The following is a 144179-nucleotide window of genomic DNA, read 5'->3' as shown; positions in this document are numbered from 1 at the left end:
TAGTTAGAGTTTGTAGTAGAATCTTTTTATTTAGCTGCCTGTAGTTGCTGCTTGCTGTAGATCGTGTTACGAAGATTTTCTGCGAAGTAAGTGACTTACGAAAAGTGTCGGATATTGTTAGGATTTCTTCCAATTCAGGGCCAGTCTTTTGTGTTAATTATTTGAAGTCATGTTGTCATTGTAGAGCAGTCAGATTGCATTGGGCTTGTGTATAGTGGGTAATAGATGAATAGATTAAGTTTGAGTTGTCATTGTCAGGGAAAATTCCGTAGGTGAGTGTTGAAATGATAAAAATAAGTAACGAGACAGTAAGTTCAGTTTCACACAGTAGTTTCACTGACACAGAGATGTTTCAACTTTAGTGTTAAGAGAATGAACAAACCCGCTCTATTTGTAACTATAAATGTGATCATACCTCTCTGTTCAGTATATTCTAAAACTGAAGAACTGTAATCTACATAACTACTATTGATTATATGTTTTCCTTTTATTTTATAGACGATTTAATACCATGGTGCTGTGTACAGAAATGGGCCATGAATTATCTGGTGTACATTTCACGGTTGTCACATCGGGCATCTTTCTCCATTCAGTGTACATGGTGACTTTTTTTCTGTTTCGTGTCCTGTGTAACTTGGGACATTTTTGAATTCTTGGTTCCTAGATGATACAATGATCTTATTAATATCAATACACGTGATTAACTGGTAAAGAAAGAATACTTCTATCTGTAAGCGTGAGGCCAGTGTATTCAATAGGTAATCCAACATAGCCATGCAGATAAGAATTACAAACAGATTTCTATAAGGAAATTTCGTAAAAGTCACGAAAACAAATAATTTACGATCCATGGGGTAAAAAAGACAATGAAGCGCACACCTTCTTTGGAATCATAAATAACAGAAAATTTTACCTATATGTACTCAGTGTAATGATACCCTCTTTTAACATCGCTTCTATTTCCTTTCATAAGGTTTCTTTTTGTGCCTCCTCGCAACTCTGGTTTCAACTTAATTTCAAGCTACGTTTTCTCAGTACACGTTAATCTACCTTTGGCTAGATGAAATACATCATGATATGTAATACACAATTAAATAATTGAGGTCTTTTTTTCTTTGCTTACGTGATCCAGTCGAATCATTTCCTCCAATCTGTCAAGTCGCTACCTTGTCACTTGGTCCACTGCAGTTATAAAACTTATGCGGCGTTACTTCCCTTCTCTCATGACATGTATTGCTTCTGTCTTCACTTTGGGACATTCTAATATCTCTACTTCCTTGGTATTCAAAACACACTTTTTTTAGGTAACATAGAGATAGCAGCGATTGCTTTACTTATAATCAATCAAACAAAATGACAGTCACAATCGCGTTATTTATTTTGTGGCCAACCGGTTTCAACCCACGATGGCGTCATCTTCAGGGCAATTTACACCATTTGGTCGCTCGCTCGTGATAACCGGTTGGTGACAAAATAAATAACGCGATTGTGACTGTCATTTTCATTCATTGATCAAAACACTCGTGACTCAAGTGCCTCTCTGCAATGTCACCAAGGCTGCAGGCAAATTTACTCCTGTGTAGTGACATCTTCTACATCTACATCCTTATATTCTCTGCGTGTTTACGTATAACTGTTAGTTTCTCAAAAGTATGTCATTCCACAAAAATCTTAACGTTCGATATATGATGTATTCCCTTAGAGCGCCGAGATTTAAGAGTTTCTACTTCGACAGTGTTATCATGAATAATTTTGCGAACTCTATATGGACCGTTATAAAGCAGAAAAAATTTGCGACGCAAGCCTTTTCCTTTGTGAGACAAACGATGAAACTTAATTAACACCTTTTGACCAGGTTTTTAAAGGACCAAGACGTTTAGCTGATTTCTCTCTTCTAGCAGCCGCAGGTGCAATATTTTGTAGAGCCAGGTTGACAACTTCAGAATGCCGTAGTTTCCGTGTAAGCGGAAAAGGAACGATTTCAGAAATGCGATTTTCGGTGCTTTATTTTTTAATATCAATATAGTCGGTAAAGAAGTTGAATCATTAGGGAGTTCATTCAGAATGTTTTGAAAAATATGAAGATACTAATCCCACGTTCTGTGATTCTGATGACAATAAAGACGACACACTTTATTTATTTCCTTCATCCATCTCTCTGAAGCGTTACATTGAGGGTGAAAAAGTGAAATGAAAATTGGTTTAATCTTACGACGCCGTAGAGTACGAAGCCAAATTTTAGAGCGAAAGTGAGATCCATTATCTGATATAACCTTATCAACATGACCCACTTCTTTAAGAAAATTTTTATGAAAGCATTAGATACTGAACGAGCTGTTGCTTTGCGTAAAGGTGTAAAACACACATATTTTGATGTCAATTCCACTGCTACCACAATATACGCAAAACCATTAGTCGAACGAACCACTGGTCCGAACAAATCGACTTCAGCCATCTCCTTTAATTTCGCTGGAATGATAGGAAACAACGGTGCTCTGTGAGAAACAGTTGGCGGCTTAGGTTTTTGACAAATTTGCATTTGGAAAGAACAAATCGAATACGTTTTTCCATATTACTCAAGTAGCAATTTTCTCGTAATTTATGAAAGCATTTTCTAGGACCAAAGTGTGCATAACTGAAATGTGTATACCAAATAAATTTATTAACTCACTCATCAGGAATGCAAACTAACCAAACAGAGTTGTCAAACGATTTTCGTTTAAATAGAATATCATTGCGAACTAAATAATACTGTCTAATCGCTACGCTTTCCTTTCTCCTCCACTTCTCCTTAATGTCCTTCCAGATTGGATCCTTGTTTTCCTCCTTAGCGATGTCCTGGAGCGAAGACGAAATAAAATTTTCAAATGCAACACCTTGAATATACATCAAACAATTGTTTTCTTTGGATTCCTCCTCAGCACTTTGTTTGAAACCCATAGGTGCACATGATAAAGCATCTGCAATAATATTTGAAGAATCCTGTATGTAAACAATACTTAAGTCAAATTCCTGTAGATACAGCGCCTATTGTGACAATCTTCCATGTGTTAATTTTGTTGACATAAGAAATTCAAGAGCTCGATGATCGGTGTAAACCTTAGTGTGTCTGCCACACAAAAATATGCAAAATTTTGTGAAAGCTCATACAACAGCCAAAGCTTCAAGTTCCGTAATCGAATAGTTCTTTTCTGATTTAGAGAGAACACGACTTCCAAATGCAATAGTTTTCTGTACTACAACGCCGTTTTCTTCTATTTCTTGAAATAATTGTGCACCTAGGCCTTTGTATGATGAGTCCGTCGCCAAACAAAAATCTTTAGATAAATCCGGATGTGAAAGAAGTGGAGCAGCAACTAAAGCATCACGAAGTTGTTCAAATTCTGTTTGAGCTTCCTCACCCCAATTAGAATTCTTTCCAGATAGTTCACATAAACGAGGTGTGGCCAAATTGTCCAATCTAACAAAGCGTCTAAGAAAATTACAGACACCAAGAAAACTACGAACATCACGTTTTGTAGTAGGAACAGCATAATTACGAATAGCGTCTAGTTTCTCTGAATCAGGAAGAATACCTTCTGTAGAAATAATATGACCAAGAAATTTCACCTGAGAACGACCAAATTCAGATTTTTCCAAGTTCACTGTAATGCCAGCTCTTGCAAAAATACGTAATAATGGAACCAAAATTTTGTTGTGCTCCCTCCAAGAACGTTTATCAATAAGAATATCGTCAACATATGAAGTAATATTGCCACTAAGATAAACAGGTAAAATTTCGTTTAAACTACGAATGAATGCTGCAGAAGATATACTAAGTCCAAACAGTAATTTCCGAAATTGATAACAGTTACCAAAGGCTAAAAAAGCAGTGTATTTTCTACAATCAGGGTGGAGTTCTATTTGCCAAAAACTTGCGCGCATATCAATCGTGGATAAAACTTTAATTCCATGGAAATGTTGAAGAAGTTCATCTAAATTTTGTGAACGGTCAATTTCAGGAATGATGATATTATTTATCTGTCTGGAATCCAGAACCAATTATTTATCTGTCTGGAATCCAGAACCAAACGAATTGACCCACCCTTTTTAAGAACGACATGTAATGGGCTGGTATAAGGACTGACTGCTGGCTCAATAATGCCTTGATCTAACATGCATTGAAGTTCACTCTTAACCTTGTCTCTATAAGACAAAGGAATAGCGTACGTTTTTCCTCGAAATGGTGTGTGTTCTTTTACTTTAAATAAATATTGTAAGCCTTGTATAGTTCCTGTGTGATGACTAAATACTGTAGCATGTGAAGTCAAAATTTGGTGCAATTCTTCTCTTGCAACGTCATCTGGCACTTCAGCTTTGTTAAGCTTTTCATTAATTAATTCTTCACTATTAATTATATCGTCCATCGCGTCTCTGTATCTATTGTCGTTGTCATGAATGAACACATTGTCGTCATAATGCTCAGCGAAAACATCAGAAGTAAGAAACCTTAAACATTTTGTGTCTGATTCAGACTTCGTTAAACACTCGAAAAATTTCAAACATCTCGGCATTCCGGCATCAGTCAAGTTCACACTTCCTTCCTTAAAGTTTAAAACTGCCTCATGTGTGTTAAGAAACTCCATACCTAATATAATTTGTGTACTGAGTAATGGAACAATAATAAAATTAGCAGAAAATTCATATCCTTGACAAATGAAATTTAAGTTGGTCTATTGTTTGACTTCCACACTTTTTCCAGAAATAGCTCGTCGAATTGTAGTTTTAGAAACAGGTAACAAAGGACAGGCAATAGTTCTTACACATATACGAAAAACTGATTCACTAATAAAATTCAGTGGGCTCCCAGAATCTAAAACCGCAGTGAACTTATTCTTATATACACATACTTCAATAAAAGGATGTAAAAATGCGTCTACATTATTTTCATTTTCGCCTAGCAAAATGTCTCTCATGTCTTCCAGGCGTACGCAGTGTAAAGTCGTAGTGTCATTATTTTCTGAACCGTCTATATTGCTGCCAGAAGCCGAAGCTACAAGTCATTGTCGATTGTTTGCGTCACGTCTTTGATTATTCGCGTCATTTCGCGGATCCAATTTCTACGATTTGCACTTGTCTCTCTGAAGCTCTCTCATATGGAGGATGCCAATTAGATCCCTCCTGTCTGTTACATGTAAATTCTTGGTTATGTCTATTATTAAAATTCCTGTTTTCTTGGCTATCTGCATGACTACTCCTTGTGTAATTTCGACTGTCACTTGTGAAATTATTGTTATATCTACTACCCTGCTTATTTCTGTAGTAAGAATGTCTATTATTGTATGAATAATTCCTGTCTTGATGAAACCGATTACTGTTTCCGTATGATTGATCATTCTGGTAGGAATTTCCGTTATTATAATTGTTTGTGTAATTTCTGTTAGAACGTCTATTATTGTCATAAGGCTGGTATCTATTGTCCTGTCTGTTTCGTCTGTCATTCTCAAAATTATCACTATAACGTCCGTTCCGATCATTATCCTTTTTTTCTGAAAATCTATTGTGATTACCGTTACTTAAAAAATTACAAGAAGTCCCGTCGTCGTTGTCATACTCAAGTTCTTGTAGCAAAGTCTTAAAAGTTTCAATGTCGTCTTCACATCTTCCGGCTAAAGCAATTTGTCTTATCGATTGTGGCAGCTTAGTTACACAAATGCGAATTAATTTAGTCGGGCTATAAGGGTTGGAAAGGAATTGATTCTTTCGAATCATTTCTTCAAGGTATTCTGCCGGCGTGCAGAACTCAGACTGTTTAAAATTACGCTGCATAGTAAGACTATGTTTGACTCTGTCTTGCGTGTTTTCGGACCAATATGCCGATAAAAATGCATGATAAAAATCATTTGAATTATTACAATCTCTAATAAGTGCGCGCATGCACGTCGCCGGTTCGTTTTCTAAATATCCACACATAAATTCCAATTTGTGACATAGTGGCCAATTTGGTGGAAGTGCGTACATAAATTGATCTAACCATGAACATGGACGTATGTCATTCTTAGAATTGAGAAATATCTTAAATTTCCGAACAGTTAAAAAGTGTTTATAGTCAAAGTTTTCGCCTCATGGCGACAAAGACCTACCGCGTCTGACCCACTCCGAATGTCGATTATTGTCAAGTTCGCGCGCCTGTCGCTCTCTTGTTGCATCTCGTAAATGAAATAAATTATTTTCTTCAAAACCCGCTGCTATCCGCGATTCTAAATTTCTTCTACTGTCTTTTCCTACGATTTAGCTTTGAATTTGTTTAACTTGCTTGCGTAACGCCTCAAATTCCCTTTTAACGCGTTCATTAAATTTTCCTTGATTTTCAACATGTTTATTTATGTTCTAGTACTCTTCTGTTTCTGCAAATGGCGATGGAGCTGTATCATCTGAATCTCTGTCCCCATTTAAACTAAGACTTGTCAATTTCTCTGAAATCTCCTCAACTCTTTCTGATAAGTCACCTATTTGTTCTTTCTGTTTATTTACGTCTTCCATAAGTGTCGCGACTTGGGTTTCAGTATTGATACATTTAGTAGTTAACTGTTCATACTGTTGTGTTAGGTTATTTATTCTGTCATTTGGAACAGATCCCTCGATTCTTTCAAATATTTCTTCCTTATCGTGCGCACATTGTAAATTTAACTCTGAAAATTTTTGAACTATCACGCGATCTCTTCTTCCTGCTCCCTATCCTGTTCCTTTTGTCTAATTTCTATTGAAATCAATCTATTATTGTGAGCATTCAAAATCGGTTGTACTTCTTCTCTAATTTCTTTTTTTACTTCATCTTTCATGTTTTTGAAACATGTCCCTATTCGTGAGTCTAACAGTGGTTCCAATGTTCCCATATCAGTTTTAATTGTTCCTATTTGTGAGTCTAACTGTGTTGGCAATGTTCCAATATCAGTTTCTAACAGTGATCCCAAATTTAATATTGTACTCATCAACTGCTCCATATTAACTGGTTCGAAATTCTTTTCGTCCCTAACATTTCCCGTAAAACTAAACTTCTTTCATCATAGCAGTGAAGCCAACTGTGTTCGATACTATTCCAGAATCTTCTGTCGTTAATCTCGTATTCTGAAAATTTTTTGATTGTGAAAAATTTTGAACTGGTTCCAGACTATTTTCCTGGCGTATTAAATTGTTTTCTACTTCATTATTCATCATTCTGTTCTCCTGTGCTGGCGAGTTCGCCATGTTAACAATTTCGTCATTCTGACTATCCATCATTTTTGCCTTTTTCATCGATTGCGTAAACAATTACAAAACATACAAAACTCCTCACTATACGAAAATTACACACAATATAGCACTTTACCACCAACAATACCATCCACACAAAAGGCTTCCCGACAAACACGCCTAATGAACAATTAAAACCTTCACAATTGCACAAAATTCTAAAACCCATATACGACTCATCAAAATTAAACTCCACAAAAATACCATCAGAAGAATGACAAGACAACTACAAATGTTCAATTACAAAATCTATAAATGCAATATAGACTACAATTACTAAACTACAAACTACTACAACAATACTACTGTCTGCTATTTTTACTGTCAAAAGAATTCCAAGGGACGATCCAGGCAGGGTCGCCACATGCATGCTGGCTTAATTAAAAAAAAATACAATAAAAGTAATTTTAGTAGCTGTGTGTCCGGTTGTGAAGTCTCGTAACTGGTTGGCCCTGACTAGTATTAGTACGCAATCTGACTGCATAAAATAACAATACAGAATGAAAGGAAATTTCCGTTAACACAATTGATTAATTAAGTCCCCTGCAACTATAAAAGCTACGAAACAACAAAGCACAAGTGTAACTGTTCTGTGTGTGGTAGTGTGGTTCAACGTACATGTATCTGGCACGGTTCTTCCTCAATACGACAAGAAATTTTAAACACCATTTACAATAAACTAATGGAAAAACCAGAAATACTATAATTGCACATAGAAACCAGAATTACAAGTCTAATACATGAACACGAGCAGATGCTTTGTTGACTGAACCTGTGACCAACATGCATTATTATTAAGGAGATTTGAAATAAAAAAAAATTTTGTTACCTCCATATATATTGACGAAAAATACACTATGATCATTGCAACATCTTCCATATATACATTACACCAACCGAACAGCATCTGTTCTCTCGCCCAACAGAACAATACCTGCACACGACATGGTCTCAACTATTACTGCTCTCGACATCCTCTCAACAACAAGCACTGCCCACGGCAACCTCTGAACTACTACTGCCCTCGACATTCTCTGAACAACTACTGCGCCAGTGGAGGCGGCGGAATAATACTCTTTGGCGCAATCTCTGGCACTGTAACTCAGTGTAGCCACCTTTCAACGGTTACGATTGTGGATGAGGCTGTAATCAGTTACTCTCAGTTGCACAAAAAATATGTAATCTTTATTTAAGGAAATTTTTAAAACAATCTCTTTAAAAAAACAATAGACTGTATGACAGCTGAAAGCCTTATCACAAAAAATTCACAATTTTTAGGGCCGAAGGCCACCGACAATAAACTCAAACAACAAACGGCTTAAGGCCTGAATTAGACGACAGAAGAACAATTGCAAATAACACATATTAAGATAAATACTTCGTTTTAAAACAAACTGTAACACAGATGAAGGCCTTATTATAAGGAAGTGAAATTATCACTCGACTGAAGGCCACAATCAATTCCAAATAACAAACAGCTGAAGGCCTGAATTAGGAGTCGGGAAAACAATTCCAAATAGCACATATCTCAACAAATACCTTGCTTTTAAAAGAAGTTTGCTTTAAAAAAACTTATTGTAACATGGCTGAAGGCCTTATCATGAAGGAAGTGAAATTATTACTCGGCTAAAGAGCACACAAACAATAATTAGAAAATTACAATATCCTTAAAACAATGTAAGGAATCAGGACAAGCGGTTCTCAGCTAGTGTTCCAAGGGTCAGCCTGGGAAGGTAACTCAAACATAAGGTAAGGTGAGACAGGCAGCCTAGAGTTGTACTCAAGTAACAGGATGACAACTCAAACTGGGGGCAACTTAAGCGCCGTCCAACCGACTAACCAATCCGCCTAACGTCCGATCACTGGTACAACGATGGAAAATTTTTAGGCAAGGGCGAAGAGACAGACTTCACTACGTCTTCAGAAAACACCCAAGGCCGAAGGAAACACTAGAACCAAGGTAGACCTCCCAAAAAATATGCACAGGCTGTCATACTACACGCCATGTCGGACAACATCAACACAACGAGGAAAGGTACACTGCCGGAAAAGTACGCTAACCTCCAGGGCAGGTAACTGGAGGGTTAGCGGCCACAGGGCAGAAAATACCGCTGATTGCACTTCACTAATAAGAATAACACTAAATTCAATGACGAATAACAAACAGAGAAAGACGGCTGCAATATTTCACCGCCTCGAAACACTTCATTCGTTTCCACCAGGCTTAGCGGTCCTGGGAGCAACAACCTGCCGATCAAAGGCGACATCTCAGAATAGTCGAGGTTGCCTTAGCAGTTAACTCTTCACTCAATTTAAATCTCCAGGGTTTGGTGTGCAACGAAGTCGTCGCTCTTGCAGCTACCCCTCCTTGTTAGGGCAGCGGTAGCACGCCGCCGGCGGCCCCAGCTTGTCCTCGCAATGCACGGACCTCCTCGCTACTGCGCCCCCAACGACCAGACGTCCATTTGCAATTACCAACTCCACACAACGCGACCCGCAAATACACTCCTGGAAATGGAAAAAAGAACACATTGACACCGGTGTGTCAGACCCACCATACTTGCTCCGGACACTGCGAGAGGGCTGTACAAGCAATGATCACACGCACGGCACAGCGGACACACCAGGAACCGCGGTGTTGGCCGTCTAATGGCGCTAGCTGCGCAGCATTTGTGCACCGCCGCCGTCAGTGTCAGCCAGTTAGCCGTGGCATACGGAGCTCCATCGCAGTCTTTAACACTGGTAGCATGCCGCGACAGCGTGGACGTGAACCGTATGCGCAGTTGACGGACTTTGAGCGAGGGCGTATAGTGGGCATGCGGGAGGCCGGGTGGACGTACCGCCGAATTGCTCAACACGTGGGGCGTGAGGTCTCCACAGTACATCGATGTTGTCGCCAGTGGTCGGCGGAAGGTGCACGTGCCCGTCGACCTGGGACCGGACCGCAGCGACGCACGGATGCACGCCAAGACCGTAGGATCCTACGCAGTGCCGTAGGGGACCGCACCGCCACTTCCCAGCAAATTAGGGACACTGTTGCTCCTGGGGTATCGGCGAGGACCATTCGCAACCGTCTCCATGAAGCTGGGCTACGGTCCCGCACACTGTTAGGCCGTCTTCCGCTCACGCCCCAACATCGTGCAGCCCGCCTCCAGTGGTGTCGCGACAGGCGTGAATGGAGGGACGAATGGAGACGTGTCGTCTTCAGCGATGAGAGTCGCTTCTGCCTTGGTGCCAATGATGGTCGTATGCGTGTTTGGCGCCGTGCAGGTGAGCGCCACAATCAGGACTGCATACGACCGAGGCACACAGGGCCAACACCCGGCATCATGTTGTGGGGAGCGATCTCCTACACTGGCCGTACACCACTGGTGATCGTCGAGGGGACACTGAATAGTGCACGGTACATCCAAACCGTCATCGAACCCATCGTTCTATCATTCCTAGACCGGCAAGGGAACTTGCTGTTCCAACAGGACAATGCACGTCCGCATGTATCCCTTGCCACCCAACGTGCTCTAGAAGGTGTAAGTCAACTACCCTGGCCAGCAAGATCTCCGGATCTGTCCCCCATTGAGCATGTTTGGGACTGGATGAAGCGTCGTCTCACGCGGTCTGCACGTCCAGCACGAACGCTGGTCCAACTGAGGCGCCAGGTGGAAATGGCATGGCAAGCCGTTCCACAGGACTACATCCAACATCTCTACGATCGTCTCCATGGGAGAATAGCAGCCTGCATTGCTGCGAACCGTGGATATACACTGTACTAGTGCCGACATTGTGCATGCTCTGTTGCCTGTGTCTATGTGCCTGTGGTTCTGTCAGTGTGATCATGTGATGTATCTGACCCAAGGAATGTGTCAATAAAGTTTACCCTTCGTGGGACAATGAATTCACGGTGTTCTTATTTCAATTTCAAGGAGTGTATATTTTGATTCACACCCCGTTTATGCTGTGTTTTCTTCTTGAGTAAGTGTAAGCCTAGAACTGGGTGAGGCCAGCACAAGTGTACAGCTGATTCAACTGTCGGCGGCCGCAACAGGCGCTGCCGCATCCACTGCGAAAGACGCCCACTCCCCAGTCCATGTACGCTGCAGCAGCTGCGGTAAGACGCCCTCCCCTCAACCCCTGCACGCCCCAGTTTCAACCGTGGTAAGCATACATATTCAGCTGATCAAATGTCAGACGCCCTCCCTTCAACCCTTGCACGCACAAGTTAAAACAGTGGCATCTGGTGAGGTTAGCAACATGTGTAGCTGATTCAAGTGTCGATGGCCCCTACCTTGGCTGCCCTAAATGCTGCGAAAGGATGGCTCCGACCTTGCATGTCGCAACTGCTGCGAATGATGCTCTCTCTTCAACCTTTGTAGTCCTCTTTCCCTCAGCTGCCTGCAATGTTATGGCATGCTGATAATTTTGAATTTTCTGAATGAAACAAAATTCTCGTGCCGTACGCACTTCGCCTTCATTCTTTGCAAGGTATCTTCAGTAGCCTGGAATCTACACATTATAAAATTGAGTTTACATTTTGGGACGATGTATATATAGGTTATAAACAGTTCCAGCGCTTGGCTTTTCTATGATGCAGCAATAATATAAAATTATGCTTACAGGTTCCATGGATCTTGTTCTACATGTTCTGTTTTTGTTCCGTTTTTGGGCCTGTTCTTCTTATAAATGCCATTTGAAATTTTGTTTTCAGACTTCACAGCACTAGGAACTGAACACTTGTTTTGATGCTATGTTTTGGATGGTGTTGCTGACTGCAGAATGTTATTGCCAAAGATCGGATGTTTTTGCCAACTATTGAGTGAAATTTTGTTACATCTGTTTGTGTGTGTGAATTGGTATTTGCTTTGGCATGATTAGGTTATGGTACGTAAATTTCCTTCTTTCTAATTTTTTATTTTTATTTATTGTTTATTTTTAGTGTGTGAATGTGTGTGTGTGTGTGTGTGTGTATTCGTTCTTGTTTTGGTATATAACTATTTTTTATTTTTCTCTATTTATTTATTATTTTAATTTTGTGTGTGTGTTTTGTGTGAGTGTGTGTGTGTGTGTGTGTGTGTGTGTGTGTGTGTGTGTGTGTGTGTGTGTGTGAGTGTGTGTGTGTGTGTATGTGTGTGTGTGTGTGTGTGTGTGGGCGGCAGAGAGAGACAGAGAGAGAGAGAGAGAGAGAGAATATGCTTTTGTTTTAATGTGACTACATGAGAAAGTGGAGTGATTTTTATATGGTTGTTTTATTAAGTATAGTAGAGAGTCTGTATTGATGTGTGTCATGTATTACAGGTTTGTTTTCAGCAATGGCTTTCTGGATGTGGAAATTTTCTTTCATTTGTATGAGGCATTTGTCATTGTTGTTCATACTGATTCTTTTCATAGCTTGTTCCGTGTTTGCAGCATAGTGATTGTGGTGTTTTAAGCGCTTTGCAAATGTGGAATGATTTTTTCCATACTTCAACACCTGATGTGTCCTTTATACCATCTTTTAAAATACCTGTATCTCATGTCTATACATACTGCATGACAACTTTGACATCCAAGTTTATATATTCCTGATCCTTGGACCTTGTCCCTCTTGATGGTTGGTTGGCTTAAGCTTGATGAGAGGATTTGCACAGTTTTATATGCTATTTGGAACCCCTGTTTCTTTAGCATATTTGCCACTCTGTGTGTTAATTTGTGTGTGTAAGTCATAGTGTGCCATCTACTTATTTTCTATGTTATGTTTTCATTGAGTATGTGTTGAGTGAGTTTGTGAGTTTTCAGGCTTGTGAGTTTTTCTTGCATTCTCGAAATATTGGGTATGTTATGTTCGATTCGTATTTTTGTTTCTATTTCTTTAATTGAGTCTTTGCACTACATGTGTGTGATATCAATTGTTCCCAGCTATTTGTATGATTGTACTCATTTCTATTTCATACATGGTAGTTTCTCTTGTTGATTGGAATCCTATTTACTGTAGGTAACATATGTCTTAGTACTGCAAGCTCCTGGTTGTCGATATGATTAGATGTGAAATACGTTATTGTGTATGTGGGTATTGGTTTTCAGAAAATGTTAAATGTATGTTTGCCATTTTCTTTCCTTATTATTAAGTCGATAAACTTTATTTGATCTCCTTTTTCTTTCTCTTTATAAAATCTTAGAAAATTCACACTTGAAAAAGAAAAAGGAGGTCAAATAAATTTTCTTGAGATTAACAATAATAAAAGAAAATGAAGAACATATAGAAAACCAACGACCACAGAAACAATAACACATTCCACATCTCTTGTTCTCCACAACCAGAAGCTTATGGTAGTAAGACATATGTTATACATAGTAAGCAGGATACCGCTCAACTAGAGAAACTATGAAAAAGAAATGAGTACAATCATACAAATAGCTAGTAACAATTGATATGACACAAATGTAGTGCACAAACTCAATTAAAAAATAAAAACACAAATACAAAACAAACACAGCATACCCAAAATCACCAGACTGCAAGAAAACTTGCAAGCTATAAACTCGCAGACACACTCAACACAAATACACACACAAGTATTGGAAGCATGATACAAATAATTCCACATTTACAGAGCAGTTAGAAAACTACAACCACTATCCTACAAACACGGAACAAGATATTAAGATAATCAGAGTGAACAATCCTGACAAACACCTCATACAAATGTAAGAAAATTTCCACATCCAGAAAGCCGTTGCTGAAAGCAAATATGTGATAAATGAGTAGAAACACATCAGTACAGGCTCTCAACTAGACTTGATGAAAGAAATGATACAAAAAATCGCTCCACTTGCACATTCAGCCTCATTAAAACAAATACAATTCTCTTCCACCTCACCCACCGATCACACACACACACACACACACACACACACACACACACACACACATTCACACACTAAAAATAAAAGAAATAATTTTTTTTTTAGAAAATTGTGTGTGTTAAAAAAGAATGTACACATACCGTCACGTCACGCCAAGGCATATACCATTTCGCACACACACATACACACACACACACATACACACATAGACACACACACACAAACAGATCACAGATGTCACAAAATTTCACTCAACAGTCGGCAATAGCATTCGACCTTTGGTAATAATATTCGACAGTCGGCAACACTACCCAAAACATAGGATCAAAACAAGTGTTTAGTTCCTAGTGCCGTGCAGTTTGAAAAACAAAATTTCAAATGGAAATTATAAGAAGAAGAACAGTGCCAAAAAATGGAACAAAAAATACATCTTATAGGCAACATCTACAGAACCTTTAAGTAAAATTCTAAATTGCTACTACATCACAGACAGGGCAAAAAAAAAAGGTGTACGTATTGCAGGCCATTGAAGATGCCTTGCAAAGAATAAATGCGGAACGCGTATAATACGAACAACTGTGTTTGATTCAGTTGTAATGAAACAGTCCAAAAATAAAAATTATCAACATATCCTAACATTCTATGGTGTTTACTTCTGTGGGCTGCTCACTTTGGTCTCTCAGTCCTGCGACACAGGACAGTGACATCTTCTTTCTTGCTTCTCTCCTGTTGTAAGCAAAAGACTGCTCTGCCTGTTCACTATCCTCGATCTTCCTCGAAAACTCAAGCCGATATATCCTAAGATGGGACTTGCTAGTTTTCTTAAGAGAAAACCCCAGGTGGGTCCGGGCGCTAAAGACTACACTGTTGAGCGCCCATAACACCATATCCATCCATCCATCCCAGGTGGGGCTTTCTAGTTCTCTTAAGAGGAAATCCTATCTTTCGTACACTAAGATATTTTACTTCTCAGTATAGATACTCAGCCAGGAATGGAGGCCTGGACCCCACATCTGGTACCAGTTTTACTTATTGCAACGCGATGTGAGTCGTGACATACTTAAAAGCCCATGCACGGATCAGAGGTGACGCGGAATTTAGGGTCATCTGTTTATTGGTACACGAACATTGTGAACAGTAGTGATACGGCGATGGATTAAAGCTGAGATTTTTCAGGTGTCTGTCGCTGGAGACGGTGCAGAAAAACTTGAATGTTATGCTAAAGAGGTAGATTTGGTGATAGGAGGGAAATGAGACTCGGGGTGGACTTACAGGTCTGCCTTTTATTGCTTCCTCACATATTAGCAATGAATATGCAGAAGTGCACAGATATTAGCCTATAACTTCAGTTAGTATAAAACATAGAGAAAGCTCACTAGACTCTCCAATAAATTACCAGAAAAATTACCAATCTGCTCTATAACTTTGTTAAGATTAGGGTATACACAGTAATACAAGGTAGTACAGACCACGAACGATGGAAGTGTCTGTTTCTGTTGCTCTAACCGAACCCTTAGGTAAGTCACAACGAGAGGTACTTACAGGTATAGGTAAATGTAGACCAATGAGTGATGGGAACTAATAATCACAGTTCAGATGTACATAGATGTAAGTTTTGCAAGTCCTTCATAGTGGACGAGCTTAACTGAAGATACTGTTCACTCACACGGGATCCACTGTAGGCTGCCGGCCATCAGAGGCTGGAACTCTTCTGATCGTTGGACTTTTGACTTTCTACTCTGTCTTGCCTGGTGTTTGAGGAGCACTATATACGGCTTCAGGGGCTGTACTGAGGCGACGTGACAGCATCGCTTTTTAACTCCAATTCGCATCAGCGAGTTTGAAATCGGCGGTTTGTCGATGCATATGACCTCTTAATGGATTGACGAAAGCGAATTGCACTATGTATTTCTACTTGAGTCTTAAGGCTTACACCTAATATTCGTACATAGGTGATTTTTTCTGACACCCTATTTGATTCGGTTCTTACAAGAATTTAAAAAGCGAAATCTGTAAGTTGGAGTTAGACATATTAGGAATTTAGCAAGTTCAGTGCAAGGAGGTACAAGACTGCTGGTTGTCTGAGTACCGAATAGAGGATAATGTAGGTGTAGGTCTAATAATGAATGTGAAAATTGGAATGCAGGTAAGCTGCTATGAATAGCGTAGTGAACACATGAGTGTAGACACGAAGCCAACATACATTTCAGTGGTACGAGTTTATATGCCAACTGGTTCTACACACGATGAAGAGACTGAAAGAATCTATGATGAGATAAAAGAAATTACTCAAATAGTTAGGGAAAGGAAAATATAGCTGTGATGGGTGACTGGAAATCGATAATTAGAAAAGAAAGAGAAGGAATGATAGTGGGACAACATGGAATGGATGGAAAGGAATGAAAGAAGAACCTGCCAGGCAGAATTTTGCACAGAGCGTAATTCAATCACTGCTAACATTTGGTTTAAGAATTAGGTAAGGGGTTGGTATATGTGAAACAGACCTGGAGACCCTGGAAAGCTTCAGACTGATTGCGTTATCGTATGGTAGTGATTTCGAAACTGCAAGACATTTCCAGGGGAAGATGTGGCCTCTGATCAGAATTTATTGGCTGCAAACATCGAGTTAAAACTTAAGAAACTGCAAAAAGGAAGCAAATTAAAGTGATGGGATTTGTATAAGGTGAAAGACCCAGAGGCTGTTGGCAGTTTCAAAGGGAGCAATAGGTAACGTTTAATTGACACAGTGGAAAGAAGTACGGTAGAGGACGAATGGGTAGCTGTGGCAGATGAAATAATAAATGCAGCAGAAGATCAAGTAGGTAAAAAAGAAAAAGCCTAGTAAAAATCATTGGGTAACAGAGGATATATTGAATTTGGTTAGAAAGGAGAGATATAAAAATGAGCAAATGAAGTAGACGAAAGAGAATAGAGACGTCTAAAAATAAGACTGGCAGAAAGTCCGAAATTGTTAAGCAAGAATGGCAATAGTCCAAATGCAACGCTGTGGAATCATGTATAACTAGAGGTAAGATTGACACCGCCTATAGGAAGATTAAAGAGACTTTTCGAGAAAAGAGAAACAATGAAAGGTGGCTACACTGAGCCACAGCGCCAGAGATCGCGCCAGAGAGTATTGTTCCGCCGCCAGACAAAAATCTTTAGATAAATCCGGGTGTGAAAGAAGTGGAGCAGCAACTAAAGCATCACGAAGTTGTTCAAATTCTGATTGAGCTTCCTCATCCAAACACCAATTAGATTTCTTTCCAGATAGTTCACATAAACGAGGTGTGGCCAAATCGTCCAATCTAACAAAGCGTCTAAGAAAATTACAGACACCAAGGAAACTACGAACATCACGTTTTGTGGTAGGAACAGCATAATTACGAATAGCGTCAAGCTTTTCTGGATCAGGAAGAATACCTTCTGTAGAAATAATGTGACCGAGAAATTTCACCTGTGAACGTCCAAATTCAGATTTTTCCAAGTTTACTGTAATGCCAACTCTTGCAAAGATACATAACAATGAATCCAAAATTTTGTTGTGCTCACTCCAAGAACGTTTAGCAATAAGAATGTCGTCAACATATGAAGTAATATTGTCACAAAGATAAACAGGTAAAATTTCATTTAGGCTGCGAATGAATGCTGCTGAAGATACAGTAAGTCCAAATGGTAATTTCCGAAACTGGTAACAGTTACCAAAGGCTAAAAAGGCAGTGTATTTTCTACAATCAGGGTGGAGTTCTATTTGCCAAAAACTTGCGCGCATATCAATCGTGGATAAAACTTTAATTCCATGAAAATGTTGAAGAAGTTCATCTAAATTTTGTGAACGGTCAGTTTCAGGAATGATGATATTCTTAATCTGTCTGGAATCCAGAACCAAACGAATTGACCCATCCTTTTTAAGAACAACGTGTAATGGGCTAGTATAAGGACTGACTGCAGGCTCAATAATGCCCTGATCTAACATGTACTGAAGTTCATTCTTAACCTTGTCTCTGTAAGCCAAAGGAATAGCGTACGTTTTCCCGCGAAATGGTGTGTGTTCTTTTACTTTAAATAAATATTGTAAGCCTTGTATAGTTCCTGTGTGATGACTAAACACTGCAGCATGTGAAGTCAAAATTTGGTGTAGCTCTTCTCTTGCAACGTCATCTTGCACTTCAGCTTTCTTAACCTTTTCATTAATTAGTTCTTCGCTATTAATTATATCATCCATCGCGTCTCTGTATCTATTGTCATTGTCATGAATAAACACATTGTCGTCATAATGCTCAACGAAAACATCAGAAGTAAGAAACCTTAAACATTTTGTATCTGACTCAGATCTTGTTAAACACTCGAAAAATTTCAAACATTTCGGCATTCCGGCAACTGTCAAATTCACACTTCCCTCTTTAAAGTTCAAAATTGCCTTATGTGCGTTCAGAAACTCCATACCTAATATAATTTGTGTACTGAGTAATGGAACAATAATAAAATTAGCAGAAAATTCGTATCCTTGACAATTGAAATTTAGGTTGGTCTGTTGTTTAACTTCTATACTTTTTTCCAGAAATCGCTCCTCGAACTGTAGTTTTAGAAATAGGTAACACAGGACAGGCAATAGTTCTTTCACATATACGAAAAACTGATTCACTAATGACATTCAATGGGCTCCCAGAATCTAAAACTGCAGTGAACTTATTCTTACCCACACATACTTCAATAACAGGATGTAAAAATGCGTCTACATTATTTTCCTTTTCGTCTAACAAAATGTCTCTCATGTCTTCCAGGCGTACGTAGTGTAAAGTCGTAGTGTCATTACTTTCTGAACCGTCTATATTGCTGCCAGAAGCCGAAGCTGCTAGTCATTGTCGATTGTTTGCGTCACGTCTTTGATTATTCGCGTCATTTCGCGGATCAATTTCTACTATTTGCACTTGTCTCTCTGAAGTTCTGTCACGTGGAGGATGCCAATTAGGTCCTTCCTGTCTGTTAGATGCAAATTCTTGGTTGTGTCTGTTATTAAAATTTCTATTTTCTATTTTCCTACTTCTTGTGTAATTTCGACTGTCACTTCTGAAATTATTGTTGTATCTACTACCTTGGTTATTTCTGTAGTAAGAATTTCTATTACTGTATGAATAATTTCTGTCTTGGTGATACCGATTACTGTTTCCACATGATTGATCATTCCGGTACGAATTACCGTTGTTATAATTGTCTGTGTAATTTCTGTTAGAACGTCTGTTATTGTCATAAGGCTGGTATCTATTGTCCTGTCTGTCACGTCTGTCATTGTCAAAATTACCCATATAACGCCCGTTCCGATCACTATCCCTTTTCTCTGAAAATCTGTTGTAATTACTGTTACTGAAAAAGTTACAAGAAGTCCCGTCGTCGTTGTCATACTCAAGTTCTTGCAACAAAGTCTTAAAAGTCTCGATGTCGTCTTTACATCTTCCAGCTAAAGCAATTTGTCTTATGGATTGTGGCAGCTTAGTTAAACAAATGCGAATTAATTCAGTCGGGCTATAAGGGTTGGAAAGGAACTGATTCTTTCGAATCATGTCTTCAAAATATTCCGCTGGCGTGCGGAATTCAGACTGTTTGAAATTACGCTGCATAATAAGACTGTGTTTGACTCTGTCTTGCGTGTTTTCGGACCAATATGCCGATAGAAATGCATGATAAAAATCATTCAGATTATTACAATCTCTAATGAGTGCGCGCATCCGCGTCGCCGGTTCGTTTTCTAAATATCCACACATAAATTCCAGTTTGTGACTTAGTGGCCAATTTGGTGGGAGTGCGTACATAAATTGATCTAACCATGAACATGGATGTATGTCATTCTTAGAATTGCGGAAGATCTTAAATTTCCGAACAGTCAAAAAGTGTTTATAGTCAAAGTTTTCGCCTCGTGGCGACAAAGACCTACCGCGTCTGTCCCAGTCACAATGACGATTATTGTTAAATTCACGCGCCTGGCGCTCTCTTGTTGCATCCCGTAAATGAAACAAATTATTTTCTTCAAACCCCTCTGGTATCTGTGATTCTAAATTTCTTGTGCCGTCTTTTCCTACGATTTCGCCTTCAATCTGTTTGACTTGCTTTCGTAATGCCTCAACTTCCCTTTTAACGCGTTCATTAAATTTTCCCTGCTTTTCAACATGCTTATTTATGTTCTGGTACTCTTCGGTTTCTGCAAATGGCAATGGTGCTGTATCATCTGAATCTCTGTCCCCATTTAAACTAAGATTTGTCAATTTGTCTGAAATTTCCTCAACTCTTTCCGATAAATCACCTATTTGTTCTTTCTGTTTATTTACGTCTTCCGTAAGTGTCGCGACTCGGGTTTCAGTATTGACACATTTGGTAGTTAACTGTTCATATTGTTGTGTTAAGTTATTTAATCTGTCATTTGGTACGGATTCCTCGATTCTCTCAAGTATTTCTTTCTTATCGTGTGCACGTTGTAAATTTAACTCTGAAAATTTCTGTACTGTCATGCGATCTCTTTCCTCCTGTTCTCTATCCTGTTCCCTTTGTCTAATCTCTACTGCAACTAATCTATTATTGTGAGCATTCAAAATCGGTTGTACTTCTTCTCTGATTTCTTTCTTTAATTCATCTTTCATATTTTTGAAACATGTCCCTATTCGTGAATCTATCCGTGTTTCCATTGTTCCCATTTGTGATCCCAGTGAGTCTAACCGTTTTTCCATTGTTCCCCTATCTGTTTTTAATTCAGATCGTAACTGTGATCCCAGAGAGTCTAACAGTGTTGCCATTGTTCCCATATCTGTTTTTAATTCAGATCGTAACTGTGATCCCATTGTTCCCATCTCAGTTTTAAATTCAGATCGAAAATTTAATATTGCACTCATCAACTGCTCCATATTAATTTGTTTGAGATTCCTTTCGCCCCTAACATTTCCCTCAAAACCAGCTTCCTTCGTCATGGCTGTAAAGCTATCTGTGTTCGATACTATTCCAGAATCTTCTATCGTTAATCTCGTATTCTGTGAATTTTCTGATTGAGAAAAATCTTGAACTGGTTCCGGACTGTCTTCCCGACTTATTAAATTGTTTTCAACTCCATTATTCATGATACTGTTGTCCTGTGTTGGCGAGTTCGCCAGGTCAACAATTTCGTCATTCTGACTATCTATCATTTTCGCCTTTTTCATCGATCGCGTAATCATTTGCAAAACATACAAAACTCGTTACAATACGAAAATTACGGAGAATTTAACACGTTATCACCAACAATACCATTCACACGATATGCTTCTCTCAAACACGATTAACGAACAATTGAAATAATTGCACTAAATTATCAAACCTGTAGACAAGACAACAAAAAATAAATAAATTTTGAAAAATACCATTACAAGAATACCAATTACCAAATCTACACATGCAATATAGACTACAATTACTAACTCAAATTACTACAACAATACTATGGTCTACTATTTTTACAATCAGAAGATTTCCAAGGGACGATCCGAAGCAGCGGTCGCCACGTGCATGGGGGCTTAATTAAATAATAAAATGCAAATAATTTTAGTAGCTGTATGTCCGATTACGCTGTGTCTCGTAAATGGCTGGCCCTGACTAGTTTTATTACGCAATCTGACTGCATAGAATAACAACAAACAATGAAACAAAATTTTCGTTAACACAGTTAATTAATTAAGTCCCCAGCAACTATAAAATCTACGAAGCCAAAGCACAAGTGTAATTGTTCTGTGTGTGGTAGTATGACTCAACGTACACATCTGGCACGGTTCTTCTCCAATAAGACAAGAAATTTCAAGTACCATTTATATTGAAGTAATTAAAAAAATTAGAAATACTATAATTGCGTAAGGAAAGCAGAATTACACTCTAATACAAGAACACAAGCCAGATGCTTTGTTGACTGAACCTGTAATGATGCATTATTTGAGATACAGAAATATTAAAAAGAAAAAACAGGGAATTTGTTACCTTCATATATATTGACGAAAAGCACTCAGATCATTACAATATCTCCATTGGAACAACATCTGCTATCTCTCCCATCAAACCACTGCATAAAACATGGAACAACACTCTCCACTACCACATCTCACTCAGACTTCACGACAAGCAGTGTCCACCACAACTTCTCGGCAAGAACTCTCCACTACATCTGAACAAGAACCGCCTAGCACCGCTTCTCGACAAGAACTGCCTGCCGCTACTTCTCAATAATCACTGCCAGTGGAGGCGGCGGAACAATACTCTCTGGCGCGATCTCTGGCGCTGTGGCTCAGTGTAGCCACCTTTCAACAACTTTACGCATATCATGAGCTCAGATGGCAGCCCAGTGCTAAGCAAAAAGAGGAAGGTGAAAGGTAGGAGTAATATTTAAAAGTGCTCTAAAGAAAATGATCTTGAAGACCACAGACATAGAAAGGGAATAGGACGTATATGAAAATGATGTGGGAAATATGATACTGTGAGAAGAATTTGACAATGCAATGAAAGACACAACTCGAAACAGGGCCTCTGATCTAAACGACATTCCCTCAGAACTGATACCCTTGGGAGAGCTAGCCATGACAAAACTAATCGACCTAATGTGCAAGATGTATAAGTGGGAAATAGCCTTGAACCTGAGAAGAATGTAGGCATTCTAATTCCAAGGAAAACAGGTGCCGAACTATATGTTTAATAAGTCATGGTTACAAAACACTGACACTAATTATTTAGAGAAAAATGGAAAAGTCAGTAGATAAAGACCTCAGTTTGAATTTCGGTAGGCACATACGAGGCAATACTGACCATGAGACTTCTTTTGGAAGTTAAACCCTAATCTTCCTTCCTTCTCATAGGATATAGATTAAGGAAATCAAACCTACGTTTATATAATTTTTAAACTAGGAGAAAGCTTTTGAGAATGTTGACTGGAGTACACTCTTTGAAATTCTGAAGATAGCGTGGATAATACAGGGAGTGAAAGGTTACAGAAACCAGATGGCCATTATAAGAGTTGAAGGGTATGAAAAGGAAGCAGTGATTGAAAATTGAGCGAGACAGGGTTACAGACTAACCCCAGTGTTATACAGTCTGTACATTGAGCAAGCAGTAAGGGAAACCATAGAAAAATTCAGAGAGTGAATTGAAGTTAATGGAGAAGAAATAAAAACGTTGAGATTTTCCGATCATGTAAGTTTGTCAGAGACAGAAAGCACGTGGTAGAGCAGTTGAACGGAATGGATAATGTCTGGAAAAGGTATTATACGATGCACATCAACAAAAGTGAAACAAGGGAAATTGATTGTAGTTGAATCAAATCCGACGATTTTGAGGAATTAGATTAGGAAATTAGACACTAAAAGTAGTAGACGAGTTTTGCTATTAGAGCAGCGAAAGAACTGAGTATGGGCGAAATGTAGAGGATATAAAATGGAGACTGGTTACAGCAAGGAAATCGATTTTGAAAAAGAAGAATTTGTTCATTCCGAATTCAAAGTAATTGTCAGGAAGTCTTTCCAGAAAATTAGCATGTTATGACATAGTCACAAAAACTGAGTCTCTCTTCAGGTGAGCTTCGATGGTGCTCTTTAATACCTTGATTTTCTTTGTTTGTCGAAGCCAAAATGACTAATGATTTTGACTGCTTCATCACATGTAATAGCGTGATTTATGTAATGCATAACATTTTTACTCAGGCCTGAAGATGGTCATTACCGACCGAAATTAATAACCTGATTACAAATAAACATTGTGATCCACGACTGGTAATGACGACCGTTTTAATAAAATTCAACATTAAAGGAAAGGTGTTTTTTACTTTTATTCAACATCGCTGATTCAAAAAATTTCAAAAATATAATGCTGGTCATGCATGTACATATGGATTTACGAAGGAATAATTGAAGTTCATCACTAACCTCCTTTACTGATGAGAAAATTAGAAATTATAATTTTTTACAAAATTCAACATATCCACATTTTCATGTGTGTTTCTTCTTTAGCACTATGAATACTTTCAGGATTTGATCTGCATCTTTGCAAAGTAGTGAGTGAATTTCGTAATGTAGGATTTCTTTTTACACAGAAACTCATGCCCTACAGCTTTTATGAAAAACACTTTTCATTTGGAGTAGACGTTTTTGATGACAGACGTTGGAACGTGAGCGTAACTCTCTTTTCCGCCAAACTGGTAAAAAATTTCCGATCTTTGACGATCGATTGTGGCTAAACGCTTGAACCGATTTCAATTCTTAAATAGGTCATTCTTCGTGAAATTTTATTCTCTTTCACTCCCGTGTTTAGCAGATATTCTGTAAGATGTACCTTTTTCGAACTATAGGCGAAAATCGGAAAAAGTCCAGACATTTCGTATTTTTCGGCCCTCAGAAGTTTAGTACAGCCCAGAACTCGTAGTAGACCCATCTAACGTTTATTAGGAATGTCCAACGTCAATTAAAATTATTTCCAGCTCGTGCATATTTATTTTCCAATAAAAGAAGGATTAGTTGAGTTTCATGGAATCTTAAAAAATGAAGAGGTCGAGTTTTGAGAAAAGTTGCTATATTCAGGTTACTATTACAACAGAAAATATTCAGTTTCGCCGTATTTTCTTTTATCCATAGCGTTAGGCTCGTGTTAACGTACCATATTCCGTTAAAACCGCATTTGGAAGAAAATGGTGTTTGTTGAGTTTTGTTAAAACTATCCTCAATTATAAAATATCTTTTGAAGGTATATGTCTGGTGTGTAGCTTTCTACGGAAGAGAAAAATGGACGATAAGTTGTTCAGGTAAGAAGAGAATAGAAGTCTTTGAAATGTGGTGCTACAGAAGAACACTGAAGATTACAGCAGTAGATCACGTAACTCATGAGGAGGTACTGAATCAAAATGAGGACAGAAGGAGTTTATGGAACAATTTAACTAAAATAAGGGATCGGTCCCCCCCATGAACCATGGACCTTGCCGTTGGTGGGGAGGCTTGCGTGCCTCAGCGATACAGATGGCCGTACCGTAGGTGCAACCACAACGGAGGGGTATCTGTTGAGAGGCCAGACAAACATGTGGTTCCTGTAGAGGGGCAGCAGCCTTTTCAGTAGTTGCAGGGGCAACAGTCTGGATGATTGACTGATCTGGCCTTGTAACATTAACCAAAACGGCCTTGCTGTGCTGGTACTGCGAACGGCTGAAAGCAAGGGGAAACTACAGCCGTAATTTTTCCCGAGGACATGCAGCTCTACTGTATGATTAAATGATGATGGCGTCCTCTTGGGTAAAATATTCCGGAGGTAAAATAGTCCCCCATTCGGATCTCCGGGCGGGGACTACTCAGGAGGACGTTGTTATCAGGAGAAAGAAAACTGGCGTTCTACGGATCGGAGCGTGGAATGTCAGATCCCTTAATCGGGCAGGTAGGTTAGAAAATTTAAAAAGGGAAATGGATAGGTTAAAGTTAGATATAGTGGGAATTAGTGAAGTTCGGTGGCAGGAGGAACAAGGTGATTACAGGGTTATAAATACAAAATCAAATAGGGGTAATGCAGGAGTAGGTTTAATAATGAATAAAAAAATAGGAGTGCGGGTTAGCTATTACAAACAGCATAGTGAACGCATTATTGTGGCCAAGATAGACACAAAGCCCATGCCTACTACAGTAGTACAAGTTTATATGCCAACTACCTCTGCAGATGATGAAGAAATAGATGAAATGTATGATGAGATAAAAGAAATTATTCAGGTAGTGAAGGGAGACGAAAATTTAATAGTCATGGGTGACTGGAATTCGTCAGTAGGAAAAGGGAGAGAAGGAAACATAGTAGGTGAATATGGATTGGGGGGAAGGAATGAAAGAGGAAGCCGCCTTGTAGAATTTTGCACAGAGCATAACTTAATCATAGCCAACACTTGGTTCAAGAATCATAAAAGAAGGTTGTATACCTGGAAGAATCCTGGAGATACTAAAAGGTATCAGATAGATTATATAATGGTAAGACAGAGATTTAGGAACCAGGTTTTAAATTGTAAGACATTTCCAGGGGCAGATGTGGATTCTGACCACAATCTATTGGTTATGAACTGCAGATTGAAACTGAAGAAACTGCAAAAACGTGGGAATTTAAGGAGATGGGACCTGGATAAACTGAAGGAACCAGAGGTTGTAGAGAGTTTCAGGGAGAGCATAAGGGAACAATTGACAGGAATGGGGGAAAGAAATACAGTAGAAGAAGAATGGGTAGCTCTGAGGGATGAAGTAGTGAAGGCAGCAGAGGATCAAGTAGGTAAAAAGAAGAGGGCTAGTAGAAATCCTTGGGTAACAGAAGAAATATTGAATTTAATTGATGAAAGGAGAAAATTAAAAATGCAGTAAGTGAAGCAGACAAAAAGGAATACAAACGTCTCAAAAATGATATCGACAGGAAGTGCAAAATGGCTAAGCAGGAATGGCTAGAGGACAAATGTAAGGATGTAGAGGCTTGTCTCACTAGGGGTAAGATAGATACTGCCTACAGGAAAATTAAAGAGACCTTTGGAGAGAAGAGAACCACTTGTATGAATATCAAGAGCTCAGATGGCAACCCAGTTCTAAGCAAAGAGGGGAAGGCAGAAAGGTGGAAGGAGTATATAGAGGGTTTATACAAGGGCGATGTACTTGAGGACAATATTATGGAAATGGAAGAGGATGTAGATGAAGACGAAATAGGAGATAAGATACTGCGTGAAGAGTTTGACAGAGCACTGAAAGTCCTGAGTCTAAACAAGGCCCCGGGAGTAGACAATATTCCATTAGAAACTACTGATGGCCTCGGGAGAGCCAGTCATGACGAAACTCTACCATCTGGTGAGCACGATGTATGAGACAGGCGAAATACCCTCAGACTTCAAGAAGAATATAATAATTCCAATCCCAAAGAAAGCAGGTGTTGACAGATGTGAAAATTACCGAACTATCTGTTTAATAAGTCACAGCTGCAAAATACTAACGCGAATTCTTTACAGACGAATGGAAAAACTGGTAGAAGCCGACCTCGGGGAAGATCAGTTTGGATTCCGTAGAAATGTTGGAACACGTGAGGCAATACTGACCTTACGACTTATCTTAGAAGAAATATTAAGAAAAGGCAAACCTACGTTTCTAGCATTTGTAGACTTAGAGAAAGCTTTTGACAATGTTAACTGGAATACTCTCTTTCAAATTCTGAAGGTGGCAGGGGTAAAATACAGGGAGCGAAAGGCTATTTACAGTTTGTACAGAAACCAGATGGCAGTTATAAGAGTCGAGGGGCATGAAAGGGAAGCAGTGGTTGGGAAAGGAGTAAGACAGGGTTGTAGCCTCTCCCCAATGTTATTCAATCTGTATATTGAGCAAGCAGTAAAGGAAACAAAAGAAAAATTCGGAGTAGGTATTAAAATTCATGGAGAAGAAGTAAAAACTTTGAGGTTCGCCGATGACATTGTAATTCTGTCAGAGACAGCAAAGGACTTGGAAGAGCAGTTGAACGGAATGTAGTGTCTTGAAAGGAGGATGTAAGATGAACATCAACAAAAGTAAAACGAGGATAATGGAATGTAGTCAAATTAAGTCGGGTGATGCTGAGGGAATTAGATTAGGAAATGAGAAACTTAAAGTAGTAAAGGAGTTTTGCTATTTAGGGAGTAAAATAACCGATGATGGTCGAAGTAGAGAGGATATAAAATGTAGACTGGCAATGGCATGGAAAGCGTTTGTCAAGAAGTGGAATTTGTTAACATCGAGTATAGATTTAAGTGTCAGGAAGTCGTTTCTGAAAGTATTTGTATGGAGTGTAGCCATGTATGGAAGTGAAACATGGACGATAACTAGTTTGGACAAGAAGAGAATAGAAGCTTTCGAAATGTGGTGCTACAGAAGAATGCTGAAGATAAGGTGGGTAGATCACGTAACTAATGAGGAGGTATTGAATAGGATTGGGGAGAAGAGAAGTTTGTGGCACAACTTGACTAGAAGAAGGGATCGGTTGGTAGGACATGTTTTGAGGCATCAAGGGATCACAAATTTAGTATTGGAGGGCAGTGTGGAGGGTAAAAATCGTAGAGGGAGACCAAGAGATGAATACACTAAGCAGATTCAGAAGGATGTAGGTTGCAGTAGATACTGGGAGATGAAGAAGCTTGCACAGGATAGAGTAGCATGGAGAGCTGCATCAAACCAGTCTCAGGACTGAAGACCACAACAACAACACAACAACAACAACAAGGGATCGGTTGATGGCCACATTCTGAGACATTAAGAAATTGACGGTTGGGTATTGGTGAGAAGTGTGTATGTTGGAGGGATTTGGGGAAGTAAAAATTGTAGGGAGAGATCAAGGTATGAATACAGTATGTAGATTCATAAGGTTGTATGTCGCAGTAGCTATTCGGAGATAAAGAAACTTGTACAGGATAGAATAGGTTGGAGAGCTAAATCAAACCAGTCTTCTGAAGGAAGCCTACGACAACAACATTCCAATATCTGTCTTTACTTACTGTTTTGACCCTCTACAGCTCTCTAAAGTAGCAACGAAATTATTCCCTGACACCTTAACACATATCCCATCATTCTGCCCCTTCTTATTCCCAGTGTTTACTACATATTCTTCTCTTTCCTATGCTGCAGAGAATCACCTCATTCCTTGTTTTATCAGTCCATCTAAATTTTCAACACCCTTCTACAGCAGCACATCTCCAACGTTTGTGTTCTTTGATTTTTATGGTTTTCCTGTGGTCCACAATTCGCTTTCCTACAATGCTGAGCTCCAGACACACATTCTCAGAAATTTCTTTCTCAAATTACGGCCCATATCTGACACCAGCAAACTTCTTTTAACCAGGAATGTCCTCTTTGTCTGGTCTCTTGCTTCGCCAGCCACGTGTTATTTTACTACCAGGGCAGCAGAATTTCTTCACTTCATCTACTTCGTGGTCCCCAGTTTTGGTGTTAAGTTTATCCCTCATCGTATATCTGCTTCTACTGCTTCGATTTGCTCTGAACTTGTAGAGCGCGCTCACTAGACTGCTCATTCCGTTCAACAGGTCCTGCAATTTTTTCCCACATCATTGAATACAGCAAAGGCATCAGCGAATCTTATCATTGACATCCTTTCTCCCTGAATTTTATTTCCGTCACTGCGTCTTGATATTTAGATTGAACTGTAGGCGCGAAAGACTACGTCGTTGTTAATTGACTGTGACGGTACGTCACATAAATGGACATTTGGAGAAAGGGAAAGGAGTTTTTGTTACGAGACGTGTAAATTATAAATTATTTCAAGACTGTGTACGTGTGCGCGATGTATAACAAATAGTAAAGAACGTAAGTTATTATTATCAAAACACAAATATCGATGTAATTAACAAAAGACAGTTTTTTTGGTATAATCTTTGTGTAACATGGGCCATGAAGATCAGAGACAATGCTTTGATTGAACGAGCTCTCCTGTTTTGATTCGTCTGGCGGTAGGCTGCCATTGTAGTGCTGTCTGATAATTAACGTAAGTTTTGTCTGTATTTTGAAAAATATAATAGAAATTGTCATTAGAAAGTGTGTATTATTGACTTAGTTGTCACCTCTCATGATTACAACCATTAATTACAATTAACAAAGGTTTTACAGAACTTCGCAGTACAGGGAGCTCATCTCCCCTAGCAGGATTTAGTCGGCCATTACGCTGATTGTATTATTTAATTAAAATTTCGTATCATAATGTTAAATATAAATGTGAGAGACTTCTCAATTTTGATCTCTCATTAATTTCGAAGATAAAAAGAGTCAAAATAGATTTCGTTTATCAATATTTAGAATACTGAGTGAGTTCAGTATGTTTCAATTTGGCCGCCTAACGGAAGATGAGATTCTCACCAGTTTTGCCTTGCAAATAATGAACAACAAATATTGAAAATCATTACATTCCGCAATATCTCAGTTAATCTTTATGTATTTTGGTACATAAATAACCAGTAGCCCCTGAGACCCATATTAATAATTACAGTTTGCGTAATAATACGCAAATTTTCTTTTCTAAATAGCAGCGCTCACGCAAACTATTTATTAGAAGGCGGTGAGTCGCGCGCTGCGTTTAAAAAATATTATATCTTGCGTACTTCGGGGCAGCCGATGTCCATACGAGCGTTATCGCAGCATAAGTTAATTAAAAGTCTCATGCTAGCCCACAATGTTTAAAGCCACCACAACCAAAATCGTAAAATATATAATTATAAAAAAAATATACACTTATACCGTGATATGCCCTTTCAAACGTGCTACTTGTCTTTATAGCAGTTATTAGTTGGCAACTATCGAGAGCACTATGTACGTCATATGACCTCTCACGTAAAGAGTTCAAGATATTAGCAAGAATATATTCCAATCAGAGTCCAAAGTTTGAGATTTTTGTACGTTTCGACTGTGTTACCATTATGACACTTATTTCCCTCTTGCATAAAGCTTGCTAATCGTCGTAAGCGATTCCCTGCAATACACACCATTTTACCAGCAGCAGTTCTGACCACAGACAGACACAAGTCGAGTGCCGCTACGAAACTGCGGTCCCTCCCCAGCAATGAGCTCGCTATGCGTCCCCGTCAGCTATTACCTAAGTGCAGAGCCGGCTCTCGGGGGACGCAAGTTTGATCGCGGCTCCAGGCCTGTGGCGCCAAGTTTTCCAATTACTCTGGAGACAATTGAAGCACTGGACAACCCTCTCCGCGCCAGTTAGGGGTGTCCCCAGCGACACCTGGGTCTCTCTCGTGCAACAGGCATCCGACCGAACAACACCGCGCAGCTTGCCTGCGGTATAATGCCGTGACGCTCCTTAGGAATCTACATGGCCTCGGTAGGATCATCCTATTTTTGAGAAGAGACGGATGAAAAGTGACAACGGCTGTTAAACATCGAAAACTTTTTCTGCATTATTTCTTTTTTCGTTTGTTGTTATTTAACTCACTCTTCTAGATGGACGAGGGTGGGCTGAGCGAAAAAATACTGCCGTTCTTTAGCTCAGAGGGTTTATAGTACATACAAAGATAGTTTCTAAAAAAATTAAAAATATGAAATTTGGGTGTTTCTTAAACAGGTATTCGTTCATTGAGGACTTGAAATTGAAATATGGTTGTCTTTTGCAAAATACAGTTAACTGACAACAGTATTCATAACAAGTAAGCACTTCACATTACTGAAATTTCAGGCAATGAGCAATAGGTGAGGAGGGTTGTCGAAAGGAGAGTGTTTAGGAAAGGCTGTGGAATACAATTGTAGGAGGAGAACCCTAACTAAACGTTTGGAAAGGAAGCGAAAAAGTGGCAAGGGGGGTGGGGGGTGGGGGGGAAGACAGGAGCCTTGACGTGGAGAAGAAGATGAGTGTTCTGTTAAAACTGGAAGAATAGGTATGTCTCTGGGCGGATTCAGGGTCAGCTAGGGAGAAGCGGTTAAAGTTTCGTTGGGATAGAATGTAGAGGTTGAGTATGTGTAAAGTTGGGGATGAGAAATGTGATATTACAAGCGCGACAGAGTAGGAGGGTTAATAATTAGAGATGAAGCAATAGAGTGGTCGGTGTCAAATTTGTTGAAAGCGTAGAAAATCAGAATGTGTCCAATGTGGGAAAGGAGTGAGGGTGTGACAGTACGTCACATAAATGGACATTTGGAGAAAGGGAAATGAAGTTTTTTTTATGAGATGTGTGAATCATAAATTATCTAAAGACTTAAGTACGTCTGCAGGATGTATAACAAATAGTAAATATCGTAAATTATTATTATAAAAACACAAATATCGATGTAATTAACAAATCAGAGTTTTTTTGTGTAATCTGTGTGTAACATATACCATGAAGGTCAGAGACAATGCTTTGATCGAACCCACTCTCCTTTTTTGTTTCGTCTTGAAGTAGGCCGCCATTCTAGCACTGGATAATAATTAATGTACGTTTTTTTGTATTTTTGCAAAATATAATAAAAATTGTTATTAGAAAGTGTGTATTATTGACTTAGTCACCTCGCAAACATTAATTATCGTTAACCAAGTTTTTACAGAACCTCGTAGTGCAGGGAGCTCATCTCCCCTAGCAGGATTTAGTCGGCCATTACAGTGACTGTATTATTTAATTAAAATTTCATGTCATAATATTAAATGTAAATGTGAGAGGTTTCTCTACCATGATCTTACAATAGTCTCAGAGTTAACAGAGTAAAAATTGATTTCGTTTATTAATATTTAGAATACTGAATGAGTTCAGTATGTTTCATTTTGGCCGCCTAACGGAAGATGAGATTCTCACCAGTTTTGCCTGGCAAATAATGAACAACAAATATTGAAAATCATTACATTCCGCAATATCTCAGTTAATCTTTGTGTAGTTTGGTACATAAATAACCAGTAGCCCCTGAGACCCATATTAATAATTACAGTTTGCGTAATAATACGCATATTTTCTTTTCTAAATAGCAGCGCTCACACAAACTATTTATTAGAAGACTGCCAGTCGCGCATTGTGTTTAAAAAAATATTATATCGTACGTACTTTGGGGCAGCCGATGTCCGTACGAGAGCTATCGTGGTATAAGTTAATTAAAAATCTCATGCTAGTCCACAATATTTAAAGCCAACTAACCATAGTCATAAAATATAATTATAAAAACCAAAATATATAATTATACAGTGATAAGTACACACACACATATACACTTATACCGTGATAAGGGGAGGTTTAAAAGTTCACATAGGATCCTAGTGGGGCATGGTAGACTGATATGAAAGTCGAGACTGAGTGGATGGCTTCTGAATATTTGGAGGGAGTTCTAAACAGTTCAATTGAGCGGAAATCCAGGCGAGAGCAGAGGATTGGCCTGACTGAGTCTTTATACAGGTTGAATATGATGGAGCCTTGTTCAGCCAGTTACCGGTTTTAGTCAGTTGTAGGCTGTTTGTTGGAAGGTTAGTAGGTGCGGTTTTCATGTAAGTAGAATTAGTCCAAGATATTTTAGAGAGTCAGTTAATCTGATAGGACTCTTCTAAGCATAGAATTAGAAGTTATGGACACTTAAGCTGCAGGTCCGTTCTATAAATACTGCGTGCGTCTTGGAAACTTTGATTTTAATGGGCCACAAGCCGTATCAGGAAGTAAACTACCTGAGATTCAATTCAAGGGATCTTTGGAGTTTCTGGACGGTGGGGAAAAAGGTCAGAAAGTAAGGTCAGAGATTATCATCCATGGAGTGATTCATTTCGTGCTGCTCATTTAATTTCCAAGGCAATGGTATTTTCAAAAGTAAACACCGAAAGTATCCACTTCAACAGTGGTGGAATAAAAATACTTTACTTTTTACATCTGATCAGCAATTTGAATTTTGATTACTTTTTTAAAATTTTCTTGTAAACCATTTGCATTTTTCCTTTCATTTAAAGTCACTGTTGGTTCTCGAAGTGGTTAGTGAAATGTTACTGTGTATGTAAATTAATATTCACATGCAGCAAAATGTTTTGAAAAAAGATAATCGCACTTCATATAAAATTGCCAGCTTGACTTTTAATAATAAAATGCCAAACGATAGAGCGATGACAGCGCTCGAGCATTGCGTCACCAAACGAATCGCCATTAACTTAGTTAAAATGGAGAAAAAATTATTTTCGTGACTCAGTTAACGTAAAAAGAATAATATGTTAATTAGTTCGGCGAAATAATATAGATCTGGATTAACGGCAACATTATTATTCATAAAAATCATACAATGCCGTGAACTTACTTCTATAGCATTCTGGGTCCAGAAACTGAAGAAGGAATGATCAAAAACAATCTAACAACGTTTGTTCTCTCTTTCTTACACAGAAAATCATTACTTGAAAAAAGGGTTGACATAACATCACTTTAATAAAAGACACACTATATCGCCACGTTGAATGATGGAAGTAGAGTGCATAATGATACGTCACTTACAACATTTAATTAACCATATCCTTAGTTTCAGCTACTGCCAACAATTTTTTGGAAGTGTATATTAAATAATAATCATTCTGTAATGGCAGTTTATTATACGACATTCATGATGACACAATCACATGGTTGTATTTTACTGAATGCTATTCAAAGGCAGGTATTGTCATCAAATTTTTGCAGCTGTATGTTAGTTACTTCATAAGTTCACGACAAGCATGATCAGATTTGCATTAGATAATGAAGAATTACACTGAAACGTTAAAAGCTGGATTATTACTCAATACTCAGGATCATATCTGACATATTGCCCACCTGTTTCGGTGATGTCTATGGAAAACTTGAGCTAAAACCGGGACAGGACCTTCAGATTTTAACGTTATTCACGAATTTGAGCTTTTGCATTTTGTTGTACAATAAGTGCATCCCGTGTGAAGTTTAGGATTTAGTTACATGTAATTGACATTTAAGATCTTTAAAAGTCCAGTAGCAGTAAATTGCAATTGTTTTTAATACACTTTATCGTTGTATACATAACTGGATTTCATCAAGTTCATTCAACCACTGTTTTACTTGTAACTAGTGAACACACATGAAAAATATTACAATTTCTGATTGTTTTCAGGAAGCCTTATGTTAACTTATCAGCGGTCAAATGTTCTTTTGTTACATCTTTTATGATAATCATTAGTACATGAATAGAACAAAAATCTTTGTTAGTTTTCATGTTAGGAGAAATGGTTTAAAGAATACAGAACTATTGTTTGAAAGCTGTTGACGTGGTGACGTGGGTTTTTGGCCACTCTTTACAGACACATGATGTTGGTAATCAATGTCAGGATCCTTGGTGTAGAGGTAGGGACCCAGATGAATAGACTGGTGTGCTAGCAAGTTGTTACAGATCTAAGGACAAGTTGGTTGTATTCTGAGGAGACATCAGGCAGTTTATCAGATAGAGAGTACATGGAACAGTTTTCCGTTACATCAGTAATACAAAACATAAAAGTTGTTTTCATTGTTCTGGAGCAGAATCTTGTACAACACACATAACTTCACAAAGTTCAATAGAAAATGATTAATCAAGTATGAACTTATATAGATCCATGGTCTTGCTGGCGAGTTAGTTTTCTTTCTTTCGTGTTTGGTACGCCTGTTTACTGCCCATTGACCTACATGTAGCTTTCAGCAGTTTAAACCTATAGCTTGTCCCACAAACAAGTGTTATTGATTTTAATATCCACTAAATGCCCTGTAAGAGCGTCTCCGTAGGGGAAGTTTTAACCTTTCCATCACGTATTTTAAATCGATAATGTTCACCCGCTCTGTAATGTCAGTGAGGCATGGTGCAAACAGTATTGTCGCGTATCTGTAGTGCACTCGCAGTAGCCATTTACTGTACCCACTCAGCGATCTTGCGTGTGCATATTTGCGTCGAGCAGTTCATCTGCTTCTAGAGTAAGGGTAAAAATGACAAGTTCACTTCCATATATACAAGACTTGTCGCACAAGTCGGTTTGCCAGTATCACTTGCAGGAGTGTCTTAATCGTTCGCTTTACTGAACACAAGCTCTATCACCTTTACATAAGATTCATCAAAACATATACTTCGCATTTCGATACCACACAAAAGCAAACACTGTCTTATTCCGCCCCTAGCGATCTTAGATAAGTTAACATGAAATACAACTAGAATATTTACACTATTTTCGTGCTTCTTAGTGAACAAGGACTTTCATTATCGCGGTCTATGTCATTGCATGTGGGTGACATATTAGCCTGAACTTTACAGACACACAAACAAGCGTGAAAATCATTCACATATGTTAAGGACTCAGGACATCACTGTTTTACTTCCAGAAATATCGATCCTTGCTTATACTACACCTATCGTAACGCTAAGGTGAGCAAACTCCACTCACAGAAAGAAAAACCTATTGGCATAAAAGATGCCTAGACTAGCTGTAACTTCATTACATACGAATGTCAATTTCATAGCAAATGGTTCACCGTTCTTATGAGTTTAAAACTGTCACATATACGACCGCCACAGGTAACACACAAAGAAATTACTTAGATATAGTTGTATACACATATATAAGAGCGCAAAGAACCTTGAGGTGTGTACTATTCTGATGTTAGCCTTTGTACTCTCCATTCTGAGCATCTACTACTTTCATTTTATGACTGAAATATTTACTTAATATCCTGACTATTAATTAAGGACTGAAGCTTCACACGTTTTGTATACCACACAGTGATGTCTTGGCTGTATCACATAACACAATGCCATTAGTGTCCATACTGTGGTGTCACCGCCAGACACCACACTTGCCAGGTGGTAGCCTTTAAATCGGCCGCAGTCCGCTAGTATACGTCGGACCCACGTGTCGCCACTGTCAGTGATTGCAGAACGAGCGCCGCCACACGGCAGGTCTAGAGAGACTTCCTAGCACTCGCCCCAGTTGTACAGCAGACTTTGCTAGCGATGCTACACTGACAAATACGCTCTCATTTGCCGAGACGATAGTTAGCCTAGCCTTCAGCTACGTCATTTGCTACGACCTAGCAAGGCGCCATATTCAATTGCTATTCATCTTGTCATGCCTGTACCATCAGACCGATGTACACCAATTATGGATTAAAGTTAAGTATTACTTCAACTACGTACTTTATTTGCTACTATAATTTCCCTTAACTGTTCCGGTCAGACTAATAGGGAGTGGGTTGCAACCTTGGAAGGCCTTACTAGGGATTGTGCTTTTGAGTGTGAATGTGGACTCCCTTATTCAGATACTATGGTACGTGATGCAATTGCACAGAACGTTTCTGATGTTCGTGTACGGGAACAGATTTTGAAACTAGTCAATCCCTCCCTTCAACAAGTGCTGGACATATTGGATCGGCAGGACGCACTTGACATTGCTCAGGAATCATTTGAAACTTCGCCAGCCGTGTGTCACGTTAACTGGCCCGCCGGGCGAGCTGCACGGAACAGTAAACAGCCCTCGCGCCTGTTCACGCAGCCACGTGTGCCACGCAAGCAAGCAAATGTAGTGCTAAAATCATGTCCGCGGTGTGCAACTAGACATTCACGTGGGAATTGCCGATCACGCCAAGCTGTTTGCTTTTTCTGTAATAAAAAAGGACATGTTCAAAGTGTTTGCCAGAAAAAGCTCCGATCGGCCACTCACAACCATTCCCGGCCCTTTGCTTCGCGCCGGAATCGGAATCGAACCAAGAATAGTCAGGCTCGTGAACCTTCGCCCATGGAAATTCATGTAGTTAATTCCACTCCGCCCAGTGCCACTCTCTCTAACAGTGACTGTGTTCGTCCCACAAATAGAGTGCGTCGACATCGACGGAACTCCCGTCAAGTCGCAAGTGATTCTGTACCAGTGTCTGTTCACGTTGCACGAGACAGTCGCTCTTGTCATCAGCAGGACAAACTTTTTGTAGACTTGGACATTCATGGTAAAGTGGTACCATTCCAGCTAGATACCGGAGCTGCAGTTTCCTTGATCAATAAAGACACGTACAAACAACTGGGCACACCTCCGTTGCGTGCCGCAAATGTTAATTTAAATAGTTATTCAGGACAAGCAATCCCTGTGTTAGGACAGTGCAGCCTTCTTGCAACCTACAGGGGACAAACAAAACTTGTGTCTTTTTACGTCCTTCGTTCTTCTTCTGCTGTGAACTTGTTTAGTTTAGATTTATTTCAGTTGTTTAACTTGTCTATGGTAAATCAGGTCCTATCAGTGAACCAGACTGTGCCTTCAGCCAGTGTTTCTTGTCTCTATGAAGAGTTTGCAGACATTTTTGCACCAGGCCTCGGTTGCGCTAAGAACTATAAAGTACATTTGGAACTGAAAGTAAAGGCGCAACCGAAATTTTTCAGAGCGCGCAATGTTCCCCACACATTGCGTGATGAGGTCGCAAGAACATTACACGATTTGGAATCACAAGGTGTAATTGAACGTGTGCAGGCTTCTCGCTGGGCATCACCCTTAGTAATTTTGCCAAAACCTTCCGGCAAATTGAGACTTTGTGTGGACTTCAAGGCAACAGTGAATCCACAACTAGTGACTGCAACTTTTCCTTTACCCCGCCCGGAAGATCTTTTTGACAAACTGTGCCCGGGTAAATATTTTTCGAAGTTGGACCTAGCAGATGCGTACTTGCAAATACCGGTGGACGAAGAATCCCAGCGCGTTTTGGTGGTTACCACGCATCTTGGTTTGTACCGATTCAAAAGACTGCCATTCGGGTGTGCATCCGCCCCTGCATTGTTTCAGCAACATTTACAAACTGTTTCTGCGTCGGTCCCTACTGCAGCACACTATCTGGACGATATTGTGATCTCCAGAAAGACAGAAGAAGAACATTTAGCCAATCTCCGAACGTTATTTCAGGTCTTGCGACAAAATGGTCTTCGCTTGCGGAAGGACAAATGTGTGTTTTTTTGCTCGTGATTTGCCATATCTGGGACATGTACTCAATGCCCAAGGCATACATCCCAGCCCCGAGCACCTCCGTGCCATACACGACTTGCCTTCGCCGCAGACTTTGAAGCAGCTACAGAGTGTGCTGGGAAAAATCAATTACTATAACAGATATGTGCGCCACGCCTCTTCCATTTAAGCTCCACTTCATCGCTTACGCCGTAAAGGTGTTCCGTTCGTCTGGACGACGGAATGCGAACGCGCCTTTCGCCAGTTGAAATCGGCGTTGCTTTCCACTCCTTGCCTTACGCCATTCGATCCCCAGAAACCCCTTTTGTTGATGGTAGATGCATCGGATTTCGGAATCGGTGCTGTGCTTGCGCACAAAGATGGCTCGCATAATCGCCCTATTGCCTTTGCGTCCAAATTGCTCTCGTCTGCGCAAAGAAATTATTCACAGATAGAGAAAGAAGCATTGGCTCTCGTATTTGGTGTTACAAAGTTTCATGATTTCTTGTATGGTCGTCACTTTACCATCATCACAGACCACAAACCTTTGACATCGCTTTTTCATCCGACCAAGTCTGTACCTCCACGTACAGCGCAGAAATTCATTCGCTGGTCTATTTTCCTCTCGCAGTACCGCTACAATATCTTGTATCGGTCCACTGCTAAGCACGGAAACGCCGATGCGTTATCCCATTTGCCTGTTGCTGAGGATAGAGCATTCGATTCCTCCGAACTTGCTTGCATGTTCATTGATTCGGAAACCGATGACGTGGTCGAATCGTTTCCGATTGATTTTCGTCGTGTAGCTACAGCCACAGTTGCTGACCCTGTCCTTGCTACCGTTTTGCGTTCTGTTGCTACGCAATGGCCTTTGTCAAAGTCACAGATTGAGAATCCGTTGGTTCGCAGATTTTTTGCTCACAAGGAGAGACTTTTTGTACGACGTGGTGTTTTGCTGTTGCGTTCTGATAATGATCAGTCCAGGGTCGTGGTCCCACGTTCGTTACAGTCCTCTGTCTTACTGCTTCTCCACCAAGGACATTGGGCTATAGTGAGAACGAAACAACTTGCTCGTCAGCACTGTACTTGGTTCGGAATCGATGCTGCGATTACGAATATGTGCTCTTCTTGCATGGCGTGTGCCGAACGACAACCAGCACCTCCGCGGAAATTCTTTGCATGGCCAAAAGCCACTTCCCCTTGGCAACGCTTACACATCGATTTTGCTGGTTGTAACCTCCCCCTCACTTATCGACCTTAATGACAGTGAAAAATTAAACCGCATGTACCTAATGCAAATTTGGGAAAAGCAATCGTCACCGAGGTTAATTTGTCAGCAAAGAGGGAGGAAAGGGTTACATCTAAATGAAAGAAAAAATGCTAATGAAACTGGTGGAAATTAATTTTGAAAAAGGGGTAAAGTTAATAAAGAAAGTAAATGTGCAGCCGTTACGTTAACAATCAACTAGTGGTAATTAGATATCTGAGATTTGGGGGAAATTACGGTCGCCAGTCCTAAGGACAATTACTATAGTAACTGAAAAGGAAAGATTATTACACATGTAATTAGCACTAGAAGTGTGGCAACTGAAGGTTGACAAGTGTAGTGTAGAATCTGAAAGTTTGTCAGAAGTAATAAATTTCGCTACACTCTGACTTAATTTAGCAAAAGAATTAATAAAACCGGAAAATCGAAAGTTAATTTAGTGACTGAAGTTAATAGTGAGCTTTCTTTCTGAAGCACATCGAAATTCAGTAAAACTTGGTTAGTCTTGGACTACCTCAACAATCATTTCAAAAGCTACTTGAATCTACGCAATTTAGAAATAAGAGATTTAACTTTGAACTTGAATTAAATGATTCTGAACAATTAACAATAGTAAAATTTAGTACGTACCAAGCTGAGCTGCAGTCACAGGTAAGCTAAAATATGGTAACAAAACTCGCACTCTTAATTTGTGCTTGTGTAATCTGAATATTGTAGCCAGCTATGAATACTTTAACTGAACTTTAAAATTAAAGTAGTGAAGTTTGAATTTCAATGACACTCGGGTTCATTCCGGAAAAGGAAGGGACCCTGCTTGGTAATGCAATTGGGACAATGAGCAACAAACGTTCATGCTAATTTTGCTGTAATTTTGTGATTTGAACAGATTGAAAAGCTGAGGTCTGCCATACAGTTCTAAAACTTTACGTGCGTCCAGTCTTCCTTGTTGGTTGATTGAAGGTTTGAAGCCGTCGATCGAGGAGGTGGCGACAGTCACTCATTGTCGGCCGTCACTGTTGCAGAAGCTGGATGTTGGCGCGCCTTCTTCTCGACACGGTCACCAGACAAAACGGGCTCTTGATGTGCGCCAGCTAATGCTTCCCGTCCGCGACACCGTGTCAGAAACTATCATAGCAAGTCGAGCGCAATTACAAGCTGCCCAACCCCGAAAGCGCGGCAACTCACGGGAGCATCACTCAACGCACCTGCTCCACTCTCTACTCCAGCCAGACTCCCTCTGCTCAGCCCGCGCTCCACGCGGCAGAGTTAACACTACCAAAGATCCTACACACTTTGATTCTTCACACGACCTATCGATGTAATCGTTCGATAGCAGTTTTCCCTAGGCAAGACCCAGCGTAAAAATACAAATAATATTTACAAAACAACCAATTATACATCGACATAAGTGCATAAATAAATAAATAAATAAATAAATATATATATATATATATATATATATATATATATATATATAAGTAAAACAATTACAATATATAAAGAGACAGAAATGTCATATCTTGAGGTAACAAAACAAGGAAAAAAATAATAGTACAATAGATGGAAATAGGAGGATATGCATTTCCGGCGTTACACGTGCCCCACATTGTCTGAGGGTGTTTGTGTAACGTAAACAGACTCAGAAAATGTCCCAAAAAAGAAACAGCGGAAATGCATATGCTCAAAACATCAACAAAATTTAGCATTCGTCTAATTAACCATAAATCAATTTTTAGACCATAATAATTGAGTGGAGACACTCCAAATCTTATTCCACTCTGTCATCTTGCACAAAATAAAACAGGTTGACAACATATTAAAATTCATATAAAACATAGAAAATGGTTTAGCTATTCTAAAAATCAAAATTCCTAGCAGTATCAAGAAATGGAATACTATTTACAAAATTAATCAGATTACATGGTCATAGAAAACAGGTATATCAAAATACGCAAATTAATAATTAATTACATAGAATATGTATTTTATATAAACTTTTCATAATTAATATTCTCGTCATGTGTGTGCACTTAACGCTAAACAAGAAAATAATATACAGCAGATCAACAAAACCATAAATATTGACAGCAGAATTCTTTCACATCAGCTGTCCGGGAAGAAAAACAGCTCCGCCATCCGTACTCGCAAGTACAAAGAGTGCCGATAGCGGCACAAGAGCCAACAGCGGCACAAGAGCCGACAGCGGCTCCGTCTCGCCAGTATTGTTGCGCCAGCCTGTGCGGCACGCTTGATCTCACTCGCCTGTGTAACGACGTTTCCAGAACGTCCGTTTCACTGAATTCTTTCGGAAAAACTCACTCCCGAGTAATCTCAAGGAGTCCATAAACATTATCACAGTGGATAACTCAACACTGTCCATCATCACACGTATGTACTAGCCTGAAACTCAAAACAGCGTCTAAGTACATCGGCAATGACTAGTAAATTACACATTCATTTATGAAATCTTACAGCTAGTTACAAAATCATATTTACATTCCTTAATCTAATGTGACTCAGCTGAAAACTTAAAATAGCAGCTTGGATTTTTCAGTTGATTATTAATCAATTCCTCTTAAATCATATAATCAAAATTAATTACTTATTAATTACAAGTTTTTTAATGACCTCTAGGTCAGGCAAAAGCATCGCTTCATGGCACATCCTTAAATCTGACACTCTATATTTACATACTGTACAAATTACCCTTTCTGTGGTATTAATCAATCCTTGGTTGGTACAATTTCGGGTCTACAATGTTCCGTATACCTAATAGTTTTCCAAAGCTTGGATACTCTAAGCAATAAGCATTTGTGTGAGGTATACCAATGACTTTATATGGTCCATTATACACAAACTTAAATTTAGAGATTTCATTGTCTATCTCGCTCGATTTCTCATGAGCTTTTACAAGCACTAGGTCTCCGATTGCAAACTTAGCAAAACGCGCTTTAGCGTCATGACTACGTATACGACCATCGGTTTTTAGCTTCATTATTTCTGGCAAACGATCTTTTTTCACACCATTACTCGGTTTGTCTGGAAACACACTCTTATTCCTCATTATTACTTCATACAGGCCTCGTCTTTGTTCGTGTGTTACGTTTGACACACCGTCTACAATAGCTTCCAGTTCACTTTCTACACTATTGTCAATGCCGAGATTCCTCATGTTACAGTACTTCAAATTCATACCTACGTCAATGGCATCTGGCCAGTTAACAATGTGTATATGCTGGTATTGCCTATGCACACCATCTCCTGCCACGTCAAAACTAACTACTATTGTTTTATCTTGTGACGTACATGTCAAAGTTTTGCTTTCGCAATTAATCACTGCACGGTACTTTAATAGCCAATCGAACCCGATAATTACTTCCGTAGTTAAATCTGGCACGACGAAAAACTCTTGTTCAAATCGTGCCCCACATATCTCGAAGTTGACAAAAATCTGTTTTGTGACCGGTTTACTGGCTTTCCCAGTAGCACCGATAATTTTCACTCCTGTTACTGGCATAACTACGATGCCAGGTCTGTCTTTCGGTAACTCAAATATTTTCCCAGATACAGCACTCAATTCTGCACCGGTGTCAATCAACACGTTTAGTTGTAGGTCGTGCATATAAAACAGACACTACTATCTGTCTACACTTGTCCTCGACTGTTTCTTTATTTTCCCACAGTAAATCCTCGTCTATATCCAGGTCATTCCACAAAAAACCATCCGGCTTTGATCCTAAATCCGGCTTATCTGGTGGCCTTTTCAGCCTCTGTTCACATACAGTTTTAATTTCAACACGTTTGTCCTGAGGCTTAGTCTGTAGCTTCGCCTCCAATACCGAAACCTTTTCCTGTAACTCGTCACCTAGTGAGTGTTGCCCTGCTATCATTTCACTAATTGTCACCTTCGTTGATTCCTCTTTGGCCAGATTGATCTCATCCGCCAATCTACCTGGAGGAATGTGCCCAGTAGTTTCTGCAATTACTTCCACTAGATCTGCGCAACCCACACTGCTATCGTCTGACCGTATAATGTCAGCTCTAACCTCATACACGCTGTAATCTATGTGATTTTCTACCAGTCGTGTCCGGCTATCACTAAAATTTTCGCAATCTTTCTCCTTAATACCCTCGCAATGTTTAAACTGGAGGTTTGCGTCGGATAGGTCGGCTACTTCTACCACTGAAACTTTCGGTAAGGTCTGCCGGATAGGGCCAGAACTTTCCGTTACTACTTCAACATCCAACTCTTGCGGGACGAAACACGACGAATCTGGCTCGTGCTCCCCATTAACATCAATTAATTCTGGTAAAGTCTGCCGGTTAGGGCCAGAACTTTCTATCACTTCACAAACACCACCTTCCTGCGGGACGAGACGCGGCAAATCCTGCCCGCGCTCCCCATAAACACTTCTCCCATACAGGCCCCTATAATCTCTTAGTTCGTCGTATAAGCGACCGAACTGCCTTAACCAGACCTCATCCCTCTCTGCATCCCCTCGCTCGATGACGGACGTGTTATCCGACATCTGATCTTCTCTCAACAATTGCGAATCATTCTTAAACTCAATCTCCAGTTCCGCTGTGGGTATTACAGCTGCCACTTTATAATCGAATTCCGGAACACTACTTAAATTGTTCTCACTGACAGTGAATGTACTTCCTACTGCTGTGTATACAGCTGATCTACTACTTGTGGGCGCACTCCTTTCTCCTAACACTGGCACACTCTCCCGCCGTTGATTATTCCACACGGAATTTTCATAACGACGACACCTGGGTTTTCTCCTGTTATTGGGCCGCCAAAATTTCTCCATGCCCGGTTGGCCCCTCTCCTTCGCGGCTAATGGTTTCCCTGTCTCGTCCCAGCAGATACGGTCCCCGGATGCTGCTGAGGCGGCTGATCACACCCTCTGGCGTTATTACTATTCTGTGAAACCCGTATCACGTTAGTACGATACTGGTTTCCGTCATTCCTGTTATTATTTGCGTTGTACCGATTGTTATTACGGTCCGAACCATTATTGTTATTGCTGCCAAGATTGTGGTATGCATTATTCCCATAGTTATCGTTGTTGTGGTACCCGTTGTTGTTACCACGGCCTCTACCACTGTCGCTATTATTGCGCCAATAGTCCTCGTCCTCAACTCTTTCCAGGAAATCATTGATTGTCCTGTAATTGCTTCCTACGTATCGTTTTGTATCATCTGGAAGCTTCTTGTAGAGTTCCCAGACTATTTCGGATTCCGTGCGGCGATCACGCAAATATTCCAACTTGCGGATCCAGCCCTCACAAAACTCCTTCATCGAACCGCGCGAATTCGCATCGAAAGGCCTCGATACGACAAATTCGCGCCAGACACTTTGCTGTGTTTGCTCTGACCAGTATTCAGCCAGAAACAAATTTTTAAACTCGTCAAAAGTCAGGTTCGTAATGTTGAGGTTTAAGCCCCAACGCTTGGCATCACCAGCCAGCACATCAATAACCGTATTAATTTTTCTCTCATTAGTCCATGATCTGGGTAAAACTCTTTCACAATTTTTAATGAAATCCGTCGCGTGTATACTGCCTTTTTTCGAGGGGTCGAACTGCTCCTCTTTCGTCAGCAGTTCCGAACTATGTGCATAGATTGGCACATAGCTCTGTTTTTCGTCAAGTTTCTTTTCTAATTCCGACACTCTCGTAATTACTTGGCAAGTGGTCGTCGCAAGCGTTTCTACTTCCCTTTTTTTTTCTTCGCAGGTATTAGCCTGCTTCGTCACTTTGGTATCTACTTCGGATACTAAAGCCTTTAAAGTTTCCACCTTCTTTTGATCCTCTTTTTTCACTAATTGAATTTGTTCCGTCACCTTATTCTCGATGATCGGAGCAACTGATTCTCCTACACTTTTCTCGATTCTGCTAATTTCGGAATAAAAACGAGTATTTATGCTCGCAATTTCCGCCTGAACGCCTATCATTTCCTGTTTAAGATTACCGATTTCGGTATTAATCACAACAATATCTTCTTTGATTTTATCAACTTTTGTGTTAACAATTCCAACATTGTTGTTAACAACGTTAATAGCTTTGTTCTGATTGTCTAGCATCCATTCAATTTTTTCAGACTGAGCTTCTTGCTTGGCAGCCTGAGCTTCTTGCTTGGCAGCCTGAGCTTCTTGCTTGGCAGCCTGAGCTTCTTGCTTGGCAGCCTGATCTTCTTGCTTGGCCGATAGACTCTTGATTTCGTTAATCAAAACATTCAATAAATCAGTTAAATTCCCGGAAACTACCGGTTTTACTTCCGTAGCGGCTGCCCCTGAACAATGGGTACCGTGGTGCGCGTTTCCCACTGTTCGACCGATTGTTCCGTATCCAAGTCTACCAAATTTTGGCAATTGTTGCCTTCACTCATTTTAATAATTTTCAATATAAATGCCAAATCTCAAATATAATTAGGATTACTCCCACTACTTATTCTCGCTGACATAACGGCCTGTACATAACCAGTACTTTTTTACGAGATTTGCACAATGCAAAAATCGTGTCCAGAACAACCTCAAATCCGAAGATTGTCCTGTCACCAGGTCGCCACGTGTAACCTCCCCCTCACTTATCGACCTTAATGACAGTGAAAAATTAAACCGCGTGTACCTAATGGAAATTTGGGAAAAGCAATCGTCACCGAGGTTAATTTGTCGGTAAAGAGGGAGGAAAGGGTTACATCTAAATGAAAGAAAAAATGCTAATGAAACTGGTGGAAATTAATTTTGAAAAAGGGGTAAAGTTAATAAAGAAAGTAAATGTGCAGCCGTTACGTTAACAATCAACTAGTGGTAATTAGATATCTGAGATTTGGGGGAAATTACGGTCGCCAGTCCTAAGGACAATTACTATAGTAACTGAAAAGGAAATATTATTATTACACATGTAATTAGCACTAGAAGCGTGACAACTGAAGGTTGACAAGTGTAGTGTAGAATCTGAAAGTTTGTCAGAAGTAATAAATTTCGCTACACTCTAACTTAATTTAGCAAAAGAATTAATAAAACCGGAAAATCGAAAGTTAATTTAGTGACTGAAGTTAATAGTGAGCTTTCTTTCTGAAGCACATCGAAATTCAGTAAAACTTGGTTAGTCTTGGACTACCTCAACAATCATTTCAAAAGCTACTTGAATCTACGCAATTTAGAAATAAGAGATTTAACTTTGAACTTGAATTAAATGATTCCGAACAATTAACAATAGTAAAATTTAGTACGTACCAAGCTGAGCTGCAGTCACAGGTAAGCTAAAATACGGTAACAAAACTCGCACTCTTAATTTGTGCTTGTGTAATCTGAATATTGTAGCCAGCTATGAATACTTTAACTGAACTTTGAAATTAAAGTAGTGAAGTGGAATGATGCTGGCGTTTGAATTTCAACGACACTCGGGTTCATTCCGGAAAAGGAAGGGACCCTGCTTGGTAATGCAATTGGGACAATGAGCAACAAACATTCATGCTAAGTTGCTGTAATTTTGTGATTTGAACAGTTTTAAAAGCTGAGGTCTGCCATACAGTTCTAAAACTTTACGTGCGTCCAGTCTTCCTTGTTGGTTGATTGAAGGTTTGAAGTCGTCGATCGAGGAGGTGGCGACAGTCACTCATTGTCGGCCGTCACTGTTGCAGAAGCTGGATGTTGGCGCGCCTTCTTCTCGACACGGTCACCAGACGAAACGGGCTCTTGATGTGCGCCAGCTAATGCTTCCCGTCCGCGACACCATGTCAGAAACCATTATCGCAAGTCGAGCGCAATTACATGCTGCCAAACCCCGAAATCGCGGCAAATCACGGGAGCATCACTCAACGCACCTGCTCCACTCGCTACTCCAGCCAGACTCCCTCTGCTCAGCCCGCGCTCCACGCGGCAGAGTTAACACTACCAAAGATCCTACACACTTTGATTCTTCACACGACCTATCGATGTAATCGTTCGATAGCAGTTTTCCCTAGGCAAGACCCAGCTAAAAATACAAATAATATTTACAAAACAACCAATTATACATCGACATAAGTGCATAAATATATATATATATACAAAGAGTAAAACAATTACAATATATAAAGAGACAGAAATGTCATATCTTGAGGTAACAAAAAAAGGAAAAAAAAATAATAGTACAATAGATGGAAATTGGAGGTTATGCATTTCCGTCGTTACATGGTCCATTCTGGAATGCTCGATGGTTGGTTGTGGTAGATTCCTATCTTTTGCATTGAAGGTCTTCCGCAGACTATTGTTTCCGACAATGGCCCACAATTCGTGTCCGCCGAATTTCAGTCATTCTGCACGGCCAATGGTATTCAACATCTGACGTCAGCGCCATTTTCGCCACAGTCAAACGGTGCCGCTGAAGGTTTGGTCAGGACTTTCAAGTCACAGATGTTGTAGTTGAAAGAGTCGCATTCTCGGGAGGACGCGTTATTGCTCTTTTTGTTCTCGTCTCGCTCTCAGCCTCGCGATGGTCGCTCGCCGGCTGAGTTGCTTCACGGTCGCCCTCATCGCACCTTGATGTCTTTGCTACATCCGTCGCATCAGGTTCCTGTGCAGCGGCATACACCTGCTTTTGCCCCAGGCGACGTTGTATACTATCGCAACTATCGCGGTTCACGGCGTTGGCTCGCAGGGCGCATTCTTCTCTGCCTCGGCCGCGCTATGTATCTGGTTTTGAGGGCCTCTGGTGAGGTGCGTCGGCATCTCAATCAGCTGCGCCTCTGTCGTCGCACGGGATCTGCCGCTCCCCGTCTGCTTTCAGCGACGCTGCCGTCCGGTCAGCGCCCTGGGGACCCATCTATTGGCTCGCCTCAGCCCCAGGTGTTACCGACGCTGCCTTCCATTTTGCCCCATGGCGACGCGCAGCCGCCGCCGCCGCCGCCTTTTCTGTCGCCGGCGACGCCCGCAGTGGACGCGTGGCTGCAACCGCCGGGCGCCTCCCTGGGTCACGCGCCGCCGATCGCTTCCCGTGTCCAGTTGTCCTCCGCCATGGAACTCTTGCCCGCTCCGGACCATCTGTCGTCTTCGCCCGTCGGGTGCTCCGACTCGATGGAGGTCGACCCTTCTGCCCCTCCTGACTATCTTCGGGCGCATACACCGCATGTTGGCGTGCACCCTGGACTAGGTTTTCAGGCGTTTCCTAGCTCCCCTCGGACCGAATGGCAGGGTGCGGGTGACACAGCCTCGCCTGTTGTTGGGCTCCCCACCTCGTCGCATACGCCAACATGGGGTCCTCTCCACGGCGGGCGGAAGCCTTATACCACAACCGTCCGCCGATTTGCGGGGGAGGAATGTGGTGTCACCGCCAGACCCCACACTTGCTAGGTGGTAGCCTTTAAATCGGCCGCGGTCGGCTAGTATACGTCGGACCCGCGTGACACCACTGTCAGTGATTGCAGACCGAGCGCCGCCACACGGCAGGTCTAGAGAGACTTCCTAGCACTCGCCCCAGTTGTACAGCAGACTTTGCTAGCGATGCTACACTGACAAATACGCTCTCATCTGCCGAGACGATAGTTAGCCTAGCCTTCAGCTACGTCATTTGCTACGACCTAGCAAGGCGCCATATTCAATTGCTATTCATCTTGTCATGCCTGTACCATCAGACCGATGTACACCAATTATGGATTAAAGTTAAGTATTACTTCAACTATGTACTTTATTTGCTACTATAATTTCCCTTAACTGTTCCAGACCTCACGCCAGTCTGCGTGTGCTTAACGCGTGCATTTTGGCCTCCTCTAGCAACACGGTGTTTGCTATTCTGCCAACACATCACATACGTCATTGAGTTAGAGACAAATTACGTACATATGAACGTGAACAGGTTTTTAGGTAATCCTTCAAGTACAGTTCGTGTCTATGAGATATACATCAAAAGTTTAAACTACCATTGGCCTCTTACGATTATTTAGTAATATATGTACATATATAATTAATATGTCTAGCAGGAACTGGATTAATAATTTCAATTTCTACCTCGCTTACCTTAAATTACTTCTAACAATCGCCTGACTGGTAGAAGACACTTGTCGTCTGAGCCTCTAACTTGGTCTTTAAACTAATTAATTACACCCTATACAGCACATATAAACATAAGTCAGGCTGGTTACTCTACATTACATGCACACCGGCATTCTTTCTCAAAAATATACAGTTGGGTTTTTGTAAATGTGTTTTAAATACATAATTTAAGTATAACATAAAACTTGCATATCTGAGTAACAAATCGTCATTCCATGTACTTTTCTAAGTCTTGATGAGGGTCTCAAATCAATGGTCAAAAATTTCTCACTGTACAACTCCTGCGTCTGTTTGTCTAGGTTCTCTGGTCTAGAGCAAACAGGAACAATAATTTGGTTTATCGCTCTAGTGTCATGCACAAGACGAACATTGCCACTAGGCATAGCTACCGTCAACAACGAACTCCTAAGTGGTCACAACGATGGTTTATTATTTTCCATGATAACATTTTATGTATTTATTTTGTGACACCCTCTGTTTTGGGCCATGGGATGGAGTAGGTGGTGTGGCAATAAGTTTCTTGAACAACTAACTACGTATGATATTCACATCTTCTGATGATTCCCAGTTTTTTTAGCAAATACATCTATGTATTTTTACTGTAAATCAGTTCAGCTTGCCATTTTAAGTTCAGACACACGAATTCTGAAGAAAAACATTGTAATTCAACAATATTAGACACATGACTGTATCGCAGAAAGTTAACTGCGAATGTTCGTTTCTCTATTTTTTTAAAAAAAGTAAAGAAAACTAATAGTCAACAGTTTTCCTTCTTCTTTTTTGAGCCTTACTACTTAAGGGGCTATACTTCTTCTGTACTTTAAATGATGTGAAATAATAATCAATATTAACTTATTTATGCGTTTATCCCCCTTGTCTTCGGAGAATGAAGTCTTTTATGTATTACTCAGCCAGTTAAATTAGTTGGATGTAGACTGTTTGGTGACGAAATGATATACGTCATAATGACGCTATCGTTTCCCCATTTTAGTGCATGTAAGTCGAGTCTGCAGTTTATGTTTTTAATGAAGTCCGATGGTAATACTCATGATTATACCAATTATTTCCCTGCATTAACAAATAACAATAACACAGTCTTGTGTAACCTAGTTTGTTGCTTCCAAACGACGACTCCTGGCTCTGGTGCCATCATTCAAATCATGCAGCAAGAAGATAGTTTAACGTTTGAGGTACCATTGCTAAATTTCATTACAATATGTTTTCCTTTTGTTGCTGACTACATGATGTTTCCTCCCTTCGTCAATATTTAACTTCCACTTTTAAATTTTAAACCTCTACTGACATGACGATGTGATAAATATTCTGCGAATGAAACTTTATTGTCAAACAACATCTAAGATAACAACAACATTAGTTGTCATCCCTTGCCTATGCGTATCATAACCGTTGCCAGAGAAATTTATCATTCACAGCCCATTTTCATTCAAGATTTGGTTATTTTAAGTTTTTAGTAATTACTTCTAAAAATGACAGAGTTAAGGCTGCACAAGATGACTGATTTTACATCACATGTCTGCAGCATGACACGGTACTGCTACAATGTTTCAGCAAATTAATGTTGTCTTTCTGGAAGTTCATGTTCAGTATATCGGCTGCCTGGAATTGCTATGAGGTAAGATGAATCAGATATACGGCTGAACGGTAGCGGGCCCGGGACTAAAAATAAAAATAAAAAATGGCTCTGAGCACTATGGGATTTAACTTCTAAGGTCATCAGTCCCCTAGAACTTAGAACTACTTAAACCCAACTAACCTAAGGACATCACACACATCCATGCCCGAGGCAGGATACGAACCTGCGACCGTAGCGGTCGCGTGGCTCCAGACTGTAGCGCCTAGAACCGCTCGGCCACAACGGCCGGTCCGGGACTCAGGGCGGGCCGCAGTAGACTCTCCAGGCCAGCCGGAGATGACACAAGGAGTAACAGTAATGGCGGACTTTGAGACAAACTGAAAGACGGCTTCCTACAGCTCTATGAGAGTCTATAATAATTTACAGCCAAATATTAATGCAAATCTGAATACATCAGCGATCAGTTTCGATATCTTGAAACAACATAGGTTAACGAATTACATTGACGAAATATTTTCACAATGAACCTATGAATTAACGACTTTTAAATGCTTCATGCGATTTCAACAAACGATATCTCGTATGACAGCATTGCACTATAGCTATCATCTCTGAAAGCTACATATCTGTATCTATTTTATTTATTGATTTATGGAACCTTTTCTATCTGTTTCATTACGTAGATTTTTGTTAGAACATCTTATCCACCACATTTACACATTAAATGGACGCAGCATCAATACCTCACGTTGTCATACTTGAGTAGTTATTTAATGAACAGTTTACTATTTTGCCAGTAACTGTGTACCCATGGTCTAGGGGCAGCATCTTTGATCAGTAATTAAAACGTCTTTGGTTCCAGGTTTTAAACCCGTCACCGCTCAAATTGCGATTAATAATCAGCATTGGAGGCCGAAGACTTCCAGCTTAAGAAGTCACCCTCATCCTGCCAGTGGACTTGTCAAAGGGTGCACAGGAGCGGACAGAGATTCAGGGCATTCTCTTGTCCTTGGCGTGGGAAGATGCCCCTATAGCGGAAGAATCAGCAAGATCAACGGCACGAGGATGCAGACGGCAATATAAACCACTGCGTTGAAGACACATAACCTGTATCCATAGGACGTGTGACCTGTAACTGAAAGTGATGATCTCTCCATTGGCAAAATATTCCGGAATAGTCCCCCGTTCGGATATCAGGGAGGGGACTGCCAAGAGGGAGGTGACAATGAAGCTAAACGATGTCAAAGTTAGCGTAAGGAGGGCTATGCGTGAAGCGTTCAGTGAATTCGAAAGTAAAATTCTATGTACCGACTTGACAGAAAATCCTAGGAAGTTCTGGTCTTACGTTAAATCAGTAACAGGATCGAAACAGCATATCCAGACACTCCGGGATGATGAAGGCATAGAAACAGAGGATGACACGCGTAAAGCTGAAATACTAAACACTTTTTTCCAAAGCTGTTTCACAGAGGAAGACCGCACTGCAGTTCCTTCTCTAAATCCTCGCACAACCGAAAAAATGGCTGATATCGAAATAAGTGTCCAAGGAATGGAAAAGCAACTGGAATCACTCAACAGAGGAAAGTCCACTGGACCTGACGGGATACCAATTCGATTCTACACAGAGTACGCGAAAGAACGTGCCCCTCTTCTAACAGCCATGTACCGCAAGTCTCTAGAGGAACGGAAGGTTCCAAATGATTGGAAAAGAGCACAGGTAGTCCCAGTCTTCAAGAAGGGTCATCGAGCAGATGCCCAAAACTATAGACTTATATCTCTGACGTCGATCTGTTGTAGAATATTAGAACATGTTTTTTGCTCGAGTATCATGTCGTTTTTGGAAACCCAGAATCTACTATGTAGGACTCAACATGGATTCCGGAAACAGCGATCGTGTGAGACCCAACTCGCTTTATTTGTTCATGAGACCCAGAAAATATTAGATACTGGCTCCCAGGTAGATGCTATTTTTCTTGACTTCCGGAAGGCGTTCGATACAGTTCCGCACTGTCGCCTGATAAACAAAGTAAGAGCCTACGGAATATCAGACCAGCTGTGTGGCTGGATTGAAGAGTTTTTAGCAAACGGAACACAGCATGTTGTTATCAATGGAGAGACGTCTACAGACGTTAAAGTAACCTCTGGCGTGCCACAGGGGAGTGTTATGGGACCATTGCTTTTCACAATATATATAAATGACCTAGTAGATGGTGTCGGAAGTTCCATGCGGCTTTTCGCGGATGATGCTGTAGTATACAGAGAAGTTGCAGCATTAGAAAATTGCAGCGAAATGCAGGAAGATCTGCAGCGGATAGGCACTTGGTGCAGGGAGTGGCAACTGACCCTTAACATAGACAAATGTAATGTACTGCGAATACATAGAAAGAAGGATCCTTTACTGTATGATTATACGATAGCGGAACAAACACTGGTAGCAGTTACTTCTGTAAAATATCTGGGAGTAAGCGTGCGGAACGATTTGAAGTAGAATGATCATATAACATTAATAGTTGGTAAGGCGGGTACCAGGTTGAGATTCATTGGGAGAGTCCTTAGAAAATGTAGTCCATCAACAAAGGAGGTGGCTTACAAAACACTCGTTCGACCTATACTTGAGTATTGCTCATCAGTGTGGGATCCGTACCAGATCGGGTTGACGGAGGAGATGGAGAAGATCCAAAGAAGAGCGGCGCGTTTCGTCACAGGGTTATTTGGTAACCGTGATAGCGTTACGGAGATGTTTAACAAACTCAAGTGGCAGACTCTGCAAGAGAGGCGCTCTGCATCGCGGTGTAGCTTGCTCGCCAAGTTTCGAGAGGGTGCGTTTCTGGATGAGGTATCGAATATATTGCTTCCCCCTACTTATACCTCCCGAGGAGATCATGAATGTAAAATTAGAGAGATTAGAGCGCGCTCGGAGGCTTTCAGACAGTCGTTCTTCCCGCGAACCATACGCGACTGGAACAGGAAAGGGAGGTAATGACAGTGGCACGTAAAGTGCCCTCCGCCACACACCGTTGGGTGGCTTGCGGAGTATAAATGTAGATGTAGATGTAGAAAAAGATTGAATAACAAACGAAAGGAGAGCGTCCTACGAGTCGAGGCGTGAAATGTCAGGAGCTTGAACTTCGTAGGGAAGCTAGGAAATCTGGAAAGGGAAATGCAGAGGCTGAATCTGTGTATAACACCGATCAGTGAAGTGACATGGAAAATGTCAAGGATTTCTGGTCAGATGAGTATAGGGCAATATCAAAAGCAGCAGAAAATGGTATAACAGGAGTAGGATTCGTTTTAAATTGGAAGGTAGGACATAGAGTGTGTTACCGTGAACAGTTTAGTGTGACGTTGTTCTTATCTGAATCGATAACGACAGTTGAGGTATAAATGCCGACGTCGCAAGCTGGAGATGAAGAGATAGAGAAAGTATATGAGGATATTAAAAGTGCAATACAGTACATAAAGGTAGATGAAAATCTAATGGTCATGGTGGACTGGAATGCAGTTGTAGAGGAAGAAATACAAGAAATGGTTAAGGGAGAATGTGGACTTGGGACAAGAAATGAGAGAGGAAAAGACCAATTGCACTCCATAATAAAGTTCAGCTAGTAATAGCGAATACTCTGTCCAAGAATCACAAGAGGAGGAGGTATAACTGGAAAATGCTGGGTGGCACGGGAAGATTTCGTACAGAGATTCCGAAATCCGATACTGGATTTAAGATACTGGTGTAACCAGGAGCAGATATAGACTCAGATCACAAGGTAGTAGTGATGAAGAGTAGGCTGAAGTTTAAGATATTAGTCAGGAAGAATCATTATGCAGAGAAGTGGGATACGGAAGTACTAAGGAATGACGAGACACGCTTGAAGTTCTCTAAAGCTGTAGATACAGTAATAAGGAATAGCTCAGTAGGCTGTACAGTTGAAGAGGAATGGACGTCTCTAAAAAAGGCAATCACAGGAGTTGCAAAGGAAAACAAAGGAGCCGTCCAGGGTGGCCGAGCGGTTCTAGGCGCTACAGTCTGGAACCGCGCGACCACTACGTTCGCAGGTTCGAATCCTGCCTCGGGCATGGATGTGTGTGTTGTCCTTAGGTTAGTTAGGTTTAAGTAGTTCTAAGTTCTAGGGGACTGATGACCTCAGAAGTTAAGTCCCATAGTGCTCAGAGCCATTTGAACAATTTTTTTAAAAACAAAGGTACAAAGAAGGTAACCACAATAAAACCGTGGGTAACAGAAGAAATATTTCAGTTGACTGATGAAAGAAGGAAGTATAAAAATGTTTGGAGAATTTCAGGAATACAAAAATACCATCCACTGTGGAATGAAATAAATAACAATATAATGTCGTGTGACGAGGGCCTCCCGTCGGGTAGACCGCTCGCCTGGTGCAAGTCTTTCGATTTGATGGGGATGAAATGATGATGATTAGGACAACACAACACCCAATCCCTGAGCGGAGAAAATCTCCGACCTAGCCGGGAATCGAACCCGGGCCCTTAGGTTTGACAGTCTGTCGCGCTGACCACTTTTTTTTTTTAATTCTTTGTTGATCTCATTTAGTTCTATTTTGTTTGTTGTATGTGATCAGGGCGGACGTCTCATGACACCCGTTCAGGTTGTTCGTTGAACCGTTCACTCAGTTTTTATTATTACAGAGGGTAGCTAAACCATATGACCGAACGCGCTGAGCTACCGTGCCGGCACACTCAGCTACCGGGGGCAGACACGAAATAAATAGGAATTACAATGAGGTGAGACCAAATAGCTGCTTGAAAAATGTGAAGAAATCGAAAAAGAAGTGATTTTTGGTGCAGATCGCCGTCAGCCAATGGGAAAGCCGATAGCAGCGGAACACTGGGAGTGAAATGGAAACTAGGACTTCTCGAGTGAAGACCTCAAGGGAGCGATTCTGGGCACTTTTACGTGAATTCTGGAAGGAGGCATACCTGCCTGTGGTAATGAGTGGTATTCGATTGTGGACGTGATTGATTCATTACCGTGAACGACCGATACCACACTTTAACTCTTGAAGTTAGCCCAAGTGCCTAAGGTATGAGAAATATCAAGCCAAGTTGCAACTGGATTCCTAGTAAGGTATGCTGTTTGGAAGAGTATTCAGCAGTAACCGTTTGGTACAGTCTCAAGAAATGTTGTTATTTGCATGCTGTTATTAATCTGTAATGGATATAGGTACCCAGGTAATTTCAGTCATCTCTGTGTTATGGTGAAGACAGGATAGTCTGTAAAAATGCAATCTGAAAACAGTGATGAAATGGAATCGTACGCCAATGCTAACGAATTCGCTGATGCGGTCATTGAAAACATCGATGCTTCAGCACGCGAAATGGAGTCCCAGGCTGAGAGCAAAGAAATTAATCCACCAATTAGTCATACTAAGAATCCACTTACGACACTGTCGAAGTTCAGAGGCAATCATAAAAACAATTTTCAACCCTTATCATTAGAGCAAAACGAAATTTTGTCTGAAAAAATATCTAAGCTAAATGAAATGTCATCCAAGCTAAGTGAAATGTTTTGTGAACAACATGAAATGACTCCAGATTGATAAATTTGTAGTCATCTGGGCCCGATTCGTCGTATATGTAACTTGTCAGCGCAGCAAGGTGCCCTAACAACCGAAGTGTCTGAGCTGAAAATTGCGCATCGGGGCATTGCTGACACCATACAAAAGTAGACTGATGGATAGACTCTACCAATTCGGTACGGTACCCAAAAGAAAATTTAGACAGTTTTACTGCTGAACTAGAGGCTACGATAAAGGAAGAGTTTGATATACAGAGGGAAAATTTCTCACAGGATTTTTCACAGTGGATTTTAAGTAAGGAGACGCAGTTAAATTAAAGTTTATCCTGAGAATTACCAATGGAGCAACGTTCTGTTACTGAAGTGTTATCTCAGAGAGATACTTCAGAAGAATCAGTTAACATAGAATTAAATCAAATCAAAACTATCTTAAGTAAAGATTTATCTGAATGGCGTGACAATGTGACGTCATATCAGATTAGTAATATTCAGCAGCAGTTGTGCACTATCAAACGTACTGTACATGATATGCTTCCCTCTGTTACTTGGGCAAGTGGTGACTATAAGAGTCGCATACCATATGATGCAATGTGCAGTCATGAAATAGATTATGCAGGTCTGTCACCTAAAAAAATATCCTACAGGGTGGGACCAGCACCTTCTTTATCATTTGCTGGAAGACTGTCTTTTGAAGCACAGACAGTTTTAGGTGAGTTTCCCCATCTCGTGGTGAATCTGCGCCCTTTGTGGCACCCGGTCTTGGACGACAGGGTTCATTTCACAATTCCTGTAGGCTGGCTCTTTCGACCATCTATTTAAATGAGAGCGAAATGCTCGTTAACTCACGTGTTCTGATTAACTGCATATGACCATACAATTCTGACTACACACAGAGACAAGTTGACATTTCACATCTGATGATATTGACAGTGTGACGTTGCTCGCTATTTTCTGTTCAGTGATCAGTATGTAGACATTAGTATGATTTCTTGAGAAATGAAATATGTATACTCTAATAAAAAGGAAGTACTTGTGACAATCACTGACCCAGTACTTCATGATTGCATATGTTATATGTTATGAAAACTGAACTGTCAGTACAGTAATAAGAAATGACATTCCTTACTAACTCCAGCTGAAATTAACTGGAGATCAAGTCCTTTATAATGTACATGAAGAAATTGGATGTATACTCTCATATACTTTTCTTAAGTGTCTATTTTTCTTAAGTGTCTACTGCAGAATTAATTATATGAACATTTACTTTTTTTGTTGAACTTTAATTCTGACTGTAATAATTTAAATCACATGTAATTACTATGTTGATACCAACACTGGGATCTACGATTAATTCTAGCATTTTTTAAAATATGTTACCATTAATGCCTTTAGACAAATCTGTATGATATTCAGTGGTGTTATATGTCACACATTTTCGTCTTCTGGATCAAAATATGTACTTCATGGTACAATCTATACTGTACCATAAGAAAATAAATTTGTATACAACAAGATTATCACCATGTGGATGGCCTAGACTTAATATTTAATATTTGCAACTGTGGTTCAAGAAACTTTCACACTTACGTAATTATCAGTGGCCATGCGTATTTTGAGTACCATCAGAAAATAAATTTGTAGAGAATAAGATTATTACCATGTGGATGGCCTAGACTTAATATTTAATATTTGCAACTGTAGTTCAAGAAACTTTCACACTATTCAAATGTATATAACTTACTATTATTCATTTATTCGCTATAATTCGTTTCTGTTACTGTGCTATATACGAGACTTTTGATCTTCTGTGTGAGTTGTGAGAATCTGTTTTGTCAAAGATATACAGCTTCAATGCTTTTACAACATTATCACGAATTTTTTAGTCTTAAGCAAGAATACTTGTGCCTTATGCTATCAGTATTGAGTCTGTACAGTATCTTTATCTGAATATGAAAATGAGTGACACACTAAAACAGTTTGGTGTGGTTGTCAGTAGACATAATGTATGCAGCTAGTCCCTGAGTCTGGTTACACCTCAAACTTGTGTATCCTCACCTGAATATGTTAACCTTTCGGTGTGTTTATCAGTGGACATAGTGTGAATTGTCACTTAGTCTGCTGCATCTAAAACATGTGTTCCTTTACCAGGTTTTCTACTGCCAGATGATTTTTACTCTCTTGAAGAACTGTGAATAACATTTCATTATCTTTTGCCTGAGCTACCACAGATACGAGTGCTTACCTGCTCAGTGATACTTGTAGGTTTATTCTATTTCTCTTTGCACTGTTTCCATGTAATATTTGTACCTATGCAACTGAAAGACATTTTTATACTCTTGGAGAACTATAAATAAAATTTTGTTATCTTATCAAATGAAGTATTACCTGTGGAATGTGGATATTAGTTCTTGAATGCACAAGATGGTACTTGTACAGCTTATCAATTTCCTAGTATGTTCATAACTTATGTAATCTTATGCTTACAGTTATGAATTTTACCACTTTTGTAAGATATCTGATGCTCTTTTTCTCAGTTTTTGATGTAGGAATTTTGCGTTTGCTCCTTGCCAAAATTTTAGGTATAACTCACCCCACAAAACTCTTTAAAGTGAGGGTGAGTGTTACGGGAGCCGGACGTTCACACTTTTTTGGAAAGTTGGCTACTGATTCTGCTGTTACATGCATAGAAAAACTATGACTCTGAGATACAATTATCACTAGTGGTAGCAAGCGAACAACTGTTGAAAGGAGTTGGCTGGAGCCTCACGGGGAGAGAAGCCAGGTTTCAGGAGGGGTTGCAGCTTCTTCTGACTGTGCTGGAGGAGATTTTAGTATTAATCGAGGATTTTTAGCAATTTGTTGTTTTGCTACACGTAGTTGTTGCTTTCTTGCGCACTGGAGGGACTTTGTCAACCCGCCAGGTTAGTTGAGAGCACTAATGTGCTGCTTCCTGAACCCAGGTAGGCGCGCCGGCCGCATATCGAATCCACCCGGCGGATTAACGACGCGGGTCGGTGTACCGGCCAGCCTGGATGTTGTTATCAGAGGGTTTTCCACATCCCACTTGGTGAATACCAGGCTGGACCCCCACGTCCTGCATCAGTTACACGACTCGTACACATCTGACCACGTTCAACTATTTCATGGATTACACTAGACTCAGACAGCTGGTTTACACTATTTGCATCCCAGGATGGTGCAGGGCGGTGACAGGGAGGTCATCCGGCCAGCCCTTAACATTAACATTGCCAAATTCGTACCTGACCATGCTGACCCTGCAAAACTGCGGGATAAAGGCACAAGCAAAACCAAAGCAAGGAGGGATTTCGTCAAATTTGTGTATGCATACACTGAGAACATTATTAGTATCTTTATTATGACCAAATACGTGATTTTTGATTAGAGGCATTTTGGAAAAATTCAAGTTTGCAAACTGTTCAGGCAAAATAAAGGTCTAGTAAAGTTTGTCGATGCATGAATCTTCATTCTCCGAATATAGTAAATTAAATATTATTGGTTCCTTTCATTTTTTGTAGCACACACAGCAGAGACAAATGTAGAAACTTCAAGTCCGTGCTGGGCTCTGTCGACCTATTACATTAAGGTTCTAAGATGAATAATAACAATGACAGTGTTGGTGTGGATCTGTCCACTCCATCACGCACCCAATTTTTGTAGATCAAAGAACTGTTACACTTACTTTGCAATGCAACCAATTTCACCTTCACTGCATAATGCTTGACTTGCGTACTGAGGTCTGCCAAACTGCAATAAAAGGAAAGCCAGTAAAGGATAGCACCCTGGATGCTATAGTAAACAAGTAGGTCAATGGCAATGCAACAATATTAATAATTAATGGAATTCCCACATGGAGACCCACAGTTAGTAAAATATGAATAGCACTCACCAGCGAAGTGGTCCAGTAAAAAGCGATGCTGTTGACATGAGCTGTTGAACACAACATTCAACGGTAAATGATACTGAAGTGATGGAAAAATCCCACCTGGCTATGACTAATTCAGCAAACTAGATCCAGCTGCATTTCAGTTTCGAATGCTGGACATGGAATGGAATGGGGACAGAGAACATAATTTCATGAAAGTGCTGAGCGGTAATGAAGACACAGATATTAGAGATGAGTTAAGTATTGACCACTATGAATACTGTGATCAGCATTCTGGCTGCTATTAACGCTACTGTGGGAAAAGTTCTGAAGACAGTTGTTCTTGAGACAGGAGCTGTGGCAAAGGTGATGATAGAGTGTTTATTTAGTCAGATTAAGGTACAATGGTTCCTACGTACACAGTACAAAACTGCAAAATTATTACAGCAGTCAGGGCCAGATTAGACATGTTGAAGCGCAGGTTCAGGTTGAAGCAGTTGTAGGAAATACAGCCATTGTCTTCCCATTCCTAAATGTGGCTAATTTTTTGTAGAACGAATTTTTGACATGGAATTTTTGAGTGAGAGGGACACAAAAATCGGCTTCTCGTCAGATAAGTGCTATCTGGTTGTCAATGGTGAAAATATTATTGTAGACTTAGTAAGAACCAAGGCCAAACATGGTAAATAATGCCAGAGCATAAGAATCAAACTTATTAAGACAAAAGTTGCACACATCAATAGTCAGCTTTTGCGCTTTAGTTCAGTAAACAAGAAATTAATATAGATGCTTTACACAATGCATTGTCTCGGATTCTTCCAGGACGTTTAGAATGTGCTCTTTGTTCTTGCAGTATCTTTAAGCTGTTAGATATGTTTGTGACAGAATGGCAGTGAACCCATGGGAGGGTGATTATGCTGGACAGAAAATTAGGGAGGTCTAAATGAGTCCTAAACCTAATATCAAAGGCCCTACCAACCTGTCCGAAGTATCACTTCATGCGATCATTACATCTGATACAGTATATCCCTGTGACACACTACTTTTGCCAGGACGTACTCTCTTTGTGTCTATGTATACTACTTGTCGACTTTATGAGGGATAAAAATAGGTGGTTTTATGTTTTTTGCTCTTAAATGTTTCCCTACCTTTCCAGAAATTTTATCGAAATATTACATTCCATGATAAGTCATGATCTCTGACATCTGATCATCCACCTTCATTAACAATATGGTATCGCCCTTTATCTCCTGAAAGGCTCTACGTCCAACTTTTTTCTTTAAAATTTCCCTATTAAAGTTGTTCCCAAATTCACTGTATATCCATTTACATAAGCAATGTGTTGAATAACATGGCATTCTCCATTGAAAGTCTCTTTTGTTAACGGACCATTGTTTAATCTATGGAACATCGACCTGAAAACAGCCATTTCATAATTAGAGGGTACTAGGAACTTCGATAAACGACTAAATCTGTAGTAGATTCTTCTCTAAATATATCGAACTCAATCTTGGACACAGAGCGCAATCATTAGGTCTAAATAAGACTATCTCCCTTCCTTACTGTTCTGTTTCAAAATTGCGCTTTCTTGTGGAAACTATTCAGTTCCTGGACAAATCCACAACAGTTCTCCCTTCTCCTCTATACAACAACAGCATGTCATCAACATACCTCACCAAACCTGTATTGTATTGGCCTGTAATGGTAGTTAGGTCACAACATCACACTCGAAAATTGTCATAGAGATATTAGCTAAGCAGTATGCCAAGGGGTACCCCTTGGCCAAATTCTGTTTCTGAAGATACTTGTAGTCACAAAACTTGAAGTATTTGTATCTAAATAAAATGTCAAGCAATTAGAGAACATCATTAACTTTGGTCATCCGGCCGGGCACTCGAGGTTGTTTATAGGACTTGGTATCATTTATTTAACTACTTAGCAAGCAATTTGTCTGTGTTGCACCCAACCTTCATTCACTTTAACAGTAGGCCTAACTGGCACACCCTCCTTGACGATTTTAACCATCACCCGCAACATGAGAGTCACTGGGTTCATGGGAATCACGTTATTTTTACAAAATGCCCACCTTAAGTGGGTTTTAGTACCTTTTTAAATGGTCCAAGTATTTCACAAAGGTATCTTTTTTCACATTTCTCAACTTGATTACTGGCAAAAAATGCTGGACCTTATCTATGTACTGACATTCGTCCAGTATCACTACCGTTTTTCCCTTATCAACCTGAACTATCGGTACATGATTATCCTCTATCTTCTTATTTATAATATTTAATACGACTTTTTCAATGCCCACACAATTTCCCCGCTCCTTAACACTAAAAATTCTTATACTAGTCGCTACACTTACTCTATTAACCCCCGTCGCCACCTCAAGTCACTCAGCTGTGGTCAACTTGGCCCCATCAATGTATGGGCGACCGGTGAACTTAAATGCTGCCACATATTGCTCTCCCATACATTATGTGACAACCCATTTTCTGATAAATCAACTCATTATCACTAGAAAAAATATTTCTATATTTGCATACTCTAGGATAAAACTAGAAAAGGCAGCTCTTAGTCAACTTATCTCTACCATTTTAATCCTCATTATCTTGGCTCCCAGGTTTCTTTGTATGTCTCCTAGTTAAACTGTTCCTAAGAAACCTTAAAAGTGAATCAGTGTGTTACAGGACACACTTCCACTTTTGCCTGTTTACAGTCTTAGTGAAGTCTCAGTGTGCATAGTACATTCCTCTATTCACTTTGTCTCTTTTGTCATATAACCTTTGTATCTCTCTTCTTCCACAAAATTATGTAACAGCACACAGTCTATATAGGCTGTCATGGCCAGTCAATTAGGATACCTATGACTTATATAATTGGGGACACAGCTATTCCTCAAACAAGTCTTCTGAAAAACAGTATCTGCTTTCATGTTCACAAATGTGTTATTCGAATTTAACAGTCTAAAAAATGCCGTTTTTGCCTCTCTAGGCAATTGAACTGCAAACAAATTTGTGTTCAGGGTAACCACAGTTGTGAATGTACATTTGTTTCAGGATTCCTATGTACTGACTCAAATCCACTGCCAGTTATGTTTTTAACTTATTGGTTTCAATTTTGAGTGGGTTTAACTGAGGTGGGTAGGAAGGGATATGTGTGTTTTTTAGACCGATATAAGTGAATTGCTTTGTATTATCAACATAACGTTACACTTGCTATATTACTTCAGACAATTATTCAGATGAGCTTTGTTGTAAGTCAGTAGTGTGGGGGACTGAGTCCAGTGATAACTGTGTGGTGTGGGATTGTTGTTGGTTTTGTGAAGAAATTACCCAGCTTTCCCTGTCTGGACAAGAGCTTATGGGGTCGGCTAAAACCTGGTTCTACTCCTATAATGTAGTGTAGCGTGTATGCCTTAGCGGTGCACATGCATCATGCTATGATAGCTTGCTGTCTGAGTCTGCAGGCTTTACATCTACATCTACATGGTTACGCTGCAATTCACACTTAAGTGCCTGGCAGTGGGTTCATCGAACCATTTTCATACTACTTCTCTGCAATTCCACTCTCGAATGGCGCGTGGGAAAAAGGAACACCTAAATCTTTCCGTTCTAGCTCTGATTTCTCTTATTTTATTGTGATGATCATATATCCCTACGTAGGTGGGTGTCAACAATATATTTACGCATTCGGAAGAGAAAGTTGGTGATTGAAATTTCGTAAATAGATCTCGCCGCAAGGAAAACCGCCTTTGTTTCAGTGACTGCCACCCCAACTCGAGTATAATATCAGTGACACTCTCACCCCTATTGCACGATAACACGAAACGAGCTGCCCTTCTTTGCACTTTTTCTATGTCCTCCGTCAATCCTACCTGGTAAGGATCCCACACCGCGCAGCAATATTCCAGCGGAGGACGGACAAGTGTAATGTAGTCTGTCTCTTTAGTGGGTTTGTCGCATCTTCTAAGTGTTCTGCCAACAAAGCGCAGTCTTCGTTTCGCCTTCCCCAAAATATTATCTATGTGGTCTTTCCAATTTAAGTTGCTCGTAATTGTAATTCCTAGGTATTTAGTCGAATTGCCAGTCCTTAGATTTATGCGATTTATCGCATACCCAAAATTTATCGGATTTCTTTTAGTATCCATGTGGATGACCTCGCACTTTTCTTTGTTTAGTGCCAATTGCCACTTTTCGCACCATACAGAAATTCTCTCTAGGTCATTTTGTAATTGGAATTGATCGTCTGATTTTACTAGACGGTAAATTACAGCGTCAACTGCAAACAATCTAAGGGGACTGCTCAGATTATCACCTAGATCATTTATATAAATCAGGAACGGCAGAGGGCCTATGACATGATTTACCGTCTATCACTACGTACTGTGACCTCTATGAGAGGAAATCACGAATCCAGTCACACAACTGAGACGATACTAAATATGCCTGCAAGTTGATTAATAGTCGCTTGTGAGGAACGGTATCAAAAGGCTTCTGGAAATCTAGGAATACGGAATCGAGCTGAGATCCCCTGTCGACAGCACTCATTACTTCATGGGAACAAAGAGCTAGCTGTGTTGAACAAAAACGATATTTTCTGAATCCGTGTTGGTTATACATCAATAAGTCCTTTACTTCAAGGTGATTCATAATATTCGAGTACAGTATTTGCTCCAAAATCCTACTGCAAACTGAGGTCAGTGATATGGGTCTGTAATTCAATGGGTTACTCCTAGTTCCTTTCTTGAATATTGGTGTGACCTGTGCTACGTTCCAGTCTTTGGAACAGATCCTTCGTCAGGTGAGTGATTGTGTATGATTGCTATGAACGGCGCTATTGTGTGTGCATAGTCTGAAAGGAACCTGATTGGTATTACATCTGGACCGGAAGACTTGCCTTTCTTAAGTGATTTGAGTTGTTTCGCAACACCGAAGATATCTACTTTTATGTCACTCATGCTAACAGCTGTTCTGGTTTTGAATTCTGGAATATTTACGTCGTCTTCTTTCGTGCAGGAATTACGGAAAACTGTATTTAGTAACTCCGCTTTAGTGGCACTGTCATCGGTAACATTTCCATCGCCATCGCTCAGTGACGGTATTGACTGTTTTTTGCCACTGGTGTACTTTACATACGACGAGAATCTCTTTGGGTTTTCTACCGTATTTTGAGACAATGTTTCATCGTGGAAACTATTAAAGCATCTCGCATTGACGTCCGCACTAAATTTCGAGCTTCCGTGGAACTTAGCCAGTCTTGGGGATTTTGCGTTCTTCTGAATTAGGCATGCTTCTTTCGTTGCTTCCGCAACAGTGTTCTGACGTGTTTTGTGTACCACGGTGGATCAGTCCCGTCTCTTATTGACATATGCGGTATGAATCTATCTATTGCTGTCGATACTGTATCTTTGAATTTGAGCCATATCTGGTCTACACTTACATAATTAGCTTGGAAGGAATGGAGACTCTCTCTTAGGAAGGCATCAAGCGAATTTTTATCTGCTGTTTTAAATAGTTATATTTTGCGTTTATGTTTAGTGGTTTTGGTTGATATGGTTTTGAGCCTCGCTAAAACGACCTTGTATTCACCAACCCCTGACGCCCTCTATTAGTTCATGATTATTTGTGGCTGAGAGGTCAAGTGTGTTTTCGCAACCATTTACAATTCGTGTGGGCTCATGAACTACTTGTACAAAGTAATTCTCAGAGAAAGCATTTAGTACAATTTAGGAAGATGTTTTCTGTCTACCACCGGCTTTGAACATGTATTTTCGCCAACAAATCGAGGGTAGATTGAAGTCTCCACCAATTATAACTACACTCCTGGAAATGGGAAAAAGAACGCATTGACACCGGTGTGTCAGACCCACCATACTTGCTCCGGACACTGCGAGAGGGCTGTACAAGCAATGATCACACGCACGGCACAGCGGACACACCAGGAACCGCGGTGTTGGCCGTCGAATGGCGCTAGCTGCGCAGCATTTGTGCACCGCCGCCGTCAGTGTCAGCCAGTTTGCCGTGGCATACGGAGCTCCATCGCAGTCTTTAACACTGGTAGCATGCCGCGACAGCGTGGACGTGAACCGTATGTGCAGTTGACGGACTTTGAGCGAGGGCGTATAGTGGGCATGCGGGAGGCCGGGTGGACGTACCGCCGAATTGCTCAACACGTGGGGCGTGAGGTCTCCACAGTACATCGATGTTGTCGCCTGTGGTCGGCGGAAGGTGCACGTGCCCGTCGACCTGGGACCGGACCGCAGCGACGCACGGATGCACGCCAAGACCGTAGGATCCTACGCAGTGCCGTAGGGGACCGCTCCGCCACTTCCCAGCAAATTAGGGACACTGTTGCTCCTGGGGTATCGGCGAGGACCATTCACAACCGTCTCCATGAAGCTGGGCTACGGTCCCGCACACCGTTAGGCCGTCTTCCTCTCACGCCCCAACATCGTGCAGCCCGCCTCCAGTGGTGTCGCGACAGGCGTGAATGGAGGGACGAATGGAGACGTGTCGTCTTCAGCGATGAAAGTCGCTTCTGCCTCGGTGCCAATGATGGTCGTATGCGTGTTTGGCGCCGTGCAGGTGACCGCCACAATCAGGACTGCATACGACCGAGGCACACAGGGCCAACACCCGGCATCATGGTGTGGGGAGCGATCTCCTACACTGGCCGTACACCACTGGTGATCGTCGAGGGGACACTGAATAGTGCACGGTACATCCAAACCGTCATCGAACCCATCGTTCTACCATTCCTAGACCGGCAAGGGAACTTGCTGTTCCAACAGGACAATGCACGTCCGCATGTATCCCGTGCCACCCAACGTGCTCTAGAAGGTGTAAGTCAACTACCCTGGCCAGCAAGATCTCCGGATCTGTCCCCCATTGAGCATGTTTGGGACTGGATGAAGCGTCGTCTCACGCGGTCTGCACGTCCAGCACGAACGCTGGTCCAACTGAGGCGCCAGGTGGAAATGGCATGGCAAGCCGTTCCACAGCACTACATCCAGCATCTCTACGATCGTCTCCATGGGAGAATAGCAGCCTGCATTGCTGCGAAAGGTGGATATACACTGTACTAGTGCCGACATTGTGCATGCTCTGTTGCCTGTGTCTATGTGCCTGTGGTTCTGTCAGTGTGATCATGTGATGTATCTGACCCCAGGAATGTGTCAATAAAGTTTCCCCTTCCTGGGATAATGAATTCACGGTGTTCTTATTACAATTTCCAGGAGTGTATATGAGAGGGGTACTTATTTGTAATAAGATTCAAGTTTTCTTTGAACCGTTCAGCTAATATATCATCTGAGTCGGGGGGTCGGTAGAAGGAACCAATTATTATTTTGGTACGGCTGTTGAGTATAGCCTCTACCCATAGTAATTCACAGGAACTATCTATTTCAGCTTCACTACAAGTTAAACTACTACCAACAGACACACACACACACACCACCACCTACTTCATTTAATCTATCCTTTCTGAACACGGTTAGCGCCTCTGTAAAAATTTCGGCAGAATTTATCTCCGGCTTTAGCCAGCCTTTTGTTCCTATAATGATTTCAGTTTCAGTGCTTTCTATCAGCGCTTGAAGTTCTGGTACTTTTCCAACATAGCTACGACAATTTACAATACCGACTGTTGCTTGGTCGATTCTTGTCGTTTTTTTGGTCTGTACCCTTTGAGACTGGAGCCCTCTTTGATATTTCCCGAGAAACTAACATATTGTTGCTGGAGCTCATGTGGCGTCCCCCTGGGGGCGAGGAAGTGAATACACAGTCAGGTTGAGTGTGGTGTGGAGCAACCAGTCTGTGTACTGCTGTTTTGGAGGAGCGACTGCTGAACTACAAGTGCAGTGCTAAGCTACAGCTAGTATGTGTTGGCTGTCTGCCTGCCGCTTTTCGCTGTAATCTGTGGAGTAAGGCACCTAGATGGACGTTAGGTAACGAGTGCAGGCTGTTTGCCTGACACTTTCTCACTGCCATCTAAAGAATACGACGCTGGATGGATTCTGCCGAGCTGCAGGCAACGAATGTAGACTGCCACTTCTCGCTGCCATGTACTGAGTGCAGTGTCTGGGTGGGTGTTGTGGAGTTACAGGCAATGTGTACATGCTGTTTGGCTGCCACTTTCTCATTGTGTATGGAAAACGACGCCCGTATGGATACTGTGGGGCCACAGGCCATGAGGGCAAGCTGTCTGCCTGCTACTTATTGCTGCTGTGTGTGGATGACGCTGCCCAGGTGGATGTTATGATTGTCACGTTGCGAAATTAAGGAGACTGTTTGAACAGGATGATCAGCTGTGGCAGCAAGAGGATAGACAGGCACCACGCCAATGATCGCCAGAGTTAGGTAATTGTCTGTCTGTAGTGGTTCACCATGCGTTCTGTCCTGGTGAAGGCTATGTGGTCTGTTTTCCTCTTTAGTGCTGTGTGCTGTTATAGCAGTGTGATATGAATGCAAAGTGTGGTTCATTGGTGGGTGACTGATGTTGGTTGGGAGTCTTTGTCTTTGATTATCTTTTGAGTGACATTGTTTAGTAGACGTAATGTGTGATCGATTGTATGAGCGACGTTGATTTAAGCCGTCATTCCAGTTTATTAAAGCTGTTTGTGTTATGTATTGCGTTCAAATGGCTCTGAGCACTATGGGACTTAACTTCTGAGGTCATCAGTCCCCTAGAACTTAGAACCACTTAAACCTAACTAACCTAAGGACATCACACACATCCATGCCCGAGGCAGGATTCGAACCTGCGACCGTAGCGGTCACGCGGTTCCAAACTGAAGTGCTTAGAACCGCACGGCCACATCGGCCGGCATGTATTGCGTCACTTTAGCGTTACCTCCTAGTATATGCTCATGTTTTATTAAACTATATACGTTAGTGTATTTCTCTCTTGGATAACTGAGAACTTTGTTTGGGATGCTAAGATTATTCCTCGTTCATCCCATGTTTAAAATTATTTTTAAGTTTGTCTTTCGTTATTTATTAAGTTTGTTATAGCTGTGTGTATTTTTAGTGATGTAACTGAATGTTATGTTTGAAAGTTATTTTATGAAGGTTTCTACCGTTTGTTTGCTTTTAAATATTTACTGTGCTAAGAGCACCAATATTGTACGATGAATAGTGGAATACATATGACAATTATTTTTGCAAGGTTGCCACCACTTAAATGTGTTAAGATTTAGTGCACGTGTTTGCTAAAGCTACGTGAGAAATTTAATGTATGTGAAGACAACTGATGTATGTATGTATGTACGTTTTTAGAGTTGTGTGTTAAAGGGTGCCTTTAAAGCAACTTGTACATGTTTTTAGTGACTTGAAAGCCGAACGATTACTTTTGTTGTTGGCATACGTAATGAAATACAGGTGGTTTTTAAACTGTGTTATCATCAACGATTGTGTTATTGCTCTTATCACAATATGTAATATGCTGATTCTTTATCAATAAATGATGACTTGACATTTATATGCAGTAAAACAACCAGCAACTTCCCCTCTCCTCTCTCCCAAGCTCCTACCATATCACATAGTTACGTAAGTAACGAGGTTACTGCATAGCAGGTTTATCATCTCATTACGTGCTATCACTTGACAAAAGTATGTCGGTATTTTGAAATATTACGAAAAGAAAGTAAGGAAGGAGGAAGATTAGTATTCGATAGCCCATCGATAACCAAGTCATTAGAGATAAAGCACAAGATGTAGCTGAAGTTGGGGGGGGGGGGGGGCAGAGAATCGTCCATGACCACTTTAAGAAAGCATTCCAGCATGCGATGCTATCCAATAATGTTAAAAACTAAGTAGACGTGTAAAGTACAAAATGCAGAAATACTAAAAAAATATGAGGAACAAATTGTGTGTAACAGCCTTGTCAGCCGAAGGACTAATTTAGTGGTATATCCGCTAAGGCATCCAGGAATAGTTAACTTGGTGCTAGGAGCACAGTGGTTGCGAAAAAGAGTGGGGGCAGACAAAGATTACAATTCGCGGAATAGATTATTCCGAATGGTACTTGTTGTTAGGTAGAGACGAAAAGATCAGCACAAGACGGGAAAATACAGCAGATTGACTTATGACGTGGCAAAAATTACAATTTATCGACGGTAGTGAAAGTCCTGTGCAGGATTGATTCGAAGATGGTGCAGTATTTTGTCAAAGTGAGGTATCTGGAAGTACAACAGTTCTCGGTTCTTCGCGGATACGCACAGACTGTCGTTACGTACGTTACGCTTTTCACACTGGGGTGTTGACTTTGTTGTAGGCAGTCCTGTTGGCCTTTTCACCTATAAACGACATCTGCATGTAGTTACTACTCTGCCACGTAGATTAGCTGCTGTTCGGAATATACATTCCCGGAAAAAAATTAGTACACGCTATTAGAGGTTTCCCGTTTACTCAACATTTATTATTTCAACAGTGCATGTAGAGTACGTGGAATATGAAAGACATTTGCAAGTAGTTAGAACACTGCCACGTAGAACAGCTATTGTACGGAATATACAAGAACACTTCCAGAAAAAAAATTAGTATACCCTTTTAGAGGTTCCCAATTTACTCAAGATTTATTGTTACAAAAGTGAGCTTAGACTACATGAAGCGGGCAGTGTGTGGTCGCGTGTGGTACAAGAAAGGCAAAAGAATGGGTATGACAACATTCTGCACATAATCATCACTGGTTAGTGCCCCCTCCAGAAGCACCAAAGATGAACGATAGTTGTAGCAAATCGCACCCCAGACCGTAAGGTGCAGGCAGAATGTGCTTTCATCGCTAAAGACCATAGCTCTCCATCCCATTTTCTAAGTGATCTTCTGATGGTACTAGTTGAGCCATGCACATCGATGCTGTGGCGTGAGTGGAAGATGGGCTAGAGGTGTGCATGCCCGCAGTATCACTGCTAATAAATGGTATGTAACACTTGTTGACAGGTCTGGGCCCACAAACCTTCTTTTCTAGGCTATCGTAGCTGTACGATCTGTCACTGCTGCCCTTACAATACGATGACCTTGGCGGGTGTCTGTGCTGCGTGGATGTCCACAACCTCGTCTATGGATGTGAGAATGTTCGCGTGACAACTGATACCACGATCGTTGGACAACTGACACAGCAGGTCCAACTTGTGTGACAGTTCTCCAAAAGGACCATCCCGCTACTCGGGAGGCCATATTTGACCCCTTTCAAACTCACTCAGTTGGCTGCTGGAAGCACGAGGGCGTCTCGTTGACACGCTTTTTGCCTCACAAGTTTGCACCACACTGAGCGTTTGGCTGTGAGCATTTCCTCTTAAAGGGCGCTCTGGTAGCTATTCCATTAAGCTATCTGTTGGCGGAAGAAGTTGAAACCGTTACCAGTATATCTACTATCCCCCCACGTGGTATAAGCCAACATCACTTCAAAATAGACGTCGTCTTTCCTGGTTAGATTAGATTAGATTAGTACTTGTTCCGTAGATCATGAATACGACACTTCGTAATGATGTGGAACGTGTCAGGTTAATAAAAGGTGTCTATACAAGATATTACATTAGACAAAATATTACACGACACTCACTAATTTTGTTGTTGTTGTGGAGGACGGGAAATTACCCACTTACTATATCCAAAAATTCATCTAATGAGTAGAAGGAGATGCCATTAAGAAATTCTTTTAATTTCCTTTTAAATGCTACATGGCTATCTCTCAGACTTTTGATGCTGCTAGGTAAGTGACCAAAGACTTTTGTGGCAGCATAATTTGCCCCCTTCTGAGCCAAAGTTAGATTTAACCTTGAGTAGTGAAGATCATCCTTTCTCCTAGTGATGTAGCCATGCACGCTGCTATTACTTTTGAATTCGTTCGGATTGTTAATAACAAATTTCGTAAGTGAATATATATATTGTGAGGCTACAGTGAAGATTTCTAGCTCTTTAAATAAGTGTCTGCAGGATGATCTTGGATGAGCTCCAGCAATTATTCTGATTACACGCTTTTATGCAATGAACACTCCTATACTCAATGACGAGTTACCCCAGAATATGATGCCATACGAAAGCAGAGAATGAAAGTAGGCGTGGTAAGCTAATTTACTCAGATGTATATCGCCAAAATTTGCAGTGACCCTAATAGCATAAGTAGCTGAACTCACACGTTTCAGCAGATCCTCAGTGTGTTTTTTCCAGTTCAATCCTTCATCAATGCATACACCTAGAAATTTTGAATATTATACCTTAGCTACCGATTTCTGATCGGAGTCTATATTTATAAATGGGGTCATTCCATTTACTGTGTGGAACTGTATATACTGTGTTTTGCCAAAGTTTAATGAGAGCCCATTTGCAGAGAACCACTTAATGATTTTCTGAAAAACGTCGTTTACAATTTCACCAGTTAATTCTTGTCTGTCGGGTGTGATAGCTATACTTGTATCATCGGCAAAAAGTACCAGCTTTGCATCTTCGTGAATATAGAATGGCAAGTCATTAATATATATTAAGAACAGCAGAGGACCCAAGACCGAACCTTGCGGCACCCCATTCTTGATTGTTCCCCAGTTTGAGAAATAACCAGTTTTTTTCCATATTATGTGAACTGTTTATTTCAACTTTCTGCAATCTTCCAGTTAGGTAAGACTTAAACCATTTGAGCACTGTCCCACTCATACCACAGTACTTGAGCTTATATAGACGTATTCCATGATTTACACAATCAAAAGCCTTTGATAGATTACAAAAAATCCCAACGGGTGACTTCCGGTTACTCAGAGCATTTAATATTTCATTAGTGAAAGTATATATAGCATTTTCCTTTGAAAAACTCTTCTGGAAACCAAACTGACATTTTGTTAAAATTTTATTTTGACAAAGGTGTGAAGCTACTCTACAATACATTACTTTTTCAAGAATTTTGGATAAGGCAGTCAGAAGAGAGATTGGGCGGTAGTTCTTGACATCAGACGTATTCCCTTTTTTATGCAGTTGTATAACAATGGCATATTTCAGTCTATCTGGGAAAAAATAATAATTTTTTTCCAGCAGTCCATAAGCAGATACAGAAGAGTTGTAAAGGCTTATTGATTAGTAGGTCGCAATTTCATAAGACGTACGATGTGTTTATGACTAAGCGTTTAAGATTTCCCTATTCTATTCTTGTTGGAGTTTACCTCAAGAAATTGTTTGGTATTCCGTTCAAAGCTGTCACTTTCGGCCTTTGTAGCAAAGGCTCACCTTATCCGGTGGTCGTCTGGTAATACAGGAAGCAGTATTTTCTCCACCAAGTGAAAGAGCTAGTGTTTCCACAGATGGAGAAGGGAGGCAGACGAGCAGGTTGCAATGTGAGAGGGTTCGCAGCTGCGACAACCCAGCTGAGCGGCTTACGGCGCAGGAGCAACAAACACTGCCCACCCCTGCTTGCTTCGCGTTCTCAGGTGGGGAGTGCACCTCGGGGAAACAACAACAGAGAAACAAAGCCGGAGTTAGGTTCTCCTGTTTCGAATCACACCAACATCGTTATTCCGTCTCAGATAATGGTGTGCGGAGGAGAGTGTGTACGAGGGAAAGTAAAAAAAAAATTGAGGATGTTTTTTTAAAAAAAAGATTCGTTTTATTAGGAAAGTAAGAATGCAAATAACATCAATTCTTCTCATACTCTCCCTTAAACTCTATGCGCTTGGTCCATCTCTTCGCAAAATCCCTAATTTCGCTGAAACTTTGTAGCATGAAGCACATCCAATTTAACACCCCTTTCACAGCTTCGTGATTCGTAGAAAACTTTGATTCAAGCAGGTGTTCCTTCAACGAACTGAAAAATGAAAATCACTTGGCGTCATACTTCGTTCATCATAAGATTAAAAGAAATGCAAACAGACACAAACGCGATGACTGGTCAGCAGCCGTAGTACACGAACGTTGGTGTTGTACCGTTCTTGGAAGTAGGTCCAACTTACGTGTTAGATATCTCATTACTGTGTTGCTGTAAATGAAACTTCAAGGTACACGAATGTATTAACAGCCATCAACGTTTTTCTTAATCACACTTCAGCTGTTGTTGTTGTTGTTGTGGTTTTCAGTCCTGAGACTGGTTTGATGCAGCTCTCCATGCTACTCTATCCTGTGCAAGCCTCTTCATCTCCCAGTACCTACCGCAACCTACATCCTTCTGAATCTGCTTAGTGTATTGATCTCTTGGTCTCCCTCTACGATTTTTACCCTCCACGCTGCCCTCCAATGCTAAATTTGTGATCCCTCGATGCCTCAAAACATGTCCTACCAACCGATCCCTTCTTCTAGTCAAGTTGTGCCACAAACTTCTCTTCTCCCCAATCCTATTCAATACCTCCTCATTAGTTACGTGATCTACCCACCTTATCTTCAGCATTATTCTGTAGCACCACATTTCGAAAGCTTCTATTCTCTTCTTGTCCAAACTACCTATCGTCCATGTTTCACTTCCATACATGGCTACACTCCATACAAATACTTTCAGAAACGACTTCCTGACACTTAAATCTATACTCGATGTTAACAAATTTCTCTTCTTCAGAAACACTTTCCTTGCCATTGCCAGTCTACATTTTATATCCTCTCTACTTCGACCATCATCAGTTATTTTACTCCCTAAATAGCAAAACTCCTTTACTACTTTAAGTGTCTCATTTCCTAATCTAATCCCCTCAGCATCACCCGATTTAATTTGACTACATTCCATTATCCTCGTTTTGCTTTTGTTGATGATCATCTTATATCCTCCTTTCAAGACACTGTCCATTCCGTTCAACTGCTCTTCCAAGTCCTTTGCTGTCTCTGACAGACTTACAATGTCATCGGCGAACCTCAAAGTTTTTACTTCTTCTCCATGAATTTTAATACCTACTCCGAATTTTTCTTTTGTTTCCTTTACTGCTTGCTCAATATACAGATTGAATAACATCGGGGAGAGGCTACAACCCTGTCTCACTCCTTTCCCAACCACTGCTTCCCTTTCATGCCCATCGACTCTTATAACTGCCATCTGGTTTCTGTACAAATTGTAAATAGCCTTTCGCTCCCTGTATTTTACCCCTGCCACCTTCAGAATTTGAAAGAGAGTATTCCAGTTAACGTTGTCAAAAGCTTTCTCTAAGTCTACAAATACTAGAAACGTAGGTTTGCCTTTTCTTAATCTTTCTTCTAAGATAAGTCTTAAGGTTAGTATTGCCTCACGTGTTCCAATATTTCTACGGAATCCAAACTGATCTTCCCCGAGGTCCGCTTCTACCAGTTTTTCCATTCGTCTGTAAAGAATTCGCGTTAGTATTTTGCAGCTGTGACTTATGAAACTGATAGTTCGGTAATTTTCACATCTGTCAACACCTGCTTTACTTGGGATTGGAATTATTATATTCTTCTTGAAGTCTGTGGGTATTTCGCCTGTCTCATACATCTTCCTCACCAGATGGTAGAGTTTTGTCATGACTGGCTCTCCCAAGGCCATCAGTAGTTCTAATGGAATGTTGTCTACTCCCGGGGCCTTGTTTCGACTCAGGTCTTTCAGTGCTCTGTCAAACTCTTCACGCAGTATCTTATCTCCCATTTCGTCTTCATCTACATCCTCTTCCGTTTCCATAATATTGTCCTCAAGTACATCGCCCTTGTATAAACCCTCTATATACTCCTTCCACCTTTCTGCCTTCCCTTCTTTGCTTAGAACTGGGTTTCCATCTGAGCTCTTGATATTCATACAAGTGGTTCTCTTCTCTCCAAAGGTCTCTTTAACTTTCCTGTAGGCAGTATCTATCTTACCCCTAGTGAGACAAGCCTCTACATCCTTACATTTGTCCTCTAGCCATCCCTGCTTAGCCATTTTGCACTTCCTGTCGATCTCATGTTTGAGACGTTTGTATTCCTTTTTGCCTGCTTCATTTACTGCATTTTTATATTTTCTCCTTTCATCAATTAAATTCAATATTTCTTCTGTTACCCAAGGATTTCTATTAGCCCTCGTCTTTTTACCTACTTGACCTTCTGCTGCCTTCACTACTTCATGCCTCAGAGCTACCCATTCTTCTTCTACTGTATTTCTTTCCCCCATTTCTGTCAATTGTCCCCTTATGCTCTCCCTGAAACTCTCTACAACCTCTGGTTCTTTCAGTTTATCCAGGTCCCATCTCCTTAAATTCCCACCTTTTTGCAGTTTCTTCAGTTTCAATCTGCAGTTCATAACCAATAGATTGTGCTCAGAATCCACATCTGCCCCTGGAAATGTCTTACAATTTAAAACCTGGTTCCTAAATCTCTGTCTTACCATTATATAATCTATCTGATACCTTTTAGTATCTCCAGGATTCTTCCAGGTATACAACCTTCTTTTATGATTCTTGAACCAAGTGTTAGCTATGATTAAGTTATGCTCTGTGCAAAATTCTACAAGGCGGCTTCCTCTTTCATTTCTTTCCCCCAATCCATATTCACCTACTATGTTTCCTTCTCTCCCTTTTCCTACTGACGAATTCCATTCACCCATGACTATTAAATTTTCGTCTCCCTTCACTACCTGAATAATTTCTTTTATCTCGTCATACATTTCATCAATTTCTTCATCATCTGCAGAGGTAGTTGGCATATAAACTTGTACTACTGTAGTAGGCATGGGCTTTGTGTCTATCTTGGCCACAATAATGCGTTCACTATGCTGTTTGTAGTAGGTAACCCGCACTCCTATTTTTTTATTCATTATTAAACCTACTCCTGCATTACCCCTATGTGATTTTGTATTTATAACCCTGTAATCACCTGACCAAAAGTCTTGTTCCTCCTGCCACCGAACTTCACTAATTCCCACTATATCTAACTTTAACCTATCCATTTCCCTTTTTAAATTTTCTAACCTACCTGCCCGATTAAGGGATCTGACATTCCACGCTCCGATCCATAGAACGCCAGTTTTCTTTCTCCTGATAACGACGTCCTCTTGAGTAGTCCTCGCCCGGAGATCCGAAAGGGGGTCTATTTTACCTCCGGAATATTTTACCCAAGAGGACGCCATCATCATTTAATCATACAGTAAAACTGCATGTCCTCGGGAAAAATTACGGCTGTAGTTTCCCCTTGCTTTCAGTCGTTCGCAGTACCAGGACAGCAAGGCCGTTTTGGTTAATGTTACAAGGCCAGATCAGTCAATCATCCAGACTGTTGCCCCTGCAACTACTGAAAAGGCTGCTGCCCCTCTTCAGGAACCACATGTTTGTCTGGCCTCTCAACAGATACCCCTCCGTTGTGGTTGCACCTACGGTACGGCCATCTGTATCGCTGAGGCACGCAAGTCTCCCCACCAACGGAAAGGTCCATGGTTCATGGGGGAAGACACTTCAGCTATGAAGTTTTAATTTCAAATATTGTGTACAGTCGTATTCTCTGTAAAGGCTAGTCCTGTTTCGATTGTCGGCTGTTAATGTGTAGTGTAAAAATGGCGGACGCTGCTTCCGGCTCTGTAGTGAAACAAGCACATGGAACATAGTTAAAACTGGGAAGAAACAGATTGTTACTAAAGTTTTTCGTAAGTTCTTAGAGAAAATGGGCTACGAAGTTGTTCTAACACCGTTATTTATAAAAATTAAGTGGATTTTGTTAATGAGAATGGCAAGCGGGTGTTCTGTAGATCGCTGGATTGAATCTATTAGTGACTTTTTTTCGTTTAGTTCGAAACCTACCTCGTTTAAATGTACAGTTCATCAAAAATATGCTAATTCACAAATATCTAACTATCGTTTTTTATAAAAAATGCATTTCTTCTTGTTTCTAATTTCATGTCACATGGAAAATTTATATTTTCATTCTAAATGTGAATTCTTAACTATCGATATTTCATTAAAGATTGTTAATAAAGGTTATTTAAAGTAAGAAAAGATTGCCAGTTAAATTCTTAGGAGAAAAATGAAAAATCGAATACTTTTTATTTGGACTATGCCAATTGTTATGTACCCCAGATGCCGTGCCACAAGGGCCAGAGTGACAAGCGTCGCAGAAACATGGAAAACAGTAATTTTTATGGATTCCAACACACTGTACAAATGCTGCCTTTTTAAACTTGCTACTGTAAAATAAACACTTAAATGCATCTGAATACTATTACTAATAACTGTAATAGCGTAAATAGTAAGAAAATACGTCCTTACATAAAGTCGGACAGAATAAGAAAGAAAGTATTCAGCTGCTACGCGTGCCTCAGTTATTTTTTAAATTGAAAATACATGAAGGATTATAGATAGACAGTGATACACGACGCAACTGGATCTTTGGCTTAGCATATAAAATTAATTTACTACAGCATCTATGAACACGGCGCACTGCTTTATCGCCTATTTGGTTCACATATTTCATTCAAATTGAACGGCTTATAATGACAGCAGCACGTGAACGGGAAACGGGCTTCATCCGTATCTATAACACACGTTGCAGCTTTTGGAAGGACACAAGCCTAGGAGTTAATGCCCCATCTCGTCAAAATCCTACCAATTAACCGAACCCTACCACCTGTTTAACCTACAACTGAGCCTATGTGATGATTCCATTTCATATCCTTTTAAATTGTTACACCCATGTGTTTGTATGAGTTTAGAGACTGCAGATCTGAATCATTGACATTGTGGTCATAGGATATTGTGTTTCCGCGTTTTGTGAAATGCACGATTTTACACTTATGTACATTTAAAGTAAGTCTGCAGCTTTCTTCAGAGAGCACTTCGTTATATATAAATGTATCATCTGTAAAACTGTGAGTTAACTGTTAAGATTCTTTGCCAGGTCACTGATATACAACATGAACAGCTAGGCTCCCAATACATTTCGCTGGGACGCACCTGAAGTTACTCTACATCTTTTTAAGAAGAGAAATAATCAGTCGTCGGCCTCACAAATTTCATTAAATTAACTTCTTAGCTAATTTCGGCAAATTAATTTGCCATCCTCAGAGTATCGTACAATTAAGCTTATACCGGAAAGCAAACTCTGGACTATAGAGCCCTTCACTAAAATTTTAAAAGGTAACGTAAAAATGCGAAGATATGGTGCTCAGAAAAACTTCGCATCATAAGTAAAATATTAAAAAACCACGAGACATATGATGATTAGTACCAACAGACTGCTTTCCAATGTAAGCTTAATTGTATGATCTTCTGAGGATGGGAAATTAATTTGCCAAAACTAGTCAAGAAGTTAATTTAATAAAATTTGTGCAGCTGACGACTGATTATATCTAGTCTTAAAATATGCTCCACAGTTGCTGATTGACAGCCATGAATAAAATTTTATACTCTATATTTGTCAATGATTCTTCATCCAACATTGTAAGTCCCCCCCCTACGAAGAAATCCCCAACCCAGTCACAAATTTTGTTTGATGTGCGATCGTAATAACGTGATCGCTTTCATCCATGGCATTACGGATGTCATTTGAGAAAAACACAAGTTGGGTTTCGCATGATCGATTCTTGCGGCATCATTGCTGGTTGACATGGAGAAGGCCATTCTGTTGGATACTTCATTACGAGAGACTGTGTTGTAGGATTTCACAAAAGATGGACATCAATGAGATGATAGTTTTGTGGCTCACCTCTGCTACCCTTCTCACAAATAAGTCCAGGTTCCTATCCTGGCAGGGTCGCCAAGTGTAACGTTCTTTTAAAAAATATTAAATGCTGTAAGATTGCGTTGTACGAATGTCTGAATTGTGGACTGGATACAACATTTGGAATGTCGTGTAGCTTGTTGTAACCGCAAATGGTGTGCTTATTCTGTGTTAGTGTTAGCTAAACTTAACACTAATTGATCAGGAAATGTAACTCCCAGTACCGATAAAGAAATGCAGTCACTACAAAATACATTCAGCCCCTTAGGCACTGAATCATCTCGCCCTGCTCAAAACTGGTAACTTTGATCCCTGTGCACATAACATATGAATTGAACTGTCTTATCTTTACAGCAGCAACGAAGAAACGCGATATATTCTGGTGTCTCATAAAATACAGTCTCAGCAGTGTGCAATGCTGGCCATACTACTTGAAATGCACATGAAATTATTTTGGTTGATAAACGAGAACATTTAACAAATTTCCGACATCTTTGAAAAATATTTGACCTGGACAGGGAGGCAGTTCTGAGTGTGTTGAATAACTAACACTGACTCTTTTTTTTGCAAAGTTATATTGCAAGTTAAGTTTGTCTTTTCAAAAACGTCTGACAATTGAAGTTATATTACTCACAACTGATTCAGAAACAATGAGATTTAAACAGCAAGTATTATCTAACCTCACTAATCCGACATAAATGCAAATCGTCAGATTACACATAGCTCTGTTAACAAATTTTAAACATTACAGAACCGAAATATATGACTAGACGTTTTAACGAAACGGTTTATGTACATCCTGGGGTTACTCAACAATTCCAAATTATCTGGCGACTAATGTATACTAACGCATTGGCAAAAATAAAAATCATAATTACACTCCTGGAAATGGAAAAAAGAACACATTGACACCGGTGTGTCAGACTCACCATACTTGCTCCGGACACTGCGAGAGGGCTGTACAAGCAATGATCACACGCACGGCACAGCGGACACACCAGGAACCGCGGTGTTGGCCGTCGAATGGCGCTAGCTGCGCAGCATTTGTGCACCGCCGCCGTCAGTGTCAGCCAGTTTGCCGTGGCATACGGAGCTCCATCGCAGTCTTTAACACTGGTAGCATGCCGCGACAGCGTGGACGTGAACCGTATGTGCAGTTGACGGACTTTGAGCGAGGGCGTATAGTGGGCATGCGGGAGGCCGGGTGGACGTACCGCCGAATTGCTCAACACGTGGGGCGTGAGGTCTCCACAGTACATCGATGTTGTCGCCAGTGGTCGGCGGAAGGTGCACGTGCCCGTCGACCTGGGACCGGACCGTAGCGACGCACGGATGCACGCCAAGACCATAAGATCCTACGCAGTGCCGTAGGGGACCGCACCGCCACTTCCCAGCAAATTAGGGACACTGTTGCTCCTGGGGTATCGGCGAGGACCATTCGCAACCGTCTCCATGAAGCTGGGCTACGGTCCCGCACACCGTTAGGCCGTCTTCCGCTCACGCCCCAACATCGTGCAGCCCGCCTCCAGTGGTGTCGCGACAGGCGTGAATGGAGGGACGAATGGAGATGTGTCGTCTTCAGCGATGAGAGTCGCTTCTGCCTTGGTGCCAATGATGGTCGTATGCGTGTTTGGCGCCGTGCAGGTGAGCGCCACAATCAGGACTGCATACGACCGAGGCACACAGGGCCAACACCCGGCATCATGGTGTGGGGAGCGATCTCCTACACTGGCCGTACACCACTGGTGATCGTCGAGGGGACACTGAATAGTGCACGGTACATCCAAACCGTCATCGAACCCATCGTTCTACCATTCCTAGACCTGCAAGGGAACTTGCTGTTCCAACAGGACAATGCACGTCCGCATGTATCCCGTGCCACCCAACGTGCTCTAGAAGGTGTAAGTCAACTACCCTGGCCAGCAAGATCTCCGGATCTGTCCCCCATTGAGCATGTTTGGGACTGGATGAAGCGTCGTCTCACGCGGTCTGCACGTCCAGCACGAACGCTGGTCCAACTGAGGCGCCAGGTGGAAATGGCATGGCAAGCCGTTCAACAGGACTACATCCAGCATCTCTACGATCGTCTCCATGGGAGAATAGCAGCCTGCATTGCTGCGAAAGGTGGATATACACTGTACTAGTGCCGACATTGTGCATGCTCTGTTGCCTGTGTCTATGTGCCTGTGGTTCTGTCAGTGTGATCATGTGATGTATCTGACCCCAGGAATGTGTCAATAAAGTTTCCCCTTCCTGAAACAATGAATTCACGGTGTTCTTATTTCAATTTTCAGGAGTGTATTTAATATCTTTATCTTGCTTCCAAGTTCAACAATATTGACATACCTACATTAATATAACACTTGGTAGTTTCACAAAGCACTCCACAAAAACTGCCTACTCCATCGTCTTTCCCTCACAGACAGCTACCTACAACTGTGCGCCGAACGCTCGCTTACTCCCATTATAATCTCAGACCAGAAGCAGTATCTCTTGTTCTGCTGTCGTACACAATCAGCGATATAAAGCCTATCAAAGGCATACATCTTTCATAAAATCACATTCGGGTGCCACATACAAATGTGCCCCAGTAGACTCCTTTCAGACTGTGTTGTAGGATTTCACTAAAGATGCTCATCATGAGCTGATAGTTTTGTGGATCACCTCTGCTACCCTTGCCACAAATAAGTATGAACTTTTAATTCTTACAGCTACTGGCAACGTTTTTTGTTCGAGCGATCTTCAATTGAAATTGAATTTAACGCATCTGGAAATTCTGTGTAGAATGTTACAGGAACTCCATCGGATCCTGAAGCATTGTTCACTACTGGCCATTGAAACTGCTACACCACAAAGATGACATGCTACAGACACGAAATTTAACCGACAGGAAGAAGATGCTGTGATATGCATATGATTAACTTTTCAGAGCTTTCACACAAGGATGGCGCCGGTGGCGACATCTACAACGTGCTGACATGAGGAAAGTTTCCAACCGATTTCTCATACACAAACAGCAGTTGACCGGCGTTGCCTGGTGAAACGTTGTTGTGATGCCTCGTGTAAGGAGGAGAAATGCGTACCATCACGTTTCCGACTTTGATAAAGGTCGGATTGTAGCCTATCGCGATTGCGGTTTATCGTATCGCGACATTGCTGCTCGCGTTGGTCGACATCAAATGGCTGTTAGCATAATATGGAATCGGTGGGTTCAAGAGAACGCCATGCTGGATCCCAACGGCCTCGTATCACTAGCAGTCGAGATGACAGGCATCTTATCCGCATGGCTGTAACGGATCGTGCAGCCACGTCTCGATCCCTGAGTCAACAGATGGGGACGTTTGCAAGACAACAACCATCTGCACGAACAGTTCGACGGCGTTTGCAACAGCATGGACTATTAGCTCGGAGACCATGGCTGCGCTTTCCTTGACGCTGCATCACAGACAGGAGCGCCTGCGATGGTGTACTCAACGACGAACCTGGGTGCACGAATGGCAAAACGTCATTTTTTCGGATAAATACAGGTTCTATTTACAGCATCGTGATGGTCGCACCCGTGTTTGGCGACATCGCGGTGAACGCACGTTGGAAGCGTGTTTTCGTCATCGCCATACTGGCGTATCACCGGCGTGATGGTATGGGGTGCCATTGGTTACACGTCTCATTCACCTCTTGTTCGCATTGACGGCACTTTGAACATTGGACGTTGCATTTCAGATGTGTTACGACCCGTGGCTCTACCCTTCATTCGCTCCCTGCGAAACCCTACATTTCAGCAGGATAATGCACGACCGCATGTTGCAGGTCCTGTACGGGCCTTTCTGGATAAAGAAAATGTTCGACTGGTGCCCTGGCCAGCACATTCTCCAGATATCTCACCAATTGGAAACGTCTGGTCAATGGTGGCCGAGCAACTGGCTCGTCACAATACGCCAATCACTACTGTTGATGAACTGGGGTATCGTTTTGAAGCTGCATGGGAAGCTGTACCTGTACGCGCCATCCAAGCTCTGTCTGACTCAATGCCCAGGCGTATCAAGGCCGTTATTACGGCCAGAGGTGGTTGTTCTGGGTACTGATTTCTCAGGATCTACGCACCCAAATTGCGTGAAAATGTAATCACATGTCAGTTCTAGTATAATATATTTGTCAAATGAATAGCTGTTTACCATCTGCATTTCTTCTTGGTGTAGCAATTTTAATAGCCAATAGTGTATTTTAACTATTTTAGCTACTCCTCAACAACTCTGACACTACTATTTGCAGCAGTTGGATAAAAATGTGGAAACATCAAGAGAAATGCATGCCTGAGCATAAATGCAGGTATTAACCAAGCGTAGAGAGCCGCGATTGTATTTCACCACAGATGGCACGCGTTATCCTCATAACGTGGTCATCGTTGTCAGAACAGTGTTCGTGTAGTTGTGAGCACATAATGTGGGAGCAAAGTGAATTGGAATGTGGGAAAATTGTTGGTCCTCGTACTATGGCTGCTCTCATAATCAAGGTAGCCAAAGCATCTAGTGTTTCAATAGGCGCCGTATCGAGTTTTGGTAAACATTCAGGGAAAGCAGAGAAACGTGTTCAAATGTGTGTGAAATCTTATGGGACTTAACTGCTAAGGTCATCTGTCCCTATGCTTACACACTCATCATCATCATCATCATTTAAGACTGATTATGCCTTTCAGCGTTCAGTCAGGAGCATAGCCCCCCTTATACAGTTCCTCCATGATCCCCTATTCAGTGCTAACATTGGTGCCTCTTCTGAAGTTAAACCTATTACTTCAAAATCATTCTTAACCGAATCCAGGTACCTTCTCCTCGGTCTGCCCCGACTCCTCCTACCCTCTACTGCTGAATCCATGAGTCTCTTGGGTAACCTTGCTTCTCCCATGCGTGTAACATGACCCCACCATCTAAGCCTGTTCGCCCTGACTGCTACATCTATAGAGTTCATTCCCAGTATTTCTTTGATTTCCTCATTGTGGACACCCTCCTGCCATTGTTCCCATCTACTAGTACCTGCAATCATCCTAGCTACTTTCATATCCGTAACCTCAACCTTGTTGATAAGGTAACCTGAATCCACCCAGCTTTCGCTCCCATACAACAAAGTTGGTCGAAAGATTGAACGGTGCACAGATAACTTAGTCTTGGTACTGACTTCCTTCTTGCAGAAGAGAGTAGATCGTAGCTGAGCGCTCACACTACTTAACATAAATTATCCTAAGAACAAACACACACACACACCCATGTCCGAGGGAGGACTCGAACCTCCGTCGCGACCAGCCGCACAGTGCATGACTGCAGCGCCTAAGACCGCTCGGCTAATCCCACGCGGCTAGAGAGAAACGTGTTCCCTAAGCCACAACGCGGACGAAAGTGTGTGTTGAATGATCCTGACGGACGGTCATTGAGGAAAATTTTGAGGAAAAATAAGACAGCAACTGAAAGTAACTCCAGAACACGATGTCACACTCGCGAACCTGTGAGCACGTAACATCGCCTATGAAGCTCTGTAAGCAGTAATTTCAGGGAGAACTGGAACTGCAAAAACAGAGCTTTACTGATCCGAATGCCCCTAAAAGAAAAACGTGGCGCCGAAGCCATAAAACCTGGACTATGGTCCAATGGAAGAAAGTCATTTGGTCTGATGGGCATTGTTGCACACTCTTTCCAATTTGTGGTCGAGTTTACGTCCCAGGACGAAACGTGGCGAGGCTAGCATGATTTGGGCAGACATATCGTGGTAATCCATGGGCTCCACGGGCACTCTGAAGGTCGCATTATCGCCCATCCCACGATACAATGTTTGTTCCCCAATGGTAATGCTGCCTGCTAAGAACACTGAGCCCCTGCTCACACAGGCCTAACCGTCCAGAACTGGTTACGTGAGAGAGAGGATGAATTTTCGCATCTCCTCCGACCATCACAGTTACCAGAGCTCAATATTATTGAGCCTTTGTGGTTTACTTTTCAAGAATAGGGTGCATTGTCGCTGTCCACTTCCATCATCCTTACCTGAGCTCACCACTGTTGCACAGGAACAACGGCATAACATTCCCTTGAAAACCATACAAGGATTATATTAAAATAAAACAGGCATGGTTGCAAAGTTTTCTTTTATAAAAATGAGAAGGTAGAAATGACTTTGCAGCCGTGACTGTTTTGCACGCAGCCAAAAAGAAAAGAATTTCCATCACCTCGGGTCCGAGAGTTCCAGAACCCGTACAGGGAACTAAAATACAGATCAACACAAACATCATTTCCGCCCTTATTATTGCTCATGAAAACCACACATTGCATGTTGTACCACCATACAGCGAGCGCTTCAGAGGTGGTGGTCCACATTGCTGTACACACCGGTACCTCTAATACCCAGTAGCACGGCCTCTTGCATTGATGCATGCCTGTATTCGTCGCGGCATACTATCCACAAGTTCTTCAAGGCCCTATTGGTCCAGATTGTCCCACTCCTCAACGGTGATTCGGTGTAGATCCCTCAGAGTGATTGGTGGGTCACGTCGTCCATAAACAGCCCTTTAAAAAAAATGGCTCTGAGCACTATGGGACTTAACTTCTGAGGTCGTCCGTCCCCTAGAACTTAGAACTACTTAAACCTAACTAACCTAAGGACATCACACACATCCATGCCCGAGACAGAATTCGAACCTGCGACCGTAGCGATCGCGCGGTTCCAGACTCAAGTGTCTAGAACCGCTCGGCCACTCCGGCCGGCGAAACAGCCCTTTTCAATCTATCCCTATCGGTAGGGTTCATGTCTGCAGAATATGCTGTCCACTCTAGTCGAGCGATGTCTTTATCCTGAAGGAAGTCATTCACAAGATGTACACGATGGGGGCGCGAATTGTTGTCAATGAAGACGAATACCTCGCCAATACGCTGCCGATATGGTTGCACTATCGGTCGGAGTATTGCATTGACATATCGTACAGCCGTTACAGCGCCTTCAGTGACCACGAGCGGCGTACGTCGGGCCCCACATAATGCCACCCCAAAACAGCAGGGAACCTCCACCTTGCTGCACTCGCTGCACAGTGTGTCTAAGGCGTTCAGCCTGACCGGGTTGCCTCCAAACACGTCTCCGACGATTGTCTGGTTGAAGGCATATGCGACAGTCTTTGGTGAAGAGAACGTGACGCCAATCCTGAGCGATGCATTCGGCATGTTGTTGGGCCCATCTGTACTGCACTGTATGGTGTCGTGGTTGCAAAGATGGACCTCGGCATGGACGTCGGGCGTGAAGTTGCAGATCATGCAGCCTTCTGTGCCCAGTTTGAGTCGTAACACGACGTCCTGTGGCTGCACGAAAAGCATTATTCAACGTGGTGGCTCTGCTGCTATAATCCGTAGGTAGCGGTCATCCACTGCATTAGTAGCCCTTGGGCGGCCTGAGCGAGGCATGTCATCGACACTTCCTGTTTCTCTGTATCTTCTTCATGTTCGAACAACATCGCTTTGGTCCACTCCGAGGAGCCTGTACACTTTCCTTGTTGAGAGCCTGTAACAACATAGCTCATCTGCTGTATGGATCTATTTTGCTTTTGTTTTATTTAATGTTATAACATTGAGTATTTGTAAATGTGTGATTAAATCGATAACATAAAATTGTATACTCCTTTCTTTGTAAAAACTTTGGTGTCTTGATTTGATTCTATGCAAAGTAGTGTATCTGTAATTTAAAATCTTTGTCCCATTTGGAGGGAACAAAACTTACTGTATATAATAGTAATTTTGTGTCAATAATTTTTTGTAGAAGTGTCAATATGTGAAAATGTTCTGTTTTATTTAATGTGTTTGTCTGCTGTTATGTAAACTGCTGACCTTCACTTAGGGCTCTTAGTTATTCTGTATGTAAAAGGTGTAGTGGTTCCCCTCGGGAACGGAACTGTGTAGCGCGCGCAAATTGTGGTTGGCTCAGATGGAAAAGGTGGAACTGATAGTCAGTCGGGGACGAGCCAGCAGTCGGAGACGAGCTACGAGTCGGGGACGAGCTACGAGTCCGTGCACTGCCATGTAAAAGATGCATATTGTGCTGATTCCGAGAGAGGCTTTTCCTCCCGCTTTCCAATGCCTCGGAAGAATGGATAAATAGCTGGAACTATTCTGGAATTTGTATCTGTCATCACCACCAAGAAATGACAGAGTCCAGCAATTCTGTCTGCGAATCCACCTACCAACATGCAGTTGCCACCATGTTGCGCAATCATTACATCGGAATACTACAATGATGTACAGTGAAGGATCAGCTTAATGGATGTGTTAGTGTGCTCAAATATAAGGTAATTTATATCTGACTTTATGTACCTACCTTGATTTTTTCCTTATCGTAACACCTCTCAGGTTCCTCTCCGTTTGAGCTAAAGTGATATCCGAGTGTTCTTACTAAAAGAACATTAAAGCCCAGTATTTTGCTCATTAATGCCTCTTCAACATAGTAAAAAGAAAGTTAAAGTGGCAAGAGAGTGAGTTAAAGTAAATGTTGTTTGCTGAAAATATTCCTATTAAAACTGCTTATTAAAGTGCTGTTGCCAACTTCAAAATTAAAAGTTCTTATGACTGAGGCTTATAAAGTAAATGATCACATTGCTGTCTGTAGTAAATTCTAAAAGGAGAGTCAGTTTCTTGCAATTTTGTCAACATTGTGTTTCGCTGTAGTAAAAGTGGGAAACTGCAATAGTAGAAAATTATATGTTCATGATTGCTAAGTGTTTGTCTCTCTTGTGTATTGGAAGTACATATTAATAGTATAACAAGATACACAGTCTGTCTATTGTGTTAATGCTAGGTAACAAGTAATGGGAAGACCAATAATTATAAAAACCATAATTTCTTTAAGCCCTGAAAGTAATAGTGTGTTTAGGTATCTCTTATAATTTCTGCTGCTTTAACTGTTAGTTTCAATCTTACCGTAAACATATGTATGTGTCAGAGTTCACTGCACTCGCGTGTGACAAAGTATAGGTTGTGTTTATACATTAAAATTACTAATAACTATTTTCTTGAACGAGAATGTTAATCATTCTCTTGCCTAGTTAGGCTGGCGACCGTTTTCCTTATCCGTTAAACAGTGCAGATAGGCAAAATTTTGTTCGTACTGTTCAAATTTTTACGTAATTCTGACTTTCATTTCCGATAAGCCACCTCCGTTAGTACAACACGGTCAACATAACAAAATTCCTCTCAGAGGGTAACACTGCTCTGTTGCTTTATACCATTATCACTCTAACAAAATAATTCTGTTTTGCAAATTGCCTCCAGTTTCGAGGTTATGGTATAGCAGCAGCAGTTAGGAGTGTTATAAGCCCTTCCTGCCACAAAGTAACAATGCGGACGCCATCGAACCGCGGTATTGAGCATCTAGGCACGGTTGAACTACTGACAACACGAGCCGTGTAGCTCCTACTTGGTGGAATGACTGGAACTGATCGGCTGTCGGACACCCTCCATCTAATCGGCGCTGCTCATGCATGGTTGTTTACATCTTTCGGCTTGTTTAGTGACATCTCTGAATAGTGAAAGGGACTGTGCCTGTGATACAATATCCACAGTCAACGTCTATCTTCATGAGTTCTGATGTGTGTATTTTAATATAACGATGAAAACGAGTTGCTGTCTCAATCTGCCAACAATGAAGTGGAATGAGTTCTGTAAGTAGGCTGTTTATGTTTTCTTATTGGCAACGTTACGTAGCGCTCTGTATGAAAATCACTGGCTGTGCTGTGTGCAGTCTGTGGCTAGTTAGCATTGTTGTCTGCCATTGTAGTGTTGGGCAGCTGGATGTTAACAGCGCTTAGCGTTGCGCAGTTGGAGGTGAGCCGCCAGCAGTGGTGGATGTGGGGGGAGAGATGGCGGAGTTTTGAAATTTGTAACACTGGATGTCATGAACTAAAATATATATTATGACTGTTAAGGTAAATACATTGTTTGTTCTCTATTAAAATCTTTCATTTGCTAACTATGCTTGTCAGTAGTTAGTGCCTTCCGTATTTTGAATCTTTTATTTAGCTGGCAGTAGTGGCGCTCGCTATATTGCAGTAGTTCGAGTAACCAAGATTTTTGTGAGGTAAGTGATTTGTGAAAGGTTTAGGTTAATGTTAGTCAGGGCCATTCCTTTGTAGGGATTTCTGAAAGTCAGATTGCGTTGCGCTAAAAAAATATTGTGTGCCAGTTTAAGCACAGTCATGTATAATTGTTCTAAGGGGACGTTTTTTTCTATCTTCTCTGCAAGACTCTTCGATGGTGATTGTGCACCTGCACAGTCGCAGCAGATGGCTGCTGGCCATCTCTACAAGGACTACAGTGGGTGTACACCTTTGCTGACTCACCAGTACCATTATTTCTACAAGGATTGCAGTGGGTCTGCACCTCTGGTGGCCCACCAATACCATAATCTCTACCAGGACTACAATGGGTCTGCTCTGCGATGACCTACCTACCAATATTCTTCAAAACGTCGAATGACTCTGCTGTGGGTTTGCTCTGTTGTGGCCCATTACCTGTCGACATGTCAACAGTCAGCACTGTCTTTCCGTTGGAAGGACAACACTACTTCTTCAAGACTGCATGGAAATCCACTACTTCTGTGTGCAATTTCTTTTACTAATGAGACTTTGTGAAAAAAAACTGTAATTCCTATTATGATGAATGATCAGGACTATCTTTATGGACTGTGAGAAAATTTTAGCTTTTCACCAACATTGTATCAATAAGTGTGTGCATTTGATATCTTTGTTATTGTAATTATGAAAAAAATTTTTTGAAATCTGTATTGGCCACTGCCCAAAACAATTTGTAAAATTTACCCTATTAGACATGGTAACTGTACTTTTGGTGTGTCCCTATTTTGTCCTCTCCCTGTATATCACTCGTTACTTGTCCTGGAAATAAATTTCTGAAGTACTTCTGCGTCATCATTTGTAAAGGAACATTTGGAGCAGACCGTAAACCATGGAATCTGTTGAGATTTTGTACTATTGGAGTATTGTTTTAATCGTGTTAATTGCAGTGGGGAGACAGTGGCAAACAGAGCTTACCACTGCAAAGTCGCCCGACTCTTGTTCGCTGAGGTTGTTTCAGGAGCAGTCCTGAGGACGAGGCGCGCCACGGCAGCTTCGCCTCCGGCGCCCTCACGCGGCGCAGTAAAGCGATAGGCCCGTGCGAGAGGCGCCTCGCCGCAGCAAAACAAAATCCTATTACCCGCCCACCACACCCCTGAATTTAAATGAACACGGCGACGTCCGTGTGGACCACGCGCTTTTCAAATTAAAACATGTAGCCCCACTACAAGTATTTTTCTTCGCACTCGCCTTTTTTTCACCTTTTTATTTTGCATAGCGCTGACCCAGTACGTGTTTGGAAGCTGGAGCCAAGTACAGAACGCAGGCCCCTTTTTTTATATAGTCCTGTCCCTGCCTGTGGAAGAAAATGTGAGCCAATTTATTAATTATAACACTTCGTGTTGTAATGTTGATGCATTAAGTTGTTCTGAAAGCGGTGCTGATATTCAAGACAATACGAGGTGCATTCAAGTTCTAAGGCCTCCGATTTTTTTTCTCCGGATTGGAAAGAGATAGAAACATGCGCATTGTTTTAAAATGCGGCCGTGTTCATTGTCAATACGTCCCAGAGATGGCAGCACCGTACGGCAGATGGAATTTTACCGCCAGCGGCGAGAATGAGAACTGTTTTAAATACTTAAAATGGCGACGTTTTCCTTACTTGAACAGCGTGCAATCTTTCGTTTTCTGAATTTGCGTGGTGTGAAACCAATTGAAATTCATCGACAGTTGAAGGAGACATGTGGTGATGGAGTTATGGATGTGTCAAAAGTGCGTTCGTGGGTGCGACAGTTTAATGAAGGCAGAACATCGTGTGACAACAAACCGAAACAACCTCGGGCTCGCACAAGCCGGTTTGACGACATGATCGAGAAAGTGGAGAGAATTGTTTTGGGGGATTGCTGAATGACTGTTGAACAGATCGCCTCCAGAGTTGGCATTTCTGTGGGTTCTGTGCACACAATCCTGCATGACGACCTGAAAATGCGAAAAGTGTCATCCAGGTGGGTGCCACGAATGCTGACGGACGACCACGTGGCTGCCCGTGTGGCATGTTGCCGAGCAATGTTGACGCGCAACGACAGCATGAATGGGACTTTCTTTTCGTCGGTTGTGACAATGGATGAGACGTGGATGCCATTTTTCAATCCAGAAACAAAGCGCCAGTCAGCTCAATGGAAGCACACAGATTCACTGCCACCAAAAAATTTCGGGTAACCGCCAGTGCTGAAAAAATGATGGTGTCCATGTTCTGGGACAGCGAGGGCGTCATCCTTACCCATTGCGTTCCAAAGGGCACTACGGTAACAGGTGCATCCTACGAAAATGTTTTGAAGAACAAATTCCTTCCTGCACTGCAACAAAAACGTCCGGGAAGGGCTGCGCGTGTGCTGTTTCACCAAGACAACACACCTGCACATCGAGCGAACGTTACGCAACAGTTTCTTCGTGATAACAACTTTGAAGTGATTCCTCATGCTCCCCACTCACCTGACCTGGCTCCTAGTGACTTTTGGCTTTTTCCAACAATGAAAGACACTCTCCGTGGCCGCACATTCACCAGCTGTGCTGCTATTGCCTCAGCGATTTTGCAGTGGTCAAAACAGACTCCTAAAGAAGCCTTCGCCGCTGCCATGGAATTATGGCGTCAGCGTTGTGAAAAATGTGTACGTCTGCAGGGCGATTACGTCGAGAAGTAACGCCAGTTTCATCGATTTCGGGTGAGTAGTTAATTATAAAAAAAAATCGGAGGCCTTAGAACTTGAATGCACCTCGTAAAAGCGGGTTAAAAGCTGTGAGCCATCTGGGGAAGTTATCCTTGCATTACTGACCAACTGTTTCATCAGGTATCCAGTCTAGTCTACCAAATTCGCAACCAGACTAACATTAATTATAATCTTTTAATAGTCATCTGACGACAACCTGTGATAAAAAGAAATAAATCAGTTTATATTTAGACATTTATTTTAACATTGATCATTGTACCTTTAAAATTTCAGTATATTAAACTTGATTCATAACTAAACTGGTGCCTTATTTAGGATTGTGAAAATGTGAGTTTGTAATCTTACGGAACACATCAAATATGGAGCCAAGATTGGGAGACTACATGCAACACTGCATTCATAAAATTACACACAAAGAACTTTGAAACATATGCAAGAGGAAATTAACCACAACCAACCGATTCAATTTCCACCCAAAGAAGTTACGGTCGTAGCGCAATCCTGTCCGTCATGAAATTACCACACACTGGTATACTAAATTCATACTAACTCTCTGTGAAATCTTCTCGAAAAGAATAGCTGAGGGCTACTTTGATGATTACACCACATGCTTCACGCGGTCAACTTGGTTTACACAAAGAGTGTAACTCCACAATAATTTTGATAGCTAAAATAAATTACATCGAAAAGCAATTTACAAAAGAAAAACCTCGAACTGGTTACTATCGTCATACTATTAACCTGACGGGTCAAACAATTATATAAGCACGTGATACTGGTCTCACAAAGTACACCCCACGTGGGTTGAACATAATGAAAAGTTGCTATATTGAAAAATATTGTCAAGACGAGACGTTATAATCTCACGTACATTCGCATTTAAGATTGATAATCTTAGTTAGAGTTACGGATCATCAACTCGTGGTTCCACTTTACTCACAAAGTAGTGACAAAGCAAACTACTGGAAGATATTCTATTCTTCACTCTCAAATTACACTGCGTTGCAATTTTAGATCTAAACCTGAAACAAAGGTGATTAAATTTTCAGTTAGGCTGAACTTAAGAAATCCATTGTCCTATGTACTTAGCAGAGACGCGCTTAGCCGGAGATCTTACCACTTCAGACGCTCGCCACGGACCGGCTGCCGTGGGCCCGTACCAAGGTTGCTTCACAGATACAAAACGGAAGTGACCAGACAGGCAGCTTCTTATACCAACATGACAAGGGACAGACAGGACCATGCTAAGAATAGAAACCTTTTTGCTTTTATAAAGCGTAGCTACCTGTTCCGACGTTGGTCCTACTGTTCTCTAGCAGACAGGCTTGTCTGCTACCATCAAGCATGCAACTAGAAATACATTTGCTCATTCATCCTTTCACACAGAAGGGAAGGGGGATGACAGTAGCTTATCATATACAGTATATAAAAAAAAGCGGATGTAGGTTCCATATGAGACTGTGTGACATGAATTACATATAAACTGTGTTTTAAAGTGTAGTGGTGTGACAGATCGTTCTTGATTATGTGTAAAAGTAACACGTTTCACTGCTCTGTCTCCTCCCAGATAGTCAGAAACACCACAGTAAATTTAGAAGTGGAATGTATGCCGTAAATGACAACAGTTTTACGGAATTAACATGAAAGGAATCCAACAGAGACCTTTCAGTGTCGCCTCCATTCCTAGAGTCCTTTTATGGTTACAGCAGGAGCGAAGAAACATCACAGACTGTTAACATCCACAGAAAATAACTTTCGTTTCATTCTACACTATAATTTGTCGAAATCCGACTTTTCTCTGAATCCCGCCGGTTACACTGTACTCTGTACTGCAGAACTCGAAACGTCATTCTTAACGGCAGGGGAACGTCATATGCAAAAGTAGCTTCCAGCATAACCGAATTCGCAGCTCGTGGTCTAGTGGCGAGCGTTGCTGCCTCTGGATCACGGGGTCCCGGGTTCGATTCCCGGCCGGGTTGGGGATTTTCTCTGTCCGGGGACTGGGTGTTTGTGTTGTCCTCATCATTTCATCATCATCATTCGTGACAGTGGCTAGATTGGATTGGGTAAAAAAATTGGACTGAGCAAAGGTTGGGACTTTGTACGGGCGCTGATGACCGCGCAGTTGACCGCCCCACAAACCGAACATCATCATCACCAGCATAACCAAAGGGACTATACTCGTATAAGTCTTCAGGCTTTCGTGGCCGTTTCATTTACGGTAAATAATCTGTACTCTTAGGCTGCGTGATGTTCCTCTTCAAACTTCTGGAATATTCCACAGCCCCAGTTACACATTGCAGACGCGTCAGCGTGCTAATAGAATTACACTGACAGAAAAAAATCGTAACATCAAAAAATAATTGATGTAGAGTAGTGCAGGAGTAGGTGTAATAATGAATAGGAAAATAGGAATGCGGGTAAGCTACTACAAACAGCATAGTGAACGCATTGTTGTGGTCAAGATAGATACGAAGCCCACGCCTACCACAGTAGTACAAGTTTATATGCCAACTAGCTCCGCAGATGACGAAGAAATTAAAAAACTTCCTGGCAGATTAAAACTGTGTGCCCAACCGAGACTCGAACTCGGGACCTTTGCCTTTCGCGGGCAAGTGCTCTACCATCTGAGCTACTGAAGCACGACTCACGCCCGGCCCTCACAGCTTTACTTCTGCCAGTATCTCGCCTCCTACCTTCCAAACTTTACAGAAGCTCTCCTTCGTGCTTCGGTAGCTCAGCTGGTAGAGCACTTGCCCGCGAAAGGCAAAGGTCCCGAGTTCGAGTCTCGGTCGGGCACACAGTTTTAATCTGCCAGGAAGCTTCATATCAGCGCACACTCCGCTGCAGAGTGAAAATCTCATTCTGGACGAACACACTGATGAAATGTATGATGAGATGAAAGAAATTATTCAGATAATGAAGGGAGACGAGAATTTAATAGTCGTGGGTGACTGGAACTAGGCAGTAGGAAAAGGAAGAGAAGGAAACGTAGTAGGTGAATATGGACTGGGGCTAAGGAATGAAAGAGGAAGCCCACTGGTGGAATTTTGCACAGAGCATAACTTAATCATAGCTAACACTTGGTTCCAGAATCATAAAAGAAGGCTGTATACATGGCAGAAGCCTGGAGATACTGACAGGTATCAGATAGATTATATAATGGTAAGACAGAGATTCAGGAACGAGGTTTTGAACTGTAAGACATTTCCAGGGGCAGATGTGGATTCTGACCACAATCTATTGGTTGTGAACTGTAGATTAAAACTGAAGAAACTGCAAAAACGTGGGAAATTGAGGAGATTGGACTTGGATAAACTGAAAGAACCAGAGGTTGTAGAGAGCTTCAGAGAGAGCATTAAGGAACGATTGACAAGAATGGGGGAAAGAAATACAGAAGAAGAAGAAGAATGGGTAGCTTTGAGAGATGAAATAGTGAAGGTAGCAGAGGATCAAGTAGGTAAAAAGACGAGGGATAATATAAATCCTTGGGTAACAGAAGAGATACTGAATTTAATTGATGAAAGGAGAAAATATAAAAATGCAGTAAATGAAGCAGGCAAAAAGGAATACAAACGCCATAAAAATGAGATCGACAGGAAGTGCAAAATGGCTAAGCAGGGATAGCTAGAGGACAAATGTAAGGACGTAGAGGCATCTCACTAGGGGTAAGATAGATACTGCCTACAGGAAAATTAAAGAGACCTTTGGAGAAAAGAGAAACACTTGCATGAATATCAAGAGCTCAGATGGAAGCCCAGTTCGAAGCAAAGAAGGGAAAGCAGAAAGGTGGAAGCAGTATATAGAGGGTCTATGCAAGGGCGATGTTCTTGAGAACAGTATTATGGAAATGGAAGAGAATGTAGACGAAGATGAAATAGGAGATATGATACTGCGTGAAGAGTTTGACAGAGTACTGAAAGACCTAAGTCGAAACAAGGCCCCGGGAATAGACAACATTCCATTAGAACTACTGACAGCCTTGGGAGAGCCAGGCCTGACAAAATTCTACCATCTAGTGAGCAAGATGTATGAGACAGGCGAAATACCCTCAGACTTCAAGAAGAATATAATAATTCCAATCGCAAAGAAAGCAGGTGTTGACAGATGTGAAAATTACCGAACTATCAGTTTAATAAGCCACGGCTGCAAAATACTAACACGAATTCTTTACAGACGAATGGAAAAACTGGTAGAAGCCGACCTCGGGAAAGATCAGTTTGGATTCGCTATAAATGTTGGAACACGTGAGGCAATACTGACCCTACGACTTATCTTAGAAGAAAGATTAAGGAAAGGCAAACCTACGTTTCTAGCATTTGTAGACTTAGAGAAAGCGTTTGACAATGTTGACTTGAATACTCTCTTTCAAATTCTGAAGGTGGTAGGGGTAAAATACAGGGAGCGAAAGGCTATTTTCAATTTGTACAGAAACCAGATGGCAGTTATAAGAGTCGAGGGACATGAAAGGGAAGCAGTGGTTGGGAAGGGAGTGAGACAGGGCTGTAGCCTATCCCCGATGTTATTCAATCTGTATATTGAACAAGCGGTAAAGGAAACAAATCCATGTAGAAGAAATAAAAGCTTTGAGGTTCGCCGATGACATTGTAATACTGTAAGAGACAGCAAAGAACCTGGAAGAGCAGCTGAACGGAATGGACAGTGTCTTGAAAGCAGGATATAAGATGAACATCAACAAAAGCAAAACGAGAATAGTGGAATGTAGTCGAATTAATTCGGGTGATGCTGCGGGAATTAGATTAGGAAATGAGACGCTTAAAGTAGTAAATGAGTTTTTCTATTTGAGGAGCAAAATAACTGATGATGGTCGAAGTAGAGAGGATATAAAATGTAGACTGGCAATGGCAAGGGAAGCGTTTCTGAAGAAGAGAAATTTGTTAACTTCGAGTATGAATTTAAGTGTCAGGAAGTCGTTTCGGAAAGTATTTGTATGGAGTGAAGCCATGTATGGAAGTGAAACGTGGGCGATAAATAGTTTAGACAAGAAGAGAATAGAAGCTTTCGAAATGTGGTGCTACAAAAGAATGCTCAAGATTAGATGGGTAGATCACATAACTAATGGGGAGGTACTGAATAGAATTGGCGAGAAGAGAAATTTGTGGGACAACTTGACTAGAAGAAGGGATATTTTGGTAGGGAATATTCTGAGGCATCAAGGGATCACCAGTTTAGTATTGGAGGGCAGCGTGGAGGGTAAAAATCGTAGAGGGAGACCAAGAGATGAATACAATAAACAGATTCAGAAGGATGTAGGCTGCAGTAGGTACTGGGAGATGAAGAAGCTTGCACAGGATAGAGCAGCATGGAGAGCTGCATCAAACCAGTCTCTGGACTGAAGACAACAACAACAATGAAATCACGAGGGTGCATTTGTCTAAGTAAAATATTTAAGCTATTAACATTGCAAGATCACAGGTTAATGTAAGCTCGATGTAAGCCATGGCAAATACGAAATGCCGCTGCACTAATAACTGGTGTAACTGCTGGGTTGTGTTGTTTGAGGGATGAGACCAAACAGCGAAGTTATCGGTCTCATCGGATTAGGGAAGGCTGGGGAAGGAAGTCGACCGTGCCCTTTTAAAGCAATTTGCCTGCAGCGATTTAGGGAAAAACTAAATCAGTATGGCCGAACGCGGGTTTGAACCGTCGTCCTCCCGAATGCGAGTCCAGTCTGTTAACCCACTGCGGGTGTAACTGCCAGAATGTTGAATGCAAGCGTGCAAACGTACGGAAATAGTCTTCTATAGGTGCCGAATGTCAGTTTGTGGGATGGAGTTCTATGCCTGTTGCGCTCCGTCGATCAACACAGAGACGGATAATGCTCTTTGTGGATGGTTCAAAATTCAAATGGCTCAGAGCACTATGGGACTTAACTTCTGAGGTCGTCAGTCCCCTAGAACTTAGAACTACTTAAACCTAACTAACCTAAGGGTATCACACACATCCGTACCCGAGGCAGGATTCGAACCTGCGACCGTAGCTGTCGCACGGTTCCAGACTGTAGCACCTAGAACCACTTGGCCACTCCGGCCGGCCTTCGTGGATGAAGCTCGAGTTGTCCCCGTATGACATCCCACATGACAGAGCTGGTGATCGAGCAGGCTAAGGCAACATGTCGACACTCTGTAGAGCATGTTGGGTTACACCAACCGTGTGTGGGTGAGCGTTGACCTTTTGGAAAACACCTCCCGGAATGCTGTTCATAAATGGCAGCACAACAGGTCGAATCGCCAGACTGATGTAAAACTTTGCAGTCAGGGTGCGCGGGATAACCACGTGATTGCTCCTTTTGTCATACAAAATCGCACCCAGACCGTAAGTCCAGGAGTAGATAACTCCAGGAGTAGACCCAATAAATCCAGCACGCACACAGGTTGACTGCAGACTCTTAACAGGTGTCATCCCATGTAGGCTTTCACGGCCGGCGTCTTTATCAGTAAACTCTTCCGGGCTAAGTTGCCGTGGTCGATCTGTAGAACTTCTTCTCTCTGACGTTTCGTTCTCAACTACGGAGAACATCTTCCGAGGTGAGTCGACGACTGGCTGCTAGGAGCTGGGGCCGCCGCTTGTATAGAGATCGTAGGGGGCGCCACCGCACGTCACGTGGCGTCGATGTGGAGCTATCTCTGGCTATCGTCAGTTCTCTCGATTGCAGGCAATCGATTGTCACGTGATTGATACAACGTCGACCGCCATATCTTATCCAATTTTAATCCTTCTTCTTTACGATTAAAATTGTATTGATGTTTGTGGATTTCAATTGCCTCTCTATACAATCGTGTATAATAATGCGACGTCTTCGCTAGCACGCTTGTCTCACCAAATTTTATTTCGTGATATCCATCCTTAAAAACATGTTCCGCTACTGCCGATTTGTCGATATGTCCCAAGCGACAGTTTCTTTTGTGCTCCGTCAACCGTGTATTGATGCTTCTTTTTGTAGTTCCTATGTAAACCCTGCCACAACTACACGGAATTTTATGTACCCCTGGGGTGGCTAGGGGGTGACGAGCATCTTTTGCTGATCTTAGGCAGTCACTAATTTTCTTAGTAGGTCTAAAAATGGTGTCTACCTGAATCTTGGCTAGTACTTTTCCAATGCGATCCGTGATATTATGGATGAACGGAAGAAATACTTTTCCAGCTGATGGTTGTTGCTGTCTCCTATTTTTAGGCATTTTTCTATTTGGGTGAAGTGCTCGGTTAATCTCGTTTTTCGTATAACCATTTTTCGCAAAGGCCATTCGTAAATGATTTAGTTCTTCTTTCAAGTAGCCTGGTTCACAAATATTATTGGCCCTATCCACTAGTGTTTTTATAACCCCCCTCTTTTGCCTAGAGTGGTGGTTTGAGTTCCTATGGAGGTAGCGATCAGTATGTGTACCTTTCCTGTAGACCTTATGGCCTAAGGTCCCATAACTGATACATCCAAGAAGTTAAGTTGTCCATTCTTCTCCTTCTCCATAGTAAATTTAATCTTTGGGTTGATGCTATTTAAGTGTACCAGAAAATCATTCAAGTCTTCTTCCTCATGATTCCATATTACAAAGGTATCATCCACATACCGATACCACTTCGAGGGGTTTTTTTTGGCCGACTGCAGTGCTTGATGTTCAAAATATTCCACGAATAAATTCGCAATTGCGGGACTTAGGGGGCTTCCCATGGCTACCCCATCGATCTGTTCATAAAATTCACCATTGTACTGAAAATAGGTTGAGGATAGACAGTGTTGGAACAAGGCTACTATATCAATAGGGAACATATCGGCTATATGGGAGAGAGCTTCATCAACTGGAACCATCGTGAACAAAGACACTATATCAAAACTGACAAGTATGTCATTAGGACCGACAGTAATTTCCCTCAGTTTCTCAATGAAGTGTAGAGAGTTTTTAATATGACTCTCAGTTTTGCCTGTGTAAGGTTGTACAGTTCGTAATTTCACTGTGGTGCCAACTGCTGCTCAAATTGCACCTCGAGATGCAGATGTGCCCAGCCATACGCCGAATACGATGGTCTTCCCTTTCGGTTGTGCCACGTGGCCGTCCGGAGTCCTGTCTTCTTGCGACGGTACATTCTCGTGACCACGGCTGCCAGCAATCACATACAGTGGCTACATTCCTGCCAAGTCTTTCTGCAGTCTCGCAGAAGGAACATCCAGCTTCTTGTAGCCATATTACACACCCTAGTTCAAACTGACTGAGGTTGTGGGGCGGCGGATAATTATCAAATTGTCGTTAGTTCGTCATGTCATTATGGAAAGACTCTTACTTTGTCTGTGTGTACTCTCCACCTTTCTTCAAAAGCCTAAAAACTATTTTTACGGTCAGCCAGAAAGCGACAGAGAACATACTGTCCATAATTTCCTATGTGCAAGTCCACATTACACCTTGTGTTCAATGACAGAATACGTTCCTACTTGCTGTTTAGTCAGTGGGATCAGTAATTATCACGATAAACAAATGTTTTGTGTTTTAACTAATTGCTATATTCTCTAAGAGTTTACATCGGCAAATTACACTGAAAAGTCAAAGAAACTGGTACATCCGCCTAACATCGTGTACCGCCCCCGCGAGCACGCAGAAGCGCCGCAACACGCCGCAACACGACGTGGCATGGACTCGACTACGTCTGAAGTAGTGTTGGAGGGAACTGACATCATGAATCCTGCATGGCTGTCCACAAATCCGTAAGAGTACGAGGGGGTGGAGATCTCTTCTGAACAGCACGTTGCAAGCCATCCCAGATCTCAGAGCTCAATATGTTCATGTCTGGGGACTTTGGTGGCCAGCGGAAGTGTTTAAACGCAGAAGAGTGTTTCTGGAGCCACTCTGTAGCAATTATAGACGTGTGCGGTATCGCACTTTTTTTTTTTTTTTTTTGCACTATGGGACTTAACATCTTAGGTCACCAGTCCCCTAGAACTTAGAACTACTTAAACCTAACTACCCGAAGGACATCACACACATCCATGCCCGAGGCAGGATTCGAAACTGCGATCGTAACGGTCGCGCAGTTTCGGACTGAAGCGTCTAGAACCGCTCCGCCACAACGGCCGGCGGTATCGCATTGTCCTGCTGGAATTGCCCAAGTCCTTCGGAGTGCGCAATGGACATGAATTTGTGCAGCTGATCAGACAGGACGATTACGTACGTGTCAACTGTCAGAGTCGTATCTAGAAGTATCAGGGGTCACGCATCACGCCAACTGCACACACCCCGCACCATTACAGAACCTCCACACGTTAGAACAGTCCCCAGCTGACATGCAGGGTTCATGGATTCATGAAGTTGTCTCAATACACGTACACGTCCATCCGCTTCTTCTCTAAATACTCGCACAAACGAAAAAATGGCTGACATCGAAATAAGTGTCCAAGGAATAGAAAAGCAACTGGAATCACTCAACAGAGGAACGTCCACTGAACCTGACGGGATACCAGTTCGATTCTACACAGAGTACGCGAAAGAACTTGCCCCCCTTCTAACAGCCGTGTACCGCAAATCTCTAGAGGAACGGATGGTTCCAAATGATTGGAAAAGAGCACAGGTAGTCCCAGTCTTCAAGAAGGGTCGTCGAGCATTTGCGCAAAACTATAGACCTATATCCCTGACGTCGATCTGTTGTAGAATTTTAGAACATGTTTTTTGATCGAGTATCATGTCGTTTTTGGAAACCCAGAATCTACTATGTAGGAATCAACATGGATTCCGGAAACAGCGATCGTGTGAGACCCAACTCGCTTTATTTGTTCATGAGACCCAGAACATATAAGATACAGGCTCCCAGGTAGATGCCATTTTCCTTTACTTCCGGAAGGCGTTCGATACAGTTCTGCACTGTCGCCTGATAAACAAAGTAAGAGCCTACGGAATATCAGACCAGCTGTGTGGCTGGATTGAAGAGTTTTTAGCAAACAGAACACAGCATGTTGTTATCAATGGAGAGACGTCTACAGGCGTTAAAGTAACCTCTGGCGTGCCACAGGGGAGTGTTATGGGACCATTGCTTTTCACAATATATATAAATGACCTAGTAGATAGTGTCGGAAGTTCCATGCGGCTTTTCGCGGATGATGCTGTAGTATACAGAGAAGTTGCAGCATTAGAAAATTGTAGCGAAAAGCAGGAAGATTTGCAGCGGATAGGCACTTGGTGCAGGGAGTGGCAACTGACCCTTAACATAGACAAATGTAATGTATTGCGAATACGTAGAAAGAAGGATCCTTTATTGTATGATTATATGATAGCGGAACAAACACTGGTAGCAGTTACTTCTGTAAAATATCTGGAAGTATGCATGCGGAACGATTTGAAGTGGAATGATCATACAAAATTAATTGTTGCTAAGGCAGGTACCAGGTTGAGATTCATTGGGAGAGTCCTTAGAAAATGTAGTCCATCAACAAAGGAGGTGGCTTACAAAACACTCGTTCGACCTATACTTGAGTATTGCTCATCAGTGTGGGATCCGTACCAGATCGGGTTGACGGAGGAGATAGAGAAGATGCAAAGAAGAGCGGCGCGTTTCGTCACAGGGTTATTTGGTAACCGTGATAGCGTTGCGGAGATGTTTAGCAAACTCAAGTGGCAGACTCTGCAAGAGAGGCGCTCTGCATCGCGGTGTAGCTTGCTCGCCAGGTTTCGAGAGGGTGCGTTTCTGGATGAGGTATCGAATATATTGCTTCCCCCTACTTATACCTCCCGAGGAGATCACGAAAAAATTAGAGAGATTAGAGCGCGCACGGAGGCTTTCAGACAGTCGTTCTTCCCGCGAACCATACGCGACTGGAACAGGAAAGGGAGGTAATGACAGTGGCACGTAAAGTGCCCTCCGCCACACACCGTTGGGTGGCTTGCGGAGTATAAATGTAGATGTAGATGTAGAAACGACGAGGCAAAATATTTCCAGTCATCAACAGTCCAATGTCGGTGTTGACGAGCCCAGGCGAGGCGTAAAGCTTTGTGTTGTGCAGTCATCAAGGGTAGACGAGTGGGCCTTCGGGTCCGAATGCCTGTATCGATGATGTTTCGTTGAATGGTTCGCATGCTGACATTGGTTGACGGCCCAGCATTGAAATCTGCAGCAATTTGCGGAAGGGCTGCACATCTGTCACGATGAACGATTATCTTCAGTCGTCGTTGGTTCCGTTCTTGCAGGATCTTTTCCGGCCGCAGCGATATCAGAGGTTTCGCTAAGGATTGCTGTTATTCGCGGTACACTCGTGAAATAGTCAAAAATGCCTCTGAGCACTATGGGACTTAACTTCTGAGGTCATCAGTCCCCTAGAACTTAGAACTACTTAAACCTGACTAACCTCAGGACATCACACACATCCAGGCCCGAAGCAGGATTCGAACCTGCGACCGTAGCGGTCGCGCGGTTCCAGACTGTAGCGCCTAGAACCGCAAGGCCACACCGGCCGGCGTGAAATAGTCGTACCGGAAAATTACCACTTCGTTGCTACATATAACAACACATTCAAACTCACTTAAATGTTGATAACTTGCCGTTGTAGCAGCAGTAACCGATCTAACAACTGCGACAAACACTTTTTGTCTTATAGAGGCGTTGCCGAACGGAGCGCCGTATTCTGCCTGTTCACGTATCTCTGTATTTGCATACGCATGCCTATACCAGTTTCTTTGGCGCTTCAATGTATGTCTTAGTACGTTAGTACATATCCCTATCGGAAACAGCACTATTAACAGTTCAGAGGTGACCTTTACGGGAAGTTCCAAGTAAAATGGTCTGGCGCCCTGACGTATCACCAAATGTGCTTGCCTTGGAGGAAAATAATCTCGCCACTTGCCACACTGTACGGGCAACTAACACAGTTACTTTCATGTAATCTAAGCGAAGCAGGACGGTGTACAGTCCTCGCAAGTTCACTTCCTAACGAAAACGCATTCAAGTGTGTCCAACTGTGGCGTAATCCGAGACACAACGTACGCGGTCGTTTGACAGACGCAGACGGTCTGATGTCTGATATCTCGGCGCGAAGTGTGTCTTATCACTGCCTCTCTGGTTGTGTTTATATAGGTGCACCTGCTATCAAACGCCCTAGGCACAGGGTGGAGTATCTAAATGACCCCTTTCTCTGATACGAATTAATTAATAGTTCTGTCGTTTAACAATGCACAATCTTCTTGATTTATATATAAGTAGAGTTAAGTTTGCTTTAGTTACTGAAAAAGTTTAAACTCGACTACATTTAAACTTTGCCGCCTAGAATTTTTAGAACGAAACCAACAATAGAACACGACCTCTGAACTGTCTCTTTAAGATTCCTTCCAAGCATCGTTATTTACAATACAGTCTTGAAAGTTTCCTTTAATTTACGTGTGTGGTCACAAACTTTTTGTTAGCAAAATGTTTGACCATAGATGTAAATTAAAGGAAACTTATTGTATATACGGGTCACTGTTTTATTCGCAACAGCCGGCCGTGGTGGCCGTGCGGTTCTAGGCGCTCCAGTCCCGAGCCGCGCTGCTGCTGCGGTCGCAGGTTCGAATCCTGCCTCGGGCATGGGTGTGTGTGATGTCCTTAGGTTAGTTAGGTTTAAGTAGTTCTAAGTTCTAGGGGACTGATGACCACAGCAGTTGAGTCCCATAGTGCTCAGAGCCTTTTGAACCATTTTTATTCGCAACAATGTCGCAGCTTGTGAAACAGTCTTGAAACTTGGTACAGCTGTACTATTTCATGAATGTAATCAAATGCTGTAATTATAACTTCCTTTTACAAGTACGAATGGGACTTAATCTACCATGAATATTGATGTTTTCGTTCCAGATTTGGTTTTTAGTAAATAACTTGACAACTAATAGAGTTGCAAATAATAGATTTCAGCTATCAGTCATCCTTTTGAAATTTTATTGGCAGATCTAGATTTCAGCTAGAAACTAGCCATTCTCAATGCACTATCATTTATATGAATGTATGTAATACCTGTTGGTCGTGCTTCATCCACAATTCATTGAACTGTGGATGAAGCCCGACAACAGGTATTACATGCATTCATAAAAAATGATAGTGTATTGAGAATGGCTAGTGTCTAGCTGAAATCTAGATCTGCCAATAAAACTTCAAAAGGACGACTGATAGCTGAAATATATTATTTACAAGTCAATATAACAGTCGCTGCGTGCAACAGCCTTCTGAATGGAGGGTAACCTGACAATACAGATAGCTTGTTGATGTCATATATTTAAAGTTTTTGCATGAAATGAGGCTACATACCAATTTTCAACTTTCTGAGTCTAATATTTAGCGGCTTCAGTTCTTGTTAAAAACACCGATTTTAACCAAAATATTGCTGTGATCAAGTTGAGACTTGTAACTTTTAATTGTGGCATACATCTGCATATTCTGACCAATTTTCAGCTTCCTAATTTTATTATTCAACGTCACTCATTTTTTCTTAAGATCGTATATTTTGCCTAACATATTCATTTGATCATTCTGAGTCTCTACAACGTTAACATTAATATACCTAAGCATACACTGATGATGTTTGGAAAAGTTATTTTAATTTTCAATTTCGCTCTTAAATTATGTTTCAGTCCTTTGCATGTTAACCACGGGTGCGTTACGACGACGTGGGGCTGATAGTGAACTGGCTTAAGGGGGGGACGTACGAAAAAGCGACGAAAATTGTGAAATATTTTGTATTTGATGTTTATTTACTACATGGTATTGAAATTTAAATTCCTGAATATTAGGTCAGAATTTCACTTCTAAGTGTGTTAAAAATAATAATTAACAGAAGCTTGCACGCTGCCACGCCTTTTCTTGTTCTGTATTTCCTCATACTATTTGCTGTATCCTTAGTGGACAAGCAGAGCAAAAGTGTGGGTTCAATTCGAGGAAGTTTTCCAGGCTGTGAGGATTTCCAAAACAAGGCCAACAATTAGTAATAACTTGTATTAAGAGAAACAAACAGATTACACAACTTCTGATATGTTGAGCGAAGCAAAATACAGGATACAATGTTCATAGATAGTATGTTCTTCTCCGCTGGCTAGCTGGTGTGCGTCCGCTGTATGGGTCGTCGTCCTATCAGCAGGAAGACTGGGTGCTCTTTTTCTATTGGCTGCCGCATGGCGGGGCGCCCTGGTGGCGGCCCGCAGCAACATTGCTGCCAACCTGCGTTTCGTATCGAGCTATCGATACTGCATTATTTATTCCTGCGGTGTGTTCTTCCAGTTTTACGCCGTCACAGTGTGCAGAATATTTCGGTGTTTAGCAGATCCAGAACGTCTACAAATGTGTGTACATGGAAAAATTCAAAATCATAATGAAAGTTACAAATTTCTGACAGGAAAATCATGCCCCAAGACAACATTTGTTTCCACAACTACTGATGAATTTGCATCGTACGATAGTTGTTTAGTTTTTAACTGTGCTGATCTTGGCAGACTATGGACGCAAGGATTTTATCCAGAAGCTTTCACACTGTCGATATTGAAGGAAATCGATAATAGGACAACTGATGCAGCTTGTTACTCAGTTTGAAAATCAGTTTTACCTAATAGAACAAGCAAAGGAAAGACTACTTGAGAGTGAAGATGGAAATGCATATGGTTTCCACTAGTTCACCCGGATAAGGTAAGGCCTATAAAAACACTGTCAAATTTTTAATTCGTGTTTCCCATAACTTACATTTTTGCAACTGTATGTACCTTTTCCTCACAAGCCACTAAAATTATAGTATTTGAATTTGGCCTGCAATTAGTCAATAAAAAAAATAACTAAACTCCGTCCGAACAGGAAACGAAGGCCAAACGGTACCGACTGGCCGCACTCAGGCATCACTGTGTAACGCCGTAAATGCATATACTCCTATTTCCATCTATTGTACTATAAAGTTTTTTCCTTATTTTGTTACCTGAAGATATGACATTTCTGTGTCTTTATATATTGTAATTGTTTTACTGTCTGTATGTATATATTTATGCATTTATGTCGATGTATAATTGGTTTGTTTTGTAAATACTATTTGAATTTTTTCGCTGGGTCTTGCCTAGGGAAAACTATGCTATCGAACGATTACATCGATAGGTGGAGAAGCAAAGTGTTTAGGATCTTTGGTAGTGTTAACTCTGCCGTGTGGATCGCGGGAAGAGCAGAGAGAGTCTGGCTGGAGTAGTGCGGTGGAGCAGGTGTGTTGTGTGACGCTCCGGCGAGTTGCCGCGCTTTCAGGGTTTCGCAGCATGTAGTTGCGCTCGACTTGCGATGATAGTTTCTGACACGGTGTCGCGGACGGGAAGCATTAGCCGGCGGACATCAAGAGCCCGTTTTGGCTGGAGACCGTGTCGAGAAGAAGGCGCGCCAACATCCAGCTTCTGCAACAGCTACGGCCGACAATGAGTGATTGTCGCCACCTCCTCGATCGACGACTTCAAACCTCCAATCAACTGTATGGCAGACCTCAGCTTTTCAAGCTGGTCAATTTGTGTCACCAAATTACAGCAACGTAGGATGAACCTTTGTTGCTCATTGTCTCAATTGCATTACCAAGCAGGGCCTCTTCCTTTTCCGGAATGAACCCGAGTGTCGTTGAAATTCAAACGCCAGCATTAAAGTAATATCATTCCATTTCACTGTTTCAATTTCAAAGTTCAGTTAAAGTTTTCATAGCTGGCTACAATATTTAGATTACACAAGCACAAATTAAGAGTGCGAGTTTTGTTACCATATTTTAGCTTACCTGTGACTGCAGCTCAGCTTGGTATGTACTAAATTTAACTATTGTTAATTGTTCAGCATCATTTAATTCAAGTTCAAAGTTAAATCTCATATTTCTAAAATGCATAGCTTCAAGTAGCTTTTGAAATGATTGTTGAGGTAACCCAAGACTAACCTTATTTTAATGAATTTCGTAGTGCTTCAGAAACAAAGTTCAGTATTAATTTCAGCCACTAAATTAACTTTCAATTTTCCGTTTTTATTAGTTCTTTTGCTAAATTAAGTCAGAGTGTAGCGAAATTTATTACTTCTGACAAACATTCAGTTTTCACACAATACGCTCACGACTGTTACAGCATGTATTTAAAGAAAATCTGATTTGCATCCTCATAGTGCAGCAATTAGCGCCACTCTTATGCGACTGGTGCGAAATCTGAAAAGAAATCATGATTCGGATATAGAAACACGCCTACCAACTTTCGTTTATGTTGCAGAACTCCTTCTCTGTAAAGCGATTTTTTCCCCATGAGTGTGTGATGTTCCGGGTGACTCAGATGCGGGGCGAGGAAATTGGTCAAGTACTTCGCCAGCTTGTATGTCGGTGAACCAGCCGTGGGTACGTTGAGGCGGAAGGGTGTCCCATCCTTGTGGATCTTCGGTAGAGCATTAGCTGTGGATAGTCTAGGCGCACAAGGGGATTCTTGACCACACTGTTTCCGGCGATGAGCGCTTTGAGAAGCTCAGAAGTCCTTTTTAAAACTCTCGATGTTGGATAGCGTGGGACCGGTGGTAAGTATCTTTGTGCAGTAGAGTACTTGTGTTCATGTGGTAGTCCCCGTGTTCCATAATTACGGCTAAGTTGCCGTTTGTTAGCAGTAAGAACATAAACGCTATCGAAACTTCCTGGCAGATTAAAACTGTGTGCCCGACCGAGACTCGAACTCGGGACCTTTGCCTTTCGCGGGCAAGTGCTCTACCATCTGAGCTACCGAAGCACGACTCACGCCCGGTACTCACAGCTTTACTTCTGCCAATACCTCGTCTCCTACCTTCCAAACTTTACAGAAGCTCTCCTGCGAACCTTGCAGAACTAGCACTCCTGAAAGAAAGGATATTGCGGAGACATGGCTTGGCCACAGCCTGGGGGATGTTTCCAGAATGAGATTTTCACTCTGCAGCGGAGTGTGCGCTGACATGGAACTTCCTGGCAGATTAAAACTGTGTGCACGACCGAGACTCGAACTCGGGACCTTTGCCTTTCGCGGGCAAGTGCTCTACCATCTGAGCTACCGAAGCACGACTCACGCCCGGTACTCACAGGTTTCATTCTGGAAACATCCCCCAGGCTGTGGCCAAGCCATGTCTCCGCAATATCCTTTCTTTCAGGAGTGCTAGTTCTGCAAGGTTCGCAGGAGAGCTTCTGTAAAGTTTGGAAGGTAGGAGACGAGGAACTGGCAGAAGTAAAGCTGTGAGTACCGGGCGTGAGTCGTGCTTCGGTAGCTCAGATGGTAGAGCACTTGCCCGCGGAAGGCAAAGGTCCCGAGTTCGAGTCTCGGTCGGGCACACAGTTTTAATCTGCCAGGAAGTTTCATATCAGCGCACACTCCGCTGCAGAGTGAAAATCTCATTCCAACAACGCTATCATCGATGTGTGGTGAGTACGACAACTGCGCTCAGCTCTGGTCATATTAGGTGCTTGTAATTCTCCTTCCTTGAGAATACGGCTCGTTTCACTTCGTATTTCGTCTTCATCCCCAGCCCCTCCCCCTCCGCCACCCCCTATGAACCATGGACCTTGCCGTTGGTGGGGAGGCTTGCGTGCTTCGGCGATACCGATAGCCGTACCGTGGGTGCAACCACAACGGAGGGGTATCTGTTGAGAGGCCAGACAAACGTGTGGTTCCTGAAGAGGGGCAGCAGCCTTTTCAGTAGTTGCAGGGGCAACAGTCTGGACGATTGACTGATCTGGCCTTGTAACACTAATCAAAACGGCCTTGCTGTGCTGGTACTGCGAACGGCTGAAAGCGAGAGGAAACTACAGCCGTAATTTTTTCAGAGGGCATGCAGCTTTACTTTATGGTTAAATGATGATGGCGTCCTCTTGGGTAAAATATGTTGTTGTTGTTGTTGTTGTGGTCTTCAGTCCTGAGACTGGTTTGATGCAGCTCTCCACGCTACTCTATCCTGTGCAAGCTTCTTCATCTCCCAGTACCTAATGCCGCCTACATCCTTCTGAATCTGCTTAGTGTATTCATCTCTTGGTCTCCCTCTACGATTTTTACCCTCCACGCTGCCCTCCAGTACTAAATTGGTGATCCCTTGATGCCTCAGAACATGTCCTACCAACCGATCCCTTCTTCTGGTCAAGTTGTGCCACAAACTTCTCTTCTCCCCAATCCTATTCGATATTTCCTCATTAGTTATGTGATCTACCCATCTAATCTTCAGCATTCTTCTGTAGCACCACATTTCGAAAGCTTCTATTCTCTTCTTGTGCAAACTATTTATCGTCCATGTTTCACTTCCATACATGGCTACACTCCATACAAATACTTTCAGAAATGACTTCCTGACACTTAAATCTATACTCGATGTTAACAAATTTCTCTTCTTCAGAAACGCATTCCTTGCCATTGCCAGTCTACATTTTATATCCTCTCTACTTCGACCATCATCAGTTATTTTGCACCCCAAATAGCAAAACTCCTTTACTACTTTAAGTGTCTCATTTCCTAATCTAATTCCCACAGCATTGCCCGAATTAATTCGACTACATTCCATTATTCTCGTTTTGCTTTTGTTGATGTTCATCTTATATCCTCCTTTCAAAACATTGTCAATTCCGTTCAGCTGCTCTTCCAGGTCCTTTGATGTCTCTTACAGTATTACAATGTCATCGGCGAACCTCAAAGCTTTTATTTCTTCTACATGGATTTTAATACCTACTCCGAATTTTTCTTTTGCTTCCTTTACTGTTTGCTCAATATACAGATTGAATAACATCGGGGATAGGCTACAGCCCTGTCTCACTCCCTTCCCAATCACTGCTTCTCTTTAATGCCCCTCGACTCTTATAACTACCATTTGGTTTCTGTACAAATTGCAAATAGAATTTCGCTCCCTGTATTTTACCACTACCACCTTCAGAATTTGAAAGAGAGTATTCAAGTCAACATTGTCAAACGCTTTCTCTAAGTCTACAAATGCTAGATATTCAGGTTTGCCTTTCCTTAATCTATTTTCTAAGATAAGCCGTAGGGTCAGTATTGCCTCACGTGTTCCAACATTTCTACGGAATCCAAACTGATCTTCCCCGAGGTTGGTTTCTACTAGTATTTTCATTCGTCTGTTAAGAATTCGTGTTAGTATTTTGCAGCTGTGGCTTATTACACTGATAGTTCGGTAATTTTCACATCTGTCAACAGCTGCTTTCTTTGGGATTGGAATTATTATATTCTTCTTGAAGTCTGAGGGTATTTCGCCTGTTTAATACATCTTGCTCACCAGATGGTAGAGTTATGTCGGGCCTGGCTCTCCCAAGGCCGTCAGTAGTTCTAATGGAATGTTGTCTACTCCGGAGGCCTTGTTTCGACTCAGGTCTTTCAGTGCTCTGCCAAACTCTTCACGCAGTATCGTATCTCCCATTTCATCTTCATCTACATCCTCTTCCATTTCCATAATATTGTCCTCAGGTACATCGCCCTTGTATAGACCCTCTATATACTCCTTCCACCTTTCTGCTTTCCCTTCTTTGCTTAGAACTGGGTTTCCATCTGAGCTCTTGATCTTCATACAAGTGGTTCTCTTATCTCCAAAGGTCTCTTTAATTTTTCTGTAGGCAGTATCTATCTTACCCCTAGTGAGATAAGCCTCTAGATCCTTACATTTGGCCTCTAGCCATTCCTGCTTAGCCATTTTGCACTTCCTGTCGATCTCTTTTTTGAGACATTTGTATTCCTTTTTGCCTGCTTCATTTACTGCATTTTTATATTTTCTCCTTTCATCAATTAAATTCAATATTTCTTCTGTTACCCAAGGATTTCTACTAGCCCTCGTCGTTTTACCTACGTGATCCTCTGCTGCCTTCACTACTTCATCCCTCAAAGCTCCCTGTTCTTCTTCTACTGTATTTCTTTCCCCCATTCTTGTCAATTGTTCCCTTATGCTCTCCCTGAAACTCTGTACAACCTCTGGTTCTTTCAGTTTATCCAGGTCCCATCTCCTTAAATACCCAAGTTTTTGCAGTTTCTTCAGTTTTAATCTACAGGTCATAACCAATAGATTGTGGTCAGAGTCCACTTCTGCCCCTGGAAATGTCTTACAATTTAAAACCTGGTTCCTAAATCTCTGTCTTACCATTATATAATCTATCTGATACGTTTTAGTATCTCCAGGATTCTTCCAGGTATACAACCTTCTTTCATGATTCTTAAACCAAGTGTTAGCTATGATTAAGTTGTGCTCTGTGCAGAATTCTACCAGGCGGCTTCCTCTTTCATTTCTTAGCCCCAATCCATATTCACCTACTACGTTTCCTTCTCTCCCTTTTCCTACTACCGAATTCCAGTCACCCATGACTATTAAATTTTCGTCACCCTTCACTTTCTGAATAATTTCTTTTATTTCATCATACATTTCTGCAATTTCTTCGTCATCTGCAGAGCTAGTTGGCATATAATCTTGTACTACTGTAGTAGGTGTGGGCATCGTATCTATCTTGGCCACAATAATGCGTTCACTGTGCTGTTTGTAGTAGCTTACCCGCATTCCTATTTTCCTATTCATTATTAAACCTACTCCTGCATTACCCCTATTTGATTCGGTGTTTGTAACCCTGTAGGCACCTGACCAGAAGTCTTGTCCCTCCTGCCACCGAACTTCACTAATTCCCACTATATCTAACTTTAACCTATCCATTTCCATTTTTAAATTTTCTAACCTACCTGCACGATTAAGTGATCTGACATTCCACGCTCCGATCCGTAGAACGCCAGTTTTCTTTCTCCTGATAACGACATCCTCTTGAGTAGTCCCCGCCCGGAGATCCGAATGGGGGACTATTTTACCTCCGGAATATTTTACCCAAGAGGACGCCATCATCATTTAATCATACAGTAAAGCTGCATGCCCTCGGGAAAAATTACGGCCGTAGTTTCCCCTTGCTTTCAGCCGTTCGCAGTACCAGCACAGCAAGGCCGCTTTGGTTATTGTTACAAGGCCAGATCAGTCAATCATCCAGACTGTTGCCCTTGCAACTACTGAAAAGGCTGCTGCCCCTCTTCAGGAACCACACGTTTGTCTGGGCTCTCAACAGATACCCCTCCGTTGTGGTTGCACCTACGGTACAGCTATCTGTATCGCTGTGGCACACAAGCCTCCCCACCAATGGCAAGGTCCATGGTTCATGGGGGTAAAATATTCCGGAAGTAAAATGGTCCGCCATTCGGATCTCTAATTGGGGACTACTCAGGAGAACGTCGTTATCAGGAGAAACGAAACTGGCGTTCGGCGGATCAGGGTGTGGAATGTCAGAGCCCTTAATCGGGCAGGTAGGTTAGAATATTTAAAAAGGGAAATGGATAGATTAAAGATCCATATTATGGGAATTAGTGAAGTTCGGTGGCAAGAGGATCATGACTTCTGGTCAGATGAATACGGGGTTATAAATACAAAATCAAACAGGGGTAGCGCAGGAGTAGCTTTAATAGAGAATAAAAAATAGGAAGCTACTACGAATAGCATAGTGACGTCGTCTTCATATAAAGATTTTTTATGCTGTTAACAGAATCCGTATTTTTAGAAAGTCACATTTGATCTTACCATACGAGAGTTCTCCTTTATTACCATTATTGGCTTTTGATGTGTTACCACATTACTGTAAACCTTTACAAGGTACAAATTGCGGCCATCGGCATTGCTCCGTATTTTAGCGCTATACATGCACTTGGCCCATTATTTCCTGGGTGTAATTTTACGCTTTTGACTCGTCATTTCATGAAATGATTATTTACCCAGAGTTCGACCACCTGAAGATGCCCTTCAATACAGGCGAAAAGTGTCGCAAAAATAATACCATATCTACATCTACATCTACATGGATACGCTGCAAATCACATTTAAGTGCCTGGCAGGGGGTTCATCAAACCACCTTAACAATTATCTGTTATTACAACCTCGTACAGCGCGCGGAAAGAACGAACACCTATATCTTTCCGTGCAAGCTCTTATTTCCCTAATTTTAACATGGTGATCGTTTCTACCAATGTAGGTCGGTGTCAACAATATATTTTCGCATTCGGAGGATAAAAGTTGGTGATTGGAATTTCGTTAGAAATGATGTCCAACCCAAGTCCTGTATCATTTCAGTGACATTCTCTCCCCTGTTTCGCGATAATACGAAACGTGCTGCCCTTCTTTGAACTTTTTCGATGTACTCTGTCAATCCTATCTGGTAAGGATCCCACACCGCGTAGCAGTATTCTAAATGAAGACGGACAAGCGTAGTGTAGGCAGTCTCTTTAGTAAGTGTCCCGCCAATAAAACGCAATCTTTTGTTTGCCTCTCCACAACATTTTCTATGTGTTCCTTCCAGTTGCTCGTAATTGCAGCTCCTAGGTATTTAGTTGAATATACGGCCTTTAGATTTGACTGATTTATGGTGTAACCGAAGTTTAATGAATTCCTTTTAGCACTTATGTGGATGACCTCACACTTTTCGTTATTTAGGATCAATTGCCAATTTTCGCACCATACAGATATCTTTCCTAAATCGTTTTGGAATTTGTTTTAATCTTCTGATGACTTGAGTAGTCGATAAACGACAGCGTCATCTGCAAACAGCCTAAGACGGCTGCTCAGATTGTCTCACCAATCGTTTATATAAATAAGGAACAGCAAAGGACCTATAACACTACCTTGGGGAACGCCAGAAATCACTTCTGTTTTACTCGATGACTTTCCGTCAGTTACCACGAACTGCGACCTCTCTGACAGGAAATCACAGATCCAGTCACATTACTAATACGACATTCTATAAGCACGCTATTTCATTTCAAGCCGCTTGTGTGATACAGGGTCAAAAGCCTTTCGGAGATCCAGAAATACGGAATCAATTTGAAATTCCTCGTCCGTAGCACTCACCACCTCGTGCGAGTAAAGATCTAGTTGTGTTTCACAAGAACGGTGTTTTCTATATCGGTATTGACTGTTATCGTACCCACGACTGAATTCTCTCAACATTACCACTGTTGCCGTACAAGTGCTACAGAGTTTGACATTGGAGTGGAATGATTTCTGAAAAGAAATTAGGTTCCGTGCCGTTCTGTGGCGTTGTTCGATACAGTTCCCCACAGTCGTTTAGTGAACAAAGTAAGAGCATATGGACTATCAGACCAATTGTGTGATTGGATTGAAGAGTTCCTAGGTAACAGAACGCAGCATGTCATTCTCAATGGAGAGAAGTCTTTCCAAGTAAGAGTGATTTCAGGTGTGCCGCAGGGGAGTGTCGTAGGACCGTTGCTATTCACGATATACATAAATGGTTGTGTGGATAACATCGGAAGTTCACTGAGGCTTTTTGCGGATGATGCTGTAGTATATCGAGAGGTTGTGACAATGGAAAATTGTACTGAAATGCAGGAGGATCTGCAACGAATTGACGCATCGTGCAGGGAATGGCAATTGAATCTCAATGTAGACATGTGTAATGTGCTGCGAATACATAGAAAGAAAGATCCTTTATCATTTAGCTACAATATAGCAAGTCAGCAATTGGAAGCAGTTAATTCCATAAATTATCTGGGAGTAGGCGTTAGGAGTGATTTAAAATGGAATGATCATGTAAAGTTGATCGTCGGTAAAGCAGATGCCAGACTGAGATTCATTGGAAGAATTCTAAGGAAATGCAATCCGAAAACAAAGGAAGTAGGTTACGGTACACTTGTTCGCCCACTGCTTGAATATTGCTCACCGGTGTGGGATCCGTACCAGATAGGGTTGATAGAAGAGATAGAGAAGATCCAAAGGAGAGCAGCGCGCTTCGTTACAGGATCCTTTAGTAATCGCGAAAGCGTTACGGAGCTGATAGATAAACTCCAGTGAAAGACTTTGCAGGAGAGACGCTCAGTAGCTCGGTACGGGCTTTTGTTGAAGTTTCGAGAACATACGTTCACCGAGGAGTCAAGCAGAATATTGCTCCCTCCTACGTATATCTCGCGAAGAGACCACGAGGATAAGATCAGAGAGATTGGAGCCCACACGGAGGCATCCAGACAATCTTTCTTTCTACGAACAATACGAGACTGGAATAGAAGGGAGAACCGATAAAGGTACTCAAAGTACCCTCTGCCACGCGCCGTCGGGTGGCTTGCGGAGTATGGATGTAGATGTAGATATGTCGAACAAGATAAGCCGCCTGATGAAAAGCACACCAAAACGATCTTTAGGCCTACGTCAAAATTCCGGTAATTACTGAGACCAGTTAAATATGTGGCAAGTCTCAATGCACCTGGGATCTACACGTTATCTCCGGAGCGTGGTCAGTCTTACTTCGGACCTACAATGTGCACAATAGAAAACACAGGAGTGAGCATAAAAGGTTTTACGGTCTACGCTATTCCGAAAAATCCTCTGTAGCATCACTTCATAATGACCACGGAGTGCTTGGTTGAAATCTCATGGCTTTTTAACCGCTTGACATGTCTGGAAGTTTGAGAGACCCATTACTGTTGGTTTACGTGGCGTAGATACTGACTGTAAACGTGTGGTGATTTCTTCATGGTGGTCCAAAAACATCCATTGCTCTATCTGAAGCCTGGGCTTTCAAACAAAATGTTAACAGACCAAAGCATCGTTACTTTTCATGACCAACCTAAACAATTCTCTTGGAGCGTTTCAAGAATAGCCCCTGTGTGACGTGAAGCTTCCAGACCGTGGCGTCTTCTAACAGCTAACGTCACCTTGCAGTTGTGTCCCTTTGTAGTCTTGGTTTTCAAGAAAATCACTATCTCGACAGTGATTAACAACTAGGTAGCAAGTAGCAAAAACTCATCATTATATGTTTATGATTTCTCGCTCACTGTACCATCGCACACAAAATAGATATGATAATTTTTCCACTCATTAATTAATGAAGTTTCTGAATTAATTTTTAGCCTCAAGTGCTTCAATTTCTTTAATCTGATTATAAAGTTTTATTGCCATCCCACGGGAGTGAGGTATGCATTGACAGGACACATCTTGAGGTATCAAGGAATTGTTAGTTTAGTAATGAAAGGAATTGGGGGGGGGGGCGGTAAAAAGTATAGAGTGAGACCAAGATTTGAGTACAGTTAGCTCTTTCAGGTGGATGTAGAGTGCAATATTTTTGCAGAAATGAGGAGGTTTACATAGGACACAAAAAGCGTGGAGACCTGCATCAATCCTGCTACAGCAATAGCAACAATATTTCTTCATTTTTTTCCTAAGTATTTCAAATTTTTCAGTTTCTCAGTGCAACCTAGTACTTGGCTGGTATCGAACAATGTAGCGTGGTTTAAAGACCATTACTATCTAGCACCATTCGCGACTGAGTCATTGTACGGCCACTGGCGAGTTTCAGGTCAGAGAGAGAGAAAGGGGAGGGAGAGAGGGAGAGAGAGAGAGAGAGAGAGAGAGAGAGAGAGAGAGAGGAGGGAGGGAGGGAGGGAGAGAGAGAGAGAGAGAGAGAGAGAGATCGTGGTTGTTTACAAGACCCGTTGCACTGCAGCGAACGACCATTCTGCAGAGCCCCCGGAAGCTCCGCCGTCGGAGTGGAGAACCTAGTTTCCCTTACAGATGTAAATCCCAGGTCAGATGTTGCGCCCGGCCGCACCCGCTGTTAATTTGGGGCCTGTTACAAAGTACACGAGTCAGCACTTAACTGTAAGCGCCGTGGGACTCGCCCCACGCCGGCGGGCGCCGCCGTCTCGGCGCTGGTCCTTCGGCCTCTTGGGAGGACACCTCGGCAGCCCCTCGGATGACCCCTCCACACATTTCCCTTTCTCCTTTATTTCGATCACTGATGCAATTAAATTACACGTTTCCTGACCACGATATTACAACACGCACCAAAGCTGATGGTCCTCGAGCGAACTGAAATCGGCATTCACCAATGTGTTGTGCCTCAAGGTATCTGCACCCACAAACCTGGCAAATGGACCTGTTTTGAAAAATTTCGAAGATGTTTACGGCATACATCAATGTAACTGGCTGTAAATTTTCTATGAGGTGTACTCCGTGGATTAGATACGTTGCACGAAAACTTTTTTTATGCCACCAAGAGCTGCTTCTGCTTAACATGAAGTACTTTATTGTGCTGTGACTGATTTCGAAATTTCGTCATCTAACAGGCATGGGCATAACGTATAACAAAATAATATTTTTACTGAAACTTCCTAGCAGATTAAAACTGTGTTGCTCATCTCCTACCTTACAAACTTTCTCATTCTGGAGACACCCTCAAGCATTGAATAAGCCACGTCTCCACAGTATCCTTTCTTTCAGAGGAGTTCTAGGTTTGTGAGGTTCGCAGGAGAGCTTCTGTGAAGTTTGGAGGTTAGAAGATGAGGTACTGGTAGAAGTAAAGCTGAACGGACGGGCCCTGAGTCGTGCTTGGGAAGCTAAGTCGGTGGAGCACTTGCCCGCAAAGAGCAAAGGTCCGGAGTTCGAATCTCCAAAAAATGCTTCAAAGGGCTCTGAGCACTATGGGACTTAACTTCTAAGGTCATCAGTCCCCTAGAACTTAGAACTACATAAACCTAACTAACCTAAGGACATCACAAACATCCATGCCCGAGGCAGGGTTCGAACCTGCGACCGTAGCGGTCTCGCGGTTCCAGACTGTAGCGCCTAGAACCGCTCGACCACCCCGGCCGGCTCGAATCTCCATCTGGCACAAAGTTTTAATCTACCAGGAAGTCTCATATCAGCACAAACTCAACTTCAGAGTGAGAATCTCATTCTCTAATATTTTTATTGAAGGAAAGGCGCGTTATGGTATTACATTGTTAAGCACAAACCAGATAGCTCAGAGTGGTATAACAGGTAGGCATATAAACACTGACACATTATACACTGCTGGCCATTAAAATTGATACACCACGAAGATGACGTGTTACAGACGCGAAGTTTAACCGACAGGAAGAAGATGCTGTGATATGCAAATGATTTCCTTTTCAGAGCATTCACACAAGGCTGGCGCCGGTGGTGACACCTACAACGTGCTGACATGAGTAAAGTTTCCAACCGATTTCTCATACACAAACAGCAGTTGACCTGGGTTGCCTGGTGAAACGTTGTTGTGATGCCTTGTGTAAGGAGGAGAAATGCGTAGCATCACGTTTCCGACTTTGATAAAGGTCGGATTGTAGCCTATCGCGATTGCGGTTTATCGTATCGCGACATTGCTACTCGCGTTGGTCGAGATCCAATGACTGATAGCAGGATATAGAATCGGTGGGTTCAGGAGGGTAGTACGGAATGCCGTGCTGGATCCCAACGGCCTCGTATCACTAGCAGTCGAGATGACAGGCGTCTTATCCACATTTCTGTAACGGATCGTGCAACCACGTCTCGATCCCTGAGTCAACAGATGGGGACGTTTGCAAGACAACCATCTGCACGAACAGTTCGACGACGTTTGCAGCAGCATGGACTATCATCTCGGAGACCCTTGATGCTGCATCACAGACAGGAGGGCTTGCGATGGGGTACTCAACGACGAACTTGGGTGCACAAATGACAAAACGTCATTTTTTCGGATAAATCCAGGTTCTGTTTACAGCATCATGATGGTCGCATCCGTGTTTGGCGACATCGCGGTGAACGCACATTGGAAGCATGTATTCCTCATGGCCATACTGGCGTATCACACGGCGTGATGGTACGGAGTGCTATTGGTTACACGTCTTGGTCACATCTTGTTCACATTGACGGCACTTTGAACAGTGGACGTTACATTTCAGATGTGTTACCACCCGTGGCTCTCCCTTTCATTCAATCCCTGCGAAACCCTACATTTCAGCAGGATAATGCACGACCGCATGTTGCAGTACCTGTACCGACCTTTCTGGATACAGAAAATGTTCGATTACTGCCCTGGTCAGCACATTCTCCAGATCTCTCACCAATTGAAAACGTCTGGTCAATGGTGGCCGAGCAACTGGCTCGTCACAATACGCCAGTCACTACTCTTGGTGAACTGTGGTATCGTGTTGAAGCTGCGTGGGCAGCTGTACTTGTACACGCCATCCAAACTCTGTTTGACTCAATACCCAGGCGTATCAAGTCCGTTATTACGGCCAGAGGTTGTTGTTCTGGGTACTGATTTATCAGGATTTATGCACCCGAATTGCGTGAAAATGTAATCACATGTCAGTTCTAGTATAATATATTAGTCCAATGAATACTCGTTTATCATGTACATTTCTTCTTGGTATAGCTATTTTAATGGCCAGTAGTGTACACCATGATTACGCTGCTAAATGCTCACCACCTACTTTTTATACTGCATCACGAACTACCTGGGGCATACATCGACCTATTGCTGCATACAATCACAAATGAATTTGTACGTAATTTACGCTATTAAATTCGTTTACTTTTGAGGCTATGAACGGCATTTCTACACCGGTAGTTCCACGTATCCGGTCTGAGACATACTCGTAAATAAGCGGATCTTTGTGCCCCAATCCAAGCTTGGCTCTGATCGCTCAAGATAGCTACCAACATCGGACTACATCTAACATTTTGTGCAGAGTCACTGGAAATCACTTTGAAACGTATCTGCCAGAGGTCTGGCTGACTTGTTTCATGTCATATTAATTTATGTCATTTTGTTAAATGGATGGACTTGGAATTCAAGTAGTAACAGAAATAACTGCAGAAGATTGGTAAATGGTACCTCCGGCATCCGACCTTCAGATTGCGACTTAGATGCACCTCCCAGTATGGGCAAAGCAAGAGCAATTTTTTAAAAACCGTTACGATGGTAAATGAGCTAAAACTGTGTGTCATTGTAGCTCAGGGGTGGGGTTGACCTCGCACGGCATGACAAAACTTTTCTCCAGAGGACAGGTAACCCGGGCGCACGCCACGTGGGCGGTGTCCCTATTTGTGTCCCTTCACAAAAGGTGTGTTGTTGGCTGCGTTTACGAAGTCTCTGGCGGTGGAAACTTCAAGGGACAGACACCACTCTGTGTGTGTCTTGCGATGAGGCGCCACAACAACGCGTATCAACCAGAGACATGCCTTCCGTTTGTGTGCCGGAAAATTTATCAGTTACAAATTTGAGTTTTGTTAATGCATAGGCTCATCGTGACGTAGAGGCGTCGACTCGTATGTTTCCTACCTTTCTATGTAGAGGACTGGCTCGGTCACGCCTTGATAAGTTTGGAGCGAGGAACGCAATCCTTCCTATCAACTCTGATCCTCAACCCCCCCCCCCTCCTTTTCTCCGTCCTTTCCCTGGGCTCCCTCTTCCTCCCCCTTTCCATCCTGTGTTTTCTCCCCGCCTATCATCTCCTTTCTCTCCCCCCCTCCCCCCGAGTCCTTTTGTACTCCCCTCCTCTGCCTTCCGCAATCCCTGGCCCGTCTGCTCAGCACCCCCCACCCCTCTTATGGATCCTCCTCTTCCATTGGCTCCTTTCACCCCCTCCCCCTTCACTTTTCCTCTCCTTCCCCCCCCCCCTTTTTCCCATCATCTGACCAGTTTCCCCCCACCTGCTCTCGGGTGTGGTATGTCGTATTTGTGCCAACTTTTAGCGCAGTGTTTAAGAGAGTGTTCGGTGTTGTGCGTCCTTCCACAGTGTTGCAAACAGAAATCATGCTGTCGCTGGGTGTGCTTTTTATATCTCTTGCGAACAGAACCCAGACTGTCGCCGTGTTTTTTTAATTGTCTGTCTATTGTTTTTCTGCCTCCTGTGTGTTTTATTAGCTTCATCGACCCTGTGTTTTATGCTCCAGAATTTTCTGCCATTTTTACCTTTAAGTCACCGATTTTATCGCCAACTGTTATTATTTTTTATTATCTTCATCTTTTTAGAACAAATTCTGTAGGCTGAAGAGCGGCGTAATAAGCTGCTGCCAGCCCGCCCCCTTTAGGGGGAATCGAAACCCAATAAAGGAAAAAAAAAAAACGCAATCCTTGCCCTGCCAGAGAAGTCGACATAGCGCCGTGAAGTTAGCTGTCATGCCGAGGGACGCAACTCTCTTGTTTACTGGATTGATTCAAAAATGGTTCAAATGGCTCTGAGCACTATGGGACTTAACTTCTAAGGTCGTCAGTCCCCTAGAACTTAGAACTACTTAAACCTAACTAACCTAAGGACATCACACACATCCATGCCCGAGGCAGGATTCGAACCTGCGACCGTAGCGGTCACGCGGTTACAGACTGTAGCGCCTTTAACCGCTTGGCCACACCGGCCGGCCACTGGATTGATTAGACGATGCAATTGCAGAGTTGCTGAATTCAGGTACGTTGCGACGAGCCATGCCGGCCGTTAAATAGCTCTCTCTCGTTTCTTGTATGGGAATTTCAGTTCGATATTTTCAAAGTTTTCTTAGGAAGTTGTAACATAACAGCTCTTATGCTGTATGGATTTATTTATTTTTTTTGCTTTATTTAATGTTACATTGTTGATCGTCTGTAAATGTGTTTGAATCGATAACATAAAATTGTGTACTCTTTCCTTTGTTAAGCCTTTGATGTCGTGATTTGATTCTATTCAAAGTAGTGTATCTGCAATTTAAAATCTTTGTCCCATTTGGAGGGAACAAAACTTACTGTATATAATTGTAATTTTGTGTGAATAATTTTTTTGTAGAAGTGTCAATATGTGAAAATGTTCTGTTTTATTTAATGTATTTGTTTGCTGTTATGTAAACTGCTGACCTTCACTTAGGTTTCTTAGTTATTCTGTATGTAAAAGGTGTAGTGGTTCCCCTCGGGAACGGAACTGTGTAGCGCGCGCAAATTGTGGTTGGCCTAGGTGGAAAAGGTGGAACTGATAGTCAGTCGGAGACGAGCAGTCAGTTGGAGACGAGCAAGCAGTCGGGGACGAGCCACCAGTCGGGGACGAGCCACGAGTCCGTGCACTGCCAAGTAACAGAGGCATATTGTGATGATTCCGAGGGAGGCTTTTTCTGCTACTTTCCGATGCCTCGGATGGGTGGATAAATAGCTGGAACTATTCTGGAATTTGTATTTATCATCGCCACCAAGAAATGACAGAGTCCAGCAATTCTACCTGCTATTCCACCTACCAACATGCAGTTGCCACCACATTGCGCAATCATTGTATCGGAATACTACATTGATGTACAGTGAAGGATCAGCCTAATGGATGTGTTAATGTGCTCAAATATAAGGTAATTTATATCGGAATTTATGTACCTACCTTGATTTTACCCCTCATCATAACACCTCTCAGGGTCCTCTCCGTTTGAAGTAAAGTGATTACCGAGTGTCCTTACTGAAAGTACATTGAAACCCAGTTTTTTAAATAATGCCTCTTGAACTTATTAAAAAGATAGTTAAAGCTAATGTGGTAACAGAGTGAGTTAAAGCAAATGTTATTTGTCCAAAAATAATTTTCCTATTAAAACTGATATTTAAAGTGCTGTTGCTAACTTCAATATTAAAAGTTCTTAAGACTGAGGCTTATAAGGCAAATGATCACATTATTGTCTGTAGTAAATTCTAAAAGGTGAGTCGTTTTTTGCAATTTGGTCAGCATTGTGTTTCGCTGTAGTAAAAGTGAGAAAGCTGCAGTTGTGAAACAGTATATATTCGTGTTTGCTAAGTGTTTGTGTATCTTGTGTATTAGAGGTGCATGTTAATAGTAATGTCATAAAGACCATTCACTTTATGTAAGCTTGAAAGTAATAGGGTGTTTCGATATCTCTTATAATTTAGCAAATAGTTTGTGCTGCTCCAGTTGTTAGCTTCAATCTTAAAACATATGTGTGTCAGAGTTCATTGCACTCGCGTGTGGCTAAGTCTAGGTTGTGTTGGTCCATTATAGTTACTTATACCTACTTTCATAAACGAGAATGTTAATCTTTCTCTTGCCTAATTAGGCTGGCGACCGTTTCCCTTATTCTATAAACAGTATAGGTAGACAAAATTTTGTTTGTCACTATTCCAATATTTACGTAATTCTGACTTTCATTTCCGATAAGCCACCTCCGTTAGGAACAACACGATCAAACTAACAAAATTCCTCTCAGAGGGTAATACTGCTCTGTTGCTTTGTGCCATAGTTCCTTTTACAAAAATTGTTTTATGTTACAACCTGCTTCTAGCATTGAGGTTATGGTACAGTAGTAGCAGGTTGAAGTGTTATAAAGTGTTTTCGAAGAGTCTATATCCCCTCGTTTCATTGGCTGACCACTAGTTATGCGACTTGCCTCGAAACTCTAACGCAGACTTTCCGTTAGCGCTGATTTGCTGGATAGTGTGTAGGCTCGAGCAGGCGTTCCTAATCCGTGAAAGAATTTTACAGAGCCGAGTGATTTATTCGTTTCAAGTCCATGGTCCAATTCGCGAGTAGACGTCATCTTAGTGAATCGCATCCATGCGCTTTCGAAAGATTTCTCATGCAGTGCCAAGTACATGCCGTTAATTTTTTACACGTCTGATTAACGTCCACTTCATATAACACGATGCATGCACATGTAACATCCCCTTTCCTAACTTTCCTATTGGATTACGACATAAATGAGCGTGATCACGAATGCCTGCTGAAATTTTACAATGAGTAAGGCTGTCGTTACCGAAGGAAAATAATGCCGGTTAGTAGGAGGAAAGTGTACAACAGACGCTTCTGAAGGGAGAATCTATTCTAAACCTAATCTAACTACTGATAATAATTTTGAAATGGGTGGAATATAGTGCAATCGCTCACGAACTGCGCAGGTGGGAGAAGGGTACCACGTAGTATTTTTAATAGAAAAAAATATTGATAGTACAAAAAAATACTGATGACCAAAAAGGGGATAATTAAGCGGTCGCCAGCCCAATAGGGCAATGAATATCCAGAATCTCAAAAAAAGATAATGGCAAAGAAAATCAAGCAAATAATCACTGGAGTGGCAACATAAGGTTGTCACTCTTCTCCAGAACACAACAGTTCACGGGAAAATAAATGAATCAGAAAGCACTGAGTTTACAGTTACTTATTCCGAAATATTAAATTTTGAAAGTAAAGTTAAATGAAGTTGCTGATTAAATAAATTACTGGCTGTAACTGAAACTTTGCTACATAAAAACGACGTTCAGTAACCTCAGCGTAACGTAACGCAAATTTGGAAAAAGGCAAGGAATTTACTTTTAATTATTGAACAATGGAACTTAATTTACTTTATGTAAATGAGCAACTGATCTACTCTTAACATAAGAACAGTAAGATCCGTACAAAGCCAGCAGAAGTCACTCGCTAGGCTAAATACAGAATAAATGAAGTTGTGCACTTTTAATGTGTGCTGTATCGTTAGTTATTGGTTTTACCAATGACATTTTATGTTGCTTTAAGTGACTTAAGTTAATACTCAAAACTGTAAATTAGTTAAGCCTCTGTTACGGAATACAAGAATGAACAGTTAACGAGGCAGCAAAATTTAGACTAAAACTGGTGATTAGCAAACAAACAAAAAGTTAATGAGTTTTCATAGTTTTACGACAGTTGGTGGCTGCATACCTATATCTACATCTACATGCATACTCCGCAAGCCACCTGACGGTGTGTGGCGGAGGGTACCTTGAGTACCTCTATCGGTTCTTCTTTTTATTCCAGTCTCGTATTGTTCGTGTAAAGAAGGATTGTCGGTATGCCTCTGTGTGGGCTCTAATCTCTCTGATTTTATCCCCATGCTCTCTTCGCGAGATATACGTAGGAGGGAGCAATATACTGCTTGACTCCTCGGTGAACGTATGTTCTCGAAGCTTCAACAAATGCGCGTACCGAGCTACTGAGCGTCTCTCCTGCAGAGTCTTCCACTGGAGTTTATCTATCATCTCCGTAACGCTTTCGGGGTTACTAAATGATTCTGTAACGAAGCGCGCTGCTCTCCGTTGGATCTTCTCTATCTCTTCTATCAACCCTATCTGGTACGGATGCCACACTGCTGAGCAGTATTCAAGCAGTGGGCGAACAAGCGTACTGTAACGAACTTCCTTTGTTTTCGGATTGCATTTCCTTAGGATTCTTCCAATGAATCTTAGTCTGGCATCTGCTTTACCGACGATCATTCCATTTTAAATCACTCGTAATGCGTACTCCCAGATAATTTATGGAATTAACTGCTTCCAGTTGCTGATCTGCTATATTGTAGCTAAATGATAAGGGATCTTTCTTTATATGTATTCGCAGCACATCACACTTGTCTACATTGAGATTCAATTGCCATTCCCTGCACCATGCGTCAATTCGTTGCAGATCCTCCTGCATTTCAGTACAATTTTCCATTGTTACAACCTCTCCATATACCACAGCATCATTTGCAAAAAGCCTCAGTGAACTTCCGATGTCATCCACCAGGTCATTTATGTATATTGTGAATAGCAACGGTCCTACGACACTCCCTTGCGGCACACCTGAAATCACTCTTACTTCGGAAGACTTCTCTCCATTGAGAATGGCATGCTGCGTTCTGTTATCTAGGAACTCTTCAATCCAATCACACAATTGGTCTGATAGTCCATATACTCTTACTTTGTTCATTAAACGACTGTGGAGAACTGCATCGAACGCCTTGCGGAAGTCAAGAAACACGGCATCTACCTGGGAACCCGTGTCTATGGCCCTCTGAGTCTCGTGGACGAATAGCGCGACCTGGGTCTCACACGATCGTCTTTTTCGAAACCCATGCTGATTCCTACACAGTAGATTTCTAGTCTCCAGAAAAGTCATTATACTCGAACGTAATACGTGTTCCAAAATTCTACAACTGATCGATAAAAAGGAAAGCGACCAGTTTGGTAATAATATGTAAGGACAATGACAACACAGGTACTCTACCAATTTTAACTATTGCAAGTTATTGTTCAAGAAAGTTAGTTATTAAAGTTTGAGAAAGGAATACCACTGGGTTATGCCTGTTCAATATTGGTTATATTCTGTTAGTTAACAGTCTTATTATGCTGCAGCTGTACAGACGACGAAGAATGCAGCAGAAGACAGTGCTGAGCTGCTGCTGTTACTGCTACTTGAGAACCACGAGTCGTTTCCACGGCCGCGGATAATTTATGGGACAGGCAGTAATTAGAACCGCAGCTTCGTGCTCTCAATACTCCCGGTTAACAAAGCAGGTGCCGCCTACACTGGCGGGATCACAGCAGCTGCACACCACGACTCCGGGACCGACGAACAAACACTTCCGCACTCTTTCAAGCCTCCAGCTGGTCTATACTCTCTGCTCTGGTCGCGACAGGCTCTCTACACGCAAAGATAAACGACGGCACAGCTACTCCCATTTCGTCATTGCTATCGATACATTTAAATAAAGTTTCCTTGGCTGTTACCCAGCAGTTTACAAGATTTATATTATAATTACAATCAATTATGTACATTTACAAATAAATGCACTATTACATTCATTACGTATTAAATATAGTTTCTGTAATGAAGTTCATCAGAATTAACAGTATACAGATTTATCACCAGATATTAAACGACGAAATGGTGGTATGGTATTTTATCTGCAGTGTCGGTATTACAAACTATTTCTGTACGACTGGCGAATATAATTTTGAGCAAGATACTCAGAGCCTATAACTTTCAATTTTGTCTTACCAGATTCCCTGTGCCGCCCCCCCCCCCCACCCCTTTCCCCACCGTTGACTCAAATTCAAAGATACAGTGACGACAGTAATAGATAGATTCATACCGTATAAGTTAATAAGAGACGAGACTGATCCACCATGGTACACAAAACACGTCAGAACACTGTTGCACAAGCAACGAAAAAAGCATGCCAGGTTCAGAAGAACGCAAAATCCCCAAGACTGGCTAAGTTTTACGGAAGCTCGAAATTTAGTGTGGACGTCAATGCGAGATGCTTTTGATAGTTTCCACAATGAAACATTGTCTCAAAATATGGTAGATAACCCAAAGAGATTCTGGTGGTATGTAAAGTACACCAGTGGCAAAAAACAGTCAATACCGTCAGTGCGCGATCGCGATGGAAATGTTACCGATGGTGCCACTAAAGCGGAGTTACTGAATACAGTTTTCCTTAATTCCTTCACGAAAGAAGACGAAATAAATATTCGTTAACCGGGAGTATTGAGAGCACGAAGCTGCGGTTCTAATTACTGCCTGTCCCATAAATTATCCGCGGCCGTGGAAACGACTCGTGGTTCTCAGCTGTTAGCTGTGACATAAAAGTAGATATCTTAGGTGTTGCGAAACAACTCAAATCACTTAAGAAAGGCAAGTCTTCCGGTTCAGATGGTATACCAACCAGGTTCCTTTCAGAGTATGCAGACACAATAGCGCCTTTCTTAGCAACCATATGCAACCGCTCACTTGACGAAAGGTCTGTTCCTAATGACTGGAAAGTGGCACAGGTCACACCAGTATTCAAGAAAGGAACTAGGAGTAACCCATTGAATTACAGACTCATATCACTGACCTCAATTTGCGGTAGGATTTTGGACCATATACGGTACTTTACTCGAACATTATGAATCACCTTGAAGAAAATGACTTATTGATACATAAACAACATGGATTCAGAAAATATCGTTCTTGTGCAACACAACTAGCTCTTTATTCCCATGAAGTAATGAGTGCTGTTGACAAGGGATCTCATATCGATTCCATATTCCTAGATTTCTAGAATGCTTTTGATACCGTTCCTCACAAGCGACTATTAATCAAATTGCGTGCTTATGGAGTATCGTCTCAGTTGTGTGACTGGATTTGTGATTTCCTCTCAGAGAGGTCACAGTTCGTAGTGATAGACGGCAAATCATAGAGTAGAACAGAAGTGGTATCTGTCGTTCCGCAGTGTAGTGTCATAGGCCCTTTGCTGTTCCTGATTTGCATAAATGATCTAGGTGATAATCTGAGCAGTCCCCTTAGATTGTTTGCAGATGATGCTATAATTTACCGTCTAGTAGAATCATAAAGCGATCAATTCCAATTACAAAATGATCTAGAGAGAATTTCTGTATGGTGCGAAAAGTGACATTGGAACTAAACAAAGAAAAGTGCGAGGTCATCCACATGGGTACTAAAAGAAATCCGATAAATTTTGGGTATAAGATATATCGCACAAATCTAAGGGCTGTCAGTTCGACTAAATACCTAGAAATTTCAATTACGAGCAACTTAAATCGGAAAGACCACATAGATAATGTTGTGGGGAAGGCGAAACCATTTCAATCACCAACTTTCTCTTCCGAATGCGGAAATATTTTGCTGTCACCCACCTACTTAGGGAGAAATGATCAGCATAATAAAATAAATCAGAGCTCGAACGGAAAGATTTAGGTGTCCCTTTTTCCCATGCGCCATTCGAGAGTGGAATGGTAGGAAAGTAGTATGAAAATGGTTCGATGAACCCTCTGCCAGGTACTTAAGTGTGAATCACAGAGTAACCATGTAGATGTAGATGTAGCTTGTTTAATGTGTAATCTAGGTAATTCTTTCTGACGTTTATTAATGGTCCTGTTCCCTTTTCATATGTAAATGTAATCACATTATCCCTGCCCCCTGCCATTTAAAGCTCGGCAAACATTTTTCATTTATGAAAGCTTTTCTGTGTTTTATGTTGCGCGAAATTTTAATATTAATTATCTGAACTCATGGAAGACGTTCCGATTCCCAGTAGTCCTAACGGGATCGATCATTCAACCGACCAGTTAAGTCGAATACCACGGCGGCATCTTGCAACTTAACAGATTTCGAACTACTTTGCAGAAAATAACCAAAAGACATCAATCTACTCTCACGTTGGCACTAATCTACAGGTGAGGTTTCAAAAAGTCGGTACTGGTCGGAAAACAAGCAGAAATTCACGCTATGAGCGTTTCTCTTTTACCTGTCTTGAATCCGTTGTTGGGGGTTTCAAGTTCCAGCGTAGTATCATGTTGCAAGCTCTGACTGCTACGCTATAGACACACCTAGTGGTAACGCCCTTTTACTGGCGGCACTGGTGTCGTTATTTACCAAAGTTATGCCTTTTCTCAGAGGCTGGTCTCACACTACAAGACGATTTGGACAGCGTTTCGCACTTACTCAAAGAGTGTGCGTCGAGTCGCTCAAAAACAAAATCGAGCGCATGGTCTCGTCCACTGAAGTGCGCTAGTGAACAGGTATTGAATACACACGCTAAGGAAAGTTGCTAGCAACATTTTAAGGACCATCTGATGTTTTGTTCAACCAAACAGGATAATGTGGCTGCCTGAAAACAATTTAAATGTCACTGACATTATTTTCTGAGTCCATTTACACCAGCTCGTCCATGTTACGAAGCTTCATTGTAGACGCGTTCATATTGATTGTAAAATCTTTGATGATTTTTCTCAATGTCATATTCGTCGATCGTACAAAAACAGTTGCATGCATCATGTTATATGAAGGGGACGTTAAGTAGACGTACAAAAAATTAACGATAAGCACTTGGCACTGTATGAGTAATCTTCCAAAAGTGCTTGAACACGATTCTGGAGAATCAGTATAGTATCAAGATTCACGAAAGAGACTAGAAAAACGTTTCCAACTAAGTTGTTCACACAGTTACAGTTTGTTACCACGTATACCACCACTACATAGTCCACCGACAGAACGAGGTTTTAACTTTCTGTTGATTCTATATGGATGGCACCTTATTTCTCCAATTAGTACTGCTTTTGGCTAATTGTGAGAGAGACCTTCGACGCACACAATAGAAACAGTACTTCCATCATATTTTGTGTTGTATTGTGTGGAACTGGGGACTTAAGAAACGACAGAGAGACTTAGTCCCCGCAGTAGCCCGCAGTGGTACACGATCCCACAACAGGTTACAGCAGTCCACTCACCCCACCGCCGCCCCACACCGAACCCAGCGTTATTGTGCGGTCTCACACCAGACGAGTGTAGCCGAAACGTTAGCGTGGTAGAGTAATTATGGTGTATGCGTACGTGGAGAAAGTGTTTCCGCAGCAATTGCCGACATAGTGTAACAGGCGGAATAAGGGGAACCATCCCGCATTCACCGAGGCAGATGGAAAACCGCCTAAAAACCATCCACAGACTGGCCAGCACACCGGAGTTCGACACTAATCTGCCGGACGGATTCGTGCCGGGGACCGGCACGCCTTCCCGCCCGAAAGCAGTGCGGTGGACCTAACGGCTAACCGGGCGGGCTCCATCATATTTACTTTGTATTATTTCATTAAATGAAACGTCGAATACAGATGGTTCGCGCGTTACCGAGACGACTCCGTGCCAAACTTAGTTTCTCATCCAATCCCGTGCTACCTCTCTCAGAAGTTTTTAATCACCCGCCAGAGATCATCACGTTGCAGTTTCTACACTCGAAATAGTGAGTGGTATCGATACAGGGTAGTTACAGGATCCGGTTAAGGTTACATTGATACATGAGCATCTGAACTCACAGTAATGAGACAGTGCAGTGACATAAGAAAACTTGTATAATTAATGCACTTAGCATTATCAGCGCTTGTATCAGAATAGCTGAGAGTGCGGATGTGAAAAGCAGAATGGCGTCAACAGAAACAGAATAAATTTGCAAGAGTTAGTAGCAAACAGATATTACTTTCATTTCTGTTGAAGATTCGCTTTACTGTATAACGTTCTGAGTTCTGTACCATCTATCCAGAAACTTCAGAAACTGATTTTATTCCTGGCCTACAAGCGACGTCAGCGCACTTACTACTGTTGCAGCTTGAGTGAACAAGTATAAACAACAGATGTGCATTCTACCAGTCAGGCGTGAGTAAGCAGTGCTAAGCAGGGAAGCTGCCGCCGCTGTGTCTCAACGTTACTGAGTCTCAAACCGCAGTGGAGAAGTATCTCTAAATTAAGGGTTCACGACATTAGCAGGACGTTTTGAAGAAGAGAACAGTGTATGCAAAGTTTGCTCCGGACACCTTGACACTCGAACAAAAACAACGGCGAATGGATGCCTGACGCGGCATAATTGCAGTGCAAAACGCAGACAATTTTTTCCTGAAAAAAAAAAAAAAACCACTGTGGTCGTCCAAACTTGGTGTTATCAGTATGCACCTACCACAAAGCGATAAATTGCAGAAATTCATCTACATCTACATTTTTACTCCGCAAGCCACCCAACGGTGTGTGGCGGAGGGCACTTTACGTGCCACTGTCATTACCTCCCTTTCCGGTTCCAGTCGTGTATGGTTCGCGGGAAGAACGACTGTCGGAAAGCCTCCGTGCGCGCTCGAATCTCTCTAATTTTACATTCGTGATCTCCTCGGGAGGTATAAGTAGGGGGAAGCAATATATCCGATACCTCATCCAGAAACGCACCCTCTCGAAACCTGGACAGCAAGCTACACCGCGATGCAGAGCGCCTCTCTTGCAGAGTCTGCCACTCGAGTTTGCTAAACATCTCCGCAACGTTATCACGGTTACCAAATAACCCTGTGACGAAACGCGTCGCTCTTCTTTGGATCTTCTCCATCTCCTCTGTCAACCCGACCTGATACGGATCCCACACTGATGAGCAATACTCAAGTATAGGACGATCGAGTATTTAGTAAGCCACTTCCTTTGTTGATGGACTACATTTTCTAAGGACTATCCCAATCAATCTCAACCTGGCACCCGCCTTTCAACAATTGATTTTATATGATCATTCCACTTCAAATCGTTCCGTACGCATACTCCTAGATATTTTACAGAAGTAACTGCTACCAGTTTTTGTTCCGCTATCATATAAAGGATCCTCCTTTCTATGTATTCGCAATACATTACATTTGTCTATGTTAAGGGTCAGGTGCCACTCCCTGCACCAAGTGCCTATCCGCTGCAGATCTTGTTGCATTTCGCTACAATTTTCTAGTGCTGCAACTTCTCTGTATACTACAGCATCATCCGCGAAATGCCGCATGGAACTTCCGACACTATCTACTAGGTCATTTATATATATTGTGAAAAGTAATGGTCCCATAACACTCCCCTGTGGCACGCCAGAGGTTACTTTAACGTCTGTAGACGTCTCTCCATTGAGAACAACATGCTGTGTTCAGTTTGCTAAAAACTCTTCAATCCAGCCACACAGCTGGTCTGATATTCCGTAGGCTCTTACTTTGTTTATCAGGCGACAGTGCGGAACTGTATCGAATGCCTTACGGAAGTCAAGGAAAACAGCATCTACCTGGGAGTCTGTATCTAATATTTTCTGGGTCTCACGAACAAATAAAGCGAGTTGGGTCTCACACGATCGCTGTTTCCGAAATCCATGTTGATTCCTACGGATTAGATTCTGAGTTTCCAGAAACGACATGACACGTGAGCAGAAAACATGTTCTAAAATTCTACAACAGATCGACGTCATAGATATAGGTCTATAGTTTTGGGCATCTGCTCAACGGCCCTTCTTGAAGACTGGGACTACCTGTGATCTTTTCCAATCATTTGGAACCTTCCGTTCCTCGAGAGACTTGCGGTACACGGCTGTTAGAAGGGGGGCAAGTTCTTTCGCATACTCTGTGTAGAATCGAATTGGTAACCAGTCAGGTCCAGTGGACTTTCCACTGTTGAGTGATTCCAGTTGCTTTTCTATTCCTTGGACACTTATTTCGATGTCAGCCATTTTTTCGTTTGTGCGAGGATTTAGAGAAGGAACTGCAGTGCGGTCTTCCTCTGTGAAACAGCCTTGGAAAAAGGTGTTTAGTATTTCAGCTTTACGCGTGTCATCCTCTGTTTCAATGCCATCATTATCCTGGAGTGTCTGGATATGCTGTTTCGTGCCACTTACTGATTTAACGTAAGACCAGAACTTCCTAGGATTTTCTATCAAGTCGGTACATAGAATTTTACTTCCGAATTTACTCAACGCTTCACGCATAGCCCTTCTTACGCTACCTTTGACATCGTTTAGCTTCTGTTTGTCTGAGAGGTTTTGGCTGTGTTTAAACTTGCAGTGAAGCTCTCTTTGTTTTCACAGTAGTTTCCTAACTTTGTTGTTGTACCGCGGTGGGTTTTTCCCGTCCCTCACAGTTTTACTCGGCACGTACCTGTCTAAAACGCATTTTACGTTTGCCTTGAACTTTTTCCATAAACACTCAACATTTTCAGTGTCGGAACAGAAATTTTCATTTTGATCTGTTAGGTAGTCTGAAATCTGCCTTCTATTACTCTTGCTAAACAGATAAAATCTTCCTCCCTTTTTTATATTCCTATTTACTTCCACATTCAGGGATACTGCAAAGGCCTTATGATCACTGATTCCCTGTTCTGCGCTTACAGAGTCGAAAACTTTGGGATGTTTGTTATCAGTAGGTCCAAGATGTTATCTCCACGAGTCGGTTCTCTGTTTAATTGCTCTAGGTAATTTTCGGATTGTGCAGTCAGTATAACGTCACTCGATGCTCTGTCCCTACCACCCGTCCTAAACATCTGAGTGTCCCAGCCCATATCTGGTGAATTTAAATCTCCAACTAAGACTATAACATGCTGAGAAAATTTATGTGAAATGTATTTCAGATTTTCTCTCATCTGTTCTGCCACTAATGCTGCTGAGTCGGGAGGTCGGTAGAAGGAGCCAATTTTTAACCTAGCTCGGTTGTTGAGTGTAACCTCCACCCATAATAATTCACAGGAACTATCCACTTCTGCTTCACTACAGGATAAACTACTACTAACAGCGACAAAAAACGCCACCACCGGTTGCATGCAATCTATCCTTTCTAAACACCGTCTGTGCCTTTGTAAAAATTTCGGCAGAATTTATCTCTGGCTTCAGCCAGCTTTCCGTACCCATAACGATTTCAGCTTCGGTGCTTTCTATCAGCGCTTGAAGTTCCGGTTCTTTACCAATGCAGCTTCGACAGTTTACAATTACAATACCGATTGCTTCTTGGTCCCCGCATGTCCTGATTTTGCCCCGCACCCTTTGAGGCTGTTGCCCTTTCTGTACTTGCCCGAGGCCATCTACCTTAAAAAACCGCCCAGCCCACGCCACATAACCCCTGCTACCCGTGTAGCCGCTTTTTGCGTGTAGTGGACTCCTGACCTATCCAGCGGAACCCAAAACCCCACCACCACGAGGAATCTGCAGCCCACACGATCGCCGAACCGTCTCAGCCTCTGATTCAGACCCTCCACTCGGCTCTGTACCAAAGGTCCGCAGTCAGTCCTGTCGACGATGCTGCAAATGGTGAGCTCTGCTTTCATCCCACTAGCGAGACTGGCATCTTCACCATTCCAGATTGCCGCCAGAAGCCAGAGAGGATTTCCTCCGATCCATAGCGACACACATCATTGGTGCCGACATGAGTGACCACCTGCAGATGGGTGCACCCTGTACCCTTCATGGCATCCGGAAGGACCCTTTCCACATCTGGAATGATTCCCCCCGGTATGCACACGGAGTGCACATTGGTTTTCTTCCCCTTTATTGCTGCCATATCGCTAAGGGGCCCCATTAAGCGCCTGACGTTGGAGCTCCCAACTACCAGTAAGCCCACCCTCTGCAACTGCCCAGATCTTGCAGACTGAGGGGCAACCTCTGGAACAGGACAAGCAGCCACGTCCAGTCGAAGATCAGTATCAGCTGCAGACAGAGCCTGAAACCGGTTCGTCAGACAAACTGGAGAGGCCTTCCGTTCAGCTCTCCGGAATGTCTTTTGCCCCCTGCCACACCTCGAGATGACCTCCCATTCTACCATGGGTGAAGGGTCAGCCTCAATGTGGGCAGTATCCCGGGCAGCCACAGTCGTAGTCCGATCGCGGGATGCGTGGGACGAGCTGGTCGTCCCCAACAAACCCCCATCCGAAGCCCCACAGTGATGCCCATTGGCAACAGCCTCAAGCTGTGTGACCGAAGCCAACACTGCCTGAAGCTGGGAGCGAAGAGATGCAAACTCAGCCCGCATCCGAACACATCATTTGCAGTCCCTATCCATTCTAAAAACTGTTGTGCAAAGAATGTCTGAACTAATATACAGAGAGCATAAACAATTCGACACAAAATTTAAACAGTTATTAAAATACAAGGTATCCTAGTAAATGCAGTAATGCTGCTACTTGCGCACTGCTGACAAATTGCTCGGTGGCGGAAGGAGACTACGCGATTTTACACTATTCAGGTACTAAAACGCGATGCTACAACTCTCAAATACTATAATACGCCCGAAATTCATGAATTAAACAATGCAAGTACCCAAAAACACGCAAAGAAATTAAGAATTAAACTATTTAACAAATAGGTCAGCTAAGAGTATACGACTTGCTGCTGGCAGCTGCTTATCCAACGGCGGCAGGGAGCACACGAAGAGTCAGTGCTTTGACGACATTCAAGCGAATGTGAAGAGTGAATTGAGTAAAGAAGGACTAAAATGTATAAAATGCATGTTTGAACATCAGCTGCTTTTATTTTAAACCCAAATATCCATCGGTTTCAGTCATGGACAATTTTCACAGATATGGGTTAAAATGGTTTAAGGCACAACATTACATTTATCATTTCTTAAATAATGTGTAGAGCATGTGATAAATATCAATATACGACACAGGAATTTTAGTATGAAACATACCAATACCAAGTGTATACGGATCAGTACTTACTTTTCTAAAAGTTTCGCATGGTTCTGAGAACGTTCTGTGCATTGTAGTGAAATGGGGAGAGTATGTAGAACACTTTCCTCTACTTTTTGTAAATCCCATGTCGAAAGTTCATGGACTATCAGGGTGTTTACTCGGCCTGGATATACACTCTAAGACAAATAAAACGACAAATTGGGAAGGAATTATCCGAATGGGACAAAAATCGATATGTGATGTACATATACAGACAAATAAATGACTGTAATTTCGGAAAAACTGGATGATTTTTTTCAAGAGAAAGAGCTTCACAAATTGAACAAGTCAATAGTATGTTGGTCCACCTCTGGTCCTTATGCAGGTATTATTCCAATTGGCATTAATTGATAAAGAGCTGTTGAAATCCTCCTGAGGGAGTCTGAGCCAAATTCAATTATTCGACTTGGCACTGACTGATAAGAGTTGTTGAAAATCCACCTGAGAGATACTGAGCCAAATTCTGTCCAACTGGCGTGCTAGAATGTCAAAATCTCGAGCTGGTTAATGTAGGGCAAAGCCAGTTCTGGGCCATTTTGTTTCTGCAGATTGCATAGATATAGGGGCAAGCAATCATTCAGGGGTAAACTTATTCTTCTGTTAATTGATTTATCATCCCCTGGTGGTTGATTTATGACCTCCTGGAGAAAATCAGCCCCTCTGGGCCATTTTGTATCTGCAGTTTGCGTAGATATAAGAGTAAGCAATCATTCAGGGGTAAACTAATTCTTCTGTTAATTGATTTATCATCCCCTGGTGGCTGATTTATGACCTCCTGGAGAAAATCAGCCCCTCTGAGAAAACGTCACTCCTCCCTCTCCTCCTACACCCCTCTGGGAAATTCCCAACCCTCATTCCCAACCCTCTGCCCTCCTCCCTTGTGAATACAAGCACACTTTTGATATCAAATTAATTGAGTAATTAATTAAATTGATCAATTAATCAACCACTCTCCCTCCTGGGAAATCCCAGAGGCTCCCTCCCTCCCTCTACTTCGCCATCCCCTCCCACACCTGGACATTGGTGGGAAAAAGACTCAGTGTTGACTTGGGGGAGAGGGAGGAAATAGTGTAGTTTATTTTCTTTATTTTGGGCGCTACCCTGTTGGAAATTGGCGAAAAAAGGTCAGCTCCTCATCTTCCCTTGAATCCCCTCATCCCACCTGGAAAAATGGCAAGAAATGCCCAGCCTCTGCTGAACTGTTGAACTGGAAGGTGCAGGTACTACCTTTTGCAGCAACTACATGTCCTAATTACGTAATTACAATGCTGTAGATTGGAGGTGTTATCTTGTTCGAAAATTTTCAGGCGTCTGCTCACCTTGATGTGCAAGGATTCACTGAGCTAGTGTACAAGACCACGACCAGAGGATGTCCCACACTCTTGAAATGTCTGTGCATAGCATAGACAAAGGATAGGAGATGTGGAAAAGTGAATCCAGGCTGAGCACATTATTTTTCCTTAAGAAATTACAAATTTATTTCAAATAATCAGAATGATAGTTAAAACCATAATCTCTTCTTACACTTGATGTATAATAATGAACAGCAAATTTCTCTTACTTCAGCAATATTTAGACAAGAGAAATAACAATTTAAACGCAAGCAAATTTAAAACAGAGAAACAGTAATTGAATTAGTTACTGTTTATCACGAAAGTAAGCCCACGTCACCATTACCCCCACAGGGGCCACTCTTAAAACTTAATAGACAACAAGCTAAAGTAACACAAAATTTTAAATAGAAACAAGGCCTTTAAATAAAACCCAGACAAGTATGACTGTAGAATTAAGTAAAGGTTCCTAAATTAAATTGCACGACAACCAAGAACTGGTCCTCTGAGAAAGAGGGCAAAATCCAGAACCTTAAGTCTGGTAGTCTTGGAATGAGTTACAAAAAGTGTGCAACCAAGTTAGGCCAAACTATCAAGAGCATTGAATTATGTGTGGAATTTAAATGTTCAAAATCTTAAGTACAGTGTATGTTTGTTAGATTCTTAGTGTCATTACTTTAGATCACAAGACAGGGCAAGCTAAAAAAGGCAGGTACTTAAAACCACCCATCAAACAGAATAACTGGCAAACTTAACTTATTTAGCAACAGCAACTAGAACCAAAACTCCGCCGAGAGTTAAAGGCCCCCAGATACGCCATCCAGATACAAGCACAGGCCAAAATACAGGAATATGTGCATGTGGGCAGGCGCCGCGTCAGTTACAATGTGACGGCTCAGAAGCCAAGGCTCTCAACATATAGCATACTGCGACCGAACCGCCGAATCTTTCCATCAGTAAATGGGGTATGTTCTCAACTGACTCGGTTGTTTTTAACCCCCTCCACTGACGGAATGACCCGCTTCCTAATTCCGTATGTATAAAACCAATACGGACTTGTAGCTGTCACGCCTTTGCGCTTACTGCTACGTATTTTAACTGTAAATAGCTCAGTCCTAATGGTAAGAGGTAGTAGTGAATTCACGTTGTTAATATTTGAATACAGCACAGCTGCCACAAGCTCAGCTCACTTTTACTCCACTCCTACCCTCGCCATTGCACCACATTAACTAGGTGCTACATGGACCTTGCTAAATTCACTTGCGTATACATTTTTGACCGTTACTCGCCAGTATTTACCTAATGATTAGTACACTCCTAACCGGACTATTTCCCTAAGAGCTGTGATGATTGAACGGGTTCGATCCATGGCCTACAGTGCCCTACAGTTCACACGGTAACACTGCCTACCTGACCCACTTAACTTGGTAGTGAGCTTATGTATCCAATCACCACTGCTAGCAGCAGTGGATAATCCTATCAGCACGACGAGAGCAGCAGACTTACCGTCCTGAAAATACTTATTACTACGGTCGCCAGCTCTGAAGGAGCAAAAGAATAAATCAATTTTTGGCTCGTTTCAAAGTGAAATGGCTTGATTTGAATTTAAACTTAATTCTGAATATTACTATTTCTGATCATTCTAGATGATTCTACAAAGCAAATACTCTCTCAATTTCTGTGAGTTGGCTTGGTAATTACTACCAAAACAGTTTATGCAACTTGGGTTAACAAAATTCTATCCTTCAACTTATTTAATGATTTTGGATATTACTCTTTGGACAATTGATACAGAATTAGTTAAGTGACTTTACTTGAAAGGTTACTCAGAAAAATTTAAGTAACTATAAATAGGCGACTCATTCAGGTGTGACCATTGCTCTTTTCAACATTCTTATGCGCTAAAGTATTCTACAACCAAAAGAATTGTAAATGAAAGAGGCGATGGTGGCCTCAGTCTGATTTCACTATACTATGTTTGGGGTTACTACACTTTACAATGAACAACATGCGTCGTAATTTTACTCATTACTATATTCTGTCCTCTGCACTTGCATAAAAGAAAACTGGTATTCTCCTTTTACATGTATACAAAGTTCGACTTAACAATTGCAAGTAGTCTTGCCTTGGGTAGACGTGTCGGTGCTGGTGGTGTGATGCATGTGGCTAACGCAGCTCTTCACGCCTCATGCCCTTAATGGCGGCTGGAACTACGAGCTGTAGCACTCGTATAAGCTACTGCACGTCCGCCATAAAATCTGGGCGCAGGAACTCTTACAATCAGCCCCAGTGGCATAGAGGCGGCTTCAACAACCATTCGTCGCGTTTTACTCCAAAAACGGCGACGATATTCGCCTCTTCTCTGTTGCACAATCACTTTTGCGTGAGCACAGTTACGCACGTCCGATCACGTCAACACTCCCCAGGCCATTCCATTGTTCAGTCCCTGTGTCTCCAACTACCCCTAGCTACACTCGTATCACCAAGAGTGGGGGCGTTCCCCTACCACCTTTTTACCGAAATCATTTAGTATTTAAGAATATTTATATTTACTACCCTGGAGTTCATACCAGTCATAATAATTTACTACTAGCGCTTTACAACATTAAATTATACAGTAATAACTTATAATTACCAAGAAAAAGAATACATTTGACTCCGAGAGCTTAGTGCATTGTCTGACAGGTAGCGCTAATTCCCAGTTTCGCCAATAGATGGCATCAGGGTGTACTCCCTGGCAGTCTCACACAAGTGCGCCTGTTCCCGACACGCGGGCTCCAAATTACTGTCAGCCCACCATCATTTCAGTTCCGTTACATTACGACACTAAAATCAAGAGCTCTGCTAAGAAGGTGTTCAGGTCTTTCAAGACTTAATAAAGTACTGAAAGTAATATAACATTCGCTGAGCAACTACTTAACTCTAAGTTAATTGAATAAGGGTTAAACCATTTAATTATAAGAAGAAATTTCAATTACTGTACTAAACTGCTAATACAGTGGTAAGAAACTTGTGATAACCAATAGCAGATTTACCGACAGATATCAAATGCTGTTTTAAAACTACAGAATAATAGACACAAGCTTACCCGTCTAGCATGGACTTAAAGATTAGCAGTTACATGTAAGATTGAGGTTGCAGACCCTCAAGATTTAAACCCATCTAAAACATATTTAAAAGAACATTAATCTAGAACACGAGAAGCTGATTCAACATTGCTCAAAACTTACAACAGATATGGAATGTCTTGAAGCTAAAGAACAACAAATGGAAACACCAATGCACATTAAGTACCCCAGGTAGTCTCTGAACAGAGCAGTTCAAAGACAAATTTACCACTTCAGTCAGTGGCCCACTTAAGAAAACATTAATATAGGCTGAGACCATCACGGAGGTTCTAGCAGACCAGTTGCCCATGCAACACTTCTTACACACGCATAAATAGAAATCACTGAGCAAATCAGCAAATTTACACTTGTGGCTTCAAATAGGTTACAGTAATTGCAAGAAAACCTCGCCTTTCAAACTCCGCAGGCGAGGTTCGCTGAGGAAATAACACAATACGCACTATAAATTCTTTAGTATTCCATTCGCCATCATCCAAAGTACTATTCTGGCCACTAGAACCCAAACAGGACATGGTGAGAACATTCCAGGAGGCAAACTGCTGGCACACTCTCTCTCCAAAATCCATAAATGAACCTCAATGTTTGCTATCGTGGATGTTGTTGTTGTTGTGGTCTTCAGTCCTGAGACTGGTTTGATGCAGCTCTCCATGCTACTCTATCCTGTGCAAGCTTCTTCATCTCCCAGTACCTACTGAAACCTACATCCTTCTGAATCTGCTTAGTGTATTCGTCTCTTGGTCTCTCCCTACGATTTTTACCCTCTACACTGCCCTCCAATACTAAATTGGTGATCCCTTGATGCCTCAGAACATGTACTACCAGCCGATCCCTTCTTCTGGTCACGTTGTGTCACCAACACCTCTTCTCCCCAATCCTATTCAATGCTTCCTCATTAGTTATGTGATCTACCCATCTAATCTTCAGCATTCTTCTGTAGCACCACATTTCGAAAGCTTCTATTCTCTTCTTGTCCAAAATATTTATCGTCCATGTTTCACTTCCATACATGGCTACACTCCATACAAATACTTTCAGAAATGACTTCCTGACACTTAAATCTATACTCGATGTTAACAAATTTCTCTTCTTCAGAAACGCTTTCCTTGCCATTGCCAGTCTACATTTTATATCCTCTCTACTTCGACCATCATCAGTTATTTTGCTCCCCAAATAGCAAAACTCCTTTACTACTTTAAGTGTCTCATTTCCTAATCTAATTCCCTCAGCATCACCCGACTTAATTCGACTACATTCCATTATCCTCGTTTTGCTTTTGTTGATGTTCATCTTATATCCTCCTTTCAAGACACTATCCATTCCATTCAACTGCTCTTCCAAGTCCTTTGCTGTCTCTGACAGAATTACAATGTCATCGGCGAATCTCAAAGTTTTTATTTCTTCTCCATGGATTTTAATACCTACTCCGAATTTTTCTTTTGTTTCCTTTACTGCTTGCTGAATAGACAGATTGAATAACATCGGGGAGAGGCTACAACCCTGTTTTACTCCCTTCCCAACAACTGCTTCCCTTTCATGTCCCTCGACTCTTATAACTGCCATCTGGTTTCTGTACAAATTGTAAATAGCCTTTCGCTCCCTGTATTTTACCGCTGCCACCTTTAGAATTTGAAAGAGAGTATTCCAGTCAACATTGTCAAAAGCTATCGTGGATGTGGCTCTCAATACAGCAAAGGGCCTCAACAGCTACCACGGCAACAATTTGGCTCCTCAGTTCATCCTTGCTGCCGCCTCGTACCAACAGTAGCCCAACTACAGCATGGGTCGTGCCTTTTTCCTCACTCCCAAATAGCGATAAACCGAATAAATCAGTGTGGCACTCGGGTCTCATACTGGACTGGATCCTCAGCCCTTTCGTCTCTTGTCCTCCCAGAAAAACGGTCGGGAAAAATCGCTCAATCTGTGCTGAGCTGGTGGACTGGAACGACCCCATGACAGGAAATTCTACTACATTGCAGAG

This window comes from Schistocerca cancellata, chromosome 2 (genome assembly GCF_023864275.1).
Source record: "Schistocerca cancellata isolate TAMUIC-IGC-003103 chromosome 2, iqSchCanc2.1, whole genome shotgun sequence".
Taxonomy (NCBI): domain Eukaryota; kingdom Metazoa; phylum Arthropoda; class Insecta; order Orthoptera; family Acrididae; genus Schistocerca; species Schistocerca cancellata.
The sequence above is the reverse complement of the archived record's forward strand: the minus strand, read 5'-3'. Positions refer to the sequence as shown.